We start from the raw sequence: 144179 nt of genomic DNA on the forward strand, positions 1-144179 counted from the left end.
GACTAGCACTGATGATGTTACCTAGTTTGATAATGAAATATCTGCAATAAAACAAGCAAGCTCAGAGAGCACCAAAGACTCCTCAATATATTCTTTAATTTAAAATAGATTCATGGACAAGTGGACTCTTTTCCTATCCCCCCCCTTCCCAAGTTTTTTTTATTTTTAAAAAAACTGTATATGTTTATTCAATAGTGAGTCCATTGCATTCAGTGCAACCCACTGCATTGGAATAAAAGTGCATTTACAAAAAGAGAGCAGTGCACATATGGGCAGTACAACTGTACATTGTATGCACATACTTAAAACTCAGGTACTTTGAGATGTTGAGATAAATAAGCTAAAAGAAAAGGAAAAGAGGGAAACATTCAGACAATCAGTACAATATTGAGATACTGCATATCTCATAAGCATCTCTTTCAGTCCCTTGAAGCCCATCTTTAGTTACAGCAACTGCTAGGTTGAAGCAAATTTTGAAGTTCAAATAAATCAATTTCTTTCTACAGCTCTGGAGTATGCATTGATTCATCGTAACTCCCCTGCTTTGGTGGGAGATTATACCTCCAGTTGAATCATTTCTGCAGTTTGTCTTGAGATCAATTTTGTGCTGTGAACATCTCGATTGAGATATTAGTTTTTGCCAAGACCAACTGATTGATACCTACAAACATATGTATTTTGGCCTGGGAAACTATAGACTCCTCTAAATGAAGGTTTCTGGAAAGACTTTTCAGACAGTTTGGTCTATGTTGCTGTTGTTGTTTCATTTCTATTCCTCAACAAACAACTATTCATTCAGTGACCACATGAAATTACAATGGCACCAAACGAAGGGAGTTATGATCTGATGACTGAAATCTTTACACATGAGCTAAAAACAAATACACTATGGTATTTGGTATCATTCAGAGCCATAAATATTAATAACATTCACATGTATATAACTACTTGAAGTCATTTGCAGGATTGGAATTAGGCATTAACTTGAAACCATATAACTTGGTAGAACAGCTGTACACAGATGTTAATTCTCTTCTGCTGTAATTTCTTTCTTTTGTGTTTTTCTCAGATGCGGTTTCTCAACTGTGCAAATGGCCGGAAAGAGCCATCTCGGTCAATCCTGGATATAGGAGTTAAACATGCTATACAATTCAGTGGCTTTGATGAAAATATGTTTTTCAAGCGAGGAGGCAAATATGTCTGGAGCAAACAAGATATGGCACTGCAATGGTGATCCAACTTGTTCTTTGCTGGAAATGTCTGCAAGCACAAACTGTAGTGGTTTTACTCTCCTCTTCAGAGAAAGATGCTCAATTTTTTTTAAGAAAGAAACTCCTGCATTCTAGCTACTACAGGTGCATGGTGCTATGGCAGTCTTGTTTTATGCAAAAAAAAAAGTGATGTTTTGTTCACAAACAATGAATTGTACCAGCACAGAACATGTTGGCTTTAGAAAGACACCTGTCCTGTAGTCAAATATGGGAATACTGGGAAACAATCCAGTCTGCAAGACGTTTGTTGCTACCATGTTGTAGGATTGCAGAGATGAATTTTAAAATATTTAATTCCAGTTGGTCGCTTCTATATAAAAAGAAAAAAGAGATTGTAATTGTTGTTTTCAACACATGAATGCATGAATAACAATTTACATATGTACGGTCAGGATCATTAAACTAAGATTTTGGGACAAATTATCAGCAAACAGAAGGTACGGCAGAACTCCAAGTTGCCATGGTTATCACAAGTGCATTACTGGAAAAAAAAACCTTCAATAAAATTTTCAAGCTGAGTTATCAATTTTCAGGTGACCCAAAACTGCCTTTAATGTTTCTAGGAGAAGCATAAGGGTGGGAAGATAAAATAGAGGCAACTTGAATAGGGGTACCCACGATCAGTATAATTTGCATTTTTCTAAGCTACTTTTGTTTGTCTGTGTGTGTGATGTGAGTTTTGTTTGCAATACAGCAGAAAACCAATTTTAGACTTTTTGTGTGTTTTTTACCTCAAAAGACTATGTAAAAGTGTAGCAATGGCTTCTGCAACTTTGTGGATTCTGAAAGTGAAATGAGGGGGTTAGCTGCTGATTTCCACTCCTATCATTTTAGAAAATTCTACATTTACTTATGATGGCCAATACATCATTGAAATAATCTGCAAAAAATAAAAGAAGATATGTTTTTATTTTGTGATATGGGTTTACGGTTCATATTGTTTTCATTTTTTTATATCATATATTTTTTGCTATTTTCATATTGTTTTTAACTGAGCTAGATAGTTATATAAGCTCAATAAACGTGATTTTAAAAATATATAATTTGAGTAATTTTTGCTGCAAATTCATTCATTCAAAGTGATTCATTCATCCAATCTATACTCAGATTTTTTTTGCCAGATGCTAGAATTCAACTGATTAGTTCATTGGAAAAAAAGAAGCTCATTTCTAACACAGATTTAAATACTGCCTCTTGTTTGCTTATCCCCATACTGCTACTTTTGTGGAGATATTTCTGTTGCTGTTCAGAATGCTACTTTGGCTATGTATACAAGGGGATGGTGTCTCTCTTACCTGCACCTAATGTCTCCTTTGGATCTATTTGAGGGTCCCCACCTTCCAGAGTTAATTTGGGTTAACACCAGTGAAAGAAGGAATCCTTTCTAGTTCCAGCTGCTGTGCATTAACATAAAATGCATCCACCATCACCACCAAAAAAAAAAAAAGAAAGTAATTTTCTATTATTTACTTGGCTGATCTTGGAAAATTACATGGGGCTGGACTGATTAGAACTTGGATGGGAGATGAGCAGGAAAGGCCAGAACTTCAGTCTAGACAGAAAAGTCAATAAAATTCCTAGTAAGAGGCAGTCCTGTCAATGGTAAATGAGTTCCATTTTTTGCAGAAAAAAAGCTATATGAATGTCACCAAATATCCAACTTGACCGAAGGGAACAGTCATATTTTTATCCTTACTTTGCATTCTGCAAAGGATTTTACATTATTTTCAAAGTTAGCACAAGGGAATAGTAAAATTTGAAAATTTCAGTTTACCCTATTCTTTCAATTATAGCAATTGCATCATTTATTTACCAGCAGGAATACTATATATACCAATAATATTTACTGGTAAGTTGCATCCCTGTTGAATAAAATAGTTCAATCTTTTACAGGAATTTATAATGTAATATTTTTGTCTGTGCCTTGTGAATTGTGTTGATTCCTGGCAACTGCCTGGACTACTACAGTTTTCTTGGCAAAGATTTTCAAAAATAGTTTACTAGGGCTGAGAGAAGAGTGGCATAATGTCACCCAGCCAGCTTTCATGCCTACGTGAGACTAGAACTCAACAGTCTCCTGGTGTCTAGCCTGATCCTTTAACCACCACATCAAACTGGCTTTCTTATATATTATTTGGTCAAGTTAAATGTTTGATCTCTATTTGGAAGGGAAAAAAAGACATTGATTTATATTGTTATAAATGTGGTCTATCCATTTTGTATTTAGTCTCACGGGGGAAAAGGAGCCCCCATTTCAGAATATGCCCTAACTGATGCTTAAAATATTTGGAATAATACCATTATTAGATTTTTATCCTACTTTCCTTTATATATAATTAAAAAGAAAAAACATACCTAATTCTTCTTTCTATTGTTCCCACAACCTACAGTATGAGGTGAATTGGACTGGGAGAGTGACTGGCCCAAATCCCTCAGCTGACTTTCTTGCCTAAGGCAGGACTAGAACTCACAGTCTCCTCCTTTCTAGGCCAGCACCTTAACCACAACCCCTTTTGTTTATGTTCACGGGTAAGGCTGAAAACCGTTCACTCCATATCTATCTCTAATAACTTTGGTTGCTGCATTAACAAAACTTTTGCCTATTAAGAGTTCAGATCTTAATCCTTCTCTCCCCCCCCCCCGGCCTAAATTGTTTTGGAGGATCAGATGTGGACAACCCATTGTTCTTCTGACTGACAAATATATAGAAAACTGTTAAAAGATAAGCAGACTGTATAATTCTTACTGCTGTTCAGAAATTGCTTGGATTCCCAAAAATCCCACCGCACACACACACATGCATTTTTTTTCTGGGGAATTCTGGAAGTTGAAGTCCACACAGCTTAAAGTTGCTGAGATTGAAAAGCACTGTTGTAACTTACGCACTTTTTGTGATTAAAATTATAAAATCCAGAGGGGGAAAAAAGGTAGCTGAGTTTCACATTCTGATTTGGATAGTTAGAACTACTTGCATTAAAATGTAAATGAAAAAGATTTATCATACCCTCCTAACAGTGAAAAGACTATTTATTAGCTGCTATCCAGCTAATGCTGGACAAAATGTCACAGACTATCCAGGCCTGCAGCTTAATGTAACTGTAATAAACACATATATCTGAATTATCTCCTTAATTACTGCTTTAAGCTTTTTTTTTTTTGGGGGGGGGGAAGGCAGTAGTTCAACAATGTTCAATATTAATTGATTGAATAATAATTGAAATGTTCAAACCTAACTTGACTATGATCCTTTTAATTGCTGGTAATTTTATTTACTCTTAAATAGCATGGTAATGTTTGAAATACAGTGTTTAAGCTGTTTTTGGTAAGCATGTACAGCTGCCAGGCACAAATTTAGACCAAAGCCACAGTTTCTATTTAAAGATTTAGTACTGTACACCACTGAGGGAAAAAATAACTGAAAAGGCATTGTAAGTTGCAGTTCTCTTAATTCTCTATTTTTATTGCACTAACCATAATCACATTCAACTCCAGTGGGACTGAAATGCACCCAGCATTCTTCCATTTCATCTAGGTAGATGTCTTGCATAACTGCACCCCCCCCCAAATATGTAAAATACCACAGAAGCAATTACGGAGCTTCATTCCAGAGCAGTTTAGTAAAAATTGCCCTTCTTCAGATACAATGTTGTTTAAATAAAGCCTGAAAGTCCACATCCAAATCACATTACCTTCATGACTTAAAACCTCAGAGCAATCAATACACGTGAATGCAAGCATTCTGATTTAATACTTTTTATTATATTTCTCCATAAGATAAAAAAATATAGAAGAAACGAAAGTTAGAAAAAGAAAAGTGCAAAGAGAGAAAGAAAAGTAATGAGTTTGACTTTCTCCAGTGCAATAGATTGCAAAAATAATACAACTTCCACCTTTTTCTTTGCCTTTCAAAACATTTCAAGGCATTTCTAACATGACAAAATCATTTTAAACATCAAAACCTACAGTCGTGTGAAAAAGTAAGTACACTTTCTTTGAGTTCTGTGATTTTACGTATCACAACATAGTAAAAATCATCTGGTCCTTAGCAGTTATTAAAAGTAGGTAAATACAACCTCAGATGAACAACAACACATGACATATTACACCATGTCATCATTTATTTTACAAAAAGAAAGCTGAAACGGAGAAGCCACCTGTGAAAAACTTAGTACATCCTTACTGCTTCCACAGGTATGATCCACTGATCATCAGCAAGTGTAACTATCTCTATAAAAGTCAAAGTTGTAGGCCAGTGGTGGAGAACCTATGGCACTCATGCCAGAGGCAGCACTCAGAGCCCTCTCTGTGGGCACGCGCGCCATGCCCCTGAGATGGCAACCGTCCCTCTTCAACCAGCCGCCCGCTAACTCGCCAAGGTCCCAGATGCATCCCAGCACGGTTGGTTTCCCTCTTCCCCGCCCTTTCCCTCCTGGCTTCGCATGCTCTCCTTTTCCCATGCACAACTCACTGCATCACCTCCTCAACTGTCGGTTGAGGGGCCGGCAGGCTGTGGCTGCTGACGGGCCCCCATGCGCTCGCTGGCCTCTGTGTGCGGGGGCCGTTGGTGTCAGGCAGCAGCTGCCCCAGCCCCTGCCTCACTTTGCCCTGAGACAATGGCACCCCTGTCCTGCCTTGCCTTGGATATGGCCAGTCTAGACAAAAGAAGGAGTAGTGATGACATGATAGCAGTATTCCTGTATTTTAGGGGCTGCCACAAAGAAGAGGGGGTCAACTTATTTTCCAAGGCAAGAAAAGAAACAATGGATGGAAACTAATCAAGGAGACAAGCAACCTGGAATTAAGGAGAAACTTCTTAACAGTGAGGACAATTAACCAGTGGAACAGCTTTGCCTTCAGAAATTGTGGGTGTTTCATCACTGGAGGTTTTTACGACTGGACAGCCACCTATCTGAAATGGTACAGGGTCTACTGCATGAGCAGAGAGTTGGATTAGAAGACCGCCAAAGTCCCTTCCAGCTCTCTTCTGATTGATTGAAATGACAAGGCTTCTGGAGCAGTCATTTGAACAGACAAGGCCAAAGTAGAGATATTTGGCCATAATGTTCAGTGCCATGTTTGGTGAAAACCAAACACAGTGTATCAGCACGAACAACTCATACCAACCATCAAGCACAGTGATGGAAGGGTGATGATTTGGGCCTGTTTTGCAGCCACAGGTCTTGGGCCTTTGCAGTCATTGAGTTGATCATGAACTCCTCTGTATACCAAAATATTCTAGAGTCAAATGTGAGGCCATTTATCCAACAGCTAAAGCTTGGCTGACATTGGGTCATGCAACAGGTGAATGATCCCAAGCACACCAGCAAATCTACAACAGAATGGCTGGAGAAAAAAAAGAATCAAGGTGTTGCAATGGCCCAGTCAAAGTACAGATCTCAACCCAACTGAAATGCTGTGTCTGCACATAAACAAATGCCCACAAACCTCAATGAACTGAAGCGATGTTGTAAACAATGGGCCAAAATTTCTCTACAACGATGTGAGAGACTGAAAATGTCATACAGAAAACAATTACTTCAAATTATTACGGCTAAAGGCGGTTCTACAAGCTATTGAATCATAAGGCGAACTTAGTTTTTCATACATGGCTTCTCCATGTTGGCTTTCTTTTTGTAACATAAATGATGACGTGTGTTCACCTGAGGTTGCGCTTTTAGGAACTGCTAAGGACCAGATGATTTTTACTATGTCCTGATACGTAAAACCACAGAACTCACAGAGAGCGTGCTTACTTTTTCACAGGACTATAAAACCAGGGTTTTTTTTTCAGTTTCAAGCAAGCAATACAAAAGCAATTATGAATGCAACCATTCTGAATGCTATTCTACTACTACATCCAGTGATGTGCCAATGTTACAATGCTACTTGCTACTCTCCTGTAATTTTGGCAATCAGCAAATAAATGTATTTAGGTCTCCTAGAAGTATAAGGTACAGGAATTCTGGGAGCTGTAGCCACAAGAGTTGACAAGAGTTCCAGTTCTAATTCAACACTGATACCTCCACAGAGACAGAAAGTTCTTAACACGACCAGTCAAAAGTATAGGTGGGTAGTCCTCAGCTTACAACCACAAATGAGACTGGTACTTCCGTTGCTAAATGTGGCAGTTGTTAAGCAAATTATGCCTGTTTTCTGGAACCTCTTTGCCATGGTTGTTAAGTGAATCAGCCTAGCTATTATGTGACTCACATGGTCATTATATGAATCTGCCTTCCTCCTTGGTTTTGCTTGTTGGAAGTCAGCTAGGAAGGTCACAAATTGTGAACATATGTTCCTGGAATGCTGCAACTATCATAAATAGTTGCTGGTTGCCAGGAACCCAAATTTTGATCACGTGGCCCTGTGGATGCTGTAATACAGTGGTTCTCAACCTTTTTAATGCCGTGACCCCCAACCGGTCATATGTCGAGGACTACTCAACCGGTCATAAGTTGAGGACTACTCAACTGGTGCAGCACCGTTTGCAGAATGGGACTTTTGGTGGGCTCAGCAGGGCAGAGAGAGTCTGGACAATTCCTATTGGCTTTTGAAAGCCAATAGAATTAGACTCTATTCAAGAGAGTCTATTCTATTGGCTTTTAAAAGCCAATAGAATAAAAGGGAGTAGCACAGCTAAGGGGGAAAAAATGGCAGACTGCGTTGTTTGGCGACCCCCGTGAAATGGTCATTCGACCCCAAATGGGGTCCCGACCCACAGGTTGAGAACCACTGCTGTAATAGTTAAATGCAAGGACAATTGTAAGTCACTTTTTTCACTGCTGTCATAACTTTGAACTGTTGCTAAACGAATGGCTGTAAATCAGAGGCTGCAGGTATTTCAGGTTCCTTCTTTTAAAGATCAAGTAAAGATTTCTTCTCATTTAACATTGTGTCTTACATAACCCAATGCTTTCATCATAATGAGGACAGGGGCATCAAAGGTTCACTCCTTTGGTATGTATGACATCACAATGGACATAAAGGAAGCAAAAGTGTATCTAAAGAGGGAGCTTCTGCCATTTGTCTCCCCTCCCATCCTTGCCTCCTCTTGACATTCTCTGCAGAGTCCATTGATCACACTGTGGCCAAGCTCAAATGCCCACATTGGAGGGTGACTTTGAAAATAATAAAGACTAATAATGATGAATTTGATGAATCCTGTTATAAAGCTGTCTAACTAGGATACACCCAGATGGCTACATTAAAATGCATTCCTCCAGCCCTTGAATAGACTAGAATTCTTTATTGGCCAAGTGTGATTGGACACACAAAGAATTTGTCTCTGGTGCATAAGCAGTGGGCAGGAACGTAAATTGCCCTGATCACTGAGTTTTAATTTACCTCGGGCATGAGGCAACAACTGCAGTTGTACTTTGGACATGGGACAATGTAAAGAAAACGATGGTCATCACCAATAAGTGCATCAAATTCTACGGTTCAGCCATGCCTTGTCTTTTAGCATTTGCCATTTTAGGTTACAACTTAATGCTCTGGTTAATGGTAGGGACAGTCTGGGTTAGAAAAAAAAGGAAGAGAGGCGGGTTAGAAGAGTACAGGAAAATATGGAATCCACCTTTTGCTTTACATTTTCCAATGTAAAGTCTCTAAAATCCCATGGCTGAGCCAGGGAGCAAGGGACATAAATTTTTCTCGGGAAAAACCTATCTGCTCCCAAAGACAACAGATTGGCTCAGAAGGAAGCTGTTTCATTTCCCTGTGTATGGCTAGTCTAGCTAAAAGAAGGGCTGGGGATGACATGATAGCAGTATTCCAGTATCTGAAGGGCTGCCATAAAGAAAAAGAGGTCAAATTATTCTCCAAAGCACCTGAAGGCAACGCAAGAAACAATGGGTGGAAACTAATCAAAGAGAGAAGCAACCTGGAATGAAGGAGAAACTTCCTAACAGTGAGGACAACTAACCAATGGAACAGCTTTTGCCTTCAGACGTTGTAGGCGCTTTATCACTGGAGGTTTTAAAGAAAAGACTGGACAGCCAACCTGTCTGAAATGGTCTCCTGCTTGAGCAGGAGGCTGCACTAGAAGACCTCCAACGTCCCTTCCAGTTCTATTCTGACTGATTGATCGCGGACTGATAGCATCCAAAGGAGCCCGCAAAAGCGAGTGCCTCTGCCTTGGATCGCGCCGTCCGCCCAAGCCCAAAGTTGCCTGGGCAGGCTCTGCCCCTTGTCTTGCGCACAGCACGCCAGCAGAGGGCGCGCAGGGCATCCGCGGCGTCCCCAGTTTAGCGGTCGCTTCAAAGCAGCCCCGCTCCGGCTGCAAAGCCACAGAAGCTTAATGGCGCCCTTGTGCTCAGATTAGCTATTCCCTTTCTCTCCTCCTCCTCCTCCTCCCCCCCTCCCCTCTCCCCACCTTCTTCCTTCCTCAAGGGACAGAAGGAGGGGGGGAAGACGAGCAGAAAGCAGCCTGCCGCCGAGGCGAGGAAGGCGCGCAGACCAGCCTGGGCAGCAGCGGCGGCCGCAGCAGCAGCAGCAGCGGCAGAATGCGCGGGGCGCCCACACCCTGGCCAGGCTGCTCGCGCCCCTGAGGAGCGGGCGGCAGCGCGTGGTCCATGCAAACCCCGGCGGGAGCGACAGAGCTCAGGAGGCGCCCACTGGGCAGAGGCGGCCGAGGCGGCGGGCTTTTCTCTTTCCGAGGACGGCGCCGTCAACAACAGCAGCAGCAGCAACAGCAGCAAGAGAAGGGTGAGGCGTCGCCGTCGCCGGGCTCGTTGTATTTCCTCGCAGGCGGTATCCCTCGGGCGCTACTCTGGCTAGGCCGCCCGCATCGCCGGCGCGGCGGCTGAAGGGCTCCGCGTCCGGCGATGAGATGGAGCGCTCGCCCGTGTGCAGGGGCTATAAGCGGCGTCGATTTGCGAAGGCGGCCGAGCATTAGCCAGCTTGCTCAGCTGTCATCCGTCGAGCGGGCTAGCATCTAGCTTGTCTTAAAGGGCATCCGTAAACATGATGTAGCGTAGGAGGGGAAGCCACGCTAACCTGGACCACGGTGGCGTCGTACTGGAGGCATTTACGGTGGGGAGTTTGCGTGGCCTTTCCCAGTCTTTTATTTTCTTAGGATGATGGAGAAAGGCGTCCTCCCCAAACTCCCATTGAAGGGCCTTATTGGCGCTTATCAGCGTGTCTCTGTGTGTGTGTGTGTGTGTGTGTGTGTGTGTAAAGATGGACGGGTGCTATGCTAACAACAGCTGAATTCCGTGAGGCAAGCAACTTCCCTGGAATTCAGAGAGACTTGCTCCCAAATTAGTGCCAAGATTGCAGATGCCAGAATCAGCACTTGCAATAGCTTATACAATTTGGGCCATGCTATTAATCAGAATTGAATAAGTTTGGTTTGAAAGAAGTTTATTATAGAATGGTCTGGTATGTCCAATCACTCTCTGTGTGTACAGTTATGTGTACACTCTTAATGTTCACAATAGGAACTGGCATATCCATCGCTAAGGGGTGTGGTCACTAAGCGAGACATCAGTTGACTGCGACTTGTGATTTTATTGCTGACTTCTCCATTGACTCCGCTTGTCACAAGCCAGCTGTGAAGCATGCAAATGGCAGTTAATGTGATGGCGGGACCTGTGATGGTCATAAATGTGTGCCAATTGTGAAATGCCTGAATCTCATGTAACTGTGGGGCCTCTGTGATGGTCGTTAATGTGAGGACCAGTTTTAAAGTTACCTTTTTCAGCACTGTTGTAATTGGTTGCTAAACAGGAGATCCTTTGTTAAGCGAGGACTATTTGTATTAGCACATATGTACACATAGACCAGTGGTTCTCAACCTTTCTAATGCCGCGACCCCATAATACAGTTCCCCATGTTGTGGTGACCCCCAACCACTTATACATCACCGGGTGCCAGGGGCGTGGCCAAAGAAAAGGGGAAAAAATGGCGGACAGCCTTGTTTGGCGACCCCCGTGAAATGGTCGTTCGACCCAAATGGGGTCCCGACCCATAGGTTGAGAACCACTGACATAGACAATACAATTTAATACAATTTTGGATCTTTTTTCTTACAATTAATGACATAGCCCCATTTGGCTGCCATCCTAACATCATGTTTTTTATTAAATATTTTTCAACCCATTTCTAGAATGAGCAGTGGAGGTGAGTAGAGACAATATGAGGATGGAGCATACAGCTACCGGCATCTACACCTTCCTTTACTTTAATTCTTGGACTGTTTTGGCACCTCTTTGCTGGGAAGAATCAGCAAGAGCAATCTCCTCCTAACTTAATCCTCTCTACCAACAGATATTCTGAGAGGAGAAAAAATAATACTAGGTTTAATATATTTTGGCTATACTTGATTGTTTGGGGAGAGCTAATAGAATAGAAGGGGGAAAATTATTTAATTAGCTTTCAAGGCATTCAGATTAGAGTAAGAGTTATAATTGCAGGAAATCTCACCTTGTAGATATTCTGACTTGCTAAGGTTGATAATATTTTGTCATTCATGTTGGCTGGGGTTGACAGGTGTTGCTTAATATATCTAGAGGGCACCCAGAAGTATAATGTTCAATCTTAGTTACATAAGCATTTTTTAAATATACATAAATAAGAAAAACCAAGTCCTTCCAGCTCATAGTGATGGAGAAAATGGAAGCTTTGACTTTTGTTGCTAAGGTTGAGAAGCACTGCTCCAGATCCTCTGTCAGTATCCTTTATATTGGTCATATTGGTGTACTGTTCAGAGTTGCTATTTAGGAATAACTACAGGCCACCAGTTCCTATTCCCGGATCTTTGGTTAAAGGAGAGTGGGTGGGCGGGCGGGTGGATGGATGGATGGATGGATGGATGGGATCAAGGTGAACATGGATCCTCAGGAATGCTCCCTCCCACTAGAAATCTTCAGTTGCAGTGGCTGAAGCAGCTGTCAGTTTTTGGCAAGACAAGTTGAAGGGGTGGGGAAAGAAAAATGACCAACCTACATGGCTGTATAAGGTGGGGGCTGTTTAGTAAAAGTTATCTGGATTCATAAATATATCCCAGTATCAGCGTTTGATATATGCCATGCCTCTTTAAAGAGGTGTGATTCTGGTTCTCTGAAATATTGAGAGAATATTTTCGTTTTTTCTTTCCTTCTTATAAATGATTTTAAAAATACTGTGGTCATAGCTGAAATGATTAGCTTAGAATCTCTTCCTCTCCTCTTTTTCTCTATCAGTTATTTGAATTAACTGGGTGATGATTGCCCAACTTCTAATTGCTCCCAAAATTTGTTCCTGCAATGATGATGGAAGATGATAAGAATCTAAACTTAGCCTAGAAAGAACCTTGGGAGGAACTGTATACTACATCCTGCTCCTTTCCGGCTATTAAATATGTGACAGTGCCTTGAACATTTTTTGAAAAACTTCGGGTCTTCTAATGCAAAGATGAACTAATTTCTAGTCCCTCTAGTTCAGTGTTTCTCAACCTTGACAATTTTAAGGCATGTGGACTTCAACTCCCAGAATTCCACAGCCAGCAATGCTGGCTGTGGAATTCTGGGAGTTGAAGTCCATATGCCTTAAAATTGTCCAGGTTGAGAAACACTGCGTCTAGTTCTTCAGCATGAATAGGCTCATAGATATTTTAAAGGCAGGCTTGCCGAAACAGCTTGCAGAAAACCCACTCAAATCAATCAAGAAGATACTCATGGTTGACTGCATGAAAACCGGGGCGATATTTAAGAAGGGAACATCTAAAAAAAATGCCTTCCTCAATTATGCTTTGATGGTAATCAGTGCTGAGCCTGCAGTTTTGGTTATGTAGGTTTCTTCACATGAAATGTTCAGTGGTAAGAGAATCACAAGACCAAATTTGAGAGGACAAAAGTATGTTTTAAATGGCACTTGGAACTGACAAGCTGTGATTTAAATGAGGTTAAGTACACTAACTGTATGCTGGAGTAAAGTCTACATATTACTTCATGTTTGAACTACATGGGACTTGGAGGCTTTATGTCTGAGTAACGATGCTTGGTCAACTAGGCTTCAGCCTTAAACAAACTTTCTTGGGGATCAATCTCATGGAAATGAAAGAGACATGTTACTAAGTCAACTTGCACAATGTTGTACTGTTAGTTGAATGGCTTATCCTGAAGAGCACACCCTCTGCTTTTAAATGCTTTCTTCATTTGGTGAAATATAATAACAACATAAATATATAAAAACAAACACACAACAACAACAAAATACAGTAACGCTACAATAATCCACATGTATTCATACATATACATATATAAAACCATGGTTAAAATGAACTAATTGTAAACCATTTTTAAATGATCCATATAATATTAAACAAGCTCAGACCTTTAGTATGTTGTTAAAACTTTAGTATATTGTTAAAACTAGGCCATATAGAAACATATTGTTTCATCTTCCTATTTTTTTTTTTTTACAACATAAAGACATTTCAAGAACTGACAAGCCAAGATAAGACAGGATGTGTGAAAACTCTTCTAGATGTTGCCCTTTAATCTGCATTTGCCAGTATTATTGCAGAACTCCCCGTACTGGCAAAATTAAACCCATAGTGTGAAATGCTGTTGGTTCTCTTCTCATCTCCCTACTACTCTAGCTCTGCTGCTTGCTTTGGCTGCAGCATTAGTGCTGCCACTATCTATTTTCCTAGGTGTGTCTTTGCCCGATGTCATCCCTTCCAACTCTTGTGTGTGTGTGTGTGTGGGTGGGTGGGTGTGTGTGTGTGTGAGAGAGAGAGAGAGAGGGGGGGAGGGCCCTCACAGTATGTGTTTCTTAGGTTAAAAAGGAGGTGGGGGGAATAATGAAAGGGAATTTCTTCAGCACATGAATTTCCTGGTCTTGTAGCATTAAAGCATGTGATTATGAAAACCAGCCCCTTCTCCCATGTAGGATGAGGCCAATATCACAAGAAATAAAAAGAATCAAACTTCATTCAAAATCAAAAAAGGAAAAGGGAGACTGTGGTGGCTCCTTTTTAACTTTTAAGTAGTTGGATGTGGTAGAGGCTATAAGAATACAGAACTGTTCAAAACACAGACCTATGAAAAGAATATCCAATTAGAAAGAATATACAGGAGAACATAAAACTCTTAGCAGTTCAAAGGATGATAGATCTGCTACTAATATAAAAGCAGTTCTGACAGGAAGAGGTGCGGGTTTGCATAGAAGGACTGGATATGTACGGGGCCAATAGCAATGCACACTGTTAAAAAGCAACATTATGCATTATTTCTAGCTCATCTAGAAATGTTATCTGTGCTGTAGGAAGAAATGATGCCTGCAAGTAGGGTTCCTGCTTCCTTTCATGAGGGTTTTTCACCAAGCTTCTCCCTCCAGTTTTTTTACTAACTCTTTGTTTTTAACAGAGGCTAAAGAGGTTCCTTTCCTTTTCCCAACCTCAGCATATAGCTTCACTTTCCTTTTCTCCTGGGATTTTCCACTGGCCTTTTCAAAGGCAACATCTTTTCCTCCTTAGCGGAATGTTCCTGACTTTGCATGTGACCCAGGACAACAGTCTGTTCCTTGTGCAGATGTAGATTACATATCTTAGATGAATGAAAGTAAAATTCAGAAATGTGTCTGGCTAGTAGTTAAAGTGGTATGACTGCTTGCCATCCAATTCACCAGCCTTCCTTTGGCTCTTTTTTTTCATCCTGGTTGATATATAGCTTTCATTTGATCAATGTTTTGGGTTACCCTACACTGTTTTTAAAAATCTAGTTTGATTACAAGACTTTCATTCCAACAAACATTTACTTTTAATTCTATGATTCTCCCATAACTAGTTTGGAACTTTAATAGTCTTTAAAATTCTTCTTCCAATTCTCTGCTGTTCTCTTACTAAGTCATAGGCTGATTATGTAAGAACCATTTTCCCTTTTTGCTGCTAAAAGTAGTTAGATTTCTTCCTTTTCCTTTGTTACAAATGTGAAGATGCACTACTGGGAATATTTACAACACAATAGAGATAAATCTTTGCAAGAAGAAAACTCTATAGAGAATTGCCTGGGCTCCTTTGAGATACAGAGATTACTACAGCATCTCTCTCAAAAATATTGAGATATTTATATATTGCTGTGTGGGAGACGAAACAATTCTTAGATATACGACATTCTGTAATCTGATAAAAAAAACGTCCAGTCCTTTTTGGCAGATTCCTTTGCTTTTAACAGCTGCCTGAAAGGCAGCACTTTTTCAGTTTTAGGCAGGGGAGCAAACCTATGGACGAAGCTCCATCTGCTTCATTTCTGCATGCCAGGTAGGCGGTGAGGGCACAGGAGTCTGCCAGGAAAAAAAGTTAGCAATCTTAGTGGGGGGGGGGGAAGCCAATAATTGCTCTTCACATGGCTGCTGATTCACTAACTATTTATAGTGTATAGTTTATCCCTCCCCCTTTTTTATTTCAAAGTGGGACTGTGGGCTTGGTAAATTATATCTTCAGATTTAGTGCACTAACCCACAAATGCACACTTTGTACTTTTGAATGGCAAGAGGCCCTCACATCCTCAAGTATGCATCTCCATAATGAAGTTCCATGTTGGGACCACATCTGGCCATCTAATTACATTGAAACTGCTGACATAAAACCTTGAGCATTGTGAACTGGAATAATAAAAAAAAAACCTCAGATGGCAAATTGTATGAGAAGCTCTTCACTGCAAATGTCTACCACTCACTTCCCCATACACAAATACATCAGCAATCCAATGAAGAATGAAGGAATGAGTAACAAAAATGAGATGGAGGGATAGGGGCCAGGGTTTCTCCACACTTACCACCCACCCATATTTCAAGTGTTCTTTTGTATACAGCTTCATCTTAGATCGTAGTTCAAATAATTTATAACTATTTGGACCGGGAGGCTTTACTCACAGTCACTCATGCCCTTGTCACCTCAAGACTGGATTACTGTAACATGCTCTACATGGGGCTACCCTTGAAGGGCGTTCGGAGGCTGCAGTTGGTTCAGAACGCAGCCACGAGAGCGATTGTGGGCGCGCCAAGGTACGCCCACGTGTCATCTATCCTCCGCGACCTGCACTGGCTTCCTGTGGGTCTCCGGATGCAATTCAAGGTGTTGGTTATCACCTTTAAAGCCCTTCATGGCATAGGGCCAGGTTACTTACAGGACCGCATTCTGCCGCACAGTTCCCAGAGACCGGTGAGGTCCCATAGATTGGGCCTCCTTCAGGTCCCATCGGCCAGACAATGTCGGCTGGCGGGCCCCCGGGGAAGGGCCTTTTCTGTGGTGGCTCCGACCTGGTGGAATCAACTTCCCCCCGAGGTTCAAACTACTCCCACCCTGCCGGCCTTTAAGAAAGCCGTTAAAACTCTCCTGTTCCGGCAGGCCTGGGGCTGATGTCCCGGGGGGGGATATGATCGGACTCGCGGTATGACTATTATTTTATTGTTTTATGATTGTTTTAACTCTGTATGCCCCCCTGAGTCCTTTGGGATTGGGCGGCATATAAATAAAATTAAATACAAATACAAATACAATATACTATATGGTGATCATACTGTTGTTTTTTTACATTCTGCGCTTATCCCACATACACATTCCAGTGGGAGAGAAAAAAGAGATTGCTGCTTCTTGAAAGTTTAGGACCGGGTTCATGTAATTCTTGAAAATATCCAGTGAAAATGACATCCAATGCCGGTCTCATTTTTTGCAACTGAGTGTAAGGTATAGGCCTGTGCTATCTGGCGAATCTCATTCAAAAGAGAACACTTTGCCATAATATTGTTAAGATTCCAGGTGTATTCCCATGCAACATTAACATCAGATGCTTGTGTGTTTTAAAATACTTTGGGACGGGGATGGGCAGGGCACAGACTACTGTGGTCCAGGCATTTTAAGATCCCACTGCTGAAACGTGGCGGCAGAACTACTAATTTTCAGTGGTTGTTTCCCCCGCAAGTCAGAATTAAAGATGGAATTAAGAGTAAAAAACTCCTTGTAACCACCTGTATTTTTACCCATTATTAAGCTTATGAAAAACACAGACACGGGTGGCTCTTGATGTACCACTAGTCATTTAGCAACTGTTTGAAATTACAATGGAGCCAAACAAAGGTACTTACAGCTCGAATTCAAACTTCCAATGCCCCCCCCCTCTTGCAATCTGGTGATTGCATTTTGGGGGCTTGGCATTTGGCCTGCCTTCATGGCCGTTTACAGTGTGCTACAGTTATGTGTCCATGATTTATGAGGTGTTTTTGCTGGAAACTGACATTTACTTCCAATTTCCAGCAAAGTGAATGTGCAGACAATGGGTTTGTTTAATGACCACGGCATTCTCCTAATGACCTTGGATTTGCTTAATGACCTTGGTGATTTGTTGAACAAATGCCACAAAAAAGTTGTAAAAATCGGGCATGGTCATGTGATGACCTGCTTAATGACCGACAAGACTTGCAGCCATAATTCTGGACTCAAATACAGTCAAAAGTTGAGGACTACTGTATGGGGGCATTTTTTTTTTTTTTTTAGGCTTGCAGGATGTAAGGGCTGGGATAGAAATTCTTTGCCTCTCAAAGGCCTGCTGCTCCCATTTTCACCTGTTCATCCCCCAGAGGAGCAAAAGGTTGAAAAATCGGACCGTCTCCTTCCGGTGACATCATCAGATCACCAGATGTCCTCCTGCTTCCATTAGAAAGTCCGAAAGGCTCCAACCTGACTTTAAGACAAAAATGTCTTGTGAAGGCTGACTCCCCAAGCCTGTCCCCAAGGGGAAAGCTGCTGGTTGTTGTAATGGCTGCCTGTGTCAGTCATGCAAACTAAGGTGTAAGAACTCCCTGCAAGTGTGTTAGTGTGTTGAAAGGCTGAGGAGAAATCCTATTTGCATCGTAAGCTTGTAGATAGCTCCCTCTGCCTTTCAATTCTGAAGAGGGAAAGTTGTCTGAGGTTTATGTTGTGCCTTTTTAAAAAAATTTTGCAACTGACTATCCATTTGTCTCAGATTGCTCTATGAGCTGAATTCAATTCCGTGTGATATAAAACAGCCATCTATCTTTGCTTCAGCTATCTGTGCTTCCAGATTGATTATTATGTGCGAAGGCCAGGTTCTGTAACGCGGGAGGGAGGGAGGGAAGATTTATACTCCTGAATACACTGATGTACTGTTTTACTAAGGCTGCTATATTGTTCCAAGTGGAATAAATGTTGTATCTTCTGGCAGCTTAGAGCTTTTTGCTTTACAAGGGAATACTTTGAAGTACCTTTTCAAAAAATACTTTGCACCACCAAGTATCTAAGACAGACATGTCAAATACAAGGCCTGGGGGCCGGATGCGGCCCACGAAGTGGTTTCATGTGGCCTGTGAAGCCATTCTGGAAACAGTGAGGGAACGGCCCCCGCTGCCTTGTACACAAGGCCGTCTGGAAACAGCAAGGAACCAGCCCCTGCCGCGTTGGCCCCGCCCCCTGGGTGCATGCTGGGGAGGTGTCACCTTTGTGAGGAATGAAGAAATGCACCATCGTCTGGAAGTGGCCAGCAAATGGCCCTTGCCTATTTCACATATCCGGCTTGATGCGCTTTGGGGGAGGAGTTTTGGCAGGCAGTGGGGCACTCTCCTCACAGTGCCAAGAGGCTGAGCCAGGCGGTGCAAATCCAAAAAGAAATGCAAGGCCGCCCAGCTCCCATTCTGCTCGGTTTCAGCAGGCAGCGGGGCGCTCTCACAGCACCAAGAGCTGAGCTGGGTGGTGCGAATCTGATGAGAAATGCAATGCTGCCTAGCCTCCAGCCTGCCCAGTTTCAGCAGGCAGCAAGGTGCAAAGTTGGCGGGCTTCGCACCGCCCAGCTCAACCTCTCAGCGTTGTGAGGAGAGTGCCCTGTTGCATGCCGAAATCACGCCCACCCAGTAGGCCACACGCACTCCATCCATGGCCACCCAGTAGGCCACACCCACCCTGGCCACACCCCCCCCCCCGAGGGCAACCACAATGCTGATGTGGCCCTCAATGAAATTGAGTTTGACACCCCTGATCTAAGACATTCTTGGATTGTCCTAAAAGAAATGTTTAAAATAATATTCCTTGTCAGATCCTACAGTACAGAAAACCATAGTATAATTCTATATATATATAGAATTATATATATATAATATATATATATTATATATATATATAATATAATAATAATATATAATATAATATAATATAATAATATATAAATAGGAATATAAGCAGGTTTTTTTTCTATTTAGGTTCTTTGGTGTAGTTTGTTCTGGGCATCTTTACAACAAGCATAACCACAAATGGCATCATTAAACCGTTAAACATCACTAATTTTTGTCTCACGTATGATTGGCTTCCTTATGTAATCACTGTGCTGTTCCTCACAAAGGATTTTAAAGGAAGGAAAAGGCGGTTGCATGAGCTACTATACTGAGTTTTGAGGAGTGATATCAGAATGTTGGATCTTTTCAGGTCTGGACTTTTGGGGAAGGGGAATTCCAGCCTGACTAGAGATTTAAAGATTAAACCATGTTTAGAAACAAAGAACCCATAGCACAGCTTTCGAAACATAGGCTACAAACAGGAAGCTATTTTTCAAAACTTGAGGTTTTGCATTTTGCCATTGCTCCAGCTTTATAATCTCATGTTATTTGTGCTGGAGCTTTCTGAACTGAAGCTCAAAAATTCTCACGTGAAGCCTGTTCCGCACATGATTTACATACATCTCTTATTTTTTCTTTGATCTGTGGTAAGAGAGTCACTAATTCATGAACTCATTCCATTGAAAATCTGCTTATAATAGTCCTTGACTTACAACTGTTCATTTAGCGACTGCTTGAAGTTACAGCGGCACTGAAAAAAGTGACTTCTAATCTGTCCTCACACTCAGAACTGGGGTAGGCAACCTTGGCTCTTTTATGACTCGACTTCAACTCCCAGAATTCCTGAGCCAGCATGGCTCAGCTTGGAAACCTCTCCCTTTCCCCTCAGCATGGCTGGCTCAGGAATTCTGGGAGTTGAAGTCCACGAGTCATAAAAGAGCCAAGGTTACCTATCCCTGCTCAGAACCATCACAGCATCATCAAGGTCACATGATCTAAATTCAGGCACCTGACAACCGGCATGTATTTAGAACTGTGGCAATGTCCCAGGGTCATGTGATTGCCATTTGCAACCTTCCTAGCTGGCTTTCAAGCAGAGAATCAATGGGGGTAGCCTGATTCACTTAATGGCCACATGACTCACTTAACAACCATGGCAAAATGTCATAAAATCACCATGTAACTCACTTAACAACTGCCTTGCTTAGCAACAGAAATTCTGATCCCAAATATGGCTGTAAGTCAAGGACTACCTATATTAGTGGTGATAGGACTTTCTTGCCTTCCACAATGGTGCTTTGGTACATTGCAGCCTCTCAGCTGGGCCTCATTCAAAGTTCAACTCTCAAAATTCCCCACTAAAAGGTATCGACATTGGAAATGGCTGGTAGAAGTAATAATTTGATATTTTGGCTATTAAATACTGAACATGCAGACAATAGTTTAACCAGCCTTATAATGCTTGTATAGTTTTGTTCTTCATGGGTACTGAGAAACCACGTGGGGGCAAATGAAAAAATATTTGATGATGTCTTACAGATCTATGAATGTGGCACTTATGTGATGGTGTGAATTTGTCATCATCTTGGTTTTCCGCTGATGCCACTGCTTCTTTTCATTATTTGGCTGCATCAATATATATGAATTTGATCACTTCTTTAATGAAAGGCACCTGCCTAGGGATTTTAATTTTTTTTTTTTTTAGTCAGGACATTCTGGTTCTTCTCCAATCTACGGATTTGGAAAACTTTGGTTAGACGCTGGATTGTCCTTTATAATCACAGTGCCAGGAACTATCAGGATTAGATCCAGAAATTCTTGGCTTGGCATACACAAACGTATGTGGTAAGCCTCAGAACTGTAATGTGAATTACTTTTCCCAGGAAAATGAATTTCTTTCACGCCAAGCACAGACTCTGCCCTTCTTGGGCATTCCCAGACTGGCAATGCTGTTAGAGGCTAGAAATTTGACTGAGGAATAGTAACTTATTTGGCCTGGTCTTAAAAAAAGATAGATAAATCCCCCTTTTTTAGTTTTGGCATATAGCCCAATGTAAACTGCTCTGTTCCCAAGCTCTCATTATTTGACCTATTCATGTCTTGGTTCCTGGCACTTGAATGTCTTCCGAGAGTTGCCTGTGATTCAGCATTAGCGTGCAATGGGGGACGCCGTAATTTGAGAATCATTATGCAAGAAGAGGGAATAGCGTTTGCCTAGTGCTTTTTGTATGGGGAAGCAAGAAGGCCAAACTGTTCAGCTATCAGTTCCTTCAAGGTTACATTTGAATACAGGGGTGGGGAACTCTGGCCCTTTTGTGACTTGTGGACTTCAACTCCCAGAATTCCTGAGAGAGAAAGGGTGTCGTCATCAATGCTTTCTTTCTTTTGCACATCTTAATTTCCAGAGCCACTCATGTTGCCCAACAAACCATACAGAGGAGATAGTGCCCTTGAGGTCCATGTTGCAGTCAATCCAGGTAGGCTGGATGTGCAGGTGTCCAGGTGCCCTCTATGTTTTCCATCTTCCTAAGGTTCTCCTAGACTGGAATTATTTGTCTTTGGGTGACTCCTGGCCTAGTCCCTGCAATTTTATTGGCAAGGTTTTTCAGAAGTACTTTGCCATTGCCTCCTTTCTAGGGCTGAGGGGGAGTGATTAGCCCAAGGCCACCCAGCTGTCTTCATGCCTAAAATGAGACTAGAATTCCCAATTTTCCGTTTTTCAGCCTGGTGCCTTAACCACTACACAAAACAGTCTCTCCTTGAATATTATTTATATCATTTATTTATTACATTTATGCCATACCTTTCAGGATAATAACCCCCCACAGATGACTTACAAACTTTGGAAGCAATTGTAAATAAAGGCACTGTAAATAGAATTATATTTATCAAATAGGGTACAAAGTAAATATTGCTGTGTTGATAATATATAGTGCACATGTAATTGCTTGATAATATAATTGTACCAAAAGTCACAAAAACCCCCTTGGAACGTAAAAATGTTATTCCCCACTCAAGATTTGCAATGTGACATGGTCATTTGCCTGGCAGTACTAAATGAAGTTTCCAGAGGAGGGGATACAAGATGGAGAAAATGGTACACCATCAGTGCCCTTGAAGAATGGGCTACAGTTGGGAAGAAGTGCTTATTTAGAGAATTATGCCTCTCTCTGAAAACAGAATTTCTTCTTTTTTTAAACTTCTCTTTCACCCACTCAAGACACAGACTCTACAGGTATTCCTCGACTTAAATCAGTTCCTTAGTGACTGTTTGAAATTACAATGGACTTCCCCAGAGCTACTTATGAACCAGTTTTAGAGTTCTGATAGCTGCCCCTCCCCCTCATGATCATGTGATCACATTTTGGGTGCTTGGCATTTATGGGCATTTGCAGTGTACCATGGTCATATGACTGCGACAATGTTTTTTTTTACTGAAAATCAACACTTAACAACTGCCACAATCAGCTCCTTAGCGCCTGGTGTTAAAGGTGGTAAAATCATGTGCAGTAGTGATGGCCTGCTTAATGATTCCACAATTCCAAACTCAATTATAGTTGTAAGTCAAGGACTATCTGTACTAGAGTGGGCAGCTGTAACAAACTTAAATAATGCTTTTTCTTCTGCCTGTTTCTGTTGGAAGAAGAGAAGGGAGTGTCTGTGTGAACTAAGAAATTTCTGTGTAGGTAAGAAAATGGTTAGTATGTACAATTACTGTAATGTTTTAAGTGATATAGCCTATTTTTTATCGCCAGTTATTAATTCAATTAATATAATTCTTTTTGTACTGATGCTGCCATTTTTTAGAGTGTGGTGTTTGGCAGTTATATACACACTCACATATATGTTGAGAGATGAGAAATCTCAAGTGGTTGATTTTATCTACCACTGGCAACCCTTGGTTGACAAGGGGAGGAGGATTTCTGTCTGTGTATCATTTATCCCCCCCCCCATCTCTCTTCCTTTGAAGTTGCTGGGGTTGGGGGGTTGCTGTAAATGTTTCTAGCAATCTTTCTTTCTTTAATATTTTAAAACAAATAAATTTCTAGACTCTTTCCCACAGGGCTGTTGTTCCTATGGTTACTATGGACAAAAAGAGAGTCCAATTGAACAGGTTTCTGAGCTGGCTTTTGCCTACTTGCCCTTCTCCTTCCTTTGTGAGAGCAATCTGGAATGCAGATGGCTGAGAGGGGCATGGCAGTCCTCAGTAAATTCGGGGAAGGCCCAGGCTGATGGAATATGAGGTATACCAATGCCCAGATCATTGGGAAAAGATAGAAGCTGCATCCTGTCAACTAAGGCTTTCCTTCTTGCAGGATTCAAATACTGGAAACTGTGACTCTACTGGGACCAAAGCTTTATCCATGAGCACATCAGCCCAATCATACTTATTGTAAATAAGCAGTTCATTAACTCTCCCACCCTGCTGCTGAGGACATCAAACCTTCCTTGTGCTGAGAATACATTACAGCCTTCTCTTGTAACTCTAGGTAGGGAGAAAAGAATAAGCAGATGCAATATGGAAGCATTTTTAAAATTATTTTCAGAGTTTCTTTAGGGAGTAGGGAAAATAAGCACACCTTGTCTCTTCACTAGCCCAGGAGTTAAGAAATGGAACTTTGCACAGTTACTGCCATGTCTAGAATACTTTCCTAGCCTATGTTGAAAGGCCAAATTTTTGTGTTAGTTGTTCAGAAAATGGGTGAAACAAAAGGAGACACACATTGGTTAGGCTATAGAAATAACAGAGAAATTGCTTTCTTTACTTTCAGATATATCAATGGTTTTCAACCTTTTTAATGCCGCGACCCCCAACCGGTCGTAAGTCGAGGACTACTCAATCAGTCTTAAGTCGAGGACTACTCAACTGGTGCAGCACCGTTTGCAGAATGGGACTTTTGGCGGGCTCAGCAGGGCAGAGACAGCCTGGACAATTCCTATTGGCTTTTGAAAGCCAATAGAATTAGACTCTATTCAAGAGAGTCTATTCTATTGGCTTTCAAAAGCCAATAGAATAAAAGGGAGTAGCACAGCTAAGGAAAAGGGGAAAAAAATAGCAGACTGCGTTGTTTGGCGACCCCCGTGAAATGGTCGTTCGACCCCAAATGGGGTCCCGACCCACAAGTTGAGAACCACTGAGATATATGAAGGAGGGGAAAATGTGAGTCGGAAATCTGTTACACTTTCAGTTTCAGTAATTTCTCCACATTTCTGATGGAAATTTGACATGTCAACACAATTTAGGAAAGCATTCTAAACATAGCAGTAAATAAAGAAATACCATGGGAATTTCCACTTTAAAGTTTTGTTTATTTTCATGCAACCATTTTTCTTTGTATCAATTCTTCTGGTCAGCATGAGTAATTCTTCTAAGTATTTTATATCTAATGTGTTCAAATAGTGTTGATTTTTTCAAATATGACATTTTGCTATGTGTGATCTTTTATCCAGTAGTGTACACTTGGGTTGTTTCTTATTACCATGGGATGAACATTTTATTAAAGTAGGTGCTGATGACATCTTTCAGTGAGTGAAGACCAGAAACCTTGTCTGTAGTCACATGTCTGACACAACAGGATGCACTATCAGATTGCTTTTGTGCTATGCAGAACTTTAAATATAATTTGCTTGCAATAAAGCATTAAAATCTAACAAAGATTTTGATCACCAACTAAGAGCTGCTATATAGTAGTAGCCAAATTGTGGAAACCTTTTGGGAAAAGTGTACAGTAGAAATGCTACCTTTGGTTAAGTTTCCATCATTTTTTTTCTAATTTCTTTATAACTGTAGCCTTGTTCACTTAATAATACTATTTTACATCGCTTTCTGGGCAACCAGTCAATTGTTTGCACCATTACTTTAATTTTATTACGTTTTACAAGCTCACTAAATGAAAGAACACAAAAAACCCCAACCACTTGATTGCGATCACATAACACACTGACAAATGTCCTCCTCTCAGCTTCAATACATGACATCAATAACTGAATCCTACTGTTATCTGATTGGCTCATTGCCAAAACAAGATGACACCTGATTGGCTCTCTAAACACTCATGCTCATTGGCTACAATCAGATGAAGGAAAGCTACCTGATATCAACCTAAGCAAGTTGTGCTTCCTTTTTCTGGTTATTTGGCTATAACTTTTCATAGAATATAGTACAGATAATTGAACAAACGTTGTTGCATTACATTCTTGATTAAATTATCTTTCCATTGATATATAATTTTATGGTACTACTAAAAAAAAAAGTGGTGTTATTAGCCATCAAACCTCAAAAATACACTTTTCCCAAAAGGTTTCCACAATTTTGGCCATTACTGTACCATGGTGGTCAGTCCTGTGACCATTGGTAAAGGAAAATACAAATGTTATTAGCATAATTTGCTGGAAGTGTAATATTTTAAGAGTGAAATAGTCATGCTATAAAGTAAACAGAATCAGGGTCACGGTTGGAGCAGACCATGTTTTATGTCTACATATTTACATTTTTCAAGCCTACTTATTTACTTGATGAATTATTGCTTTAGTGAAATATCCCTGTATTGGTACTTGTTATTCAAATCAGAGGAAAGCACCCATCACTTGTTGGCTCTAAACACAGAGCAGATCTTAAATCTCCCAATCTGGAGATCAAGAGCTAGTCAGCACTTTGTGTGTGACATTATAGCTAAGAGAACAATTGCTGACTCGCATCTGGGTCATTAGGAAATCCACTGAAAATTAATTTACTCTAATAATCTATGTGAGATTTTAACCAAAAGGATGGCGGGTTGGGGCACCTCTTAAGATCTAATTGAGGTTACAGGTACTGCATTGCCAAGCCTTGTTACACATACTTTTCAGTTTGATTTTTAGCTATGTCATGCATTAAAACAGAGTTTTGATTTTTGGTGGCATTTGGTACTATTGACTGTATTTTTTTTTGTTTTACTATAAAAAAAGAGTAAAGAAATTTTGAAATTTCTCACAAAATGCACACACACAAAAGGAAAAGGATATTGCATTCCGAGAAGGTTATTTACCCCTAAGCACACTATTGACTCTTGGCTAAATGGAATAATATTGATTAGTCTTTCTATTACATGGATAGAGAGCCTGTTCATAAATGGTGGTGATCCAGGACTATAGATCTGGAACCTGTCTTTCCAGCCGTCTTTCTTTCTGTCTCTCCCTCTCCTGGTTGATAATTGCATCTTTTTCATATAGTGATAAATCCCACGTTTTGGATATATAATTCAAAAGTGCAGTCAACATTCATCTTCGTTATTTTACATTTCCAACATAATAATTAACAATTCTTTTAAAACATTCTCAGTCCAGTATGTCCAGAATGTCCAGTAAAAGTAAAAAAAAAAACAAAAAACACCCAACCTTTTACTGAATACTTTTAAGAATTAATTTTAAGCTCATAAGACATATACTTAATAATGTTTAAGAACTTTGGCTACTAATGTATTAATAAAGGAATACCATTCTGTCTTTTTATTCCAGTGTTTTTACAAACAATTAACATCTACTCTGGTGCATTACTTTTAAATAGTTGTTTATTTAAAAACACTGTACAGTTAGAACAATCCAAAATACATTCCGAAACTGACAGTTTGGGACTTAAACACCATTAATGCATCTAAACCAAATTGTGAAATCAGATGTTTTGATTTAATACAGTAAAATTTCACAATTCTAGGCATTCCAAAATCCTTGTGCAATAACTCAAATAGTTTAAAAACTTAACCAACAGTAAGCTGTTCTAAAGTATAGTAACTCAGCCTGCTTACAATTTCAAAACAGAAAAGATTTAGCTGCAGTATTTAAATTACAGTTATCTCAGAATGTACATTTGTCAGAGTTGAAATTATTTCTCACCTGGTTTTCCAAATGTGCCTGGAAGCCTTTAATGTATAAAATACAATAGAACTGTTGCTAAATACAAAACCATTCCATACTTTGCTTTAAGATGGATCAGATAGCATGTTTTAATTGTGTATATACTGGGTTTTAAAAAAAATATTTGTTCCAGAGAGAGAAAAAAATAAATAAAACCCCCCACCATAGGGGTTTTTTTCTGTTATTTTTTTGGACTGCTTTGCAATAATTTTCCCTTAGGATGTTAGTAAAGTGATGCCGAATGCGAGTTGTTGAACTGTATGACCTCCATCTTACGGATTCTGTAGAATTCTATCTAGTCTGGGTGCCGGTGGGGTGATTTGAATTAAGCTGGTGGATCTCTTCTACCAGATATTCCTAAGGTATTGGTAAAAAGGTAAAGATTCCTCTGTTTGAAACTTATTCTTGACAAATGGTGCCCATGTGGTTTTCATGGCAATAGAATGGAATTTTACTGCCATGAAAACTAATGGGTACCGTTGCCATTCTATTGCCATCAATTTTATTATTATTATTTTTTAAACTCAATATAGCCAACAGTAGTATTTGGTCCCCTTACAAGTACTTCAGATTTTTGTTTCTGCTCTAGTGTTTGAGTTTCACAAAACAAGTAATGACAATCATGTAAAAAAAGTCATTTTGAGTTTTGTTCAACTTCAGATCACAGACATGTTCCAACACAAAGTATAGAAATGGTTTGCCGTTGCTTTTCCCTGGAGATGACTTTTGATGTCCTAGGATAGCGTACAACCCAAACATTCCTTGGTAATCTCCCATCCAAGTACTAACAGGCTTACCCCTGCTTAGCTTCCAAGCCCAGACAAGTTTATCCAAGACATTGCTGGTGGTGCTCCACTGATTCTATTTTCCCCTTCTGGTTTCTCTCTCACAGTATGGGATGGGCCCTGTTTGCTTGTGTTCTTGAACTATTTGCCAAATTAATCACATTCTTATGGCAAAGTAAAAGCAGTGCCCTTCTACTTTGTGACAAATATATGTTACTTACAAACATCCACACATGTTTTAATGGCATCATTATTGGAGTAACACTGCATTTCAGATATTTATTTTTCAGAAAAGTTTATTATTGTACCTCAGGAATATGGTCATATCCTCCTTGAACTAAGTAAGGCCTCTGGAAACCTATTTAGTGTTCCACCCAAAGTTTGTCACTTGGAAAATCTGGTTAGTTCTCACTGCCACCTTGTAAGTTTCCTTGCCTCCTTGAATTTCATTATCCTTCCAAGGCAGGCTAGGTAGACTGGCAAATACACCAAAAAGTTCTAACCCTCAAAAACATTAATGGACACAACTAAATGAATTGGATAGCTTTGGTATATTGATAGCTGGCAGGCAAGCAAACAAATGAGAAAGGAGAAAGAATAAAATTAAACTCCTCGGGTGCAGAGAAGGTACACTCTACTGATGTAAATCTGCCACTAGCATTGTTCGTGTTGGTGGTAGATTTGAAAATAGGGCACCAAGAGAGCAGGTGAATTGCTATTAGATTCTGATGCCAGCCTGCAGTTGATACATCTTGTAGCTTTGGATGGGAGTGGAGGTTTAAAAATCATAAGATTCCCTGTGCTAAAAATGAGCAATGAGCGTTCGGTTGAGGATATTTAACACTGTTTTCATCCAATGATGAGGAAATATTTGCTTATGCCAAGTGAAAGCCATTTTCTGATTCCAAGACTTTTTAATCTAAAAATAGCTAGTGCATGTTCAGGTCAGTAATACGAAGAAGTGATGATTTGCTGGGATTAAGACTTCTGTTCTCACACTTGGCAGTAGCTACACAAGCAAACTACCCAGTGTCTAAAGGGTTTTTGACGGGATGCTTCAATAATTGTAATAAAGAACAAATAAGCTTTTTCTTCCCAATTCCTCAAATAATTAAAAAAAAAGATGTGAGGGCATTATGGCATTTTTCTACCCATGTAGTGATAGATAAAATTATCAGTTATACCACAAATAGAGAATCCTTCAGGATTAAGAATGTTCTATGATAGTTGTCTCCTTGTAAAGAAGCAGCTGGATTTTTTCTTTCTTTCTCATGTTTGACAGGAAGGTCTCCGTTTTTAATCTCAGAGGTATTATTTATGTGCTTGAGTCATCCCATCTTTCTTAGCAAATGAAAGCTGTTTTCTCAGGACCAAGCTGCACACTCTGCTTCAACCTCAAAGGGCAGTTACCATTTAGTTATCTGCTCTGCGGAGGCTGCAGGCAGGAAGAAGGAACTAAATCCTTTCTGCTTGCCAAACCTTCCAGTTTTTGATCTAAATTCTGAAATATGCACGGAGGAAAGGCAGCTCTTCCAGCAAACTGCAAGAGAAGACTGAAACACAGAAAAGGACGTAGTGTTTTCTACTGCCCCTCTTTTCTCTGACCCCAATAATCTCTTTCTTGTCTTAGCTGCAGAAAAGGAGGACTGTTGAGGTTTGGGAAATGCTGGGTAGAGTGTTTGCTTTTTGGCTTCCCTCCAAGCAAAGGGATGGATCTTTCTTCCTTACCAAATTCCACTCCGGCAAGAAGAGACTCAGGACTTGAGGAGCTGGATGGCAGCTGAAATTCTGTACCTGGCCAACACAGAGAAACCAATGTAGACAAATAAAGCATTCAACCACCTAACTTACCTTGGAAGAGTTATTTCAAAGGCAGGTTAAAACAAACCCCAGAAAGACTGTCCGGTAGTTTTTACCTATTTGATTTTAGAAGCACATTGGTTATATTCTCATTAAGTGGTGAAATAATTACAAGCATAAAAAGGTTTATAAGCCTGTTAATCAGAAACACCTACCTATTTCTTTATGTTGCCAGCCTACTTACCGTAAATGCCGGCGTATAAGGCGACTTCCGCGAGCGCTGAAATCGGCGCTAAAGACGGGGGTCGTCTTATACGCCGAGTCGTCTTATTACGCCGGAAATACTGGTAGTTTCCGGCGTATAAGACGACGTTCTAGGAATGCGGCCTGGCTATAAAGACGGGGGTCGTCTTATACGCCGGGTCGCCTTGTACGCCGGCATTTACGGTAAATGATAAGAGAGCCAATTTAGTCTAGCGCAGTGGTTCTCAACCTTTTTAATGCCGCGACCCCCAACTGGTCGTAAGTCGAGGACTACTCAACTGGTGCAGCACCGTTTGCAGAATGGGACTTTTGGTGGGCTCAGCAGGGCAGAGAGAGTCTGGACAATTCCTATTGGCTTTTGAAAGCCAATAGAATTAGACTCTATTCAAGAGAGTCTATTCTATTGGCTTTCAAAAGCCAATAGAATAAAAGGGAGTAGCACAGCTAAGGAAAAGGGAAAAAAAATGGTGGACTGCGTTGTTTGGCGACCTCTGGGAAATTGTCGTTCGATCCCAAATGGGGTCCCGACCCACAGGTTGAGAACCACTGGTCTAGCGGCTAAGATACCAGGCTAGAAACTGGGAGACTGTGAGTTGTAGTTCTACCTTAGGCGTGAAAGTTGGCTGGGTGACATAGGGCCAATCACTCTCTCAGCCCAACTCACCTCACAGATTGATGTTTGGGGAAAATAGGAGGAGGAAGGAGTATTAGATATGCTCACTGCCTTGAGTTGTTATAAAAATAACAAACAGGCAGAATATAAAATAAATAATGAACCCCCTTGAATTCAAAGGAGTGAATGTCATACATCACCCTAAACTAGGGGTAGGCAATATTGGCTCTTTTATGACTGGCATGGCTGGCTCAGGAATTCTGGGAGTTGAAGTCCACAAGTCTTAAAAGAGCCAAGGTTGCCTAGCCCTGCCTAAACAGTAATGTGGTTGATATGGTTTTGGTTCACTGCATTACACAAATCAGGTCAATTGTGATTGTTTAGCGTGCATGTGAACCAGATCAAGATGATAACAACTTAGCATGCAGAGAGACAAGCTACATTTGTTTAGAAGCAATGGGAACAGAAAGAACACTAGTATTCTGGCTCTCACTCTGAGCCAGCACCCAGAGCGTTACTTGCTGCAGGGGCTAGGGGAGGAGTAATTTAAAAGCTTGGAGATGGTAGTTCTTCAAATCTATTTCTGCAGTTGTGCCTTTAGCGCAGTAGCCAACAGTGTGATCTAGGCTCTAAATGTCCAAAGCAAAAAACATTTCAAACATCTTTATAGTGACCTCAGTGGCAAGGCAGGGTGTAATTACAAGCCTGCTATATTTCTGGAAAAGAAAACAGCTTACATTTCTATAGAGCATTTGTAAATAATTATTTGTAACTATGAAGCTAAATTTTAAAATTGTTAGATTCCCTCTCTCCAGGCAAGGCTTGTCAGTTTTCATAAAATCCCTGTAATCAAATCTTTAAAACCAATACTAATGAAATAATTTACAGCAACATTTTCTTCCAGGTGAACTTGTTTTGTAATGTTTGCATGGCTATATCCATGTTATTTTCTTGGCAACATATTGAAATGGTTTGTCTTTTTCCAAAATTGGATGGATGGATAAATGGTTGATTGGATGGATGGATAAATGGTTGATTGGATGGATGGATGGACAGATAGGAAGAACTTAACCTTCCAGTCTAGCCTACAACCCAGGAACTTCCTGGTGATATGATTGTGCTTGGCATTTTCTTGAAATCAGTGAAGGTTGGACAGATGCTTCACCTGAGTAGCTATCCTGTGGTTTTACAATGTTTATTCAAAGAATGAATGTGACAAAAGGAAAAATGTACAACTTATTTACTACAGTTTTAGCATTGCAGTCCTAAACACATCTTTGTTTTGCTTTGGTTTGTGCCTTTGAGTCACTTTTTGACCCCTGGTGACTGTCTGGATTGCCTAGGGCTGAGGGAAAGTGACTAGCCTAAAGACACCTAGCTGACTTTGGGCCTATATAGGGACTAGTACTCAAAGTTTCCTGCTCTCTGCCTGATGCCTTAACCACTACAGCAATTATAACAATTATTTTCTTGGGTTCACATAATACTTTGAACAACACATCAACAACATTGGTTGGGTTTGCACAATACATTGGTCAGAAACAAGCCAACCACATATTAGTTTAGCCCATTTTGTTGATATATCCATTCAATTTATACAATTAATTAATGGTACTAATTTTTTGAGGGCCAGTTTGGTATTGTGGTTAAGGCATCAGATCAGAAACTGAGTGACTCTGAATTCCAGTCCCACCTGAGACATGAAAGTTTACTGGATGACTCTCTCCAGTCACTCTCTCTTAGCCATTTATGTATGTATGTATGTATGTATGTATGTATGTATGTATGTATGTATGTATTTAATACGGCGTACAGAATACAGCATTAACTTCTTCTTGCTGGGAGAGCCTTGTGAGATCTAGCATCCCAGAATGTGTAGACTATTTAGCCATAACAAAGTCACATTGTCCAAGGTGCACCACAAGGGGACTAGTTTACATTGCATCCCTTTCTTAGCCCTAGGAAGGAGGCAGTGGCAAAGCACTGTTGAAAAACCTTGGGAAATCCAGGCAGTTTTTGAGAATCAGACATGATTGAACAGAAGAAAAAATAATATTTTTTTATGTAGCTAAAACATTAGGGACATTTATATATCATGCTAAGCCACACCATTAAATTGAACTTGCCATCCTAATCCAGGCTGTGACTGAGATGACTGAGTAGGAAACTTAGCTTAAAGAAGGCAAGTCAGGATACTGAACTTCAGTCATTCATATAATTCATTCCAATAAAAACCTCACCTCTTATTTCAAGATGGTATTTCACTTAAAATACTTTGCACAAATCAGATTCTGTAGAGTTGAGAAGTACATTTTAACTACAGCTCAAATTAGAGAGTTATCTTCAAAAGAAGCTTTGACAAAATTCCAAAGGCTTGTAAATGAAGCCACTTAAATGATTTCTTGCAAAGTGTCTAAAGTGTTTGTGGGTGCTAAATATTTTTTCCAACCACTTTACATACTAGCTAAAGAATTCCTGTTCAGTTTTGAATATAATTTAACACTTGTTTCTTACTTTTGATCCTGTATTCTCCCCGATTACATCTTTATTCAATATTTTCAGACAAAATAACTGCACGTTTGTTGGAATTTTAACTATCAGAATGTTTCTTTTTAAAAAGTACTATTTCTTCTGCTTCCCCCATCTATCAGTTTTTTTTAGCATGATCATTTATATTTGAAAAATAACTTTGTTTTATAAACTTATAGTATGTTTTAACTTTCTATTATTGATTGCTAGATTAGGATGCTTCTTTTTGTACAATTTGTTTATGGTCTCTTTATTTGGATCAACATCTCTGGAGAGAGACTGTTGATAGATTTGATGGAAGCACCATCTGTGGTATCTTAGCCATAACATACAAATTTAGGAAGCTATAATATCTGAGAGCTAAACTACAAAACATAAAAAATATGCTAGCAGATGTAAGACTCTAAGCTTTTTTTTTAAGCCACAGCCATAGACAAGGGTGTGAGAATTATTGGATTTTAAGTGATTGTGATACTAGCATTGATAAGTCTTCTATTTTTTACATGTATTTCACTCAATTTGATCTTTACATTTTAGATTAACTTGGGTGTTAAATAACTGGATTTTAATTAAACTCAATTTCCACTTGCAGATTTAGGATTTTATCTTGTCCAAATATTGATTGGAATGGTCTGATAGGGAAGGTTTAATCAGAAAATGAATACTTGTCCTGTCCCAGGTCAGACACACAATGATGAGTAATTACAAGAAGCTTTGCTTAGGATTTAATAAGTGCGAGCAGTGGTAGATAGGGCTTGTGTGTAAATAGACAGAGCACCAAAGCACCAAATCCCTAGACAGCCCACATGTAATGAGTTCCAAATAGTCAGAGTCCAAAGTGATGGGGGGGGGGGAGATTGTGCACAGCAACACACAGAGGCCATGGTCTGAAACTTCAGTAGTCCAAATGTGGATTATCAGCTGTCTGGGTTCTAAGAAAAAAAATATTTCTCAGTTGTTATGTTCAGGAGGTAAATGCACAGAGTTCTAGCAAGTGAAGCAGTTTTCCCCAACTGGGCAGTGATGGCTCTTCAGTGGAATGCCCTCATCATCTACAAAACTCCTCTGTTCTCCTCTGCACATGCTCTAGGACTAGGAGGAGGACTTGGATCCAGCCCCTTATGTTCTGCTGCCTCCAGCTGACTTGGATGTTTCTCATCCACATCAGCCTCAGGTGCCAAATTGCCAGGCTCCTCTTGAGGCCAGTATTTGCCCAGGGCATTTCAAGCAGCTTCTTTTCTGTATCTGAACTAGCCATCATAATACAAAAATACAAAAGAAAATAGTAGGAAAATAAGGGGAGAAAAGGGAAGGGAAAAGTGGGGGGGGGGAAAGGGAAAAAAGAAAGAAAAGATGTTGACTTCAGATTCCCTTTGGTGCAGTATAATAAAAATAATATCAAATCTCTCTTTGTTTAATGGGTTCTGTTGAGTCCTTGGCGCAAAGCAGACACGAGAAGCAGTTGGAGTTCTCAGTTTTCTTTATTCTGCGTTCAGCTTACAAGTAGATGGCTTTCCTTAAGCTTCCCAAACGCTCGCAGCCTCTTATATAGTCAACTCCCAGGTAAATGTGTTACTTTTCCCGCGCCAGCACCCGCGCATGCGCACGGCGCTGGCGACAGCCTGTCTGGTCCCGGGCAGCCTTGCACCTGCCCGGGACTGCCTGCAAACACCCGAGCCGTTTGCAAGGCTCGGGACATAACACCCCTTTCCCCCGGGCTGAAACTACTACCAACGTATAATCATTTGTTCTATACAGCGTTCCGCTCCCCAGTGCTTCCACTGTTTGCTGGCTTTTGCTTTGCCAGCAATGTTATATAATCCTCTAGGTACTTAGGAGATTTCTTTGCTCTCTGTGACCTTCTCAGCTCTGGATTACTAGCAGGAGTTCCCTGACTGGAGGGAGATGTGAGCCTGTTCTCCTTATTTTGTCTTGGTGCCTTCCAAGGGCTGTGCCCTGATGCCTGGCCTGCTTGCTCGCCCACCGGGCTCGTCAGGCCAGGGCTTCTGTCACTTTGTGACCTGATTGACCTGCCTAGCTGTAGACCCTTGGCCCCCCTGAAGTGATAGCCACTGCTGGACGTCTCTGTTGAACCTCCTAGGTCCGTCCAAGACCTGTCAGGAGGCTGTCCATTCCCTGAACCCCGTTCTGTGTCCGGGCTTGTGTGGGTTTCTGTACCTTCCCAAAACTCAGTTATTCCCTGATTTGGGCTAGAGGTGTTGTAGTTGGGACTTGGTTCCTCGACCACCTCCCTGTATGTTTTACCCCCTGTAGGATTTGGGGTAAGGTCAGGCCAACCTTGGGGATTGTGTGCCAGCTCTCTTGCGGGGAATGATTTGTTGGGATGCCCCCGGGTATCCTCCATGACTGGAGTGCTGTGTGATATGTGTGGAAAGTGAGTATGCCCCCGGGGTGACTCCCTGGCTGGAGTAGGCGTGGATGCCTGGTAGTTGGGTAGGCTCATAGAATTCTTGTTCGGAGCTCTCGCGGAACCCTGGAATGGGCCGGTTGTGGCTCCATCAGTGGAGATGGGCAGCAGCTCGTGCCCTTCCCTTTGCTCCAAAGGGTCCCCCTCCCCCCCTGGAAAAGACCCAGGAGTCTCAGCTGGAAGATGCCGCCGAGGGCGGAGTTGGTCGATGTGCCTGCGCAGGACACGACCGTTGTCCAGAGCTACCTCGTAGGATAGAGGACCCGTGATCCTGGAGACAGAAGCGGGGACCCATGTATGACCAGGCCCGTAATTGCGAGTCCAGACCGGGGCACCCTCAAGTAGTTGTCTAGGTGCCCTAGGATGTGAGGTAGATGAAGGCAATCTGTCCGGATGCAACCGGTCAAGTTTAGTAGTAACTTGACGCCCCCAACGAAGTTCAGCTGGACTTCTCCCTGTAGAAGTGGATGGTGTGGTGCGATAAGAAAGGAGAAAGTCAGCCAACCTGTGATGCCAGTCCCCGTAGGTGAGTCTTTTCAAGGCGTCCTTTATGATGCGCACCATGCGTTCAGCCATACCGTTGGTGGACGGGTGGAAAGGCGCAGACGTGGCGTGACGAATCATGTTAGCCTGTAAAAAAGCTTGGAATTCGGAGGAAGTGAATTGAAGGCCGTTGTCGGACACAATGACATCTGGCAGCCCGTGTGCAGCAAAAATCCCCCTCAGTACCTGAATAGTCTTTGCAGTGGTGGTGGATGAGACAGGTACAACCTCAAGCCATTTCGAGTGGCTGTCAACAAGGACCAAGAAGAACTGGCCCTGAAAGGGCCCAGCGTAGTCAATGTGCACCCTAGACCATGGGGACTGTGTTTCCTCCCATCTGTGCACGGGAGCTTGGGGCATCTCTTGGCGAGATCGTTGGCACAGGTGGCATGCATGCACCTTAGCCTCAATATTTTTATCTAAACCAGGCCACCATAAGTGGCTGCGTGCAAGAGCCTTCATACAAACAATGCCAGGATGACCCTCGTGGAGGGATTCCAAGACCCTAGTCCTCATTGAGGTGGGAATGACAACTCTGTTTCCCCAAAGCAAACAACCCTGAGAAAGGGACATCTCGTTCCTTTTGGTCCAGAAACTCTGAAACTCAGGACTAGGGCAGTCCTCAGGCCAACCAGACAAAACCCAGGAACGGACACGTGAAAGTGTGTGATCTGTACCTGTTTCAGCGGCAACATCCCTGGCACTAAGAGGGAGCTCGGGCAAGACTTGGATTGATAGAATGTTGACAGCTGGCGCAGGGTCAGCTTCCACTGTTGGCAGAGGCAGTCTACTGAGGCCATCAGCATGGCCCATATCTTTCCCAGGCTTGTGGAGTAAAGAAAAATCATATGCAGACAAAAAAATAGACCACCTAAGCATTCTAGGGGAAATGATTTGGGGAGTCTGCTTACGTGTGGTAAACATTCCCAGCAGAGGCTTATGGTCAGTGAAGACCGTGAACTGCCTGCCATATAGAAAATCATGGAATCTTTTAATTCCCGCAACAACAGCCAGAGCCTCCCTGTCTATCTGAGCGTAGTTGCGCTCGGCAGAAGACAATGTTCTTGAATAATATGCAACAGGAACCTGAGGTCCATCAGACCTGAGGTGGCTCAGGACAGCCCCAACCCCGTAAGGGGACGCATCACACGCGATGCACACAGGAAGAGACTCGTTGAAATGTGCAAGTACACTGTTAGAAGTGAGCAAGGCCTTGACTTCGTTAAAGCAGGCCTCATGCGTCTGTGACCACCGCCACACAGCTTGCTTGTCTAGAAGCCTGTGAAGAGGCTCAGCTACACTAGCTTTATGTGGAAGAAAAGAATTGTAGAAATTCAGGAGACCCAGGAAGGCCTGAAGTTCGGCCTTGGACTTTGGCCTAGGTGCTTCTAAAATGGCAGTTAGTTTGGATTCAGCAGGGTGAATTCCAGCAGCATCAATTTTGAAGCCCAGAAATTCAGTAGAAGGCACCCCCAATTTTGCATTTGTCTTTTTTGAGCCTGAGGCCTGTTTTCCTGAACCTTAACAGAACAGCCCTTAGCCTTTCAGCTAGAATGTGTGTGGAGTCTCCTGCAATTAAGACATCATCAAAGTAGGGGCAAACCCCTGGTATACCCCGTAGTGTGTTTTCCATTACGCTTTGGAAAAATCCCAGGAGCGACATTCACTCCAAACTGCAGCCTTTTTACCTTAAAGGCTCCCCTGTGGGTCACAATAGTCTGAGCTATAGCAGCATCATCATCAACAGGCAGCTGTTGATACGCTTGAGCTAGGTCAAGCTTTGCAAAAACGCGCCCCCCCCCTTGAGGGAGGCCATAATATGACTGACCACAGGAACAGGATAGGCATGTTGCTGCAATGCCTTATTCAGAGTGCATTTGTAGTCAGCAGAAATGCGAATGTCCCCATTTGCCTTTAGAGGCATGACAATGGGGGTCTCCCAAGGACTGGAATCAACAGGTTCTAGGATTCCTTGTTGAATCAGTTTGTCTAACTCAGTGTCAATTTTACTCTTTAAAGCAAAAGGGACCCTTCTTGCTTTAATTCTAATGGGAGTGACAGTGGGGTCTAGCTTTAAGGACACAGGGGGTCCTTTGAATGTGCCCAGCTGGGGGCTGAAAACATCTGCAAATTCTTTGCAGACTTCCTGTAGGTCGAGTGTTTGTAAACTGTTGAGTCCTGTGACGTGTATCCCCAGGGCCTCAAACCAATCGAGTCCTATGAGACTCGTTCGTTCACCCCCTACTACTAATACGTCTAGTGGACCTTCAAAACTCTTGTATTGCACGTTAAGGGTGGCCTCCCCCTTAACACACACTCTTGAATTTTGAAAATCTGTTAACACAATGTCAGAAGGCCTTAACTTGGCCTGAGTTCCACTACCGGAACAAATCTTCCTAAATGTATGCAAGGAGATGATTGAAAGGGCAGACCCTGTGTCCAGTTCCATAGACAATGGAACCCCTTGTAGCTTCACCTTGAGTGACAGCTTTTTCTTAATGGGCTTGTGTGTGCCTGTCCTAAGGATGCTTCTTCGCGAAGCGCAAAACCCTACCCTATTCTGGCTGGGGAATCTGGTACCTTTCAGTGCAGTTCTTCCTGAGGTTGTACCTTTCGTCGGCCCAGACACACAGCTGCAATGTGTCCTTGTTTGCCGCATGCCCGGCAGGTAGCGGAGCGGAACTTGCAGTCGGTTCTCCTGTGGCGACCTCCACAGCCGATGCACTTGAGCGGAGTTGAAGAGCTTCCCTTCTGATTTTCTTCCTTCGTGGGGTGGAGACGGTTGACTTCCTCGTCCGGATCCTCCTCGGAGTTTCTTTGGACGTCTTCCTGGTGCACGGATGCAACCTCTGGACTGTTTCTGATCGGCCGCATGTTCTTGACAGCGCCGCCTGCTGCTTCTTCTGCGGTGACTTCCCTTAAGGCATCTTGGTAGGACAATTCTTCTTTAGCGAAAAGTCTCTGTTGTAGATCTCGATGCCTTAACCCGCACACGAATCGGTCCCTCAGTCGTTCTTCGAGGTCTTTGAACTCGCAGTGCTTGGCGGCCTTCCGTAATGCGGCGATGAATTCTTTGGCCGACTCGCCGGGCCGTTGATCCCTCTGCTCGAAGGTGTGGCGCCATGCGATGACGGACATCTTGGGGTGGAAGTGCTCCTTCAATAGCTTCTTCAGATCTGCGTAGCTGACAGACTCTACTGGAACAGGTGCTGCAAGGTTTTCTGCGATGTCGAAGGCGTCTTGACCGCAAACACAAAGCAGGGTGGCAGCCTTCAAGCTCTCTTCCCTCACTTGGTTTGCCTTGAAGTAGTTCTCCACCCTGGCTACGTATGACTCCCACCACTCTGGATGTGAGACGTCGAACTCCGAAAGCCTTCCGATTTTCGCCATCTTCAGGAGATGGGTCTATCAGCCAGCCTACCCCCGAATGCGCACTGGATTGGCGGGTAGCTGCCGAGTCGACGCCGTTCCGCCGCTCAGGACTCACTTGGGTAAGCTTACACTTCTTCCTTTCCAGGCGGTGTAAGGCAATCCCACCTTCGTCGCCAGTGTTGAGTCCTTGGCGCAAAGCAGACACGAGAAGCAGTTGGAGTTCTCAGTTTTCTTTATTCTGCGTTCAGCTTACAAGTAGATGGCTTTCCTTAAGCTTCCCAAACGCTCGCAGCCTCTTATATAGGCAACTCCCAGGTAAATGTGTTACTTTTCCCGCGCCAGCACTCGCGCATGCGCACGGCGCTGGCGACAGCCTGTGTGGTCCCGGGCAGCCTTGCACCTGCCTGGGACTGCCTGCAAACGCCCGAGCCGTTTGCAAGGCTTGGGACATAACAGGTTCACTGTCTGAAATGGACACACTTGTATTAGACTATTAAATAAAATGATTGAAAAATCAGAACTGGCCAAGAATTCTTCCATTTCTTTCATTTTTTAATATGAATATTTAGAGTGCTTCTGGTTTTCTTTTAATATTGCTTTTGGCTTTCTGTCATTGTTTTGCCACATTAAAATGTGGCCAGGAAGTTTGTAGATTCAAATACAATGAACACACACATGAGATAGAAGCTGAAAGCGTTTATTAGGTAAAGCAAATAACAAAAATAATGTGAGCTATAAAACTTAATATAAACAGGAATACAGGCAAGACAGTAAAGCAAGACATGGTAATGTTCAATAAATGTAGAACAAAATTGCATACCGCTTTGGCAGCTGCGGGCTGCAGAGGTTTCCCCAGCTCTGCCTAACATATAGCACAGTTTTTAGGATGGTCTGTTATGCTGAAGCTCATCCCTGGGAGGAATTTCCCAACTTATATAGCATTCTGTTGCAATTTTGCACACTTCTTATTATGCACATTTGTTATTCAGACACCTTGCTTACTGTTTTTCAAAAGTTCATGTGAAATCATGAGTTTTGAAAAGGGTCACCGCTAGAGGAAGATGGAGGATGACTCCAACCAGACATGACTTATAGCACTATTAAGGTGGTGGTAAGAGCGGCAAAACAGCATTATTTCTTTGGGCTTATTTTGTCCTCATATTGTCACCTGGTAGCCCGGTTCCAGATCACCTGATCCCTCTAGCTGACTCTCCCATAGGCCTACACTTTTACACTTTTTTTTTACAGTGCTTTTCAATCTGCTGTATGCGTACCATCTCCCAGGTGCCGGCGTACCACCAATGGGAACGTGTATCACAGGTTGAAAAGCCCTGATCTAATGTTTGCTGAAAATCCATGGACTTTAAGTTGAATGTAAAGATTTGATTTGCTGTATAAACAGAAAGCCCTTAAGAAAAACATGCATTTAAAACAAACCTCTGAATGTCTATGCACAAGCTGTGATTCTGTAATTTTTTATTTTCCTGCTGCCCAAGAGGCCCCAGACTAATCATAAGAAAAACTGATCCTATGCTACTTTTCTTTTTCTTTTCCTTTTTTTTTAAAATGACTCAATAAGCAAGTCCAATTTCAGATATAGCTTGGAAATGGAGAGGAAAAAAAGAGATAATGGAATCAATGAATTGATCATTTACAGCTGATTGTTTTCCCTCACATAATTGACCAAGCACCACAAGTTTTACTGAGATTGCAAAGGAGAAAGATCTCCCTAAGTATTGATGGTATAAATTCTGAAGCAGTTGTAAGGCATTAAGGCTGCTTCACTGAAGGCATCTAGGCAGATTCAGTGCTTGCTGTGAGGGCTTCTCAAGTCAGCGGCCCTCTGCCTCCACCTTTCACTCATTCTCCTCCATGCCAAGACCCAACAGATTTATTGAGTGCTAAGAGACTAGTGGTAGAGGCACCCCTGTAGCTGCCCAGCTTGCCATACGGTGCTGAATTCTTAAAAGAGAAACAAAAATAACATGCCAGGCTTGTGCATTGGGGAAACTTTTGCCGAGATAAATTACATTTTGTTCTGAAATAGGAGTGAATTCTCATAATAGTGAGTGGACAAGTGCCACATATTTGTGCCACCTAGAATTCCCTGCATGTTTGCAGCAACTTGATGATACCCAGCTATATATCTCCTCCCCGAGCTCTCTCAGTGAAGCGGCTGATGTGATGGGCCGTTGCCTTGAAGCCGTGAGGGTCTGGATGGGGGTTAACAGACTCAGGCTCAATCCTGACAAGACCGAGTGGCTTTGGATGTTGCCTCCCAAGCATCATGTTAACTGTCCAGTGTTGACTCTAGCAGGGGAAAATATACCCCCTTCGGAGCGGGTTCGCAACTTGGGTGTCCTCCTTGATCCACAGCTGAATTTGGAACATCATTTGACGGCTGTGGCTGGGAGGACCTTTGCACAAATTCGTCTGTTGCACCAGTTGCGACCCTACCTGGACTGGAAGGCTTTCCTTACAGTCACTCATGCCCTTGTCATCTCACATCTGGACTACTGCAACGCACTCTACATGGGGCTACCCTTGAAAAGTATTCGGAGACTACAGTTGGTCCAGAATGCAGCCGCGCGAGTGATAGTGGGTGCTCCTCGGTACACCCACGTTACACCTATCCTCCGTGAGCTGCACTGGTTGCCTATTGGTCTCCGGGTCCAATTCAAGGTGTTGGTTATTACCTTTAAAGCTCTATATGGCTCAGGGCCAGGCTATTTGTGAGACTGCCTACTACCTCATAGTTCCCTTCGTCCGGTTAGATCCCACAGGCTGGGCCTCCTTCAGGTCCCGTCGGCGGGGCCGCGGGGGAGAGCTTTCTCTGTGATGGCGCCCACGTCTTGGAACCAGCTCCCCCCGGAGATTAGGACCACTCCCGCCCTGTTGGTTTTCCGCAAGCTGCTTAAGACCTGGCTTTTCCGGCAAGCCTGGGGTTTATAAAATCTGACTCCTGGATGACTGTTATTGTACTGTTTGTTTTGTTATGTTATATGATGTTTTTATTGTTAGCTGCACGGAGTCCTGCGGGAGTGGGGGGGTTTATAAATTTTAAAAATAAAATAAAACAAATAAACTTACAAGCTGATTAAATACATTAACTAAAATGGCTGCAGTTATTACCGTCAGTTCCCCTCTCCCCAAGTTTCTGCAGCATCTAATATAACATTGCTAACTTTGGGACCATGGCATTACAGTTATCCAGACATATTTCTTTTTGTAGAAATATGTGCCTAATAATAATTTTAGCTTAGTCATGTTGTATTTCTGGAAGCGAACAAAACTGAACATGTGGGACTTCTGAGAAGGCATAGGACTGTGCTATAAGATAACATAAAAGCATAATTTTTCTAGGAGCAAGTTGAATGCCATGTTTTCTTGGACAGAAAATTTGACGCAGTGTACTCTCCATAAGCTGTGATCATAAACTAGTTCTATCGTATGACTGTGAAGATTGAAGGTAATTTATTGAGACTGTTCTTTATTGTGTACCTACAAAAAGGAAAAAAATATGAAAGATAAGTTGGAACTCTATTGTAATATATAACTACTTGTTTGCAAAGGATTGCTTTAAATAGTGCAGAATGAGTCATTTTACCTCCTCAGTGGTAGTTAGAAAGTTGCAGTCCTACAACATCTCTGCCACATGTTTTATTTTCTGTGCAAATCAGTCTTTGCAACACTGTAATCAGAACTGAATTGTAACTGCAACAGATCCAGCTAGTTTAAATCTATATTTGCCATGATTGCATATACAGTAAAAATTTAACAGCTCTGGGAGAGAATAATGAATCTGTCGCTTAACTAATTGTAGACTATTCCATCCAATACTGTTTTAATTTGGTTTAGTAGGATAAAAGTGCTTTGCAGAGAGGAATCTCAGCAGTGATTACCAGCTCAACATTTTACTTGCATTTATTTAATCCACAGTACTTTATACAGCTTCCTACATCCAAGAAATAGAGTATGGAATGTCCAATTAAATAATGGGCCAAATCAGGAAGACATACAAAAAGAGAAAGACATACAAAAGAGAGGTTGTTGCAATATTGTCACATAGCCTGGGCATGTTCAAGTTTATTCTGATTATAACAAAAGAAACTAAATTTCTAGATACCATAAATGACTATGCGTTAGAACCATATGTGTCATAGTGGGTGGGTGGACAAATGACAAAACATGCATCACAATGCAAATTCCACTCCTTAAATATTTGTGCCTGACATCATGATATGTTTCTTCATTTTAACTATCTCATGATTAGCAACGGATGCTTATTCTGAACAGTTTTGGAAGAATTGACTTTGGAGAGGTAACTCTATACTTAATCCCATGGAGTGACTGTGATCTGGCATGAGATGTAACTGTGCAAAATAGAAAACTGCCAGCTGAGCTCAACATAGTAATTTAAGTAAAAGGGAAATTTCTAAAAAAATGTGAGGCCTGTTGTTTTTTTGTTTTTTGTTTTAAGTGCTGAAAGGAAATAGCAAAATGCCAAATCTCCTCATAATGCCTGAAGGTTATTACAATAATTGATGCTCAATTAGAATGTAAGAAAAGATTAATTAAATCAGGGATGAGGCTGGCATGGCTTTCTAATAGTGTTAAGAAAGCTGCAAAAAGTGGGGGGGGAGGCTCACTTTAAGAAATGACAAAGGAGTGAAAGAATGTTGAAGGAGGATGGATATTGGACTTGTGGATGAAATTTGGAAATTTGCTAAAAAGCTTAATGAATTCTTTGAATCCATTTTACTGCATTTGCCTTTAAATCTCCCCTTCTGTAGAAGATACAAGATAGATATCTGGACCTGTTCTAACTTTTCTAAGGAGAGAAAGGAATCTGAAATAAGAGAAAGTATATCTTGGAAGACTATATAATAATAAATTGGCGCATCCACCACCCCCAAATTCATAAAACTCAGTGTGAAATTACAGCAATAGTATTATTGCTAGCAATTTTTAATATTAATTCTAGCAATAATATGTACTCGGGTTCAGTTCCAGAGTCCTGAAAAGTAGCCAATGTGACAACAGTTTTTAAAAAGGAATCCAGAAAGATCTGGGAAATTTTAGAACAAAGTCCACTGAACTGTGTGTATATTGTAATAGAGTTGAAAAATTGTAGAAGAGGGCAGTCAAATCTTTCTTATGGCAATAGGCAGGCATAAATGATCACTAAAATCAGAGGCTCCAAACAATATTCCTGTGAGCACAAGCTACAAGATGTAGGACTCTTTAGCTTTGGAAAAAAAAGGGGGGGGAGGGGGGACCGTTAAAATGTATAAAATCATGCATAATGCTGAGAAAGTAATGAGAGAGTTTCTTTCTCTCTCAAAACTCTAGGGCTGGTAACTGTCCAATGATGTTTATCAGGAAAACTTTTAAGACAGACAAAAGCAAGCAAAGTATTAATCTGCAATATTCATTACAATGTGATGTGATGGCTATTATCTTGAAAGGAGTTTGAATAAAGTCATGAAGGATAGGTCTATCCCAGGTTTACTTGGCTCGAAGATTCAGTGTTACTTCTGGTTGAGGGCAGAAGAAGATTTTATGGAAGAGAGTTTTTGTCTCCCTTGCCTTCTTGTAAGCAACCCTCACACTGTTGGTTGGCCCCTATGAGAAGCAAAATAACGGGCCTTGACCTGATCCAATAGGGCTGCCCTTAGGCACATTAGTTTGAGCCTTTATCTCTTAGCAGAGACATTTTTTTTCATGTAAAATATAATTGCTTTAGGTTCTGTCAGCATGATAATAGTTTAGTTTTATACCAGAAATCTGTTCCCTTTTTAAAATACCACTAAATGTGTTGTTATCCACAGAAGGAATTAATGAAGCAAATTGCTAAGTTTTTGTTGCCAGCTGAGAGTTTTTATGTATTGTGTAATCTTATATAATAAAATACAAATCATACAGTGATGATATTTTGTTAATTATTCCTGTCCTACACCAGTAATCTTCAAACTCTGTTCTTAGAAAATTACAGCTTTTTCTGACTCTTTATTTCTAATTAGTTGGGATGATGCTTGAATGACTTTCCAGATGAAAACTTGACTTCTTTTGCATTTCAGTTTGGTTGTATTGAATTGAATTCAACATGTTGAATTAAAGTGCTGCTTCTTGTCCCATGTCAGTTTGCCCCTAATCAAGCTAATATCAAACATGTGAAAAATGCTTCATATTTGGCTATTAGAGTCCAGCCAGATTGATGAAAAAAAATGATATTCTTTAGATTGCAGTTTTAACAACAAGCATAACCCCCAATCTTCGGAGCCCAGTCCCAATTCAGTGACTTATTGATTAACTTGTAGGTTTCCCCATTCATCCTTAAGCTTTTTTTAAATTTAAAAATATGAGCTGAATGAATCACTAAAACTCAGCATATGACAATGCAACTCTCTGAAGTTTCTCAAATGGACTCAAAATAGCTAACTGATCATTTATAATCTGGGGTCCTTGATGCTCTCTAAGCTTGGTAGTTTTACAGATATTTCATTACCCAACTAGATAATATCATCAGTGCATCATTAACAACTATCATCAGTATTTGGATTTTTTTATTGTATACAATGTCCAGAATATTCAGTGAGATCGGTAGCTATAATATGTGATAATAAACAAACATCCTGGATTAAGACATAATCTGCAGTGACTCAATGACATTGCTTAGTGCCTATCCTATTTAATCTGTGACGTTCATAAGGCCATACTAAGCTAATTTGGGAACAGGAAAATTTCAGATGTAATTTATAATATAGCATTGGTGTTTAAAAGAAAAAAAATGCTATCCATTGGGGAAAAATGCCTTCTGCACATCAAACCTTTTATTAATGTTCTTAGACCCATACATTCAGTGAAAGGATGCATCTCATATAAGTCAGTTACAGCTCTTTCTACTATTATAGTTGCACTTAGAAAAGTGAAATCATTTTTTGCAATACTGGAAGGATAACTGCAACAGCAGTTTCTTAATAATATAACCATAACCTTGCCTACACAGGTCATTTTTTCCCCTGTAAATTGCCTCTAAAGGGAAGGAAGAAATCTATCTATCACTGTATTGTGGTGAAAGCTAAAGTAGATTTTAATTGTGCTCTGTGGTGTAGGATGAACACATTTAGAACTGGTTTCATCAAGTCTCTCACTGATTTAAAAAAAGCTGGGGGGGGGAGTTATATGGTTGATATGAAGACATAGCACAGTAATTTCAGTGGTGAGATTCAAATATGTGAACAACCGGTTCTCTGTGTGGATGCTGCTTCCGGAAGTCCATTCTGAGCCTGGGCAACAAAAAAGTAGCTACCAGTTCTACCGAACTGGTGCGAACTGGCTGAATCCCACCACTGAGTAATTTCCATTTAAACAACAACTCTTAAGGTTGTAGAATTAGATTTTGCATTTTGTTTTGGGGCTTGGTTGTCCTGTGTATAAGTACTGTCATTAATGATGCTAAACTATTTCTAGTTTACTTTCTAAATACTCATATGTTAATTGGAACTTTCACATTTTTCCAAATTTAGTGATACAATTCTTCTAAAAATGTGTTTTAAAAGGACAAGTTATATAAAATGTATATAATGTCATTTTAAGTATGACTTTTCTGAGTTTAAAAATACAGTAAAAACAATAATATAGGATTGACTTATAATTGAACATACATTAATCTGATTTGGAAATTGATTGTTTATCAATTCCTAAATTAAATGTATATCATTCTTTGAAAAAAAAGATTATCTGAGATAATGTTGTTTTTATTTCAAATGATTGGACTTGCAAAACATCATTTAGAGAAATGATATTCCCCCCCCCCCAAAAAAAAAACCAACCCGAAGGTTGTTTAAATGCAGAAAAAATAATGAATTTTAGTGATAAGTTTTTTCCATGATTTTTTTCCTACATGCTAGGAAAAGTTTATAGTTTACAATTACTTATTTTTTTCATCTAGTTCCATTTATATTGAATCCAAAGAGACTCAATGTAACATTAAAGTTATTTTAATTTTGAAAGAGCTCTCTTTCTGGAGTATTCAGCTGAAATGCTTTCTCTTATTCATTTTGGCTCCATCCATCTAATTGCAGCTGGTTCAACTGTTGTTTGCTATATAGATATAATAGTAAAATGTGGTCAGTATTAAATTAAAAGTGACACATTTTAATTATTCTTTTTAAAATTATAATGGAGAAAATTTAGACTAACAAACCACTTCATTATTGTTTCTGAGAAAATGTTATGGACATAACTAGGAACTGAGCTCATCTTGAAGGAGATTTTATTTAATCTAGCTCTAAACAGCATTGTTAAATATTTGCTTTCTTTTCCTGTATCTTTCTGGAATAATGCAAATTATGGGCTGGTCAAGGAGCGGGATAAAGGTAAGATATGAGATATACTATTTTTAAAGTGATGTTGTTCAGTATTCCATTTTAACTAAAAAAAGTTATATAGTAGCATAAAATTTTCCATATGGCAATTATTGTGGAAAATGTTCCACAATATTGTGGAAAATTGTGTGTGTGTGTGTGTGTGTGTGTGTGTGTGTGTGTTCCCTGTCCAAGCTTTCTCTCCAACCCGATCTCTTTTGAATCAATCCCCTGCTACAGAAAGAATCTCAGAAGCTCACCCTTCACCCACCAGTTCTGAAAATAAATTCCCTCTAGGTGCCCTTCTGAGCTATTGGAGGTCTTCTTGGGCTCTCCTGCTAAAAAATGAATGGCAGCTGTGGCCAAGAATTTCTTTTCATACGTATATCTTGTTGCTAATTGTGCCCACTGCTGGTTTGGGGGGGGGTCCAATTCCATTCATGACTTGGTCACCTCTCAGACTGTTGGAATGCAGTGTGCAAGGGGCTGCCCTTGAAGACTACCTAGAACAGTGGTTCTCAACCTTTTTAATGCCGCGATCCCCAACCGGCCATAAGTCGAGGACTAAACCGGTCGTAAGTCGAGGACTAAACCGGTCGTAAGTCGAGGACTAAACCGGTCGTAAGTCGAGGACTAAACCGGTCGTAAGTCGAGGACTAAATCAGTCGTAAGTCAAGGACTACCCAACTGGTCGTAAGTCAAGGACTACCCAACCGGTCGTAAGTTGAGGACTTTCCCTGCCCGGGAGCATCGCACATGCGTGGTGTCGCCCCCTGCGCCGGCCGAGGCGTAGCTGGCAAGCGGAAGAGACGGAGCAGGCCGACCACCGCCTGGGCCACCAGCTGGCCCAGCCCAAGGGAGGTAAGGCACCCGCCAGAAAAGGAGAAAAAATGGCAGACAGCCTTGCTTGGCAACCCCCGTGAAATGGTCGATCGACCCCAGAGGGGGTCGCGACCCATAGGTTGAGAACCGCTGACCTAGAAGCTGTAACTTCTGGTCCAGAATGTAGCAGCCCAAGCAGTTATGGATGCACTTTGTTATACTCATGTAACAGCACTACTTTGCTTCACAGTAAGTTTCCAGATACAATTCAAGACACTATTATCTATAAAGCACTAAAGGACATGGCTTATTCGTGGGACCATCTGTTTCCAATTAACTCAAATTACCCCATGAGATCCAGCAAACTAGTCATACTTTAGTTCCTTCTACAAAACAATGTAACCTGGCAAGACCCAGGAGTATTCTTTCCCTTTTGTAGCACCTGTTCTATAGAACAGCATTCCCCCAAGATTCAGATGGCCCTGCCTCTATTAACTTTCCATACAGCCGACAGCCTGATTCTTATCCTAGGCATTGAGCCAAAGCTTTGACTGAGTCAGTTCAAAAAAGAAAGACTGTAAGGAAGATGTGATGGTTAACCATGGTTATTCTAGATCAGCGGTTCTCAACCTATGGGTCGCGACCCCATTTGGGGTCTATTGACCATTTCATGGGGGTCGCCAAGCAAGGCTGTCTGCCATTTTTTTCCCCTTTTCCGGCGGGTGCCTTACCTCCCTTGGGCTGGGCCAGCTGGTAGCCCAGCTGGTGGTCGGCCTGCTCCGTCTCTGCTGCTTGCCAGCTATGCCTCGGCCGGCGCAGGGGGCGGCACCACGCATGTGCGGTGCTCCCGGGCAGGGAAAGTCCTCGACTTACAACCGGTTGGGTAGTCCTCGACTTACGACTTGTTTAGTCCTAGACTTATGACCAGTTTAGTCCTTGACTTACGACCGGTTGGGGGTCGCGGCATTAAAAAGGTTGAGATCTGATTCTGGCCATTTGGAAGTGGACTGTGGCTCATGTGAGCAGAGGCTGAGGAGGCAGCAATAATGGGAAGCAAATGGTAGATGAGAAGCTGATGCAGAGACCAGCACAGCAAGTTTTACAGACCAAACCAGCATAGTGAAGCTTGCAGTTCAGTGTATTTTTGCCTAGTGTGGTGGGGATGTGGCAACAGCTTTACTGACTGTTCTGTTTGGACTCTACTAGTCACTTGGGCAGTGTTTGGACTGCTTCTTGGGTTTCCAAGGAGCTCCAGGAAGATGAAGCATTTGGAGGACATCTAGAATTCCAATAGAGAAAGCCAATGATTAAGAAAAAGTCTATATTAAGGATTATATGGTGGTGATAAGAAGAGTGAAATGTAGCTATTTCTCTCATTTTATTGTGTCCTCAGATAAGCATCTTGTGGCCCTGGCCAAAAGTGACTAAGTCCTTGTTGGAGAAGGAAGAGCTGCAGGATCACTTGCAAGACTGTTTTAAGGGATATTCTAACTATCCAATGGCTTGGATTTTGTAGAGAACAATATGAGAATAAACAGTAGTGATTGTCTTCTTGTCAGAGGGGGATAGTCCTGTCTGTCTTGAATGACCCAATAGCCATCGACAACTTTCATTGCTGGGCCTAATAACCTTCAACATTTTTCATCAAGTTTTAGGGAAATGATAATCAGGCTATGGCTTCAGAGAGCTCTGGAGGAAATGGATTATCTTTTTTGATGAGGGTTTAGGCTGGGACATAATAATGAGATAACATTGATCATACGTGTTGATGACTGGCAGAGCTGAGACAGTGGCGTGCTACCACTCTTGTTCTCATTGACCTATCGGTGCCTTTTAGTGGGAATGTTTGCAGGGAGGGGGAAACTTGAAAACACTAACTTAAGCATTCCAGTATAATTTAGGTTGTACGGTTTTAGAAACAGATAACTTGAGGTGGTACCCTCTTGGAAGCCAAGATCTATTTTTACATTTGGGATGATAATTTTGTGCCATAAGGCTGTCCTTAAAAAAACAGTAATTAAAGTAAATAGGAAAAGGCAATAATGAAAGAGTGTGCCCCAGAAAAAGATTCATTGTTGGCAAAACGTGATTGCTTTAAATAGTTGAGTATACCCCCAGAGCTGAAATTGTTTTACCACATGACTCAAGGGGTTACTGGGATCCTTCTCCATCTGTGGTCTTCCCAGAAGAGAGGGCAGGGCTTTGTGGGTTTTGGTTTAGATTGACCTCGGAGAGCATAAACTGTATTTTGAATTTTAGATCACCACCTAAAATATTGTCTTTTAGAATGTGCTTTTTTGTTTTGTTGAAGCTGTGGCCTCTTAATAATTTCCGATGAAATATTTATTTAAAAGGTTTTATCTTCCTTCTTACTGAAATAATACCTGCTGATTGAAAATGATCCTCTGTTTTTTTTAGTAGGCAAGTAGAGTTTTCCATGCATGCTTTAATCCTACACATTGCTATCATTATTTAAGGTTAAACCTTAATTGACCTAGCTTACCCAAGGTTAAGGTTCTAAAATAACTAGAAATTCAATAAACTTTTTTTTTTCCTGGAAGGAAAAAAAAAAGGATGCCAGCTACTGAAAGTTGTGATCCTTTATGCTGTTCCCAGTTGAACCGAATACGAATGGATGGTAAACAATTAAAATAACGGTGTATTTTTACCTCTCCCCCCAACCCTCAGGTGATGGAATCTGAAAGAAGTAATAATAGTAACACAATCTGTTTTCTAGTTAAAATAAAAACCTGTGGCTAGTTGAGGCTCAAGTACGGACATACTGGATGTCACATCGGGACATGGTCAAAGGAGGATTTCATTTGATGGTCTACCACAGGCCCTTCATTCCTTGGAATGCAGAACTATGAAACACATAAGCATATGCCTTATAATAAGCAGTGTGGCTTACTAAGGAAAGCACTGTGTTGCCACTCTTCCCTCAGTCCCAAATATTATTACCATTGACATAGGTAGGCTAGCAAAGGTAAAACAGCCTTAAAGGAAAATTCTTCCCAGAATAGTTCCTTGGCAGGACAACTTGTCCTGCTTTGCAGAGCATGGCCAGCACAATATGGCATGTGTTGGCTTTTTGGTGCATGCAGTACTAATGCCAGTGGGCACACTGTCCAAAGGGAAATTTGAGCAAATGAAGTTGGGCAGGGTTTCAAGATGTAGGCATGATAGTAGTTACATGGTTCCTGGCCATTCTCATGAAATATCTGTGTGATATTTTTGTAGCTTGTGTGCTCAAACCTATAAAAGCCTTGTCCCTTCTGACACTTCCAATTGTTTTAATTTTGTTTGGACATAGGTGGTGCTAGAAGAAGGATCAAAAGTCATCTGACTTTTGAGGAGTTTGGACTTTTTGTTTAACTGAAGAAGAGGTACTCAGCAAAACTACGCTTGATATTAAAATAAGGCTACAGTATAAAGCACACTTAAAAATTGATTCCATCAATATCAGTAAGGCTACCTTGACTATAGAGTGGAAAGGATTTTCGCCCACAAATTGTTAAACCAGCAGGAAGAATCTAATCAGAATTTAGCGTCCTCTGCAGCAAACCTAGTGACAGCAAAATGATGACATATACGCAATGAATCTCATATACGCTGTCATTATGTAGTCTTGAGGCCCAGGTTCTGATAGGATTGTGTAAATTGCAGCATACTGTGATATGATGAATTGCTCCGTCAGCAGATACCTAGCATTGGGACTATCATGTGGGTGAGGACTTTTATCTTCACCCTCTTCTGAGGTGGCAATCTAGATGTAAATGGATCTAGATTGGTCTGCTATGATTTTCCTTCCAGATGAGAGTCCATGAATAGTTCCTTTTTGAGTTTGTTCAGAATACTCTCATAGATGTTTTTTTTTCCTTTGCCGTGGGCAGTGTTTCTAGAAGGGTCGCCAGTGTTTTGTGAGGCACCTTCCCATATCACAGAGTCCTTCAATAGAAATGTCATTCTTTTTCAATGGTTGCATCTAGTTATCATGAGGGTTCTGTGTTTTTTTCTTAATTTGGAGGAAATAATTTTAGACCTTTGCTGTAATTCATGCTAAAAATCCTAGACATTTGGGCTTAAGCCCCATTTGTTGTGTATTTTATTTTTAAATTGGTGTAATTGAAACATTTGCATTTAATAGGGTAAAGTTTAACCCAGATCCAAGTAACGTTGTTTTAACTATGTATGATATGTATTTCAAAATAACTTTATCATATGAGGCAGAAATTAAATTTTTACATTTAGATTTTCTAATTCACATTGTCAAAACAGTCTGAATTCACCTTGGGGAAGCAAGTGTAAAAATGGGGCGGGGGGGGGGGAATAACCACTCTGAACATAACTTGGAATTTCTGCTCAGATCCAACAAGGAATATTCTTAGTTTATGGAGGCACACTGTGAGGAAAAGAAGTGTTGCTTGATTTAAAAGAATCAGACTGTAGCAATCCTTCCCAAATTATAAAACATGAAGAGTACAGTAGCTGTAAATGTTGTGAGTTTATTGCACTAGAAACTTTTCAAATAACTATTGCTGGAAAATGGAGTGGCAAAAACTAGATTTCATTCAGACAATGCTTTTTTGTAAAAAAAAAAAAAAAAAAAAAGGTGCCGGAACTCACACATGTCATGCAACCCGCCTTGCCTACCAAACAAAGTTTCATCCAAAAAAGGTGCCGGAACTCCGTTCTGGGCGTTCTGTGAGAAAAAAAGCCCTGCATTTAGACATTCCAAACTATGACACTAAAAGACCCTGCACTTGGAAGCAGGAGGGCCTTTGCTTGGACTTTCCTAGAAAAATAGGCCATTGGAATCAGAGCTGGAAATAGTTTTAAGCAGCAGAAGCTCTGTAAATGCAACATTTCAGACATGTTGGAAAATTACTGGGAGTAATTTCCAGTTTAGTTTGTACCTGGCACACTCCCAGTCAATCCCTATATACTGTATATGCTGATGAAACCATGCACACAGCTCTGGTTGATTCAGTAAAGATCAGCAAGCATTAAAAAAAATAACTAGTGAAAAATGAGACAAAAGGCAGGCAAAAATAGAGTGAGTGAGTGAGTGAAAGAGAGAGAGAGAGAGAGAGAGAGAGAGAGAGAGAGAGAGAGAGAGAGAATAGACTACAATTTATTCTGTTTGTCTATGTCAGTGTTATCTATCTATCTATCTATCTATCTATCTATCTATCTATCTATCTATCTATCTATCCATCCCACCCACATTAGTAATGGTCAACAGCATCAAAATGGCACCAACAGAAGATGGAAGGTTTGCCTCTTTTTATGTATCTGTGATATGTGCAATGCATATTAAAAGGGGATGAGACATCATTTCCTACTTAGGGCTCCCCATGTTGTTGTCTGACTACCATTATGGATGCCCCTAATTGGCAGGGACTTGACATTTCACTAAAAAATTGTTGGGGGCAATGTAAATATATATATACATTGCTTACTGGTGTACACCGCTTAGAGAGTGCTTGCATTTAAAGCGGTATATAAGTCTCATAAAATAAATAAATAAATAAAATAAATTCCCAATTAATTAGGCATAGAATTACAGTCACAATATTCCAGTAGATAAAAGTCTGGGATGCAGGTAAAAACACTGTCATTGAGGATATGTTTATTAAAGGCCATCTACTTTCCTGTTTTTAATTCCCCTATATAAGTTTTATAGATTATGGCTCAATGTTTTCTAATTTTTAATTCATTTATTTAATCTGATTAATACAACCATAGATAACTACTTTGAATCTTGAATTTATATGTATATACCATGCTTACTGAAATCTATTTTCTCTCTGGAACAATATTTTCTTATTCAACCACTGAAAAAATAAACAAGCAGAATTTGTACATTAGTTGTTCATGCGTAATAACCAGCAAGCGGATTTGGTTGAACTATTCACAAATAAGGAACCAGTTGTTCAATTCTAGAGACAAAGAGTACAATATTTATATTCTAAAGCTCTAAAACTCTATCACAAATTTGCATCAGAAATGTTATTGAATCACTCCTTGTGTACGGCAGTACTAATCTAATGATAATTTACTTTAACATTTAATTTCTAATGCAGTTCTGTGTTGGGTTTTGGGGTTATTGGAACATTTATTTATGTATCACATTTCTATGTTTCTATCTCCTTTTTTAAAAAGCTACTATCTCTGGGATGGCTCACATTAGCTAAAAAAATGACAACCATGTGTAAAGTTAGCTCAAATGCTGTTTCTCTTTTGCAAAACTTCTCTGGGAGGGGATATCTTGCAGTAGGAAAGAGGTTGGAGTGTCTTAAATAAAGGCTTAACTGTCTTGTTACCGTATCTGTTTTTTCCTTGGAACTACTTGTGATGTTTTCTTGATCATCCTTTGCAGGATTCTCTACTCATAATTAACAACAAAAAACAGTTTTTAGATTAGCATACCTGCAACATTTAGTTTAGTAGTCATCTTCGGATTTGCAGCCAGGGACTGCTAGCTGTTCAAAAGGCCCAGAATAATAGCAGAGTAGATTAATGTCTGCTTACAAAAAAAGGAGTGATCCTCAGACCTAGAGGACTGATTTGAGTGGACAAGCAAGAAAAAGAAATGAAGCAGCTCTTAAATAATTTTAAAATTCCAAGTACAAGCCCACACTGTGTTTCTTGCTTTCTCCAATGTCTTGAAAATATGAGAAAGACTTAGATTAATTTTTGTTTTGTTATTTCCTGTGGACCTTCTTTGACAATAGAAAAAGGGAAAGGCAAGCATTCTTTTCCCTAATTAAAAAATCTCTGCCCTTAACAGTTACATGGCAATGCACAAAGTTAAGGCTGTAGTACTTTAAATAGGAAATAACACAACCCTAGATTTGAAAATACTGTGTGTTCTATTGGCTATTGGCAGGTATGTGGATTTGTTTGTTAGCTGCATTACATGAACCAATTTTTTTTCTTACCAACTAACATCAGATCTCCTTTCTTCAGGGACCTGTGTGCATTTGATGCTTAGCTGCGATAGTAGTGAAGTAGAAAATACAGTGGCATTCCAGAAGTTGTAAAATTACATAGGAATAAAATAGCCATTTTCTCCTTTAAGATATAAGGGGCTTGGAGGTTAAATCCTATGAAGATCATTTACAGGTACAATCATACTTAGCCTGAAGAAGAGAAGACTAAGGGGAGGCATAATAGCAATCTTCTGATGCTTGAGGGGTGTCATAGGGCAGCAGCCCTCAACCTTTCGGGCACCAGGGACCAGTTCTGTGGAGAAAGGTTTTTTCATGCAGCAGAGGAGGCCTGGTTTTGTGTGCTGTCTGCTTCACTGCTGTCTGCTTCACTTGTTTGTGCGGCTGGTTGCTGGCATGCTGCGGGCTGGTACTAGACCAGGAGTTGGGGACCCCTGTCATAGAGAAACGGGTGTGGATTTATTCTCTGTAGTGCTCAAGGGTAGAGCAAATATCAATGGATACAAGCTTAACCGAGAGAGATCCAAACTCGAAATAAGGAATTTCCTGATTGTGATAACTATTAAGCAGTGGAACAATCTGCCACTTGAAGCCATGGGTGCTTCACCACAGGAGGCTTTTATACAAAGAAAATTTATCTAGGATCATCTGAGGTTTTTTGCCCTGGCAGGGGTTGGCCTAGCAGACCTTTAGGTTTTATATCATATTTCCATGATATAAGACTTGTTAGTTGGTGATCCGTCCCACATTTCAGTGTTTTGTCAAGTGGAAAGTTGCCCACTAATCTCAGTGATTCAATGGGAAATCGATTTGAGTTTTGCTATATCTAGTTCAGTATTAATAAGCATACCATACTGGGTAATACTACAATAACTCACCCTCTGATGTAGGGTAATTATTTGAATAGAAAGGGACGAGACACTTTTCTCACATTTGCAATTTCCAATATGATCTTGTAATGCCGAAATGTGTTTTACATGTGGGGTTTCATAATGTTGAAAAAAAAATGAGGATCTGTTAGAAAACATATAATCTCTCTATAAGAGGAAATAGGAAAATTGTAATATCTTCAGATTTTGGAAGAAAGGTTGTAGATAGAACATGGTCTATTCCTAGAATGAATGATAGTTGAAAAAGAAGCAAAAGACTACCATATACAAATAAACTGAAGTGCAGTAGGAATGGATTACTTAAGAAATGTGATAAAACAGAAAGGGATAAGGTCAGGAATGACTAGAAGTCAAATAGATGTGCAAAATACCCCAAGCACCAAGTTTGCTTTAGTTCCACCATGGCTACGTTTGCTACACCTGTTGCTGTCATTTTTTAGTGTTTCCTTGACTCCAACTCAGATTATCCTAACCCTACAACTATGGAGGAGGAGAAGGAGAAAACTAAGAGCTTGTGGTTTAATATACATATAATTATTCTTTCTCCCTCTTCCTCTCTCTCCCCCCCCTCTCCTCCTTCCTGTATAAATGCAACACACTTTTGTAGAACTTCACATAATGACAGTGGATTTCAAGTTGAAGCTAGTATATGTTCAATGACTTTTTATTTCCTTTTTTTCTTTGGAACAAAATTCAAGAAGAAATGAGCCACAACATCCACCGAAAATAAGATTGCTTGAACTCCCCCCCCCTTCCTTTCTTGTTTTCTATCTAGTTGCTGCCAATTGTAATGAAAAACAAGCACCATACTTCTAGATGGCCAAGAATTCAATAATAGTTCTTGTTTCCTCAACAAGTGGTGGAATCACAATTGTGTAATGCTTAAAGGCTTCTGCTTACAATTAGTACTGTAGTGATATGGAAAAAAGGCATATATCAGCTAAAATAATATCCAAAGGGGGTGAGAGGGAGAATTAAATTGTAACTTCACTTCTTTTACATTGACAGGTAATAAAATCACATTGTTCTTAAATTTGCTTATACAGTCAATATGGTGTAGAGGTTAAGGCAACTGGCTAGAAATCAGGGCTAGTCCTGTTTAGGTACAAAACCATCTGGATGGTCTTGGGCCTTACCTTCTCTCTGAGAAAGTAAGCAGTGGTAAAACACTTCCAAAAACCTTAACAAAAAAACTTCAGGGACAAATGGAAGCAGTTGCCAGGAATCAACACTGACTTGTTCTTTGTATATTATTAAGCATGATTGTATATTATTTTGCTAGTATTAAGGCGCATGCATGTTTTGGACATTTAAATAAACCCAAGCCATTTATGTTTATAGGATAGCTAAATTGTCTTTAGGACACTCTGGGATAAGAGCAGCAGCAATCAGGTACTCATATACTTTTTCTGCCTTCTTCTAGTCTCTGATTCCAATTGTTACATAGCTAAAGAACAAGTTCATCAAAGCAGAGAAGATCAGCATGCACTGTAGACAATTCAAAACTCTTACCAGCTGCAAAATCACATGGAGTGGGAGGGGACACTTCTACAGAAGCATCTTGGGGCAATTATTGGGAAAATAACACTCAGTCTAGCATTAGAGCTTCTCTGAATGTTTACATCCAAAATATTATTTAAAACAGGATTATTGATGGGCTTCTTGATGTTGTGAAGGATATGATGAATATTCTGGTTAAAACATTTCATATGTACAACCAGGGTACCAAACTGACATTCAGAGTAAGCAATGAATAGGCTTTCCCTTGACTTAATCCATTCATTTGTGAATGGATATACTTAGTGCAATTTATTCATTTGATGTAGTTTTCCCAGTGTTGAATAAAGTTAGTTATCCTCTAGGATAGGGGTCTTCAGACTTGGCCCTTTTATGACTTGTGGACTTCAACTCCCAGAATTCCTCCTGGGAGTTGAAGTCCAAAGACATAAAAGGGCCAAGTTTGAAGACCCCTGCTCTAGGACATGCCCAGGCCAAAGCCCACAGACTGACATCAACAGCAACAATTAAATTTTGAGAACGATGGGAAATAATAAAATATGTGAGTTGAATTTATCAAAGTATATTTTGTCTTTTTTAAAAAAAATGGTTATTATTTTGGCAGTACAAAATCAGGAAACTCAGATTGACAAATAAAAGGAAGTTGACAGAGCTATCTACAACCTTTATGCTGCTCACTTCTGCTTGAAAAATTGTTTGGACAACTTTTTACTATATTCAGAATAAAGGAAATGTGAAATTTTGCCAGACTTGTTTAAAACTGATTCACTGTTCCCTTTCCTTTTCAGATTATTCTGCAATGACTACAGCCAGATACAGACCTACTTGGGACTTGGTGCTTGATCCTCTTGTGTTGTGTAAACTCTGCCTTGGGGAGTATCCTGTGGAGCAGATGACAACAATAGCACAATGCCAATGCATCTTCTGTACACTGGTTAGTGAACGTCAAAGAATTCTATGTTCGCATTCATCTAAACTACCATCAAAGTCAACAAGGGTCATGTTTGTGCATCTGTGGGCAAGACTAGTACTGTAGTTGAGGGAGCAGCATTTATGATCACATACACAAGTATACATTTTTAGACAAATAGCAGAAATACTATATTGTCTTGTATATAGGCTATGTTTCCTGTATACACTTTTGTTCATCTCTAGTCAAACAAATGAGGAAAGAGAATGAGGATTCTGTCTATTTAGGTAGGACTCAAAGGACTTTGTCGTTGGTCAGGTTTATTTAATAAGTCTACACTGGAAAGATAGGGTTTAAATAAAAATATTTGTCCTAGAAAATGTTTCAAGCTCTTTGGTAGCATTACTTAAGCAGTTCGCACAATCACACTCCTTGGCTTTTAAAAAATGGTAATGGTTAGAACAAGGAAGGGTGATTTTTTACAGTTGAGGAAGAGAACGTATTTAATTGTTATTTCTGCTTTATTTTTTAAGCTCCTGGGGATCAAAGCAGGTCATGTAATAAAATCAAGAAGTCAGAGAAGGGTGGGAGGCAATTTTGGGGCCATGTTTTCCTCTTTTGGGCATTGTTTGAGAGGTATATTTTAAATTTATAGTTGCACTAAATGTACTGTAAGCTTAATTCCTCTATTTCCTTTTATTTCACACCAAAGTCAGCACAAATGTTTTCTTTAGTTATACAACCTAAGGAGATGAAATCTGGAAAATATGATCCCACAGAGTCCTCTCTGTGAAGGGCTTTGTCTCTTAATGGATTTTATTTTTGTCTAAGATGTTTTTCTTTTCGTCTCTTAAAAGACATTATGGTAGAAATATTATCTGTCAAAGTACATTTTGAAAAGTACATTGGATAAAAAGAACAAAATATCAATTAAGGTAGATGCCATTAAATTATACATCTCTTACGCTAATTTGAGAAAGTCTACCATTTAATTTTAACGTTTAGAGAATCAGTTAAACAATAAAAAATGATTACTTAACTATAAATAAGAAAAGCTTGATATTATCTGCCTCCGGGAAATACATCATTCTTCTAAGGCTAATACTGAAAGCTTCCTGGATCAGATACCAATGTTTAGTTGTAGGCTGGCTCTTCTAAATCTAGAAGAATATCAGTTGTAATATCACAGAATTTTCAGTGTTATGTCAAGAAATATCTGTCTCACACAAGGCCTTAAACCTTTTCTGTCACTGCACCTGCCCTTTGGAACACCATTCCCTTCCAGGATTAGATTGGCCTCATCCATGATAACCTTTCAGAAGTCCCTTAAGACCTGGCTGTTCACCAGGTTAGACGTTCCTGTGCGATATTGTTAATCATTGCGTAGTCTTTCGTGCTTTCTGAGCTTGGTTGTTTGTTTGCAGACCAAGCTCAAAGAGCACCAAGGACTCCACAGTTCAACCATGAGCTACGTACAGGTAGTCCTCGAGTTACGACTACAGTTGGAATTTGGGACAACATTAAATGAACTGCCTCAAGTAATAACCAGCCATCCCTGATCTTTCCAGTGCATTTGTTAAATGAATGCATGGGTCATTATTAAGTGGAGTTCAGGGGTGGCGAGATCCTGGGAGGCCCAGTGCAGGCACAAGCCCACCTGCTTCAGGCCTCCTGAGGCCTCTCTCACCCTGAGAGATCCCATGCTCCACTTCCTATCCCTTGGGTGCCTTACATGCCAGCTACCGCATGCAAGATGACTGTCTTGCCTATGACATGTTTGTCACTGGCAAAACAGCACACCTGCTTTTCCTGATTCTGCCCCTGCCCTTCCTCCTGCCAAGGGACCCCCACTTTTCTGGGGCAAAGCCTTTCAGAGCTTTCTGCACCAACCATCTGGCCATTGGGAGGCTGCAAAGCTCTTCTGCCAGCCCCCGCATATAAAGTGAGTGACAGCTTCAGGACCAGCTTCCGAAAACCTTTTCCTTGCTTATCCTCCTCCCTCTCTCACACAGAAAGCCACATTTGCTCAATAAACAATTTTTTTAAAAAAAGCTGGGAGGGACAGACTTATTGATTCCCTCTACCCCACCCCAATTAGGTGCTAAAACTAAACTCTCCCCCTCTGCTCTCTAATCTCTACCCCTTTTAAAAACCTTACTTTGACTCCAGGCTGAAGGGAGAGGAACCAAGCAAGCAAGGAGAGAAAATCTTTCTGCAGCTTTTTCCCTCGAACTGGAGAGAACCCCCCCCCCAAAATCTTCAAAAGTTAGCCTACTAACAAAATGGATGATGCTGGATCTTTGCAAGCTTTAGGTGTCTGTCTGACTTCCGGTAGAGCCCAGCTAGGACTTAAAGGCTGGACTGTAGACAGTAGACTGCCCTCTAACTAGTCGGATGGAGTTAAAACGTGCAAAGTCCCAATGTCCTCCATTTTATTGCGCAAGTTTCTAGTTGGCTAACTTTTGAAGATGAAATTTTTTTTCTCCAGGTCAAGGAAAAAAGCCACAGAAAGATTTTCTTTCTCTGCTTGGAATTATAAGAGACTTGAATCAGTTCCTCCAAATTCACGAAAAATTTTACTGAGTGAACTTGAGTCACCCAGCCTTGACCTCTTAGCATAATAAACTTCATAGAGTTACTGGGGCGGGGAGGCAATGTAACATCACAGTTCTTTAGAAGATTAGTGGTATAAAAATTTAAAGTTATAAAAAGCAATGTTGAATGGAAAAATTTAGTTCCCTGTTCAACTATATTGTGAGACATAAGCCCTTTCTCTGTCAATTATCTCACAGGAAAGTTGGGAAAATACAACCTCATATTCCCATATTTACTTCTTGAGGTTTTTTCAAGCAAGGTGATGAGATGGATAGGAACAGGACAGGACAGGACAAGGATGACAATATGTATCCATTCCAGATTTTTATATGAACCTGAGTCTAAGACCTGCATTTTGAAAGTCTGTTATTATTTGAATATTATTTATTCACTGATTTGGGAGCAGTATTAGTTAACCTGCATGCCAGTCTTAGTTAAATATGCCCATACATGTGAAAGAAAAAAGAAGATAAAGCAAATTACATGTTCTTCTTAGGCAGAGAAGCAAAAGACAATCTGTTAAACAACTGCCTGGAGCTCTGACATCTGGGTTTCAAAGAATGACATGCCAGAGAACAGAAAATCCGTCTGGATTAAACACATAAATGTATTAAGAGCAACAGCGGTGGAAAAAAAATGTGGGTGTTGAACTCCATCCATCCAATTAAAAAAAGATTGCTTCAGTATTATTTATAGGGGAAGTAATTAATTGGTTTCAAACACACAATCTTTGCCCTCATCTGACAAGGGATCCACTCACCAACTTGACAACTTTAAGAGGCGTGGACTTCAACTCCCAGAATTCTCCATGCCCCTTAAAGCTGCTGCGGTCGAGAAACACTGCACTGAGCTAGGCAGGCAGTATTTTTTTTCCTCCCAGAAATACTTAGATAAAACAAATGGCAGCTTAACATTCAAGGGTAGTTATGGGATGCTATTCCCTTTGCAGCTTCTACCTAGGTTCAGGTCTGCCATTGCCCCTGGCATAGTCAAATGACCTTTTCTTTTTTGGCAGACTCAGTAACAGAAGGCAGGAAAGCATTCGGGTGTTGCCTAGACAAACCATGCAGGATTTGCATTGAATCAGTCAATCGCCCTCCACCATCTCCCCAATTATTTTGAAGTATTTTCCAAATATTAGCAATGAAAAGAAAAATTATGCTAGGCATATTTTATCCTGACTATTCCTGTCTTTTGGCTTTAGACAGCTGCAACGATAATCAATCTGTTTATGTGTTTAGTACAATTTAAGCACAGGGGGAACATCATGGTGCCAAGTTTGACAAATTGCATAGGATCTCATTTGCATTTATTGTTACAAGAATCTTAAATGGTCCTATAAGAAAATTACTCTAGGGTGACCATATGTGGCCAGACATATTGTATGCTCTTGTCACCAGACAACAAAAACTCAATTACAAACTGGTTGTCCTGTTTTCTTTTTTCTATCTACCATCTGCTGTCAGCTCAAATTGCTGATTTTAATGCTGGGTTGCCTTAATTTAGTGCAAAGCATACTTCTAGCCATAAGATGGGGAGGGAATTGTAAATAAATCCCCTTTATGGATTATTCTAATCTGAAATAAACTCCTAAAGCATCCCAATCTTTCTCTCCTACCTCCTCCATAAGAGTGTGTGTGTTAAAGTAACAGATATACTGGTAATAATGACCACTAAAGTAGGATTATGGAAGTTGATTCCACTTTGACACAGTGATGCAGAAACATCTGTCCTGGAAAAAAATTAAAATTGAGATAATATTAGGATTTTTTTCCTACTAACTTTGTATAGAAGTGCATGTGTGCATATATGAGAGTTACTCAATGCAGAGTCATCTTTCTAAGCCCATAGAATGAGAACTTTAGTGTGTGTGAGGCTTTCAAGACTGCTTTACTTTGGGAAGGCAGACAAATATAAAAATTTCACTCCCTTAGCGATACTTGGAAAGCCGTTATAAAAAAGCCCTTAAAGAATACACATTAGCACAATAGTGTCATTTTGGGACAGGAAGTAGATTGTGGTTAACTTTATTCTGGAACAATATAGTGGGTCATTTTTGTTGTTTTCTGCCAGATTCAGATCCTGCTTTAGAGGACATGAATCACTTTGAGATTAGGGATTAAAATTCATGAGCATTTGCAGGAAGCAATCTTTTCAGAGGGCAATAATTATCAAACACGTTTGATCAATTAGTGTACTCCTAAACAATTAAAATACAAATCTTCGCTTTCTGTGTATTCCCTAATGATCATGAATGTGAATGGGGGAAGGGGGTGGATTGTCGGCAGAGCACAGACTGTTCTTGGCTCCTAGGTTTTCCCTTATGATTTATCTCTCGGCCTGCTCCAGGCTGATTCTGATTTAAAACCCAGAGCAAGGGAAAGCAACCTTTTCCAGTCCAAGAGATGATTTGGCTTTATAGTGGAATGCATTCAGGGGATTGGCAGGGTGTATGTGCATGGTGTTTTCAAAAAGTGAACAGGGTTGAAACCACAGCAAGAATCCTAAACTGGATTGAATGTTAAATTACAATTAATTCACTGAAATGAACGAAAAACTTGCAATTTGATAAAATACACTGTATTTATTTTTCCTTTCTTTCAAAGTGCAGCTACAATTTGGTGGTTATATTTTTAGAGGTTTAGGGATCCAAGTTAGTGTCACAGATGGTGCACATTTGCTCTAGAGCTGCTATGCCTATTGTGCAAGCCACATTGTTTTGGATTAAAGCTGGCAGTTGACAAGAACAGAGCTAAAAGGTCGTGATGGTAGAATGGGGCCAACATGGATAGTTTATCTTTCACTCTTACCTAAAATCATAAGAATAAATGCCTGTATCAGGTTCAGACATTCTTAAGTGAGTTCTTCAAGTACATCTTAAAAGTTGAGAACCATATTTTCTTAATATCTTCAGCAACATTAGCAGCAACAGTCCCAAAGACTGGTCCATACTCCATCTAGTTTCTCAATCATTCATTTCACTATGTACATCCAAGTTGTTTCTTGGAAGCTGTCAATTGTTTTACTTTTAGCAAGTGCATTTCGACCCAGAAAACGCTTGTCAATGTCGTCCTTTTTGGTGCTCCGAAAAACAAGCCAACAAGCAGGAACGAAAGACTGATAGTCTGGTTGGGTCAGCTACCGTTTGCAGCAGTCCTGGAGGCTTTCCTATGTGGGGTTTTGAGGTAGCGCACACTGGGCAGCTCTTGACATATGCTTCTATGTCCGTCCGCATCCGGGGCCATTCAGTTAAGCAGACAATAAATCTGATCAGCTGACCCAAGTAGAGCTCTTGTGAGAAGTAGAGTTCAAGTAGAGCTCTTGAGAGAAGAGAAAAATTCTTCTGCCATCCATCCCTTATAGATTACACCACTGTATTAGATCATGGGGTGACGCTTGCAAGAAATTTCTTCTGGCCAGCCGGTACCATGATTAGCATAGCACTGAGGTTGCATGAATGAAACAGTGACTGTGTGCTATGGGGTTAGGTAGGATTTTGAAGTTTTCTGACTGTGTTGAGCTGCACTATTCTGGTATAGAGAAAAGAAAGAAGATGGATTAAGAGTTCCTGCTAACTTTATCAGTTTCAACTTTATTTCCACCTTCTTTGGATTTATGACTTGGACATTCATGCTTACAAGCGATATAAAACATGTACTTCTAATCCATTCTTTGACCTCTTGACCAGGATGGCAGCTACCAGTTTTGTTCTTGATTCACACTGTTATGCATACAATTTACATATGAACCTTCCAATTGACAATTTTTGCAGCAAATATATTTACCGTATGTATACACAAACACACACACACACTGTTTTAAGATTACTGTTTTATTACTGCTCTTGAATGAACAAATAATATGTTTTGTTATGAGAACTCGTGTACTATAGTATTTAATCACAAAAGAATATCCTCAGGCAATACATTGTTTGGTCAGAAGTATTTCAACATTCATAACTTTTATGAATGAATGTCTCCGGATGTTACACTATAAACAGGAAACTTTGACTATCTAGGTCAGTGATGGCAAACCTTTTAGAGACCGAGTGCCCAAACTGCAACCCAAAACCCACTTATGCATCATTGGGTGCCGGGTGGGTATGGCCCATTGGCTGGGTGTGGCCAATTGGAGGCTGTGGCCCATTGGGGGGGGTGGCTGCAGTGGTAACGGCAGACTGGGTGGGACTAAAAAGTTCAATCAATCAATTCCAAATTTGCAAGATCTTTTTTTTTCCCCGTAAGAAGTTGAAATTGACTGATTGATTGAACCTTGTTTTTTTTTTTTTTTTTTTTTGTACACGGCAGCGGAGGCCTAAAGCGAAAAGGTTTTATAAAACCCAGCTGAAGGCCTAGGACTGGGGTGACAGCGCACGTGCCCATAGAGACTGCTCTGAGTGTTGCCTCTGGCACCCGTGCCATAGGTTCGCCACCACTGGTCTAGGCATAATAATTACACTGGTGTCATACTCTGTGAATTAGTTTTCATTAGTTCCTGTCTGGCTCCTAAGCAATGAACTGCACATTCTTTGGACAAGACAGCCATTCCCAGTCAGAAGAAGACATTATGGATGTCCAGGGGATGTGCAAGTACATTTCCTAAAGCAGATGTAGGGGAATAGCAAATGTACGGTGCAAATATGGGGGTTCCAGTGACCCAAATGAGGAGATGGGGATTCATTGAAAGTTTGCAAACTAATATTTTACTAAGTGCAGCTCTTAAAAAAAGATGATCCACAAATTTCACAGAATGGAAGCATATTTTGTATTTTGATTTAATTCATAAATGTAACAAGCAATTTCTTCAAAATTCAGCTTGTGAAATGCATCTGGAGCAACTCCAGCTGTTAAGATGCCATAAAGTTCTTCTTAAATTAGTCATTACCCTCACTCAACATGTGATTCTGCACCATGTTTTCTTTTCTAGCATGCAATCGGAGGGTAAAAACTGCTTCTTTCTCCAAATTTTTTATTTTATCTTTTTTATTCAGAGGGAGAGTAAAGAAACAAGTGACATTTATGAGCTGCAGGAACAGTATATTTGGTATTATACTGCCTGCAAGGAACATATATCGTGTAAGATCATGCTGTCTCTGGTGACCTTTATGGTTTCCTTTGAAGTACTGAGCAGCTAATAACTAGATGATAACCCAATGGACCAAATTTTGCTGTTGGACCAGTTCTGCTAGTAGGAGGAATCATCTGATTTGCATGCAACTCTTCTTCAAGCAAAGACAAGTAGAGGAAAACTGCATCAATGTGGACCCCAAAGCAAACTGTTTCAATTGTGGTTTGGAAAATGAAGTGGAAAGGAAGTAGAAAAGATGGATGGATGGATGCATGGATGGATGCATGGATGGAAGGAAGGAAGCAAGCAAGCAAGGACGCAAGGAAGCAAGGAAAAAGTCTTTGGAAAAGGTCTGCTTGTTAAGAAAAATAGGTCAGACTTCAAAAAAGTTGGCTTGGTGCAACTGCAAAACCAAAACGTTGTGCTACCATAGCTGGTCTAGGATTCAGACATGAAAATCACTGAGTGACTTTGGGTCATTCCGTTTCATTGTTAGATTCCAATTCATAACACTGTTGTGAGAATAACATCTCACATTTTCATGAGCTCCTTGAAAGAAAGGTGGCTTAAATTATGTAATAAAAATATATTTTTTTAAAAAATGTTTTGATGTCTACCCAAGTGGTTGTTCTTCCACTAAACTGATATTAGAGCCTTAGAAAGATGACAAAGAAGTCAGCCTAGGAACTGCACGTCCTAATACTTTTGTGGTTAGATTTTTCTATATATGAATTTGTTTGTTTGTGGATAGGATTTAGCTTGCTTTCTGAGAGCTGAATCTTATTATGCCTGGAGCGTTCATTTCTTGTATAATTGTCAGTATTTGATTATCCTAAATTCTCATTGTTTTTTTTTTATAAAAAAACCCTCTGATATCAAAGAACAATATCAATATCAGCCCAATAATTTGAGTGAATTTCTGCTGATTAAATCATGTGGTGATGCTTGCTGGCCCAGCAACCCCACTGTCACATGATCGCAATCTGCATGCTTGACAACTGGATCACATTTATGAGAGTTGCAGCCTCCTGTGGTCATATGATGGCCATTTGTGACCTTCAACATTGGTTTCCCAGAAGTAACATCAATGGGGAAACCAGCAGAGAAGGTCACGAGTCACCCTGGTACCTTGCTTACCCCCTTCCGACAACAGCCACCTCCAGCATACTTGCTCTGTGCCTCCTGAGCCACCCACACACCCTTCTCTGCCCAGCAACAGCCCCCCCCAAACCTTATGTCATGTATTACCTGCCTGCTGGCCTGCTTGCAGGCTCCTTGGGACTTGTTTAGTGACCCACAATCCTTGCTTAATAATGGCAATGAAAATGCTGGCATTGCTGATGCTAAGTGATGCAGTCGTGGGATATCATATTTTATGACCATATCTCTAAGTGATGGAAATTCTGGTCCCAATTACCATCATTAACCAAGGACCCCATAAGAGATTGCTTAAGGGTTGCATACTTGGAAGCTGGAAATAGCTCAGTGGTTATTAAGCACATCTTTAAAAGTTTCTAAGAATTTGGAGCAGGAAAAAAAAACACATTGCTTTTTAAACAAAAAAAATGCTGTGTTTTGTGGTTTATTTGTTTATTTATCTATTAAGGGGTAATATTAATCATATTAATTTTTCATTGTCTAATTCATGATAAAGTTACTTGCAGTAGGTGTCATCTTTTAATATTCTATCAATAATAAATTTAGAGATAAAGACTATTTGGTTCACTCGAAAAACTGCAGAAACCTAACCTAAAATAATAAACTGAGAAGAAACTCATATACAGGTATGAGGAAAAAATGAGTATTTCTGACTCCAAATTATGGGTTGGCCATGATATCCAATCTAAAACCATTCAGGTTCCTTAGACTTACCTGCTGAGTGGAGCATTCACTCAGCAAACTTTGTACCTTCATTAACAAAGGATTTTGCAGATAATAGCACGGAAAGGGCTCAGATGTAATTATGCTACTCCTGTGAATTAACTCCTAAGGCTTATGTTGACTTCATTATCTGAAAAGTATTCAATATTCTATATAATTCCCAGTCACTGTGTGGCATTTATAGTTCTTTTCCCTGACTTTTCACAGTGCCTGAAACAGTATGTGGAGCTTTTGATCAAGGAAGGCCTTGAAACAGCAATTAGCTGTCCTGATGCTGCTTGCCCAAAGCGAGGTCATTTACAAGAAAATGAAGTAGGTTCCCTCTACATCTTTATCTTACATTACAGTCACGCTCACTTCTAATTATAAATCGTGATTTTTTTTAATTATGTTCCTTTTTGTCCGATAACCTTTTGGTTACAATATAATTATATTAAATGTGCTCTCTCTTTCCCCCACTCTTTCCTTTCAACAGATTGAGTGTATGGTTGCATCGGAAATCATGCAGAGATATAAAAAACTACAATTTGAAAGAGGTATTGTATGTGGCTACAATCTAGAATCCATATTTCACCTCAACTATGGAAATAATTTGGTTCCATTTAAAAAAAAAAACACCAACAGTTTTTTATTCTGCTTTGTTCAGTGTTTTCTGGAATAGCCCTATAAATAAAGGAAGTGTTTTGATGTGATTTTTATTTTATTTTTTATTAGATTTATATCCATAATACTCCTACCTCCTATTTTCTCCACAATAAACACCCTGAGAGAGAATGACTGGCCCAAAGCCATCCAGGCATCTTAAATGGCTAAGGCAAACTACAAATCACAATGTCCTGATTTTTGTATGCCTTAACCATTTAACCACTACATCAAACTCACCTATACTTCATGCCCATACAAAATCTGGTTGGCTCTAATTAATTGCTTGGGATAAAAAAATGTTAAAGTCACCCCACAGTCATGGCACATAAGACCTATATAAGGGATCCTTATATTGTCTTTGGTATTGTATTGTAAAAGTTGAGATTTCAGACTAGGTTCAAGCAATATTTTCATGGCTACAAGGAGAGAAGTGTTGCACAAAGATTTTCAATTATTCTTCTCACCAAAAACTCCTGGGGATAAAGTGATTAAGCAGTTTGTTTTTCCTTTGTGGGAGTGGTGTGGGAAAGGGTTTTTACTATATGTAACATTATTTTATTAACGGGAAACAAAATTCTGTGGAGTTTAGATACTTCTCCCAAGAAACTACTATGCATGGGGTGTTGTAGAACATTGTGGGGAGAGAACAGAGGCAAGAATGGCTCATGTTTTCTTTGCTTTCCCATTGTGTTTGAAAACAAAGTGTTTGCATTGTTCCCTGTACATTCTATAATAGTGAAAGCTTTAGAATGCAGCATTATCAGACACTGGACATTCCTCATTGTGTTCCACAACTTAAGATCAATTCCAAGTCTTCATCTTTGACATTGGAATATAAGCAACTGCCTGATACCACATTATTTATTTATTTATTTATGAGACTTATATACCGCTTTAAGTGCAAGCACTCTCTAAGTGGTGTACACCAGTAAGCAATGTATATATATATTTACATTGCCCCCCACAATCTGGGTCCTCATTTTACCTACCCCGGAAGGATGGAAGGCTGAGTCAACCTTGAGCCGGTGAGATTTGAACCGCTGACCTGCTGAACACAGTCAGCTAAAGTGGCCTGCAGTACTGCACTCTAACTGCTGCGCCACCTCAGCTCATTATGGATACCTAATCTATTACGCCAGCCTCCAAATGAATTAAATGTATTAATTCTGCTGTTAAACTACAGCTTTTCCCAACTGTGCCTTATTTCCCTAACAGAAGTGCTTTTGGATCCTTGTCGGACTTGGTGCCCATCTTCTTCCTGCCAAGCTGTTTGTCAGCTTCAGGAATCAGGACCTCAGAGCCCCCAGTTGGTGCAATGCAAAGTCTGTGACATAGAGTTTTGCTCAGCATGCAAATCTAACTGGCATCCAGGACAAGGATGTCAAGAAAATATGCCAGTCAGCCTCCTTCCAGGAGAAACAAGGTACAAAGCTATTGAGTGAAGTGCACGTGTGCCTAACATATTACTAGTAGCTTTTTCACTCAGCTTTCACCAGGTTGGTTTCTGTTCTCTCAGCTGGCATAATTTTAGTTGACTGGATTTTTTTTAACCTTAGTATCAGTAGCAACCACAGCAGTGGACATGGGGCTCAGAGTGATGCAAGCAATATCATGATGTTGCAATGCAAACCCTCCCTCCTTCTATAGGCAATGTGACATTATAAGCACGCTTCAAAAAACCCCCGTGTTACTTCTTTTGTCATTCCAACCAAAAACAATGAATGCCTGTAAATGTTGCTTTTTAGCATTATCCAATTAGACTGAATAACAAAACCAAAGGATGATCTTGGACTCTATTTTTGAACATGATTGCATCACATATCTTCCTTTTTATGACCCTGTGTGGGGTAAGGTTACGGTGACCAGATAGAGCTAAGCATTTACTAGCCGGATACTCTCCTTGATGTTTACACGGAGTTTGCAGCAAATATTTTGTGTGGGTTTTTTTGCGCCCTCATAGAGAAACATCTGATGCTATCTAGGATTGAATTCTCAACCTTCTGCATGGGAGGCGGGCATCTTCACCATTGGGCCACACGGAAATAATTTCAGTTTGAAAGTGACACATACTGGAAGCATATTTGTTCCATAATATTATCAACCTGTTTCTTCCCAGCTCTGTTTATAAAATGGAAGAAGATGATGCTCCAATCAAGCGCTGCCCAAAATGCAAAGTTTATATTGAAAGGGATGAAGGCTGTGCCCAAATGATGTGTAAAAATTGTAAACATGCCTTCTGCTGGTATTGTCTGGAATCACTTGATGTAAGTTTTCATTTTAAGATGAGCATATTATCGTTCATTAAAGCTACTGCTGTCATGGGTCCCAAATGCCTAAAAAAGAGGGACCTTTTAAATGCCATCTTATAAGATATTCCTAAAATTATAAAAATGAATAGGCCAACACTGATAAGTTAACAATTTAAATATTAAATTCCTTTGTAGATGTAACAACTTGTTGCATACATATTCATTGGTATATGGTATGTGGTATCATTTCAGAAAGACAGCATTAGTGGAAAAGCTCACATTTGGGATTTGTACATACTATATAGTACGGTGTATATAGTATATGACATTGTCATTAGAGAATCATCAATTTGGAGAGTAAATGGTTGAAATATGTTAAGTATCAGACCAATTTACAGAACCTAGTACAGTGGTGGCGAACCTATGGCAATGGTGCCAGAGGTGGCACTCAGAGCCCTCTCTGTGGGCACACGTGCCGTTGCCCCAGCCTTGCCTCCCCCTGCGACCCCTTCACCAGCAGCCCCCGGGAGGAGAGTCACCCCCAAGCGTGGCCCACGTGGAGCAGCGCAGCCAAGGACATGGCAGCCGGGCAGTGTACACAAGACTCTGCCCTCATACCCCATCATGCACAGTTGATGCTGCAGGGCGTGGGGAGAGGGCGTGGCTGCCATGGCGCTGCTGGGCTGCCTGGGCAATCTGCAGCGGGCCCTGGAGGCGGTGAGTGGCCCTGCGGGCAGGTGGGGTGGGGCGGGGCGGGGGCAGGGCAGGGGGTAGAGCAGGGGCGGGGGCAGTTTTTGAGCACTCGGTCTCTAAAAGATTCGCCATCACTGACCTAGTATTACATGCTAGTTGTATTGATATTCCACCCAGATTTGCAAAAGACAATCCAAGATATAATAAGAACAATGATTTTGCTGATGATTGCTATAGCCATCATGGGCATCTGCATAATCTGGAGTGATTTTTTCACTTCACTTTACTTGTTGTGGGCTCGTGGCCAATGAGAGCAGACATGAACACTGCCAGCCTGGCTTAGAAGAAGCATTATGAATGTTTGCCAAGATTTAGCACCCAGAGCCTTCCAAAAGTCTTTTTTTCTACACTTTTCTAGGATGACTTTCTCCTTATACATTATGACAAAGGACCTTGCCGAAACAAGTTAGGTCATTCTAGGGCATCAGTTATTTGGCACAGAACACAGGTAGGTGCTTCTCTATCTTTACTATGCAGCGTTTAAGCGAATTCAAAGAATTATGGTTCAGAAAACTATGAGAAATGATGAAATAATTCCATATTTATGGAATAATTGCTCATAAAAGAAATGTGTCAAAGAAAATAGGATTTTTTTTAAAAAAATAACTTTTTGCGCAAGTCACTGTTCTTTTGTATAGTCAGTTTTGTTGTTGATAAATTTTGATGCAAGGTACAAAGAATCCTAAGAGCCATTTGTGTAGTGGTTAAGGCACCAGGCTAGAAACTAGGAGAATATGAGTTCCAGTCCTGCCTTAGGCACACAGCCAACTGGGTAACCTTGGGCCAGTCACTCCTTCTCAGCCCTAGGAAAGAGGCAATGGCAAACCACTTGCAAAAAATCTTGCAGAGTTTAGTCCAGGCAGTCACTAGGAAACAACACTGACACCAAGGCACCAAGAATCACAGAGGGCAATCCTAACTTGAAGCAGAGAGGATGGGAAGAGACTATCTTCACCCAGCGATATTTGCGAAGATTACCCAGGGCAGAAAGAGTTGAGGAATATTTTCCCTGGGCTTCTCCTGGAAGAGCTTTGTCCTTTCTCCTAATAAGGACTTTCTAGAGGAGCACTTCTAACTCCATGGGATTCAAAGCTGGCTTCTTTCAAGCATAATCCATTCTGGAACTGTCTCTAAGAGATGGCCGTGGTGATTCCGTTCCACGTACCTGAGTCTTGATGCCCCTCTTCCAAACAGAGTTACAGTAGCTGGGAGCTTCAAGGGGATATTTCAACATTTCTCAACATCTTCCCTCATGGTTAGGAAGAGAGGACAGGTGGTTAAGATTGTGCTCTGGTTCCTTTTGGAAAGTAATTAAAATATTCCTGGAAGCATTGCAACAATCTAAGGCAGGGCTCTTCAAACTTGGCCCTTTTATGACTTGTGGACTTCAACTCCCAGAATTCCTGAGCCAGCATGCCTGGCTGAGGAATTCTGGGAGTTGAAGTCCACATGTCATAAAAGGGCCATGTTTGAAGACCCTTGACTTATTAGCATTACAAGTAGTCTTCAATTTATAACCATTCATTTAGTAACCATTCAAATGTATAATGGTGCTGCAAAAACCAGTCCTTGCACTTATGACCATCACAACATCTAAGGGAAAGGAAGGGCTGTTAGATTATAATATAATGTAAAGTGTATAGCATAGCATAGCATAGCATAGCATAGCATAAGCAATATATAGCCAGTTGTGAAGGGGAAAGCCATAACATTTTTCATTAAGTGAAACACAGTCATAAAATCACCACTCTGCAAAATGGATTTTTTAAAAAATTAAAATAATGTGGATTTTTGCAACCACATAGGACTTCTAAGTATGTAGTTACATAACACACTTTCAAATCTCCCAATATGAATGTTGTTCAACACTGCCACCTGGTGACAAAGAAAATGATTTTCGCTCCCTGATGAAAAATAATATTATTAAGTAGTTAACACAGATTCAATTTTTCCTTAAGAAAGAAAAAAATAATAATCAGAAAATAAACTTTAAAATGAATAATATGACTATATTGTTCTAACCGCTATCAGGGATCTGTTTGAATATTATCTCTGTCTGCTGTGCTAACCATTAGGTTGTCCCTTATAAAATCAGGAGAATTTTACATTTCATTCTTTTGCTTAAGAAGCTCTTGGTGAGCTCAGCAGAAGGTTTGAGTCCTGTAGTAAGTAAGAGATTCATATCCAATAATATCTTGCCAAATTCAAAATATCCTGTGATGCTTTAGCGCAGGGGTTCTCAACCTTGGCAACTTTAAGATGTGTGGACTTCAACTCCCAGAATTCCTCAGCCAGCTTTGCTGGCTGAGGAATTCTGGGAATTGAAGTCCACACGTCTTAAAGTTGCCAAGGTTGAGAACCCCTGCTTTAGTGCAACCTCATAGAATCAACATAAGCTAAAATACCCCAGAGCTGAGGGATGACCTTCACACAAGATCCCTGCCACTCCTTTCTATTTCTACTGGCTTTACTCTTCCTCATGGCAGATTTGCCCTGCAATGCTTTAGTCCTTCTGGCAGATTTTAAATTTGTGCTGTTGCCCACAATTTAATGTGTCTAGGTTTCTCAGTAAAAAGTCCAGGCTGAGTAGTAAAGACAATTTTCTGCAAGGCGATACTGTACAATATGCTAGAAGGCAACTCCCAGACTTCTCGTCTAGCCTGGCCAGTGGAACACTTTAAGTTAGGAATTTAGAAATTGAAATTCAACAAATTTGTGGATTGACACTAATCAGCAAGACTGGGTGCAGTGATGGATGGATGAGATCCAGCTTTAAGGTCTTACGTAGTCATAGTAGGCTAGTCATAGCTAGCTCCTAGAACAGCTGTTCTAGGATCATAGAATCATATGGTTGGAAGGGACCTTGGAGGTCTTCTAGTCCAACCCACTGTCCAGGGCAGGAGTCTTTATTCCATCCTGATCAAAATGAAAGATCATCCCACCTACACAGCTTTAAGTTACTAGAAGAAAAGTGGCGTATCCATGTTAAAATAAATAGACTTAAGCATCTGCATTGTATTTGCAAGGGATCTCTTTCACTAGCCTGAGTTAAAGGAATGTTTTTATGTGTCAGTTTCAGTTGGAGCTATTGCATCTGGTTTCATGCTTGCAATCAAGGCCAAGAAACACTTTAAACACTTTATACTATAAAAGTATATTGAAAGTTGGGATAACTGGGCTTCATTTTAATGCCAAGCCCCTAATGCTGTGGGATGCAGAGTTAGTTAGGTTAGATTAAATCAGGCTGGTTCCAAACAGTGTTCCATTCTCTACCCCTTCTGGGATCTCAGCCCTTGCTTGCACTTTGTGTCTTGGTAGATCAGATGGTGACCCCAAACATGTCTCCATCCTGAGACTTGAGGAACCTAACCCATCCCTAGTCTTAGTGCTGGAATCGCTGCATACTTCTCCTTCAGTAGAAGGAGCATTTATTGGCTGCAAAATTGTAAATGCTATTTAATGTAGTCTCCACCTTTTGCATTAATGGAAAAGCATGTGCCATGTGCCCATTGTGGGTCATCTGGAACAGCAGAACTCCAAAGCTCTTAGGACTAAACAGCCAGTTGAGTTGTCAGTGTGGATTCACACATGCCTTCTCACTCATCCACAAGAACTCTGGGGATTTGGGAGAGCCCTGGAAATATGCATAACTAGTGGAAACAACTTCTGTTTGAAAAACGAATAATGAAAAGGAAGGGGAGAGATTCGGTAGGTTAAATTCTTCAATGTTTCTCTTGTGTAAAGGAATCTCAAATCATTTATCAGTCTTCCCTCTTGCACTTGGTCTTCTACTGAGGGTGTGTCTGAATCTCAGAAAGAATTGTTTCACCTCCCCCAAAAGCTTCCTTCCCTACATATGATTAGTCTTTCTCTATCAGTGACAGAGGGAGATATGAGAGCAGCCCCCAATTGGAAGCCAGCTTTTCCATTTAGCTCTTATTCTTAGGTGGCCTTCAACCAGAAGATGAAAACACTGCAGGCCCAACAGTTAATAGGGCCCTATCAATTCTCATCCTGTTAACCAGAATGGAAGAACATTTTTCACGTGTGTTTCTTTTTTCTTTTTCCTAATGCAGGTTGTGGGGATTTTTGCAGGATTTGGCCTGCTGTTATTAGTGGCATCTCCTTTTCTTCTCCTCGCTACTCCGTTTGTCCTCTGCTGCAAATGCAAGTGTAGTAAAGGAGATGATGACCCTCTGCCTACTTAGAGAGAACGAAGAAGGGACCTACTCAGCATCGCTGTCCATTTCCTACCCCCCCCACTTTGCACTTAATCTTGTTAGTGTCTTGCCTTATTCCACTTTGAGTGAGAGGTGAGACACCAGAATTCCCTATTCACCAGTCAGATTATGGGTAACCGTTTAAGGACTGGCAGAAAACAAGCTGAACATTGGAACTGTGGGCATCAATGATCTGAGTCATTCCTTCTTTTCTGGGGGACAACATTAGCAGATCTGGAACTGAGTTACACTACCCAGATGAAAATCTTCATATATCTATTCACATTGAACTGAGAGAGGTTTTTACCCTTGGCAAAGGTGTTTTTTGCAAACCCATTACCCATTATAATATGTTCGTTTTAGATGTGACTTCAATATCTGTTTATTAAAATCAATTTCTTAATATGTGCAATTGAAAAATGTCTAAGTATTCTTGTCTCATCTCCACTGCCCATCTTTCTCACACAAAGTAATGGCATCCAGATAGATGCCCCAGGCCTTAGATTTTCAAAACTAAAAGGTGCCATTTCTGCCTGCTAATATTTGAAAATCTATGTAAACTAAATATGTGGATATGTCTGCATTTTGGGGTTTTTTCTTTAAATTTGTTTAGGGTTGGGAGGGAGGATATCAACATTTTGTGGTTCAGATATATAGCCCAGAACTGTTATATAATCAAGACTCTTTTAAACATCAAGATGATACTAAACCAGGGGTAGGCAACCTTGGCTCTTTTATGACTTGTGGACTTCAACTCCCAGAATTCCTGAGCCAGCATGGCTCAGCTTGGAAACCTCTCTCTTTCCCCTCAGCATGGCTGGTTCAGGAATTCTGGGAGTTGAAGTCCATGAGTCATAAAAGAGCCAAGGTTGTCTATCCCTGTACTAAACCCTTAATTTAACAGATCTCAGTTTAGAGGACTTCAGATTTAACTGTCAAAATCTGTTAGAACAGGAATATGTCATGCTGGGAGTTGGCACCGTGGCAGTTGAGGAACAGCAGGGGAGAGGAGAAAGGGAAGGGGCTGGGATGATTGGCGACAGGCTGGCCAATAGGATATGCTACTCTGGGAGATGCCAAATAGAGGAAGGTAGGGATATGCACCATGCCCTGATTGCCAGCCTTGTCCAACTGTGCCTTTTGTTTCCTACCTAGATTTGTTTCTAGCTATTGTTTACCTATTTGCTACATGTAAATAGAGCTGCCTCTAATCTGGTATCCTTTTACAAACCTAGGAAAAATATTTTGTAGAAGCCAAGCACGCAGACAAATATTCTAAATTTGGGGAAGGTCTGAGGCTCATGATTTTTCTTTTGTTGGTAGGTGCTAACCTGAGGACAAAACAATCACCAGAATTTCCCACATCGGAGTTGGAGGGGGTATATGGAAAGTGTAGATGTTCCCCCATCTTTTATAATGTCCAGCAGAAACTGATGATCAGCCAGAGAGAGGGACACCTTATGTCCCTTCAGCTCAATTTACTAAGCTGTGCCTGGATGTAGAAGGATAATAGAGATGTTATAGTCCCATCTAAATTCAAAAAGGTTCTGTTTTCTCCCTTCCATTTTGCTTCAATTATTTAAAAAACCTGCAGTGATAATACATACTCTAAAAGCTCTTCAAAAAGTGTATTTAATTCATTTAAAAAAACACTTCTATTTTATTACGTACGGTTTTGTGACAGCAGACATTGTTTTTAAATATTCCCCTTTCCATCTTATATTTTGACTAATATTCTCTTCATATTCTGAAGGACCATAAAATGGACATCTGGCTGCAGTTGATAACTCACCATTGGTTATTTTGTTCTGAGTGAAATCTAAAATGTAGATATTAAATTAGGAGAAAGTATTCACTCATAATGTTCTATAACCAAATGAAACCATATGTAAGCCAATTGAAAGAGAAAATATTTTGTGGCATAATAAGGACATAACTACTGGGCTGAGGGATTGTACTTATTATCTAATGCAAATCTGATCACAGCTGTTCTCCCATATCAGAACATTAATCTATTGGTTGCATTGCTTTAGTCTTTTTTCCCCCTAGTAAAGAAAATGAAATCACTTCTCCTAATTTTCCCATTTATCAATTTTTAGATGGTTAGCAGAGCAAGAGGGAGTGATATTTGTCTCTGACAACAATGGTTTAAAAAAAGAACCCAGCCATAATTAGCATCCAAGATATAGCAATCCTTTCAAAATAATAGTAGGAATTGAAGAGATGAAGTATTCTCATTGTGATCCTAACTGGAATCTTTGCACCTCACCCACCCTCTTAACATTCAGCATAATTTGAAAAGAGTTCTTTTTAGGCAATCCATTCCTACCTGCAGTGAGGCCAACATGATGAAATGTGTGTCAGGACATCACAGCACAAGCCCATAAAGCAGAATTTGTTTTTCAGTGTTGCAACTAACTTTTCACCCCTGCTGTCCCTGTCGATGTAAAGAAAGAAAAAAGCATTTGCAGTAGCTTCTCTTTGAATCATTGTGCAGGAATGCCAGGGTCCTCCAAAGGTGAAGCATGAGCAAAATTGAGAGCCATTGTAAATTTGTGCATATGTTAAATACCATGCAAGCTAGTTTTACAAAGGGTTTTGTCCTAGGAAAACAGACTGTAACGGAAATAGTGGCATTAAGGGGTTTTTGACAATCATGCTTGCTAATGCACTTCTGCAAATGACAGAACTCCTATTTTGTGTCTAAAGTCCCCTGCTGGTTCCTGCTTTGTTAGACGTGTAATCCTGTCTTATTGGAGTCCAAAAATATTGGGCCCAGGTGTGTGCCATACAATTGAATCATCCCTGCTCATCGAACCGTGATTTTTTTTAAAACCTTGTACAGAGAAGCATGGAAGAGTCCTGCATATCGATAAATAATGTCGACTACAGTAAAAAAAAAAAAAAATCATTTTGTTCCTGTATTTGAAATGTAACTACATTTTGTGCCACTAACACTGTGATGTATAAAAGAGCTGTTGAATGCCTTTGAATGTTGTTTTGTACTTTGGAATCATATCAAAGAGTTTTATTTGTAATTTCAATAGATATTTTAAATGAACCTCTCTTCTGTCTGTCTGGGTTTTTCCCCCACTGCCCTTGTCTTAGTCTATTCTGGAGCTATCCCTATGTGCAACCAGAGTTACCACTACTTTCCCCGGTCAAATGGTGATGGCCAGTGATGTCACTTCATATTCTTAAGGGATAGTGATATCATTGGTATTGGGCAATGTTCCCTGTTTACAGAAGCCCCAAAAGCTGTACAGTGATTCCACTCTCATTTTCCACCACCTTCTTTAGCTTTTCAGCACCTTGTCTTGCCCAAAAGGATATGATTCAGCTGGCATAAGGCCACCAGCAGCTTTGTGAGATGGGGAGAAATAATCATTCTGTGACTTTTCCTCTTTCTGAATTATGAAAAGTTTTTTTTTTTTTTAAGATCAGACTCCCATTCTGTTGCAAGGGAAAGCTCATAAACCAGAAAGCTATGCATTTATTACATTGTAGCTTGACCTATCACAGTGTTTCCCAAACTTGACAATTTTAAGGCATGAGGACTTCAACTCCCAGAATTCCACAGCCAGCAACGCTGGCTGTGGAATTCTGGGAGTTGAAGTCCACATGCTTTAAAATTGTCAAGTTTGGGAAACACTGAAATCCCAAACTGCACTTTGTCTGCTTGTTTCCAGGAAAATATCAAGAATGCCCTGGATTTAGCAATAAAGGTTGAGTCCAATATCTTTAGTCCTTACTGTTGTTTCTCACCCCATAGGGAGAAGAGTGATACTTCCCCTGGCCAGCCCAGCGTATTGCTTTTCTTTAATTGAAATGAGCTTCTCTGCGTAGTCCTCAGTCTTCAAGTAGTTTTTCTAAGGAGATGAGCTGTATGACATCAGCTTACATGTGCTGGAATTCCATGTATATACTTGTTTGGATATACAAGGAAGACATTCATAATAGAGATGAAATAACCACCAGCCCTGTCCCTATCTTTTGTTACCTCAGCTAAAGGTACAAGGGAGGGTCTTAATTAATATGCACATTTCTGTAGCATTTCCTCTAACAATTCAGGGCAATCACTTTTAATGGAGGACAGAACTGCTTCACAGGCATTGAGCATATTTGGAGATCAGCAGCCACCATATTTCTACAGTCAGTTAAAATGACAATTATTAAAAGGAGTGAAAGAGGATAATTTAATTTCTTTGCCTGCAGTGCTGTCTAATAAGAGGAAAGAATGTTGGCCAGTATGATCTACAGTGTTTTGTTGCATGTTTCAGTTTTGAATGATTAACTTAGTAAAGGCCTATCATAAAAAAAAAAAAACACAATTCAATACTTTGCTTAATGACCAAGTTGCCGGTCCCAATTACGATCACTGAACAAGGACTATCTCTATTAGCTGAGATTTTGCCAGGGAGGATATTCACGGGCCTGTCCTGCAGATCTTGTCAGCCAGGCAGAGGAGGCAGTCAATTCTTAGATAACCAGGACAGCCGGGTTGGCCTAGTGGTTAAGGCACCAGGCTAGAAGGCAGGAGGATACGAGTTCTAGTCTAGCCTTAGGTATGAAAGTGGCTGCGTGACCCTTGGCCAGACACTATCTCAGCCCAACTCACCTCACAGGTTTGTTGTGAGGAAATAGGAGGAGTAAGGTGTGCTGAATATGTTTGCTGCCTTGAGTTATTTATAAAAATAACAAAGATGAGATTTAAAAAGCCTATGTTTTAAGTGCATGGTTATAAGCATGTCTTAATAAAAAGAGTGGGAGTAGTGTGCCCTCTTACTTTGACAGGTTCATTTGCATGACAATAAGTGAACAAATAAGATAATTTGTTTCCCTAGCTTAACACAGGGAGTGTTTATAAGCTCCCCTTGAGGTTGGCATGTTTTATCTCTTGCCTATAATGGTGTTTCTTCACAGGACTATACATGGTCACCAGGAACTTCTGTCAAACTTGGTTCTTTTGTTGTGGCTTGTTAGGTTAACATTAATTCACCACAGGTTTGGACTGGATGGCCTTTGGAACTGTATGTTTTTATGAATGGATTACCTAGCTTGATATTTGCAAGGGAAATGTCAACCTGTTGGAGGTGACACACAGACTGTGCACAGTGAGGAGATAAATCAACATTCTCATGGTTGTCTGCTTCATAACACCCCAGATGGGCATCCTGAGCTTTCATAGGGCTCACTCAAATCTTGAAAGCTGCAATTTATGTAATTAAAAAAAAACAAAATAACTCACAGAATTGTAGAGGTAGTAGGGATTCCTTGAACACTTGATTTCCAAGTTCCCAGCAAGATGGCTACCTAGCCTCCACTTGAATACAGGTAATCGTTGACTTAGGAGCGGTTGCTTAGCAATTGTTCAAAGTTATGACCTACCTGAAAAAGGGGATGCAGGACCTGGATCCAAAGTTCGGATGGTCACCCTTCCCTGTGGTCATGTGACTGCAATTTGGATGTTTGGCAACAGCTGCATTTGCATCCATTTGCGGTGTCCCATAAGTATGTGACTGCATTTTACTACAGCTTTGCCGAAAAACGGCACTTCCAATTTTGGGCAAAACTATACACCAACTGGCTCACTTAATAACTGTGGCAGTAATTTAATGACTGCAACATTTTCACTTGCAACTAAGTGGTTTGCATAACAATCATTGTAAAAACATGATAGAATCAGGTTGGTCATGTGACCAATCCATTTTATGATTTTCCTACTTTTGGTTGTAATGGGCAGGCTCTATTAGGGTAGCATCTTGAAGACTCCTTATACATCCAAGCAAGGGGAGTCCATTGCCTTGTCGGTCCCCGGTTCCATTGTTGAATTGTTCTTAGCTTTTGCTAGCATTCTATTGGGATCTCTTTTCATGTAACTTAAAACTGTTTATTCTAAGTTCTGCACTCTGGAATGAGAGAGAAGAAAGCTTGATCTTATACACTTTCAAATTTGAATATGAAAATCATATTCCTTTCCACTTTAGTATATTTTTAAGACTCCTTCAATTTTTCTTAAGTCCTAGTCCCCTGATAATCTCCGTTGCTGAATCTGTTTTCAGTTTCTCCAAATTATTTTTAAAGTGTATGGCTAGAAATGGACAGAGTACTCAAAACAAGATCTGACCAAAGCAGGAACAGAAGTCACATTTCTGTTGATACAGCCAAATATTTCATTTGCCTGTTTTGCATTTACTTCTGGCTCAGGCATTTGTCAGTTTTCAGTCAACTATTATTCCAGGCTCTGTAAAAAAAAAAAAAAAAAAAAAAAAAAAGTAGGATTACTACACTGGGTATCTTCCCTGCTATATCAGTGCAGATTTTTTTTTTTTTTTGCATTTTCTTTATGAAATCTACAACTTGTGTTACAGTATCATTTATATAAGGAGAGTTTACAATCATTTTATCAAATTAGAAAATGTTAAGCATAAAAATGCAATTAAAATTAAGGCAAAAATAAATCAAAAATCAAATCAGTTCCGCTAACAATTAAAAGCATAGAAAAAGATGGGATTCTGCCATTTCTCACAATCCCAGAAGAGGAACCAAATGTGCTTATCTTCCCTAGCCTGGGAGTGACTGAAGCGATGGTCTTCTTCTGCATACAGATAGCCTTTGTTAGTGACTGCCTCATTTAGCAACTGCAGTAATGAGGGTGATGAAAAAGTAAACTTCATAACCAGTCCTTTTTAAAGGTCTTTAAAGTGAAGGAAGTCTGAAGTCAGAACATAAGCACAGTCACAGTTTCACTTAGTGATTGCTGTGCTTAGTGACTAAGTTTATGGTCCCAATTGTGGTTGCTAAATGAGGACTACTGGTATTAGGTAGCTGAGAGTTTGACAGGGAGGGTATTCAAAGTTTCCTGTCCTACAGATCTTGGTAACCAGGCAGGTAACATAGCAGAGGAGGCAGCCCCTTCAGTAATGATCCTCTGTTAAGCATCATATCCCTGTACTTTGGATTGGTCAACAGCCTGCCCATTGTAATTTGCACAACAGCCAATTCTGATCCCTTTTAAAACCTGTCTTCACATACCATGCAGGGCCCTTGTCAAAACAAAACGTAACCAAGTGGGGATGCCTGTAGGGAAGTCTAACCAGTTCAGGAAAAGATCCCCGTTGGCTTTGCAAACACAACCTTCATCAAATCCAGGGAAAACTGGGTGTGTAAAAGCACCCCCAAACTGCAAACCTGTTCTTTATAGAAGAGTGCCACTCCAGCCCAGACAGACCTTGCCTCCTCCCCTTTCCCCCCCCCCCCAAGTCCAGTTGCTCTTTACAACATCATCTCCTCCTAGTCTGGATTTAATTTCACCTATTCTCCCTCATCTGGCTCATTACTGAGTTGAAGGAAGCTGAAAAAAATTGTTTTAATGTCTGCTGAGAAGATGTGGCCATGCTTGTATCAACAATAACAGAGGAAAGCCAAGTTTGGAATAGTGGAAATTCTCAGTTATTATTTCAACATGATGGGAGGTGGGTCATATAAATATTCTGAATGGGGATTGTTATGCTGACATTTCCAACCAAAGGCCTTTATGTATGTATCTAATTCTTCAATAAATTTTAGTTATTTATAATTTATTCTGTAATCTGAGTGGCTAGGATCCCAACTGAATTTTTCTTTAATTATGCTATATATCCTATTTCTTTTACACGCTACTTAAAAAACAAAGCATCTCTCATATTTCTACTTATTTTATTAAAAACCAGCAGGGTGCAGCCTTTGCACACAATATAAAAGGATATTAAATAGCTTTCCTACTGAAATATTTAACAGGCAATATACAAATATATGCATAGTACTGGTACATTAAACAATGCATTTGTATGTAAGAGTGATCATTGATGGTGATCGGGTACATTATGGATATATCCTTTTTTACTAAATAATAATGTTTTATATGCTAAATAATGGTATTTTAGAACTTTTTTTTCCCAAGAGTATCTGTGCCAATCTTTTACAGAAAGCAACAAAACAAAAAATAGCAAAATGTTTTCTGTTGTTGCTCCAGCTTAAGAAAACAAAACAAACATAATATTTTTTTTTTAAAAAAACTAATTGAAACCAAATATCTTGGGGGGAAATGCCAGACATTATCTCTTTTGTAGTTTTCAAAGTAGGCACAGATAGTATTTAAAAAAAAAAATCCAGCCAGCCATTCATTAATTAAAATGTAATATAAAAACTAATTAAAAAGCTATATATAAAATAAACTTGAATGGATGAATCTTTTCATTACTGCCTTTGGTAATCAAAATTAAAACAATATGCACATCCCAACTCAATTACCACATCACAGAACAGCTGATAGCTGCCTAGACTTCTTTTGGTGCTTTGGCAGTGACCAGGATAATAACATGGAATGGCCTGGGATCTGTGGAGCTCCTATTGGTGGCTTTGGGTTGCTATAGTAGTACAAACCTCTCCTTTGATTTCTCATGACTTCCCTCTGTGGCTTTCTGATTTGGCACTGGGCAGCTGATGCAGAAAACCAGACAGGCATTACTTAGGCTGCTTAAATAAATGTGTATAGAGAAAAATGTGTATAGGGCCAGATTATTTTCAAGACTGCTTCTTCTTGAAGGTATCTGTCTTTCTACTAAGTAGTAGAATCTGGGAACTCCCAAGATCCCTTACATGTGGCCATCTAGTGGCTCTAGGCAATGTGCCTGCTCAATAGCAGCCTCTTTGCTTTAAGGCAGGGATCTTCAAACTTGGCCCTTTTATGATTTGTGGATTTCAACTCCCAGAATTCCTCAGCCAGCATGCCTGGCTGAGGAATTCTGGGAGTTGAAGTCCACAAGTCATAAAAGGGCCAAGTTTGAAGACCCCTGCTTTAGGGCTTTGTCCCCCTGAGATATGGCAGTCACTTTGTTCAAAAATCCTTGAAAACCTGGATTTTTCTTGTCAGCCTTGGGGTATGGTGAGGCTGGAACCCAGTAAAATTAGTTTTAGTGGGGATATGTTGTATTGGGAGTGCCATGAGTCTCTCTTGGTTTTATATTTTCTTTACAATTTTTGTTGATTTTTAAAACTGTTCACAAAGTTATGAGTTTTGTTACATAAGAGGGGCCCCTACATACATTTTGAAACAAGAATAACAAAATAAAATAAATAAAATAATCCAATTGAAACAGGATGAAATGAGATCAGATCAGATGAGCCAGAAGATGTGGTGGAATAAGAGTGACAGAGGAGTGAAAGAACAAGGAAAGGATGATGGGGAAAAATAGAAGCAAGGATGCAATCTCTCTGGAGCTGTTGATGCAACCAGTGGTAACACCGATGATGGAGCTAGTGATGGAGCCAGTGATGATGGCTCCAGTGATAGAGATGCCACCGGCAATGAAGTTAATGATTGAGTCAATGATCGAAACAGAAACAATGAAAACAATGACAGAATTGATGACGGCATCATGAAGGAGCTAAAGTCCAAATCCCTGTATTCTGAAAATGTAGAGAATTTGCAATTCCCTGCATCCACTGTACTATGAATTGAGGCATGTTTCTTGGTAGTTGTTCTGTCCCAGTCTACTTGAGATCCTTGTTAAGTTCACAAGGAGAAAACCCCTCTTCAAATCAAGCAGGCAGAACCCACAGGACAAATCCAAACCCTTTTTATTATTTACAGACCTGAGTAAAATGTCCAAAGGCAAACAAAACGCCATTCACTGAAACTTGAATCCTTCACAAATGGTTGCCTTCAGCAACCAGCACCTCCCACACCTTCCCTTTTATTATGCAGCCCAAGGCGTGGCTTCCTAATTTCTCCTTTGCCTTTGGAGCCACCCCATTGCATTCCTCTGTTCAACTCTCTTTGCCTGTCAGCGTTTATGAGCATCCTGGATGTCTTCCAGCTGTGAGTCCTCACTGTCCGATTCAGCCTCGTAGCACAGCTGTGTCTCAGCCTGACCACAAGTGGAGGGGCAGGCTCCTCGTCAGACTGTAAGTCTTGGAGCTCATCAAAGCCTTCCTCTGACACTGATGTCACTCCAGCCCCCCCCCCCTCCTCCTCCTCTGATTCCCAAGACTCAGCTGCCGGATCCACTGGCTGATGAGGAATCATGACAGCAGTATCTGCAGTTTTTATTGATGGGGAGAAGGCGTGCTTAACAAGTCCATGTTTCCCCTCTCCTTTATTCTGATTCCTTACTCTTATCGTTCCAGAGTATATAATGGCCCCAATTGTGGTAGAAATAGTTTGTTTTTCTACAGGGCAAGTAACATTTTGTGCCTCCTGTAATACAGGCAGTCCTCAACTTAAAATAGTTCATTTAGTGACCAATCAAAGTTACAATGGCACTGAAAAAAGTGACATGACTGTTTTTTTTCTACACTTACGGCCATTGCAGCATCCCCAGGGTCATATGATCAAAACTGAGAGATTGGCAACTGACTCATATTTGTGACGGTTGCAGTATCCCGGGGTCACATGATCACTTTTTGCACCCTTCTGACAAGCAAAGTCAATGAGGAAGCTAGATTCACTTAACAACTGTGTTACTTACTTAATGACTGCAGTGATTCACTTCAGAACTATGGCAAGGAAGGTCGTAAAATGGGGCAAAACTCACTTAACAAAAGTCTCACTTGGCAACAGAAATGTTGGGCTCAGTTGTGGTCGTAAATTGAGGACTACCTGTTCTCTGTTGTCTGATTTTATTCCTCAGCTTCCCATGTCAGGGGTGCTGCAGGATTAACTCTCTGAATCCAGGCACGAGGTACATTCATTTGCCCTTTGGGGAGAGCATCTGGAACCCAGTATGAGAAAGAAGAATGGGAAGAGATAAAAAGTGAAAACATTCCTAGATCCTCAAACCTTATAGACCTAGGATTTGCCTTGTGCATTGATTAATAAAAACCAATCTTCCCATGTTAAACCAAGATAAGTGTTTTCAAAGCCTGTTCATCTGTGTCCTTTTCCATTTTCTCTACTTCTTTTCCTTCAACGTTTTCCCAGAGGGATGGCAACATTATTCTCCCATAGCAAAACTAATGAAGATTTTTTTTCTGCCCCTCCCAGCTCGGGATGAAATCCAAATGTGCAAAACGTACAACATACATTTTTTGGATTACTGAAGCTTATATTGATAATAGTTGATATACTGTACATCTATCTCCCACCTAATCCTATCTGTGGGTTTGTACCAATATCTCAACCTGGTGATATAAAGGAAAGCCATATGGCTGTAATCTTGTACATGAAGAAGAGCGCCTTCAGCCCTTTGTTCTCTGAGTTCTGGCTACTCTTGAATAGTTTTGGAACAATTAATCAAGTAAAATGTAAAATCATAGATTCAATTTGAGCACCAAGATGAGGACTTTGATGATAGCCTTGCACTTCAGGTTGTGCTGATAATCATTCTTTCTGTCTGGTGTCTCTCTAAGAATTATCACCAGTGCTTATCTCTTCCTGTACATTTCCACAGGCTGAGCTGGCATTTTATTAGCATATGGGGAGTGGAAGATCACACTGTCAGCATTAACATGTTTTTGGCAAGCATTCTCTCTCCAAGGTCTTTCTGGCTATATCCTCCATTTATTCTTGTATTTCACTTTCTGCCTCTGTCTGCAATGCAGAGCATGCCTTGGACAAGGTCTTTGAAAGTTAGGATAGCTAGGGAAAAACTCCGAGGGAAAAGAATGTCAATATAATTTCAAAAACTGAATGTTGAATGCAGGGCTCAGAGGTAAAGCAGGAATACAGCTCCCCACTGATAAGTCAGGATGGTGACACCTACTTATTTCATGTCATATCATGTACAGATTCTATATTCTGAGGGCTCTTTCCCATGGCCATGTTCAAGAGCTATTCACCAGTTCTTGAGCTAGCAGAAAAGTATGCTAGCATAAATTGGGCTGACCTCCATTTCCCATTCTTGCAACAGAAACTAGGCCAGTATTTCCCAGCCTTGACCTCTTAAAGATATGTGGACTTCAACTCCCAGAATTCCCTAGCATGGCTACATATCTTTAAGTGGCTGAAGTTGGGAGACACTGAACTAGGCTGATGAAAGATGTTATCTTTACACAACCATAATGGGCCACATCAAAGAAAAGGTTCTTTTCTCCTCCCACCTGCTATCAGGCAAACCAGAATCAATAATGGTCCTTTACCTGGGGTTCCAGCATCCTAGAATAGCAGCTTCAGCCACCCATCAAGGTGCCCAAGAGGTTGCATGTGCAGAACAGGATGCTGAGTGAGATGGAAGGGGATGGTCCTGTTCAATCTAACCAGATTGTCTGCTTATCAGGCTATTTCTGAGAAGGGGTATTCTACTCTTCTGAAAGAATTTAAATCCATCTTTAAACCATAACCCAGCTGACAAGTAACAAGGACAGAGAAGGAGTGAAGGTAAAGCTGATGTATTGATAATGACTACCCTTTGTCCTTGACTAATTCTGGCCTTGTCGTCTGCAGCACCTGGAAGTAGACAGTCAATAGCCATCTGTCAACAGCAGGGCATTTAGTGCCACCAAAGCTGGAACAGAATAAAGAAACAGCCACATGAAATCCTTTGTTGGCAGAAGCAGTGGAAAACTTTTCCTTAGTGATGACAGGACTGGCAGCACTTAGCTGACAGAATTCAATTCTTTCCAGGTTTAAACTGACCTTGTTAGTCATCTCTCACAATACTATGTGTTTCTTAAACACATATTTAAAAGAGGTAAGTCTAGCATTTTTCACACAAGCACTGAAGATCCTCTGCACAATCCGACAATTGCTTTAGAAAATATCAGTCAGATGTCTGTGCAGAAGTTAGATATTTGTTTGTTACAAACCACCCTCCTTCTATTTTCCTCACAACAGCAACCTTATCAGGTGGGTTTGGCTGAGAGAGAGTGACTGGCTCAAGGTCGCCTGGCAGCTTTTCATGGCTTGAGACAGGACTAGAATTCACATTTTCCTAATTTCTAGCCTGGGCCTGTCCTGTCGCACTAGCCAAAAGGTCCACAAAGGACAATCAACAGTGATCAAAGGCATGCTTGCATTCGTCTAAATGGGGCTAAAAGGATCTGGGCAGATCCCAACTCCTGACTGTGTTATTGAAACATGCTAAATTGTATCCTTCTCCAAAATTCACATCAGAAGTGGGGATAACTAAGGACACTTTAAGATGGAAGTGATGAGACAAAGGCGATATTATAAAGATGCAGAAGAAAAACGTTGCAAGACCATGTTCTTGCTGAAATTAGGGAGATTGTCTACATGATATCATGGATTAGACTATTTTCCTACGAGTGGATCCCTTCTTTCAATTGTTCAGAGGAAGATGAGGAGGAGGAAGAAGAGGGTAGGCTTCTACTAATCCAATTGTATCATACTTCTTTCCATTCTTGTCTTCCCAACATGGAGTTCTACTGAGTATGGAACTTAGCAAACTTAGGCAGATCTTGAAAGATGTTTTTTGTTGAACATTTTTCATCAGCCTAGTTCAGGGGTAGGCAACCTTGGCTCTTTTATGACTCGTGGACTTCAACTCCCAGAATTCCTGAGCCAGCAGGAGTTGAAGTCCACGAGTCATAAAAGAGCCAAGGTTGTCTATCCCTGGCCTAGTTCATTGTTTCCCAAACTTGGCCAGCTGAAGATGTATATAGACTTCAATTCCCAGAATTTCCTAGCCAGCCATTCTGGGAAATAATGCAAGTTTTGATGAGAAATCCTTCATTAATACAGACAAATATGTAAATATTAAAATAAATTTATGGGGAGGAGAGGGAAAAACAAAGAAAAAAAGAAGATAATAATCACAGAGTTCCAAGCAAAAACAAGAGTCAATTAACCTAATTAGATATTACTTGTTTTAATAGGATCATGGGTTTTAATATCTGTGTACAGTACATTACTTAAGAGAAAGCTTCTTAGCCTCCTGCTTGAATGTTATTAGTTCTTTTTTTGGTTTTTCTAAAAAAAACAACCCACTGTTTTTTCACATGTCTACAGGGGAGACAGTTATTTTTCCCCTTCTGATATAAGATACTTAAGTAGGGTAATAAATCAGAATGATGAACCCAGTTACCTAAGGCTGTTTGCTGAATGATAACTATTTTAGCTGGTTTTTGTTTTTGTTTAAAACCAGGGAAGGCATTGTATAAAAATGATTGCTGGAAAGGAATATTGGGAAAGAAAATATGAATTCTGATTTATTCAGATTTCCCAGCTGGGGTCAAGTTAATAAATGCTCTTGGGGGCACTGTTGAGCCATATAAAATACGGGAGTTTGCCAGACATGCATATTGATATAGTAGGTAAATTTTATATAAAGCACCAGCCATTGGAAGAAATTGCATGACATATATCAGATAGAAAACAACCTTGTCCAAGATATAGACATATAGTAAGATACAGAGAGAGATAGTGATAGATAGATAGATAGATATAGATGGATAGAGATATAGATAGAGATAGATAGATAGACAGATAGATAGATAGATGTGTGTATGTGATAGAGAGAAAGAGGGAGGGAGGGAGAAGGAGAGAGAGAGAGAGAGAGGAAAGATCCTTTCTAAGATCAATGCTGTGAATGTTTCACAAAAGACCTGTTCACCTGTCGGATTTAAGGCTTTTTTGGAGGGGGAAGGTGGAAGAATAATTATTTCAAATCATTGTGTAGAAGGAGGAAGTCTTTTTTCCTCTTGTCTTTTCAGAGCAGAAGTGTGGAGGGAGGGAGTCTTTCAAAATCACACCACGCTGTGATGCTTGAAACCATCTCTTCTGAGCACATAGAGTGCTTCTTGCTGCAGGGCTGCTGAGTGAGATCAAAGCCAAAATTGCCTCTGTCTCGGTACAATTGGCAAGGGCCAAGGCCCTCTTTTCCAGGTGTGCTTTTGCTTCTCTTCTGCTTCTCAGGGCCGAGTGAGGATAATTATCCAACCTTACAATGCCTACTCTGGAGGGCCAGTAGCCAGGGGCAACCATGCCGAGACACATCTCACCCATTCTGAGCATGCTCCCTGCTCCACTGCCTTTATGAACCAGCTGGACCTTAAGTTTTCCTCACAAAAGAAGCAAAACAGGACCTGTTCATTGAAGTGGGAAGTTTCAACGGAAAAGCGTGTCCAGCTGCATTTTCATTGCCACGGCTCTTTTCGGTTTTTTTTTTGTCAATACAGAAGCCAAATTAACATATTGCGGGAGGGAAAAGCAAAAGACTTCTGACATATTTGTTGGAGGAACAAACCCAAATCCATATCTATATTTATTATTTAAGCTATTTTTTTCAGTCCTACCTTTGAAATAAAACATTCGTCCAAGCTGCATTCCAGCATGAAAAGAATACAGGCATAACATAACTGCAGTTTACACAATAGCATTTATTTCTCGCTGAAGGCGGGATCATAAAATATATAAAACCAGGAATATATTTAATCATGAAAAGCCTTTGTCATTTTTTAAAAAAAAAAGATGCAAGAAGTCATATGAAAAGAAAATACTTGTTTGGTTTTGTTTTGTTATTTTTATATTTAGGCTGGGGAAAATTGCAAAAAGGAAGACCTTTTTGGTGAATTGAAGATTTTTTTTCTTTCTATATAAAACCATATTGGGAATATGAACTGTGGCCTTTTCATCCTTTGAATATTAAAATAAGAATATTGCAAAATTTAAAGTAACATTTCTTGAAACACAAATTGGATATGTATATGCACAGATGTATATAAAAACTGATAGGGATGTGCTGCATTACAGAACAAGTTAAACATAGTAACTGAATTCTGAGTTTGTACAAGTACTATATATATATCATCATTGACTGGGTTTGTTCAACCTGCTAGGCCAGGAGTCCCCAACCCCTGGTCCGTGGACTGGTACTGGGCCGAGGCATACCAGCAACCGGTCCGCACAAACAAGCAAAGCCCCATCTGCAGGATGCAGGCAGCACACAAAACCCCGCCTCCTCTGGTCTGCAGAAAAACGTCTCTCCATGTAACCGGTCCCTGATGCCCAAAAGGTTGGGTACCTCTGCTAGACAGACAGACAGACACACACACACACACACACACACACACACACACACAAATGATGTGTTTCTTAATTTCCCGTTTCAGAGTGAGTCAAGGAGACTAAGCTAAACCACAACTGAGCATTGAAAAATTACACTAAAGTTTGGAATATGGAGTTTCTCAGAAACTCCTATAGGGTAGCCTTCTCTCCATTTCTTTTGTTGCTTCATTCAGCATTACTTCACTATTTCCATACTTGATATATGCCTGCCATTGCAGTCATCTGGAAGTGACCTACAAATAACATAATGAAAACAATTAAAATACAGTATCAACATCCTAATAAATAAAAAATAGCATAAAAACAGACCACTGCCTGAAGGTAAGCCATATGCAGCAGATCCTGGGGAGCCCTGGGTTGCTAGGGCAATTGTGTTGTTCCCCAAGACTTGCACGCCTTGGGGAATGATGCGATGTGGCCTTATTGAGAGGCAATGGAAGTCGAGGTTCAGGCCCAGTCTTCAGGCCCAGCCTTGGGTGCTGCTATTCAGGGTGGCATAGAAGTTATGTGTGTATGTGAGACACATCAGTAGAGACAAGTTAGGCATGTCTTGAGTTTTTGACAGGCCACCAAGCCAAAATATTTGTCATCACTGGGCTAGAAGTAGTCCAGGCAGCTGCCCATCCAAAGTAAAACTCCCATTCTCAATCTTTTGTACTCTCTGTTTAGCTAGTACCACAATCCTTACTGGAGACTTACCTATGCCTTGATGTATGGATGGTGTCCAAGAGCATGGTGAAGAATAATGTCATGAGGGAAGTCATATTATCTATTACAGAGTGAGATAGACAACATACAGCTGGCCCCAGGTCATTTTCTTCTGAATACTGGGCTGATATTTGACAATGTTTTTCTCCCCTAGAAGTTAATTGCTGAGCTTAGTGTTAAAGTGCTTTGGAATTTCTTTTGGTGGAATTCTTGAGCTGTGTGTGTGTGTGTGTGTGTGTGTGTGTGTTTCCCCATTGCACACCTCACTAGCAATCTTTCCTAGCTGAACTAGTTTCTGATCTGTTCAAGTCCTACTTCTCGAATATGAGATTTGGGTGAAAAGAAATTTGGTTGAAATGTTAAATAAGGTGATATGTTACTGAAATTATTTGCACTTCTCTCAATGAAAAGCGAAATCAGTTCTTTATATATCTTTTTTCCCAATTTTTTTCCTCTGCCCCTTTTTTTCTCTTTGCACATTGTCTTTTTTATATTTTTTCTTAGTATTAGTTTTTATCTTTATATTTTAAAACTTTAATAAAAATGATTATATAAAAAAGTGTTGCTTCTCAGTGTTTTCCTGGGAAATTAATTGAAGCAAAGAAGCCGAGGTGGTTGCTGACCATTGGAGAGATGATTGTACAACAAATGAGAGGGCTTTATCACATATACACACCTGAGCCACCTTGTGTCCTAATAACTGGAGTAACATTTCCATCCCACTCAAATAAATTTCTCTAAAACTCCCAAAACATTTCAAAAATTCCTTAGGGGAAGAAACCATGATAATTGTACACTACTTTATGTAATAAAGCAGCATAGAGCTCACGTTATAGCTCTATAATTCCATAATCTAGTGCTGAAGTTGGAATGCTGATACAGCACACAATAACATTTTTTCTTTTCCATTTCTCTCTGCTTTTCTCTTTATCACACACAAACACTAAGGAATGATAGCACACTTATGATTGAATATATACTTGTTTTTGCACACTGAATTAAAATGACTTTATATTTATTGCTGTTGTCTGTCCACCTCTTTTTTTTGAACCCATTCAGGCATAAGAGGTATGACAGGCAGATTTACAACAGGGATAGCTTTTCTTTCCATAAACATCATGCAGCATAATAAACCTACAATCTCTGTCCCCCTAAGGATCTAGAGATGGCAGTTTTCCCTTCTTCGTTGCCTTATTTTTAAACCTCAATGTGTTCATTGATGTACAGGAAATCCAAGACTATGGACATCTGGCTTTGCTTCCCAGCTTTGCTACAAAGGTCCATTATGATCTTTGACAAGCACACTCTATCCTTTATATGTTTCATTTCCCCCAGAAGTTGTGGTGCCCTTTTAACAGAGATTTGTTTTAGAGCAGATGATTGCAAATCATTACCTCTCTCTCTCTCTCTCTCTCTCTCTCTCTCTCTCTCTCTCTCTCTCTCTCTCCCTCTCTCTCTCTCTCTCTCATAACATGACAATAAAAGAAGACACAAAATTCATTCTTTAAACGCATCTGTTCTCAAAGGGATCCCAATGAGAGAATTTGAAAGGGGACAAGAGGAGAGATCCGTTCTTGAAAGCTTGATTTCAGAGGCAGCTTTCTCATTTTAGCCTGGAATCACTTGTTATATCTATTTATACATCCTCTTCAAATCCCCACAACATCATAGCAATGGACAAATCTCTCAGATTTACTTTCTCCCACATTCAATTTCCAATTTCTTTTAAAAAAAGAAACATGCTAATTTTATTAACTCTGAAAAAAACAAAAAAGAGGAGAGATTGAGAAACAGGCAGAGCAATAAAAACAAAAAGAACCCTGTCTATGCCAATTCAATTCAATAGGTCCAAATATTATAAACATCAAGAAGATATATTCATCCACAACACTATAGATATGTGCATTTTCCCTAAATAAAGAAATCTCTCATTTTTGCCTTCTGCTTTATATATTGCTGACAAAAGATGAAAGAAAACAAAATGTATCTTGAAAAATTCTTATCGAAAAGAAAATAAATGAAATTTTCATGCTTCCTTTAGTTTGGTGCTCTTATTTGTTATTCAAATTTGCTAATTTGAAATGGGTTATAAGGGAGATACAAAAATGAGAAGCATTTACCTCCCGACTATTTAAACTCTGCCCAAACATCTGCTCCATTCTGCTGAAAAGTAGAACAGCACAACAAAACCTGAGCCTATTCCCAATGACACCAAAAACATCTGCATACTCCTATATTCATTGTTTTCAAATCTCACAGTTGCACAAGATTATGAAAGATCTGTTCTATACAGGCAGTCCTCAATTTACAACAGTTCATTCAGTGACCATTCAAAGTTACAATGGCACTGAAAAAGTGACTTATGTCTGCTGAAGCACCCCCGTGGTCAAAATTCAGACGCTTGTCAAGTGACTCATATTTATGACAGGTGTAGTGTCCCGGGGCCATAAAAGGCTTCATCATGGTTCAGTCCAAGCCGAGAGTAAACAACATGGCGACTGCTTTAGAAAGAAGGTTGCAGTTTATTGAAGAGGAGAGCCAGACAGAAAGATGGCTCTGGAAGAAAAGAGAGAGCACATGTAGGGAGTAGATTTTTATACCCTCTGCGGCTCTTGAGGTTGTTTCCTGTTCCTGTTTGAGGCTTTGTATTTCCTGTGTCATGTATTTTGACCTGTGTCCCTTTGGCATCTGTGGGTTAATCCTATTATGTCCTGTCTTAGAGTTTGGGTGGGGTATGGAGATTTTAGGTGTCTTTGTCTTCCTAAGCTTCTAGCTGGGGGCCTCCAACCTTCCTGGACTATTTACATCTGCATTTCTACAGAGCTGGTTTCTGCTTGGTGGAGGGAGACTTGGGGCTATTAAAAAAACTGGGCATGCTTTTCTGTCTCTTAAAGATCCTTTGAGGAAATATATTTTCCTGCCCTTTTAATATTTCCTTCTCTGGGGGGGGGGGGTGACTTCCCACATGATCATCTTTTGTAACCTCCTGACAAGCAAAGTCAATGGGGAAGCCAGGTTTACTTAACAACCTTGTTACTAACTTAACAACTGATTCACTTAACAACTGTGGCAAGAAAGGTTGTAAAATTGGGCAAAACTCACTTAACAAAAGTCTCACCTAACAACAGAAATGTTGGGCTCATTTGTGGTCGTAAGTCAAGGACTACCTGTATTTTCCAGATAATTTGCCCATGTACTTGTGCATTCCCTCAGGATCAGAATCCAAATGTATTAATGATGTTAGCATTCATTTGACAGATCTATGAAGAGTGACAGGGATACTGACGCTGTATTCTGTGGCAGAGGTCAGGTGCAAAATGTCTGCTGCATCAGCAAATCCTTGGAAAGAGCTTTTAATGGGCAAGTTGTCCAGAGGAAAGTGATTTGGAATGATTCCTACACTCTGTGTGTGTATGTGTGTGTATGTGAGTATCCGTGAGTCTCTGTGTATGTGTGTGTGTGTGTGTGTGTGATTGCTTGTGTGTGGTTGTTTGCTTGCTTGCTGGGTTTTTGAGAGGCTGAAGTGAGAGCTCATTGCCACTGAATGAACAGTATATTGGGGCCTATTATTTCCCTTCATTATTGTAGAGTGGCTCAATAAAACCAAATGTGTTATGCGTCCGCCTCAGTGACAGTGTATTTCCTTCATGACACAACATCATTGTGTGCCTAAGGAAACAGCTGCACCAGCCAGGAAAGTGATGACACATACTTGGAATTTTCTCCATCTCTCAACTATGTTTTTGATGACTATCCCATGAAATGAATAAAAGCTATCCGGTATAAATGTTAGGCAGGTGCTATCCAGCTGCACAACAAACATGGAAAGTGTCGCTCATGAGAACATTTTCTCTCTTCTCTTCCTCAATCCCTCTGTTCACTCCTTTTCACCTTCCTCCAGTCTTCCTCCCCTTACTATTATTATTATGTTATTATTAATATGAAAACTCTAATTCCTTTTTTTTCATTCAGTTAGAAGCACCTATATGATTTTCCCCCCCATCCGCTGCTACCATGCTGTTTAGTAATCATTTTTACTTGATGTCTTATAAGTGAATTTTGTTTTAAGAGCAGCTCTTTAAATTCCTATCCAGTTTGGCCTTTGGAATTATGGAAGCTAAAGTCTCAACATATCTGTAGTATGTGAAAATGGAGCAAAATGTTGCAATTTGACAATATAGAGGGCAGAAATTTAAGCAAATGACAGTGTCATCTTCTGTGGGGCACAGGCATGACTTCAATTACAGCTCATAAAGGCTAGTTTGGTTTGAGACTTTCTAGAAGAAGTTCTAATTTTGAAGTTCTGTTTTGATGTTAGACAGTTTTCTAGATACTTTGTTCTCAGCAATTGCCATATGCTGTTTTATATGAGAGGTACTAATGCTTGTAAGAGGGATTTCATGCTTATGAAAGGTTGGGAAAGGACTCTGATCTTTGAGACAGTCAGAGAAACAGGTAGGCAGGTAGGCAGGCAGACAGGATGTTGGAAATCTTGACCTCAAAAAAGCCAAATCAAAGACGAACTTTAAGGCTGTCATTCAGCTGCACTGAATAATTTTGCTCCATTTGTTTGCCAGGGCGGGGTTTTTTTTTTTTTTTTTTAGGTTCCAGAAGAGCTGAAGAGAGGCAAACTTCCGATATCAAAATATCAGAAAAATTGGAGTGCTCCAGATAAGACTTTTATCGTGCATCACTCTTATTCACCAAGGCGTCTGGAGAGATGCAGGCCCTCTCAGGGTCTTTTACTTTTTTCTTACTGGGGAAAAAAAATAATCCACTCGAATGGAAAGACAGAATACTTGCCGTAAAATTTTTGAACCAATGGCACTTCTTAGTTTGTAGTAGTGCAACCGGATCAAAGACCACAGTACAGTAACATTCTTGTAGTAGTACATGCTGATATATATTGATAGAATCTAGACTTGTACATTTTAAAATTTATTTTGGCTGGTAAGAATTTATAGCAGAGAGACAGTTTGGTGTATTTTGATTTGAACATGATAATTTGTACCTTTTTTTAAAAAAATGTGAGGTTTCTGAATAACTTGAACAAATTTAGACATGATAATTGGATTTTCTTCATTGTGCTGAATTTACAACTGTTGTTGTGTCTCTCTCCTGTGTTAGTTTCACATTCCTGTGCAGCAACAATAAAAATAAATGTAAAAGTTGTTACATCGGAAGTTGACTTTGAATCCTGGAATTAAAATGCAAATAAAAGCTCAGCTCATGATGCAAATCTGAAATTAAAGAGGTGGCAGAAAGCTATTTTAGCTCGCCCTTGGTGATGATCTCTCCAGAAACAACAGAAGTGCTTTCTAACCCTCTTGTAAAGTGGAGAATATGGCAAAGGAACAAGTTGTGTTGAAACCCTTTTGTTATCCTGAAGGTAAAGAATAGAAATGAGACCCTGAATACTTTCCATTCATTCTATCCATCTGTGACCTGATTTGAACCTATGCAGTCAGATGTCAGAAGCTTCTGAATAAGCATATTATGCAGAGGCTGGATTCCCAACCAACCCATTCCATTCTCCAAGAATGCTTGCCAGGAATTGGTATTTTGAAATTTTGAGAACAGTTTATTTAAAAAGAAGATTAATCTTTTAATTTACCCAATTTATTCATAATATTCATCTTGGTCATCATCTTGAAATTGCAATTGCTTCTCTAGAACAGGGGTCCCCAACCCTCAGTCTGTGGACCGGCACCGGTCCGCAGCATGCCAGAAACCGGTCCGTGCAAACAAGTGAAGCCCCATCCACAGGATGCAGGCAGCACACAAAACCACACCCCCTCCGGTCCGTGAAAAAACCCTCTCTCCACGGAACAGTCCCTGGTGCCCAAAAGGTTGGGGGACCTCTTCTCTAGAAGACCTCCAGTGAAAAGCTGGTAGTCAATAGTCCAACAGTGCAAGACTTTTGGACTAAGGAAAAGTGCCCCACACTGCAGAATGAACAGATCCCCTGACCTTTTGGACCTTAATTCCTACCAGATTCTAGCAACCACAGCCAAGAAAAAGCATTATATGAGCTGTAATCTAAAATGAGGAACTCAAGTGATCTACATTTACCCCAAAGGCAGCAGGGCCAGCAGTTATTATAGTTGACATAAATAATGTAATTGAAATAATACCTGCCAACTTTTAAGAAGTGCTTGCAGGGACAAATATAACTCTATTAAGAAGAAAAATAGCACACCATAGATAGTGCTATTGTTTATATCAAACATGTAATGAGAAAAATACATTTCCAAATAGAGCTATGAACATTTGGGTTGTCATGCTAATATCTACCATAATTTAGCAAATTGTTATCATTTGTTATCATACATCTTTTAATGACTGTAGAGTCTTCTAAATCTAAATTCTGTGATAAAGTCTTTCCCTCTTTTTTCCAAATTAAGTTATGAACAACTAAATAATCTTCAAGCCTATCTCTGTAATGCTTGATTGTGCAAGTCTCATGAAGCTCAATGTTCTACATCAAATTCATAAGTTCATAAAATCTGTCAACTGCATTGTATTTGCCTTGCAACTGTTCAAACATTTTCTTGCCTTCTGTTTTTCTTTCACATTTCTTCCAATGATATTTTTGAATTTACTGTAGGAGGTAGTTACTGTTGGTGTTCTTGCTTTCTGCTACATGTATTTTCATCACTCTGGACATTTCTGTCTACTTAAACTTCCCCATTTAAGAAAACCCATGGATAGAACATCCACATTATGTCTTTCCTTGGGATTTAATTGAACTGTAGGAAGTCAGAGAAACTCAAATATTTGGAGAGATGACACATAGACTTACATAACATTCCAAAGTGCTTTACAGCCCTCTCTGAGTGGTTTACAATGTCAGCCTAACTGCCCCAACAATCTCATCCTTATTTTACCACCCTTGGAAGGATGGAAGGCTGAATCAACCTTGAGATGGTCAGGATCGAACTCCAGGCTGTGGGCAGAGTTTACCTGTAATACTGCATTCTAACCAATTTACCCGCAGAGCTCCTTGGTTACTGTAAGTACATGACAGGACATTCATACAATCCCCTTGGCTACCTCATCCCTAAATATGCAAGAACTTGGCATGAGGATTTCACCAACATAATCCTTTCTTGGGAACGAAAAACCATGAAAAGCAATTCTCTTTTATCAGACAGGAGAGAAAAAAAAATAGGATACTCTTTCTGCAAGGCACTAATGAAGATTATTAAATCCAGTAGGCCACTCATCTGCCAGAAAAATGTCCTTGCTTGACAATTGAGGAAGGAACGTAGGAATGATTAGAACATAAATGGAATTTTGTTTCATTCAACTTGACCAGTTGACTTTCCATGGAAATCTATCGCTTAGCGCTAGTCAAACAGAATGATGGAATTCCTCCCATGGGCTTGGCGCATAGCTGCTCAAATATCTGCTGGTTATTTTTATGCAGAGCTGTTTTGGAGAGGCTGTAAGTTTTTAGAAATGTATTTTCCCCTAGTTATCTACAGGAAGAAGATTACATTTAATTATTTGAACTCCAGCACCAGAGTCATAACAACTACAAGCACCTGTGTATTCTAATAGCACTCATACAAAGGCTTTTCTCACTAAAATAAAGCCACGGAAAAACCACCGCCTGATGTATCCTCAAGGGAGAGAAAGAAATATCTGTTAAAGGCAGCTTGTTTGTCAGGGTTTGAACTATTGCTAAGCTGCCATTGTCTCAAAGAGTGTACGAGCAAGAGAAAAAGAAGACTTTTCAGGTGGACTAAAGAGACCATAAACTGAATTTATGATGATCTCCAGCGTATGTTACTTACATTAAAAAATTCTTATATGTGCATAATTCATTTCTTTTCTTCTCTTTTATATAGCTACAGGCATACTTACAATATATTGCATTCTCCTCAAAAAATAGGGAGAGGGTGTCAGCTATGTAATAGGCAAGTTTTTTTTAAAAGAAAACACCTTAGATCTTTGAAATACCAATGGTTCACACATGGTTGCAATATGTATGTTTAGCATCTCCTGATTTGGAAGCTCAGGGCACAGATAGTTTTTCTTACCCATGCTTAAAAGCACATTTTTGGTAATGTTGAGATGAATAGGTCAGTTAGCATGACCTTTGGTCCTGCTCTGGACAAAAGGTAGGAGCAGTGCATTGAGGTAAATGTCTATGGAGATTCTCAGTCATCCAGGTCATAGTTATCCCAAAGATGCTTTTTCAAGAGGCAACTGGACTTTCTTGTTTTTCTTTGAAGACATTTCACCTCTCATCCAATGCAATGAGCCATGTGCAGATCTGTACTTTGGGGAAACAGAACAACAACTTCATAAACGTATGGCACAACATAGGAGAGCAAACCCATCAGGACCAGATTCAGCAGTCCATTTGCATTTAAGTGACAAAGGCCACTCTTTCGAAGACAGCAAAGTCCACATTTTGGACAGAGAGGGCCACTGGTTTGAAAGACGGGTCAAAGAGGCCATCTATGTCAAAACTGAACAGCCTTCTCTCAACAGAGGGGGAGGGATACAACATCATCTATCTCCAGTCTACAACACAGTCCTTTCAACAGTTCCAAGAAGGCTCCACACACATTTGCACTATTCAGGTGACCCTGAAGACACAGATAAGCCTCCAGGTAGCACTAATGACTCGCTAAAAGAATGCAAAAGATCAGTTGTCTACAAGGAGTATACATCTTTCGATTCCCCACCATCCAGTCAGAGCTGAAGAAGTTTCTTGGATGAAAAGAAAAACAAGAAAGTCCAATTGCCTCCTGAAAAAGCATCTTTGGGACATTGAGGCAAATCTCAACTTAGCTTAATTATACTTCAGCTATCAAAGAGCCTGACCTTCTTGGGCCATTAAATGAATATTAGAAGACCCAGATCAGATTGGACATTTGCAATAATGGTCAAGAGGAACTACTCTGGAGTGTAGTGCTTGGCTCTAAAGCATGGAGTCCTTCATTGGATCTGGATTTCTTGCCAGCTCCTATCCACAATAGTAATGTGGGAAAGGGCACTGAGACCTATCTTCTTGTTATGGTGGCAAGCAGTCATCATTCAGAACAAAGCTTCACAATAGTCCCTCATTCAGGGAGTATCTCTGATGGAAGTTGGTATGACCCCGTCAGTTTTTCATTTTGTAACTTTGCTGTGATACACAGTAGAAATTATATCTATACACAGAGAAAAGCAAAGAGACAACCTTGTTTTTTGAAGGTTGTCCATTATGGCTTGTATGAGCTCTAGTCCTGCCTTAGGCATGAAAGCCAGGTGGGTAACTTTGGACCAATCACTCTCTCAACGTAATCACCTCACAGGTTTATTGTTGTGGGGAAAATAGGAGTTAGAAAAACTATTAGCTATGTTTGCAGCCTTGAATTATTTATGAAAATAATACATAATAATATATTTTTATTTTAAAAAATAAATATAAAATGGCTTACAGTTAAAGCAAAACTAATCCATTCTTTTCTGCACAACTCTTACAATCATATTACTGAAAGTTTTGGGAAGACAAAAGTGCCCTGCATGAAGGGGCAGTGCAAATATCCATTTATTAAAAAGTACCTAGTGATTTAAACTGGGTTATCTCAGATATAAATATAAACAATGATTTAATCCTCCATGAATTCATATTTTCCAGGGTGTTTTGATTCCCTCTTTGATTTCCTGGTTTGGGGAAAATGGAGAATACTTTGCTGCTGCTTATTGCCAGAAACTGTAAAACTGCTTGTGACCTGAAGAGAATGAGAAATGAGAATGAGATTTTTTACTCACGACAAAATCTGGTCATTTCAAAGGGATATACATAGAATATTCAGAAACAAACCATGTTTTTTTGGGTAGCTCTATTTACATGATTATGCATGATGGAATAAAGGTAGCAATTATTATTAGTAACAAGAGCTGTGAAAAGTAGGCTTCAATGCTACAAATGACAGCACTCAACAAACTAGTGCATGAAATATGCAAGATGGGGTTGGTATCCCACCCACACCTAAATAAATAAAACTTATCCTTATCTCAAATTCTTGTCAGAAAGATAAGCCTACCTGACAATATCTATACAGAATGTCCAAAGGCTGTTGCATATATAATTTTCTTTGCAATAAACTGTGCATGTTTCAAAATCCAGGATTCTACTCCTAATTATGTCATTCAGATTAATTTTACCAATTTTATTTGGAATTGACAGTCTGTGTACTTAATTGTTATCCATATACTCCTATCCAGACAAACTTCTTGTTATAAGTGAACATTTGACTATCTTGCTTGAAAATTAATTTCCTCACAAAATCTTTTTTCTTGGGCAAGACTATACAATCACTTGAATCCAAAGTACTTGTGGTTTCTTAGAGCTGATCAGACAGGAGAAGAAAGTTAGATAGGTAAGTTCTTTTCCCTCCCTATCCCAGTTGAGGACCCTTGAGGTCTATTTATGAGGAGAAGTCATCCCAATTCTCCAATCTGTAAGAGTAAACTACTATGAGAAGCAATGACTTACAACACTCAACTTAGTGATTGTTTTGCATTCCCCAAGATATTGAACAATCCATCTCTTGTTTTATAGTGGTTTATAGGACAGCTCAAAAGCCATACAAAAGCAATTTTGATGAACAGGCATCCCACTGGAAGCTATTATAGAGTATTGCAAAACACAGTGCAGAAGACTTAAAGATATTTTTCAGAGATTGCACACTGTAATCGTAAACATCTGTAAAATAATGGTAGTTTTGTACAGATGTCAAGTATGCTCAATATTTTTTTTCCTCCTATGATTTATGGTTGGCTCAAGATAACAGCAGCCTTTCTACATGTGTTTTGTATCGATCCAAGCACTTTCCTGCAGTAGCAAAACATATATGAACATAATCTATCATAGAAACACACCATTGGTAAGGATCACTATCGTCATTCATGAAGTAATTATTGTTATTCATTTATTTTCCCATAATTAAAACTGATTCCAACACTATGATAACTGTAATTTTGTCTTTTTCTAAGACTAAAATGGCTAGGCATGTAAAATATAGCTTGCTGCAAAATTCAAATCTCCATTTTTAAGTATCTTTTGCTAGCTTTGGTGGGAATTATGTGACTAAGCACCAGACAACCATAAATCCAAGGGGACAATTTCTATCTTCTGTATCTCACACTTCAGTGTGATGTTCATCCAGACATAATTCATTACCTTCATGATAGGTATTAGAATGATTTAAAGAATGCAATTTTGATTGTCATGAAGTAATAGCAATAGCTGAAGACACATCTGCCCAGGTGGTTTTGATATATAAAATGTGCAGAGGTTCAAAAATGCCTTCCGCTGGAATCTGACTGAAAATCACCTAAAAGTACAGTCTGTGCAGACATGTGAATCACAATTAGTCATGGATATGTTGCAATTTCAACTCTGAAATACTTCCCCCCCCCAGGTGTTGTTTTAGCTTCTCAGGCAAAAAAATTTTCCCGGACTAGTAGTACGAATACAACTTGCTCATATGAAGAATTCTTCACTTTTTTTTGCCCAAATAAGATGTTTTTAAACAAAAGAGTTTTATTGAGTTGATGGAGGAATCAATTGATTTATCTTTTGAAGCAATCACTGTAAATGTACAATTGATAAATATGTACAGTGTAATCCTGTTTATTTCTAATTCTATGTTGTAAGTATGGAACACAGTTACAGCCCAGTCAAGGAACTTTTTTTTTTTTGTAGCAAAATCCAACTCTGCCCTGATAGATATTCAAATGTTCTTCTTCAGAGGTAGATTTACTATTAGGTGAAGCAGGTCAGGTCTCTATCAATTTAACCAACAACTGCATCATTTGTTGGCCTGGCCTTGTTTCAGTCTGACATCAAGCCTGGGCTGAAGCTTGTGCCCATGTTGGTGCTGGGTTCTCTGAGTATCTTGTCCACCTCAACAGAAATGTAAATGCAGTTTCCTCTTAGTCAGGCTGCAGTTGTGGGAAAATAATACCTGCTTGTAATGAGTTTCACTTGCCAAGGAGGAAAAGATACATGTCATATTTATGAAGATACACCTTCCATGCTCCAGTCAGTATTACTGGAATGGCTCTTTGGTTTTCTTCATTATTTATTTATTTATGCAATAACTTTCCCAAAGAGGAATCCTGTAAGTAAATATATTTTTAAAGTTTCTCTAGGCCTTTTAAAATCCATGCTTTAACTTATGTCATGTTTTGAGATTTCTTTTCAAATCATAGTTTTGGATGGATATTATTATTTTATAGTATTAATAATCTAACCCAATCCAAAGTTAAGTTATAACAAAGTCAAATAACTCAATTTTGGCAAGTTGGTGCCTGATGTATCTGTGATTTTTAGGCTATAGTCCCTTGGATGGATTTCAAGAACAGTTAGGCTGTATTATTCTGCAGTAGAAAAGTCTACCTCCCTAGTTGCTCCACCAATATTCTGTGAACAAAAAGGAGATATTCCAGTAATAAATCAGAGTAGATTACAGCAAGTTTTGGACCTAGCAGATCCTCAATCTCATTGTTCCTTTTCTTTATAATGGGAGGGAACAGGAAGGAAGGAAGGAAGGAAGGAAGGAAGGAAGGAAGGAAGGAAGGAAGGAAGGAAGGAAGGAAGAAAGAAAGAGAAAGAAAGAAAGAGAAAGAAAGAAAGAAAAAGTTCAGAAGAATATAGGAACTGAGGGATACCCTACAACAGGTTGAGCAATATAAAATAGAAATAGAAATAAATAAGCAATAAAATCAGAGATGCCAGAACTCATAACTGAGTACAGGTAGTCCTCGATTTACAACCACAACTGAGCTCCAAATTTCTGTTGCTAAGTGAAACATTTGTTAAGTGATTTTTTTGCCCCATTTTACAACCTTTCTTGCCACAGTTGTTAAGTGAATCACTGCAGTTATTAGGTTAATGACAGGGTTGTTAAGTGCATCTGGCTTCCCCATTGACTTTGCTTGTCAGAACGTCACAAAAGGTGATTGATCACATGACCGTAGGATGCTGTGCCCGTCATAAATATGAGTCGGTTGCCAAGGGTCTGAATTTTGATCACGTGACCATGAGGAGGCTGCAACAGTTATAAGTGTAAAAAACACTCATATGTCACTTTTTTCAGTGATGTAACTTCAAACAGTCACTAAACGAACTGTTGTAAGTTGAGGACAACCTGTACTAGATTCAAATACATCAGAAAGCAAATTTCCTTCCTTTAGTTCTTTTCAAATTTATTACTACTAAGGAAACCTTTTTGCATAAAGAGCTTTTTGAACATTAACCTCCTGTACTTGCAAAGAACAACTGAATCAGTCAATCAACTTTAATATGGAAACATAACACCATACTGTGCACATAGTAGTGACGTATCAATACAATTTGGCCAGGAGGTGGCAGCATAGAACTTTTTTCATGCATTTCAGAGCAATAGAAACAGGAAATGTTTTTTTCCAGCCAGATACTCTCCAAACGTTTTTGACCATCATTCCCGTAATTCCAACACATAACACATTCCTACACAGTTTCTGTATTATGAGGCATCTCTTTAATGATTTACCCAATGTAATTATTTTCAAATTAATTGTTAATTTTAATTAAATAATTTACAATTGCTATTAATGATTGATGTAATATAATGCATTAATTAATGTGCTAGACTTAAACTCGGCATGTTCTCATTCAACTGAATATTCATGTAGATCAACCCTAACCTTAAACACTCTATAAAGTAACATGAATAGAGCAGAGTAGTATAGAGTAGAATAGAATAGAATAGAAGCTGGAAGCGACCTTGGAGGTCTTCTAGTCCAGCTCCCTGCTTGAGTAGGAGACCCTATACCATTTCAGACAAGTGACTATCTATCCCAGTGATGGCGAAACTTTGAGAGACCGAGTGCCCAAACTGCAACCCAAAACCCACTTATGCATCGTCAAGTGCCGGGTGGGTGTGGCCCATTGGCTGGGTGTGGCCAATTGGGTGGGCATGGCCCATTGGGTGGGCATGACTGCCATGGTAATGGCAGACTGGGTGGGACTAAAAAGTTCAATCAATCAATTCCAACTTTGCGAGATCTTTTTTTTCCCCCGTGAAAAGTTGAAATTGATTGATTGATTGAACCTTTTTTTTTGCACACGGCGGCGGAGGCCTAAAGCAAAAAGGTTTTATAAAACCCAGCTGAAGGCCTAGGGCTGGGGTGACGGTGCACGTACCCACAGAGAGGGCTCTTAGTGCTGCCTCTGGCACCCGTGCCATAGGTTCGCCACCACTGATCTAGCCTCTTCACACCGCCAGTGATGGAGCACCCACGATATCTGAAGGCAGGCTGTTCCACTGGTTAATTGTCCTCACTGTTAGGAAGTTTCTCCTTAATATCAGGTTGCTTATCTCTTTCATCAGTTACAACCATTGTTTCTTGTCCTGCCATCTGATGCTTTGGTGAATAGTTTGATACCCATTTCTCTATGGCAGCCCCTCAAATACTGGAATAGGTCAACGTAACATATATATTTTCTTGGCAACAATAGGGACTTGGCTTGACGCTATTATTATTATTATTATTAGATTTATATAATGCCTTTTGGCAACCACCTAATGCTCCTACCTCCTGTATTTCCCACAACAACAACCCTGTGAGGTGGGTCAGGTAGGCTGGTCCAAAGTCACCCAGCAGCTTTCATGGCTAGGGGAGGTGTGGAGCTCACCTGGTTTGTAGGCCATTCCCTTTGCCACTACAGCCACCTGCTCTTTAGTTGCCTTTTTTCCCATTGACTTCTTTCCAGGTACTTTTCCAACTTCTGTGTCATCTTAGCTTTTAGATAATCTGGTAATCCTCTTTCCGAGAATAATTTAGTTTGGATTCTTTTTAAATTCTGAGCTTAAACAGGGCTCCCCAGGTTCCTCGCCCACACTGACTACAATAAATTATTGATAAACCTCCTGATTAAAGAAAGCATGGAATATAAAAAGCAAGGCAGTGTATTAGAAAAGGCATGGACTAAATTTTAGGGGTGGATAGATCAGCCTCCTTCCAATCCATTTCATTTTGTGAGATGTTTATTATTCATCTGCTCTAGCCCATTTCCACATAATATTGCACAGAACAAAAGGGGGGAAAAAGAAACATGAAATTTGAGCCACACTTTTTCCTAAGATACATACTTCGTATTCATTTTTGTGCACAATTGTTCTTAACATCCATATTCTAATTCTAATCCAAACATTTTAGTGCACGGTCTAAAAAAAAGGATGGTGTGGAAAGAGGCCACTATATCTGTTTGCTTAAAGGTGCAGTAGAGCAAATCAATTCCCTTTTCTCCCCTGTTGTTGCCCACTTGTATGTTTTGCAGAATCAGCCTGCAGTGGGCAGGCAGCCTGTTGTCTCGGAGGTGAGCTTAGCCGGACAGGATTTCTGTTAATAGTTTTGGCGGGAACGAGTCCCATATAATCAGAGATCCCACATTCTTCTTAAGGGGATGATTTTGGAAGTACAAAGTGGGCTGCTTTGTTTGCTGGTTTTATTGGCGTGTTTAAGAGCAGTCTGTTACGCAAAAGTATGTTATACTTTCTGATATAGTAATAAATAATAAGGAAGTTTTTCTTGCTTAATTTTTACATGTTATATTGGATCAACTCTGCCTCCCCCCCTCTCTCCCCCCCCCCTTCTCTATTTCTCACTCACTGTCTTTAAAATCTGAAAGGTTATTTCAGGCTAAGTGAATCAGAGCAGTGACAGATCACAGAAAACTGTCTCTGTACTTTTGTGGAATCACTTTTTTTTATGTTTCTAATTTTCAGTGTGTTGGTGTTTTCAACACTTGGCTTAGTGATGCAATATGGGATGAAGGTACAATAGAAGAGGAAGGTAATTCACCGGTAAGAAGGAAACAGCAAGAAATGAGAAAATTTATTAATTTTTTAATATGGTAAAAGTATACAAAACAGGAAAGAAAGAAAAAACAAAACAAACATTACAATAACGCTTTCCTCCTTTCTTAGTCAAATAATTGTCACCTTAACTTTTCCCTAGTCTCTTCATCCTTTTTAAATCCCCAAATCTCAACATCATCAATTCAATCTTTCCTTCTTTCAACAAAAAGACGATATAAGGTTTGCAGTCTTTCAAAAAAAAAAAGTCTTTATTGTTTTTTTCTCTTACCAAATTGGTCAGTTTTGCCATTTCTGCAAGTTCAGTTAGTTTTATATTTCCATCTTTCACTATAGCTATTTTCCCGTTTTCCAACTTTTTGCATACAATAATCTTGCCACAGTTACCATATACTGTATTAATTTTGCCCATTTTATTCTAATTCCTTGTTCAGAAAACAATTTGGGAATAATTCTGATTTTATCATGATGTTAGTCTGCAATACCTTTTGCATCATTGTATGGATTTGCACCCACATTTTTTTTCTTTTCACAAGTCCACCATGCATGAGCTGACTTACGATCACTTGATAGTCATAGATTCATCTGGTAAAAAAAGCCAAACCCTAAACCACTCAGTTGTAGTTTCAAAGAATATTAGGATATTATCCCTGATACCTTAGGCATTTCCCAAGAGAGATTGATGATGATGTCTATTTCAGTTGCTCACTTCTGCAATTGTATCAAGTTCACTTTGGCAAAACCAAGCATGTGGGTTTTAAAATGATGAACGTTTCTCCAAATATATTGCTCTGCATTTTTGCCCAACACAATAACAAATATTTCCTATTATTAGTACTTCCTATCACATAACACAGTGTATAAATTATTCCACAAATGTATGCATTTTTGTACAGGTTCATCTCTGTTGACATTTCACAAGTGGAATAAGTTTTGACTTGTGTATGGCTTCAGAAGTGTGGATTTCACAACTGTAAACTAAATAAATATTTCTACATTTCTGATAAGTATAATAGCAATAGCAATAGTACTTAGACTTATGTGTGCTTTACAGCCCCCTTTAAGCAGTTTACAGAGTCAGCCTATTATTCTCAACAATCTGGGTCCTCATTTTATTGACCTTGGATGGGTGGAAGGCTGAGTCAACCTTGAGCTGGTCAGGATCGAACTACTGAACTGCTGGTAGTCAGCAGTAAACAGAATTAGTCTGCAAAACTGCATTCTAACCATTTAGCCACCACAGCTCTTAAAAAAGTGAAATAAAAAAGTGAAACTATCCATCAGTAATATTTAACACCTAGTGACAGCAACCATGTGATTTTATTTGCAGTATTATGATATGGTTTGCCATTGCTGCTTCTTGGTATTTTTTACTTCCTAATATAACAATCAACAGAATAGTAGGGCAATCAAGCTGACCTCCATCCAAGTACTAACCAGGTTTGGGCTTACATACCTTCTGTGATCAGTTAAGATTGATTAGGTGTTAGCATTTGCCACATCATACTAGGAATTAGTGGTTAGGGTTAGAGAATTGATTGAGCACAAGGGATGGGGGGGGGGGGAGAATGTGACTATTTCACTGTAGATAATAATAAATCTAAGTTCCAGTTTTCAACTCTCTAGAACAACTATTGACTGCATGGAGCCTATGAGTTTGTTATGTTTTATGATGATGATGTCACAAAGCTATTAGCTGAAAATTATTCTGATTTGCACTGGCTTTTCATTGGCTCCAGAGAACAAATTTCTGTACCATACAAAAACACCTGTTTGGATAAACAAATCACATTAAAATCATAGTAACCAACCAATATCTAATATAGTAAAACAACAAAACTTTATATTATGTTGGAGAAACAGACATTTTGGGGTTTTGTTTTGTTTTTTTTAAAAAACAGCTATGCATTACTTTACCTGATCCTCACATCCAACTCCAGTCGCTTGTTCAAAGCATTATTTTTCTACCTACCAGGCAATGGCCTGCATCATGCACTCAGTATTTCTGGAGTTTGGGTACATAACAATTATCTACTTTTCAAGTGGAAAGTAAGAATAGCAGCCCTCAGCAATCAGGATGTTAAGGAGCCTAACGTCAGGAGGAGGAAAATGGGACAGCTGAGAGAGTTGTGCCTGCTTGGGATGATTTTTCATAGTCTGGGTGACCCTGCTAAGAGTATATTCTCTCGGGATGGACTCCTGGTGTTCTTTGCTTATCCCTCTTGGAAGTCCCAAAGATTTTTTCAAAAGGCAACTGGACTTTTTTTTCTTCCCTTGAAGACATTATGATTCTCACCCAAGAAGCTTTTCAGAAGGAAAACTTCAAGGAAAAACAAAGAAAGTCCAGTTACCTTTTGAAGAAGGTGCAACCATGACCTGGATGGCTGAGAATCTCCATAGACATCCCTCTTGGAATTATCCCACTGTCTCCATGGTGAAGAACCAGAGCAGGACTTAAGGAGAGTAGCTTCATTTTTGTAGCATACTGTATTTATTCCACTCTGTTAAAAGCAGTTTTTACTATACTCTTTCTGTATGTCCTTTTTGTATGCATGCTGTTGAGAGAGTAATCTATTATGTTTTCATGTATGGATTGTATGTTATCCTCTAGATTAGTGCTGGCGAACCTATGGCACGCGTGCCAGAGGCGGCACTCAGAGTCCTCTCTGTGGGCACTTCTCTGAACTGCTGGTGGCAGGCTGCGGAGCCCCAGAGTGTGCCGGTCAAGGGGCCGGCAGGCTGTGGCTGCTGACGGACACTGTTGGCCCCCATGCACTTGCTGGCCTCTGTGTGCGGGAGCTGATGATGTCAGGCAGCAGCTGCCCCGGCCCCTGACTTACCTTGCCCTGAGATAATGGCACCCCCACCCTGCCTCGCCTCAACCCGTAGGACGAGCCTCCTACCCACCACACCACCTGCCAGAGACCCCCTGGATCTCCCCCAACCCTGCCCGGCCCCCACAGGCATCCCTCCGCACGAGCAACATCGAGGTGACCACGCCCACCTTGGCCAAACCCACCCAGTCTGCCACGACCACCACAGCCATGTCCACTCAGTGGGCCATGCCCACCTGGCACCCGGCAATAAATAAGTGGGTTTTGGGTTGCAATTTGGGCACTCGGTCTCTAAAAGGTTCACCATCACTGCTCTAGATTCTTGCACTTCTTTCCTTTTCTTCCATGCCCATTCCTCCCCTTTGATTCTAATGTTCTATAGCACTTTCTCTCACCAACCTTTTACGTTTGAATAATTCTCTCTTTCATCACAATTAAATCAACTGTGTTTCTGATTAATTCTTTTCCCATGTGTGCACAGGAAAAGACAAGATAAAAGCAAAGAGGCTTTTTTCTAAGCAAATACATACCAAATAATTGCCATTCTAATTCTTTCTTGGGTTTTCAAATAGTTGAACAACTTTTATCGTTCTCGCCCATTTCACCTAACAGAATACATTCCCTTTCACTGGACTGCATTAATTCAGAATGTTGTGTAATTGTCCCAAAAACTTATCCCTGGTTTTTCCATCATTGTAGTGTACTGGAGCATAACATACAATTATCAACAACTGTCAAATTCTTCGTTTCAAACACATGCAATGTAGAAGGTACCAATTTTTGTTTTTGACATGCACATTAGCCCTTTTGTTCATAATTAAACTCATAACTTCACATCCATGCATGTGTACATTAATTCCCCATGACTAGGCAAATGTCATCTATTTTTCAGTCATTTTAATCATTATTTCATATGTTTATCATTAATTCCTCTTTTATTGTGAGTCACAATCTTCCATATACTATGGTCAACAACAAATGGAACTATAAATATTGACTCCATTACAGTGGTGGGATTCAGTCAGTTCACACCAGTTCAGCAGAATCGATAGCTAATTTTTTGTTGCCTAGGCCCAGAATGGAGTTCCAGAAGCGGCATCCACACAGAGAACTGGTTGTTCACATATTTGAATCCTACCACTGCTCCATTACCTATCATGGCTTCGATTAATTGAAACTCACATAGATAAAGATAAATTACCATCTTCCATTTCTCTGTCACATGCAGTATTCCTTGCTAATAGTCAATCACCAATGCAACCAAACCAGTTTTATTTCAGGTGAGCTCACATTCTTATATACAAGATAATTTTTAGATTGGAGATCCTAAGTTGCATATCAACATACTGCTTTCTATATCCCATGGATTGGAGGTATGTGCTGTATACTGACATGTTCTCAGAACATACATTAGCTTACCTGCAACTTTTTATCAAATATATTCTTTTATTGAAAGTGACTAATTAAGGATTATACTATTATATAAAACATGCAATTATTTCTCTTTCAAAATGTCTATGAGCCTTTGCTTTATATATCCAACATCAATTTGTAATCAAATATGTGTTTTGAGAATGAAGACAAGACTGACATTTGTTCAGCCATATAATTGTAAACCTTCACAAAATTTACAAGTAAAACAATCTGTCTATAATAAATATAGATAGCTTTTCTAAAACAAAGAAAAATCAGTTCAAAAGTAATACGATCTGAGTCATGTCATTTTTCTCAAAGTAAAACGGCTTTGAGACTGCAATTTTTTGTGTTAACTTTAGAAAACTATTGGTTTTATGGCATTATAACCTGAAACATAGTGATGATAATAGTTAAGATTTAGATTAAGGCAAAAGAGATCAAGATTTAATTCTCCAGCTGACTCAACTGAATCTATTGCATAACCTCTTGTGCTCTGTGGCACATACAATCATCTATGGGGGACCTCCACTGATTTTGCTGCCAGTCCCAGTCCCACACTTCATTTGGAAAGCCTTTGGTTTTCTTCCTGTAAATCAGTGGTTCTCAACCTGTGGGTCGGGACCCCATTTGGGGTCGAATGACCATTTCACGGGGGTCACCAAACCACGCTGTCCGCCATTTTTTTCCCTTTTCCCTAGCTGTCCTACTCTCTCTTATTGGTGGCCACACCCACTTGGGGGTCACCACAACATGGGGAACTGTATTATGGGGTCACGGCATTAGAAAGGTTGAGAATCACTGCTGTAAATAGAGATAGGTGGAGAATTTAAAGATGGCTTGAATTAAAATAATCTCATAGTGCAGAACTCAGAACATCTCTTGGAGTTTATTAATAAATTGTTATTGAAGTATAGTTTAGAAAGTGAACACATTATAGACTGTATGATTAAACAGATGCAAAACCTGACCAGAATAACCATTGTTGGATATACAACAATGACACAGTTAAAGGAAGACAAATGGTACAAAATTTACTATGAATATCAGACCTAAAGAAATTTGATACAAGATATTTTTCTTTTGGTATATTGCACCAGTGGTAACTGCCAAAATTGGCAATTCATTTTTGAAAAACTGTTGGGAATGCAACAATCAGGTCAGATCATTGTTTTATATTTGGTGACAATGTTTTAAAGGTCAACAATTCTGGATGATGAGCTGTTATAGAACAAAACAAATCTTAAAATGGAATTATTTTTTTCTACTAGTGTTTTTCTGTTAAAAACATTACTAAATCTTATACTTCTAAAAGTAACTAAATGGAGTTGGCTCTGTATGACAGCAACTGCCAGGACATTTTATGCCTTTTATTGGAACTGACATGTAATTCCCTCATTAGAAAAATGGCAAACTAAATTATGGGAGTATGCAATAATGTCAAGAATTACTTTATATTTGAAAAATAAGGCAGTTACAGATTGAATTCAACTTAGAAACAATTCATTTCATCTATTTATTTTTTCCTTTTAAAACTGTAATATGGGTTATATATTAAATTGTTATCAGAGAAAAAAATAGATGAAGTGAAGCGATGTGTCGTTTGGTAGAACACAAGCCACATATAGAGTGGCTTGTATAGAGTGGCTTGCAATTTGTTTTTATAATATTTTTAATAAAATTTGTGTAACTAATCAAATTAAAAGGGTTGTAAACCAGTCCCCTTCAGATTACAACTTGAGTTAATTTCCCTGAGATCTTCTTTCAACTTTCACAGCAAAATGACTCCTAGTAATGCATATTGTACAAAATATTTGTAAGCTAGTGATATTTGCCTTCCTTGGCAAACGAGGTCTATTCCCAAACCAGTCATCGGATAGTTGGAGGAAATCCTTGGGTGAGAGTGTCAAACATTTCTCAAATCCAGTTTTTCCTCCATCTCTCTGAAAGGTCTTTAGCCTCACACCGTTAGAATATGAACTGAAAGTGGTGCCCTAGGATACTAATCTTTGAGTGACAGTTCTAATGTGTAATTATGAAATGCTCTAAAAAAATGGCACACGATACAAGATATAACTGGATTACATAAATAACATAGGGTCATAAAAGATTGCTTCAGGCAAGTGCGCCTTATTTGGCAAATTCAGAACAAATTCACCTTGTACAAGTGTTTTGCTTTGCTTTTTTCTTTCTACCTAGGGGGGATATGTTGGACAGAAAACCATATGCATAACTGGGCTCTTTAGAGGAGTGTGTTATACACAAAATTAATGTAAATTGGGCTACTTTATCATGGAGCAATCGAAATAATAGTGGGCATGAAGGAAGCTAGACAAATGCCAGTTTTGGAAAAATATATGACAAAAGACTGTCTGCCTCAAGGCCCAGGGACCTGTGTTTCCTCTGATGTCAAGACTCCTGAGAGCAACTTGAACAATTTTCTCTGACAACTTTGTTCTGTTTGGTCATCATGGCACCAAAGCTTGCTGAATTCTGGCTTCCTTTGGGAATCTGTGGATGAACCATATTACTGTACTTCAGACATAAAATTCCAAAAAAATGAAAATTTCCCATTAGGAAAAAAAACAAGAGAGAAAATATTCTGAGGAGTGACAACAGAGTGTTAAACTGATGGGACCTTGATGAAGTAGCAGACCAATTCAACTGAAGAAGTGCTTGTGAGTGGGGAAGAACAGGCTGCTAAGAAAATGTCCATTGTGGCTTACATATTAAATTTTTATAAGAAAAGAAAAAACAGATGAAGTGAGGTGATGTGTGGTTTGGTAGAACACAAGCCACATCTCTCTCTCTCTCTCTCTCCCTCTCTCTCTCTCTCTCCCCCTCCCTCCCTCCCTCTCCCTCCCTCCCTCCCTCTCTCTCTCCCCCCTCTCTCTCTGTGTATTTTATGCTCAACAACAAAGGAACAGCAACAAACACAAAGCAGCCCAATAAAGGGTTTTCTTCCCAGAGATGGAAGAATCCATATGAAAAAGAGGCCAAGCCATGCCACTTTGGCCCATTAATGAAGAAGAAAATAATAGCAGAAGTCCCAGTGATAGAGGACTTAAAGTTGACCGGGGTCTGTAAGAATAAAACACTTTGTACACTAGCAATAGTAGTATAGTAGCAATTGTAATAGTATAGTATAGAAGTGGAAATAGCTACAGCACGGAAATGCAGATAATACTGCAAAGTATAGTGCAGAGTAGAATACAGTATACTGAACATTGTATAGCATAAGTAGAAATAGATTAGTATAAGACAATAGATAGAAAGAACTCACATATATATTTATAAGTTTTGCTTTTGAAGCTTAGATTTTTCAAAATAAAACATCTCCTTAACCCTTATAAGGAGATATAAAATTCCAATTGTCTAAGGTCCAGTGCTTTTGATGGATCTTTTGAGACTGAGTCAATCAAACTGGGTACATTTTAAAAAGAACCTATGACTAAGAAGGCAAGAATAAAATTAAAGGCATTACAGGATGCCAAAGAGAGGGGAGGTTTGAGTTTCCCAGATTGGGAGTTATATTACCAAGCAGCGGCCCTAACATGGATTAGAGACTGGATAACCTTAGAAAATAAAATATGTTTACATTTAGAGGGTTATGACCTCCAGCAGGGTTGGCATGCTCACATATGGATGGGGCAAAGCAGAAACCACCAATATTTTTTAAGACAGAAGGTCCGGCAAGAATTGATAAAAAGCTGGAATATAGTTAAACATCAACATTACACAAAGATTCCGGCTTGGCTATCGCCATTGGAGGCAGTCACATATCCCAATCTGTATAGGAAAGACAAAGCTATTATATATAAAGATATCCTGACAGAAGAAGGTTATTTAAAGCAAAAACAAGAGCTAAAACAACAAGGAATAGACATGGATTGGTGGTCTTATCTCCAGATACAAGCAAGATACATGAAGGATAAACAAGAATGGGGTATTAACAGACAGGATACGGGATTAGATAAAATACTGCTAGGCCCGGAGAAAAAACAAATAAAGAATATTTATAAACACCTGTTGGAATATAAGCTATATGAGAAGCAGGTTAAAGAAACAATGGTGGCAATAGATCTAGGCTATAATATAAATATGGATCAATGGCAGCAAGTATGGGAGCGAAATAACAAAATCACACTGGCGACATCATATAAAGAAAACCTGTATAAGATGGTTTACAGATGGCATCTCCCTCTGGCTAGATTAGCCAAAATGTATAGTGGATATTCATCTATGTGTTGGAAATGTAAAAAAGAAAAGGGCACCTTTTTCATGTATGGTGGACATGTAGAGAAGCACAGGTGTACTGGCGTATGGTCTGGGCATGGGCAATAGAAATGACTAGGCAAAACATTCTATACAAACCTGAGGCATTACTATTAGGAATACTAGAGAAAAATGTAAATAAAGAGGACACATATTTAATTATTCACGTGGTTACGGTGGCAAGGATACTATTTGCTCAAAAGTAGAAAGCAATGGAAGTACCAAGTGAGGAAGTACTAATAAAGAAAATTTATGTATTGCGCAGAACTAGATAGGATAACAAAAAGATTAAAAAATCAGGAAGAATCAGAATTTTATCAAATATGGAATAAATTGTATAGATGGAGGGAAAAAAATGGAGGTCACAGTAAAGAGATAAGATAGAGACCAGAAATGTATAGTTGTATATAGATATATTATATGTAATTAATGTACAATATGGACTGAGATGTCAGTCAAAGACGATTTACCATGTTCAATGTTTTTAATCCTTTTTTTTCTTTGTACTCAATAAAAACAAAAAATATATAAATAAAAAGAATCTATGACAGTGAGTTATTGAAAAAGAAGGTTAAAAACATAGGTCTGGAGAGAAAGTACGTGAAGGACAGAGAAAATAAAACCTTCCCTTTCCATTTCATACAAAGCCTCATCACATAACAGTAGGTTCTTAAGTGTTAGTTATCTTAATCCTTTGTAAAAGGCATTAGTTTCTCTCTTAAAGTCCAAATAACATTTTTGTACAATGAAGAAATATTTGTGAATGTTTGTTACATATACGCCAAAGGGATTCTTTTCAGTCTGCCTTCTTTTTCTTCTTTTCTATTCATTGGCTCATTACTTCCTAAAGCTGTGCTGGAACAGGAATTGAGGGTAGGAAACAACTGGGCTGCTTCATGCAACACAAGCGTGTGTGTGTGTGTGTGTGTGTGTGTGTGTGTGTGTTTGTGTGTGCGCATGTATGTGTACATGAGAGCATTCACACAAGGGGAGAGAGTAACAGCACCTCTTTGGACCAGCTGCTCCATCCATCTGCAGCTGGGTCTAGGTGCAGTGATCTACGGTCAAGATCTGTATGGGGAGTATTTTTATAGCAATTTTACAGCAGCTGGTCTGAATGGCAATATGCAAAAAGAAAAAAAAAGAAAAAATCATATTCCCACCATAGGGAACAAGCTTATCGAAAACAAATAAACAGGATGAAGGAAAAAAATATTGTTGGCATTTTAGGAACATTGTGTGTTAAATTACTGTAACTTTGCCAAAAAGTGGCACAAAATGAGGCTAGAAGTGAAACTTTGAATGTTTGTGTTCTTTCTAACAAGGGCTGTCTATTTTAAATTCCATTATATTGACTGCTTATTTTCTAACAATAACACAAGAGTAATATTCAGATATGCATATCATGGCTTGGATCCAGAATCCTCCTGCTTCTAATCCCATATACATTTTTCACTGGAGGAATAGGGAAGAAGGAAATCTTTGTGGATTTTCCTTCTCTTTTGATCTCTGTAAACCTTAAACCTACACTGGGAAAACTTCACTCCTTTTCTGCTCAGGGCAGCATCTTCAGACAAACTTTATTCTGTGGAAAAGCAGGTTCTAGCCCAAGGCCTGGATTGACTTCATGCATCACCAAAGCCATATTTAACTTCCCTTTGTTGACTGACCAACTGCACTTATAATCTCCATGTTTTTGTAGAGCTTGTTGAGATAGATTGGGTTAAAAAAATGGTTGGTGTAATCATATATGATCCCCGTTGTCATGTGAGGGCTTAAATCTGAGTTTTCCACAAATCAAAGCCATTCCCTGGTCAAGAAACAACAATGGCTGTATTCATACCATATGATAAATAAAGACCACTCATCTTAAGTTTTAGCAGGAACAGAGTTAATATGGCACCCTAGTTTGTATATATAAAAACATGAAGATTCTGGAAAGATTTTGCTTGGAACATTGGTTGCTTTGTATTGCCTTGTTCTGAATTATTTTTATTAGTCTTATTTTATTTTCTATACTATAGTTACCTAGAGTCACTAGGTTGAAAAGGACAGCAAACAACAAATAAACAAGCCCAGATTGAACAAGCATAAGTATACTAAGTTTTACATTTTGCTTGTCCATCTTTTCCTACATGGTGATAGTTCATATCGCATAATTTGAAAAATAGTTTCTGGATTATCTGTAATCTATAACCAATGAAAGCACTTGAACTGAACATTGAATTGTGTCTTGGGTTCCAAGTTCAATCACCCAAATTTTAGAACAGGCTTTTGAAGCTGTCAGGCTCTCAAGAGATGGAGAAGGATATTGATACCTTTTAGAATAGCAGATTTTATTTGGATAGTAAAATTAATTGTGGAGCCATGACCAGATGTTACATTTTTAAGTAAAGTATGTATGTATGTATGTATGTATGTATGTATGTATGTATGTATGTATGTATGTATAGATACATAGATAGATAGATAGATAGATAGATAGATAGATAGATAGATAGATAGATAGATAGACAGATCATAGAGATGAGGATGCCTTGCAGGGTCTCAAGAAAGCCATTATACCCCATAGGAACCTGTTTTTGATGGCCCTTGAGCTGATAGAAGTCTGCAATAATCTATTCTTTGCTTAACATGGCTTCTTCAACAAATCACACAAGACTGAGTTCCCATAATTATGATTTAGAAAACATAGCAACAAGTTTAATTTTTCTCATTTCACTACAACTGAAGCAAGCAAACTACTTAGTATGCTCTATGAACCATAGCTGCAATCCTATTTACGCCTCTTTGGAAGAACCCCATTAAGTTCAATGGAGGTTATTCTCAAAGAAATTTGTGTTTGAATGCAATAAAATTTGGAATCATTGCCCTAGCCCAGGACCTGCTCCTCTGAGGTTTTAGTAGAAACTGTTAAACTGTAGATAATATACTGCTAAGTATATGTTAGAACATTGATATCTTGGGTGGAGAAAACCTTATTGCACTGTACCACAAAACCTCACACACATATGTAGACTTCTGAAGAAAAATTCTTTGGGCGGTTATGTCAAGGATTCAGGATTAGCATGGTCTGATGTGAATAGATATTTCTCATTTCCATTGCAGTACACAATTTGGGCAGAAGAAACTACAAAATGCTATTGTACATTACATCAGAAAATCAGGTCTCTTTAGTGCTTCAGTCAGCGGTGACAGTCTGTCTTTCTCGGGCTTGGTGCACAGGGTCACTTTAAAACCCTCTGAAGTGCCAAGAGTGCCATCTGCTCTTCCATCTGAAATGGGAATATTTTTGCTCGCTTTTTGTTGCTGTTGTTGTTTTTCATCTTGATTTGGTCTTTTGGTGTTTGTGATGGAGCACGTAGCCCAGATGCCAATAATGAGGAAAATGTATTAAGTGATAAAAAGGCAGGGGGAGTGCAGGGAGGTTGGAGAAATGAAAATGAACAAGGTAGGAAAATGGTGCACAGGGAGGGAGGGAGGGAGGGGGGGGAGGGGGGGAGGAGAGAGAGAGAGAGAGAGAGAGAGAGAGAGAGAGAATAAAATGGACCTGCTTGCAATATTCAAGCCAGGTGTGGCTCTGAATATAAAGCATTATCTTGAGAGCCTTTAACAGAGAGAGCTCATAATCCAGTACATCTGGGAAAGTGTTGGTCAAGGCAATCCTGAACTCTCTGCCAAAAGAGAGTTAAAAGATATTTTGTGGAAGGTTCCAACTTCCCATATTGTGCAGCTGCTGTTTATTAGCGATACTCATATTTTATCTGTATCCTATCAGTTCAGAATTCTCTTAACATGCTGGGTGGACAAGGCGATTTTTTTTTACACAACCTCTTCTGAACAACAATCACAATAACTTAAAAATAATAGATGGAATAAATGAAATTCTTTAAATTGTAGGAACCCTCAGAGATTTCTACTTGAAGCTGGCATGTTGATTGAAAGATTTTCACACTAAAGAGGACGGTGTCTATAAAAGTATGTTACACAACAAACTTTTTCCCCTGTATCCCCAGGACTTTTTGTACTTTGTAAAAAGATTGGAAAACATATCTTCATGAGCACTATTTTTATTCCTACCTCTATCTCTCCTTTTGTCTGTTATTTTGATTCAGAAGTCTAGGTTGTGGTAATTTACTGCATTGTTGCAAGGCCTCCAGATCTGGTCAGTATTTGGATACTGCAGCTGAGGAGACATTAAATGAGGCAGTAGCTGAAAACGGTCTAAATACTAACAGAATTTCCTTTTGGAAATTATTTATTTCCACATAAAGTCTTGATGTTTAACATAAGGCAGAGTATTATTGGAAAATATACGAATAACTTTCTCTGTCAAAAGAAAGGGAATAAACTGCCTGTAAGTATCTTGGGGTCCATCAAGGATTTGCAAAACACCATTAATCTCAGTTCTATAGCTACATTAATATGACTACTGTGCTTTGCAAGATGTGAATTTATTTCAGGTATCCTATTATACACACCTGTTTATTCTTCTTGCCGCTCAATTCACTTTAGTCATTTCCTGTCTTGTGGTCGTTCAGTCTCACTAATGACTTAATCCAAGAATATACCACCAACAGTCTGAGGACCATCATCTATGAGGACGTCAATTTAAATATATCTTTCTTGAACTTCATTTTATAGCAGCTGATTTAACATATTCCATATTACCTTTTAATTACATTTTCTAATGAACCAATCCATACTAAAATATTTTTTGCAAGCAAAGTCCCACATAAATCTTTCATGTCTTTGTTACAGTAGAGTTTCACCATAGGAAAGATCTAGGAAAAGGGCTCTTGCATCAAGTCTCTGTGTCCAAAATGAATTTGGATCAAACAGGATTGGTTGTGCTACAAATGGAAGAGTGTAAATCAAATCCTCAGTTGCAGTAACATTATAAGGTCCTTTTGCAAAATGGAATATTGCATTACACACATCTTTGTAATTAAAATAGCTGACAATGGATTTTTTTTAAAAAATGCATGAGCTGTTATTTTGAAATATAATAAAATGTAAAAACCATCTAGTGATATTAAACAAAGCAGAATGGCTTTGCATTTACATGCTTTGGTATTATTTGAAATGTGAAAAAAATCCACACAAGACAAAGACAGCACGGGAAAGGCAAATCTTCAAAGTGAACATAAAGCAGGAAGTTAGAAAACACAAAATGCACCCCATAACAAGTACACTAACATAATAATAATGCAACTATTGTAAATCTACAGATTTATTCTTGGATCAAATTTCTTACAACAGAAATTTATACATGCTAAACTGAACATATTAAACAGTAACCATTCTAGAACTAATAATAGTACATAATCAATTCTTAAAGGCCTTTTGAAAAAAACTAAGTTTTTATTTTAGAAGGCCATAAAAACAAGAGCTACTTCACCCGAGGGAAATTATTCCTAAGGAGAAAGGACATCACCTGTCAATGCATCCTTTGGTCTCATAACTCATATTAGGAAGTAATTTTCAGCAGGTGTGATCATTTGATTAGGGAAAGGTATGTACTCTACCTGGATGCAGTAGAGTAGTTTTATCTCAAAGAAACTTCAGGGCTCCATTTATCCTATACCAGGGATCTTCAAACTTGGCCCTTTTATGACTTGTGGGCTTCAACTCCCAGAATTCCTCAGACAGGCATGCCGTTTGAGGAATTCTGGGAGTTGAGTCCACAAGTCATAAAAGGGCCAAGTTTGAAGACGCCTGTCCTATATCTTGAAAGAAACAGTTATCTTTAAGTTCCACTTTGATTTGACTTGGAACAAAATTCAAGGAAATGGTGTCATTTTGCATCGCACCACAAATAACAAAACTTTTAGAGACTTATCCCAAAGTGTTTGTTATAACACCACAAATAAATGAACAGAATAAATTAAATTAATTTATTAATTAATTTTCTAAAACGGAGTACTTTCACATCAATCTTGTGAGATCAGACTTTGAAGTTTGTACTTATGTAGTTTGTATTTATATCTTTGAATTGATTGGTCAAGCATTTAAAACTTGAGGGCTGGCATAAGAATTATACATAAACAAATCAATAAAACACCTCCTTAATTTGGCTTTGGCAATCATCATGTTGATACTAAACTCCTCTGGCAAAGCATTAACACAATTTAATTAACCACCCTTTTTTCACTAAAGGAACTAAAGAATTTCCTTAGCAATACTAAAATGTTTATATTTATTCAAAGGACACATCAATTAAAGGAAATTAAACACCTTTTCACTATGTAATATGATTTTGTTCAAATCACCCTGTCCAGTCATTATTACTTATAGTATTGAAGTTTTCACTTAGAATTTAGAAATCTTAACCATTTTCCATCTTAGGGTACCTTCTAGCATCACCCTGAGGCAAACATTTTAGGACTCCTCATTACATATCATCGTTGTATCAGTATAAAAAAGTCCACATGACTTTAGTACAAGTAGTTCTCAGTTTATGACACTTGAGATTAGAACTTCCATTGCTAATCAATGAGGTATTTGAGTTGCGTCCAGTTTTATAACCCTGTTTACTATGGTTTTTAAATGAATCATGTAGTCATTAATCAAATCCAATTTCAAATTGTTGGAAACCCAGCTGGGAAGGTTGCAAGTGGCCATCACATGGTCCTTGTATGATGCAACCATTGTAAATATATACCAGTTGCCAAGTACCCAGATTTTGATCACATGACCACAGGGATGTTGTGATGGTCATAAGTGCAAGGACTGGTTGTAAGTCACATTTTGCAGCACCATTATAAATTTGAATGTTTATAAGAGATGTTTCCATTCCTTCTTCATAGAGAGATTCCCTATTTTCCCATGGCTCATCTCTATAGCACTGGAAGTAGCAGAACGCGTCCATTCAGCTAATTAAAGTATCTTCTCAGTAACAGATAATATATCAGATACTACTGTACTCTCACTTTCTTTGTGCCAGAAAGGCTTTTAGGCACATCCAACCATTATTTTTGTTGTTTAATTAAATAAAAACAATTATGCCAAAAAGAGGCCTCTTGAGCAATCTTTACTTATAAGAAAGTTTGTGAAACTCTCCTAGGCTTCAGAGGTATTTTTATAAATTAACAAGATAGGGAAAGCATGGCAAACACAATTCCTAGACTTCATTCTAACCCTACGACTGCTAGTAGCCATAACATGTGTCTTCATATCTTTCTGGCAAGCAAAATAACATGTTGCATCTCTTTGGTGTTTGTGTGTGTGTGCTATTTCTCTCATATTGCATTCCTGTATATATTTATGTACACAGGCTAGGCTCTTTTCCTAGATTTTTTTTTCTCTGCTATCCCAACTGCATGGGGCCTGTTTTCAAACCCAAACTTTCTTTTGATGGCTTTTTCTCCCACAAAACAATTGACCCTTTCTATTCTGTCTGCAATGGGTTATCCTTGTGCTGGGAAGACTGACAGAGTCTTCAATGCTTGTAACATAATTTCTTGCCAGCATTCTGTTGGTTTGGAAAGACTAAGATTGGAAGATGGTCTCAGCTCAGATCTTTGTTAGGAAGTGCATGTGCCTATAGAAAAGAAAATTAAAAACAAGTTAGGGTGGTAGAAGAAGTGACAGGGCAAAACATGGCATCATAATCAGAGGTCTTCTACACCATTGCAGCTAACTTTGAATAGATAAGGCTGGTGGCAGCCATTTTGTAAATGCACCCACATTCCAAACATGTCTGTCACTTATAAAGATTACCTTTTCCTTGCCATGTGTGTTGACACCAGTGACCAGCTGGGAGTCAATATGTTCATAGGATTCAAAGGCAATGGGCTCAAACTGGGTGAAATGCCAAAAAGGATATTATTGAATAAACAGTAGGAAAGTTAGAGAAAGTCATACTAGATTCCTCCTGCTTGCTATACCCCCCCCCCCCAAATGGCAATGAATGTACCAAGCAGTTGAGCAGCTGTTTTTCCCAGGTCTTTAGTGCTCAAAGTCTCAAAGCGTCTGCGGTCTTTTGTCACTTTTAATTTCTTTTTCAAGTGTCAGGGCATTTAGATAATACAGTACCTGGGAGAGGCTTGATAGCACCTCTTACCAGTCATAATTCAATTGACCCAGAGCCAGGGATACCTTTGACTAAAACATGGTTTCCAATATAAAATAGCTGGAGATCATCTGATGGTATATCTTGTCAATATCTTAGGAGCTGGGCAAATCTGACTATTTCTCTATTCTGTAGGTATTAAATAGGGAGCTCATTTAGTCCACATTACCTTAATTGTTACAAGTAGTAATGTGGATAAAGGACTAAAAATCTGGATGAAATGATGCAGTCCACAGAGCTTGTTTTATAAGCACGCGAGGGAATAAATGTACAATGCAAAGCTCTTGCTAAATTACATACATTTTATGCAAGAGTTGTCCATGGTGCCGCTACACCATGTGGCATACACTTAAAATATCAATATCTTAATAAAACTAATTCACGAATGGCAAATTATCTGCTTTCTTACTCTTGGATTAGAACAGGCAGTCCTCATTTAGAAACCACAATTGGGATTGGCAACTTGGTCAATATGTTATATAGTTGTTAAATGGAAAATTATGTGACCACCACTGCACTTATAATTTTACTTCAGTTTCCCTTTTTTTCCATTCCCCTTCCCTTTGGAATGCTAACCCCTCTACTAGGATAATTAGCCAGATGGGGATTGTTTACATTTACATTTATTGGAGAGAAAAGGATTACAAAAGAGTAAGAATCAATGGGAATTTCATTTTGAAAGCAATGCCCTGGTGTGGGCTGCATGCCTAGTATGCTCTCAGCTCCAATCCCCATGTGAAAAGATTAAAGTCTTCTCAGTTATAGGCAGCCAGCTAATTAAGGTCACAGAGCTGAGCTTGTTAATTTGTGTTAGCACCTTTTCGGGAAGTACTGTGCTTTAGAGCAATAAAGCTCGGCCCTCTGGTCATACCAGGAGGGAAAAAAGAAAAAAAAAATGGCTTAGGCACAGGACAACACTTTTTAACTGACTGTAATAGTTTACAAAGTTATTTTTTTCAGTATTGTTGTAACTTTGAACAGTCATTGCATGAAGCAATTGGTAGGCAAGTTGTACCTGTACAATAGTCCCAAAGATGCTTTTTCATGAGATGACTGGACCTTCGTGTTTTTCTTTGAAGACATTTCACTTTTCATCCAAGAAGCTTCTTTAGCTCTGACTGGATGGTGGGGAATGGAAGGATTTATACTCCTTGCAGACAGTATAAATCCTTCCATTCCCCACAATCCATTCAGAGCTGAAGAAGCTTCTTGGAGGAGAAGTGAAATGTCTTCAAAGAAAAAAAAGAAAGTCCAGTTGCCTCCTGAAAAAAGCATGTTTGGGACAACTATGACCTGGATGACTGAGAATCTCCAGAGATACTTACCTGCATTTCAAAGAACTGAATTAAGTAGAAATCATGGAATAATTGATTCCAGCAGCACTTTTTTTCTGAATCTGTAAGAAGGCCATGGTTTTAAAATGAGGATTATGCTGAAATTACAGAAAAATATATTACCAGCAGTTTAAGAACTATTGCATGCATACTTGGGTGGGATGACCTACAAGGTCCCTTCCAACTCTGTTATTCTATTCTACCACTATAGATTTTTTTTTTGTAATGAATTTAGAGACACTGATAAAGGAAATATCCCACCATCTTATTTTCTTCCTTATGAATCAACTGATTTAGCTAATAGCTCAGTACTGCACAGGGCTGATCTTACTGCAAAGAAATATGCTTTAGTCATAACAGTTTAATTTGTAATTTTAAACAAATGTTGAGAAAGGATATATTTTCCCCCAATTTTAAAAAGCTGTTCCATCTTCTTTTAAATTGTTTTGATATGTGAATCTGACTAGTAAGTTAACAAGCACATCTGTTTCTGCTCAGACAGGTAGGCTGTGGTATATTTATCAGTACATTCCATAGCTTATAAAATCAGTCATGCTTGTCTGATACAAAATTACTGTGTTAACCCTCTCTGAATCTCCAATCCAACACCAGAGAGTGTTCCTAGCCATGCCTCTGCTATATAGTAGAGCAGAGGTCCCCAACTTTTGGGGCACCAGGAACCCATGGAGAAAGGTTTTTTCCACGGACCGGAGAGTGCGTGGTTTTGTGTGCTGCCTGCATCCTGCGGATGGGGCTTTGCTTGTTTGTGTGGACTGACTGCTGGCATGCCTCAGCCCAGTACCGGTCTACAGACTGGGGGTTGGGGACCCCTCTATTGAGTACTCAGCTCTGTAATACAATTTTGTGACTGAGGTTTCAAGCTCAGCTCCAGTCCACATATATGAAGTGGCAAATGGCATTTTCAATTCTGTTGCTATGCATGTAGAAAATTGCCTCTTGTGCCATAGGTTTTGAAAATGGGTAAAGTGTTCAAAGGCTGTGTATGTGTTGCAAAACAAAATGTCTCTCTCTAAAGGCCCAGTGCACTTTTCGTCAAAAGTTCTTCCGGGTGATCTCCTCACTAGTATGCATGTCCAACTGCTTTGCTGATGGTCCCATTAGATTTATTTATTTTCATTGATTAATCAAATTTATATAGCCATTCATCTCAGCAAAGGCGGCACATGTCAATAGATATCACTATTATCCTTCTCATCATCCCTATTACCTTCTCCTTTTGGTATCACTTTGTTGTTTGTATGTAGACTGAGAGCTTCTGCACTGGAGACAAATTCCTTGTGTGTCTAATCCACAGTTGGACAATAAAGAATATTCTATTCTATGTATAAAGACAAAATTATAAAAAAATACAAATATAAAAATAACCATTATAAATAACCTCACCCCCCCCCAAATACATCCACTAACACAATCACAAATTGAGGGAGAATAAAAATTGCCCACTCAACAATGGAGTCATCAAGTTCCATAGGAGCCCCAAATCTTGTCACATAACCATAATTTTTGGGGAAGGATGCTCCATAAGGCAAGTGCCACAGAAGAGAAGGCACATCTCCTGGCATCTACCAAATGTTGATATCTAGCTAATGGTGCCTGCAGCATGCCTTTTCTGCAGGATCTGATGGGGCAGGCTGATATTAATAGGGAGAGGCCCGATTAGATAACTCAGTCTCCAGGTGTTTAAAAGTTAAAACCAGCACCTTGAATTGGAAGCAAAGTGGCAGCCAATGCAGCTTGTGGAGCAGGGGTATGATGTGCTTTGTTTCAGGAGTTCACATAACTGCCCATGCCATTGCATTCTATCCTATTTGAAGTTTCCAGATATTCTTCATGGACACACTTATGTAGATGTAAGTGCATGCACACCCAGCCTGTGAAAATTCTCCAAGGCACCAAGTTTCTGGAGGACTTGGCTGCCTTGATAGCATGAGGAAGGATACTTCACATTCCTAATATAACCGCTTCGGTAGCCTAATCACTTTCCCTGGACTTTTATCTAAAGAGAGTATTTCAGTGACAGTGTTATTCATTCCCAGAATACAAGGCTCATTATATTTCATCTTTCAGTCAGACCTTTGATTGGAATATGAAAATTACGTTATAATTCCCTGATTTTTCAAAGTGGCCCATCAATTACAAAGTTCAAAGCGTGCAAAAGACATTTCTAAGGAGGGAAGGTTGTGTATCGTTCTACACTAGTGATTGTGGCTAACTTACTGTTAGATGTTACAATTTTTTCAAGAAGAATGCAATCAAGAGAAGATCTGGTAGCAGAGGTATATATTTGTCAAAGTTTTTCTTATGTATAATTTTTAGAAAGGCTTAGAGTAGACAAAACAATTTATGGTTTTGGACAGGAAGACTGAGTTTGAAACAGAACTGTGTATAATTATGAAAATAATTGCCAGAAGTATAAACTTTTATTAAAATTTGAAACAGAAGAAGAGATGAAAGAATGTATGATAAAATTTGGTTACAATATAAAAATAGAACAATGGGAAAATATGTGGCTGAAAGCACTGAAATTTACATTATGTTGTAATCTTAAAGAGAATTTTTGTAACATCAGATATTTTTGGTATATGCCACTGGAAAATCTCTAGAATGCATAAAGGTAGCTCAAATTTCTGTTGGAAATGTGAACATGGACATTTTATCATATTGGATGGATGTGTAAAAAAACTAGAATGTTTTGGATGCAAATACGTAATTCTGAGGCTTTTAGATATAAAATTGAAACTGGAGGGTTTTCTTTAGAGATTGATGGACAAAAAGCTGGAAAAATCATGCAAGTTTGTTTTTATATATGATAACTGCAGTGAGATTCTTATAGGCTTAAAAGTGGAAAAGTTGGCCTCAAAGTTGATGGTTGAATGGAGATGATGGAACTTGCAGAGATGGCTAAAGTGACGTCATTGGTTAGAGAAAAGACAATATTTACATTTATCACTGACTGGAAACCCCTCATGGACTTCCATAAAAAAAGAAAAAAATATGATCTTACAATTTATGGGTTCGATGATTAGAAAAAATACATGAAATAAAAACAGAGAAATTTTTTTTATAACCATAAAGTAAGAGGTAACTTTGTATCTGTATTTATAATCGATGTAAGGAAATTTGGAAACAATTTGTTTTACTTCTTTCTTTTTCCCCGTTTGGCTTTTTCTTTGTTTCCTTTTTTTCCCTTTCTTTTCTTTATATTAGTTCCTGTTCATTTTTATTTAAAAAAAAAATAAAGAAAAATTTATATGGAAAAAAAGAGGTGCATGGGCAAATTTCCCAGGGTTCAATTGCTTTCAGGCCTTAAAAGGAGACATTTATTAAATAGATTATCAACTGCTCCCACAGATACACTCATACATGTGCACCCATACACAAACTGAATCTAACACAGATGAAGGCTTTTTCAGTTAAGGTTATGTACAGTAACCAACCAGTCTCATTCCAGTGTGACTTGGTAGACACATGATTTCTTACAACTTTGTATAGGGCTGAGAGAGTGCGACTGACTCAAACTCATCCAGCCAGCTTTGAAGCCCAATGAATGACTGGAACCTGGGTGTCCCCAATTTTTGTGCAGCATCGTAACCATTACATCCCCCTAGCCCTCAGGGAATAACACACAGAGAGAAGAATTGCATTAGACATGTTAGATATAGTTATATTTCCAAAGGTGGAAAGTATAGTGATGTCACTAGAAAATGGTACTTCTTTGCATTCAATGTCACGTTGTTAGCCGCATAGGAAAACTGGTCAGTCAAAAGACAAAATATAAATATTGGAAAGCATAAAAATATCCACATATTAAAAAAAGAAAAGAAATAAAAGATGGAAAGTTCAACACCTGTTGAATGCCACCATCTTCAGGTTCTGAAAAACTTACTTAGATTCACTGAGCTGAGAGATATGCAGAAAGCAAATGTTTTTCAGAACGAAGCTATCCCAAAGACTGCTATTGTTGCCATGTTCATACTGCTGCCAAGACTCAAACTGTTGCTCACATGTGTTTTGAGTGTTCAAGGGCCCGAGGCATGCATTCAAAACAATGTGGAACATATTGTGCTCATATCAGCATCTGGCTTCACTACATTCCTTATAGGACACAGACCTCTGAGCATTCCAACCACCTCAGAGACAATTTCAAAGGATTTGCTCTGAGCACTACCATGACTTCGAATCAGATGCTGAGTTCCCCCCCCCTTCTTTTCCATGCAAAGTTCTGGGCTGTTCATTTGAAACATCAACATGGATCTGAAACATCAACATTTGTCTTTGGCCAAAACGTGAAACCAGAACTGTCCAGAAGGAAAGGCATAAATTAAAGGTGTCAATGCTTCCTGGGTATACCTCTGGAAACAGAGTAGTCAATCATTGTTCTAGATTCTCTGTCCTCTGAACAAATTAAATTCTGATTACACAGAACCCAAATGTGCACTGACTATTAATGATGGAAGTAATCCAAGATTTGGTAATCATGAAGGAAAACATTCATTCTGCTGAAAACCTGGACCAAATTAGCCTCTCAAGAGTTCCTTTTTTATGCTTAGAGCTGCCTTGTTACGATATCTGCTTCAAGGCAGAAAAACTATGGATTTATGATTACAAAGGTATTCTTTGGAAAGAGGAATGGACTGCAAGCTTTATCTGACCATTATAGAACCACCCTCATGAATGACAGAGCACAGGTAATATTCATGACTGTAACGAAGCCTGCCCATTATGGTCATAAGTTGTGATTATTATAAATTGGTCATGTGACCAATACAATTGTACATTTTTTTGCATTGGTCATTAACTGAATTACTATGGTTAGAAGTGTGAATGCTAGTGGTTTAAAGGAGGTTTAAAGGAACACTGGTTGGAGTGCTAACCCATTGTTCACTATGGGCCCACTTAAGCTGAAAACCAAAAGTAAGGTAAGTGCTGGTTTTTAGGAAACCATCATAAAATGCAGTTACCTAGATTCTGGGACACTGCAAAAGGACATAAATACAGCTGGGTTGCCAAGCACCCAAAGAGCAGTCATGTGACCACAGGGGAGGACAACCATCAAAACTTCAGAACTGGGTTGTAAATCCTATTTTTTGGGTAGGTCATAACTTTGAACGATCACTATCTTCCTTTTTTTTTTTTTTACTCTTGCCTGCTTTTCATCAGCGAGATTGTTTCTTCCTGTTTCATTATACCCACAGCAGTGTTTCTGTGTTTCTCTAAACTGTCTCTCTATTTGGCACAGTACTTCTGGAGCAATTCTGGTGACTGGAGGATGAAAAGAACAGGAAGGCTGGCTGGAGGAGAAGGGAGAATCTAGATATTCTAAGAGTGGGCTAGAATTTGGCCTGAGAATGGATTTTGAGCAATGGGGCAGGTAGTATAAGGAGTTCCAGCTGTCATTGGAAGAACTTGAAGGAAATTCATTGGGTAGTTTGTCTTATCCACTCCCCCTTAGGCTCACCCAATTTGTCAGTTAGGAGACAAAGAAAGAGAAACAAGAGAAGATCATCAATCCATTTATAGGATGGAGAATATAAATAGTCTTTGATTTACCACTATTTATTTAATAACTGTGCGAAGTTAAAGCACCACTGAAAAAGTAGCTTACAATTGGCTCTAGTGTTTACGACCATTGTAGCATCCCCAGGATTATGCAATCAAAATTTGAGTGCTTGGCAACTGGCATGTATTTAAGATGGTTGCAACATCACAGGGTCAGCTAATCTCCATTTGTGACCTTCCCAGCCATCTTCCAACAAGCTAAATCAATGGGGGGGGGGAACCAGATGAACCTAACAGCTGCATGTTTCACTTCACAAGTGCAATGATTCACTTAACAACCATAATTAAAAAGATCATGAAATCAGGCACAATTCACTTAATCACTACCTTGCTTAGCAGCAAAAATTTTGATCCCAACTGGGTTCACAAATCGAGGATTACCTGTATGGAGTTTCTCCCAAGGACAGAACCACTGGAGATGTCTATCACAAATGTCCAGCCTTAACTTTTCTTCATCTCCTTTCATTTCCCCCTCCCCATATTTTGGATCTTGCTCTGATCTCAAATGCCCATCTGGAACAAGCTTCTTTGAACCACACAAGCAAAAAGGCGAAGCGAATGAATGAATCCATTTGCGCCTGACCTAGAATTGTTTAAATGGCCTAATTATCCAAGTTAGAGAAAAGAATTCCAAGGCATAGGCCAGGGTTGTCAAACTCGCAACGTTATGTGAAGTGTCGTGACTTTTTTTTTTGCCATTTCCGGCAATGGGGTGGGCACAGTTTCGCTATGATGCATCCGGCCTGCGGGCCGGCAGTTTGACACCCTTGGCATAGACTAAGAGTCAATATTTCAAGTCTGGCTTGAAGAAGAGGAAAATCAAGTGAACCCGTAAAAACATTTCTCTGTGCCTCAGATTATTAATACCTGTTAGTAGTCAGGTTGCTACTTTTGCGTTGTTGCTACTTAAACATAGAAATAATTAGGTTCTTAGCTGTTACACTGGATTTATTTAATTTCAACCTTCCTACATCTAATACTTTTTATTACTTCATTTCATTATCATTATTATCCCACTGTTAGTGTTCTTTTATTCTGTTTTACGCTATGCTACATTGTTATGATCTGTGGCTAGAACTGTGGGAAGCGAAAATGTTGGCTATTGTTTTTCTATGCAAGGTTTAGGCCCAGGTGAATTAAATTAGGCCTCAAGGAAAAGTATTGAACTAAAGTTTGTGCTATGCTCAGTTTTACAATTCGAAAGAGCTACTTGTAATCCCAATTGCAACTGTATTTTACTTAATATGATTCTGCTAAGCTTGCTTGTTTTAAACACATTTAGAACCTAAGTGCTGTGTCCGGAGCCTGCAAAAGCAGGCTTGGGACATTACATTGGTCCCGGGCATTCCAAAAGCTGCCCAGTACCAGACTGAGTGGCGCTGGCCTTGAGCGCATACGCAAGGCGCGAAAACGCCCCGCTACTTTGTTTTGTTATTGTCCGGGTCTCTGGTTGCTTAAAAGAGGCCTGTGTGCCTGTTGCTGGCTGTTCAGTATTGATTAAAGAGAAATAAAGAGCTGTTGAATTTAGCCATGTTTCCTCATCATTCGCAAGCGAATGGAGTATTTAACACTAAGGACTGGAACTGTGAGAAATGGGGAACTGAAAGTAGCTGATGGTGCAGATTCCAATGCACACAGGCATGTGGAAAGTTATGACCAGCAGAAGGTCAGCAGAAAGTGTAAGATTGCTGACCATCTGTCTGTGGTTTTAGGACGGGAAAGGTTATAAGAGATTGGGACTGCACCTGATTGATTTGCCATTGCCCAAAAGCCGTCCCTGCAGAGATGGCTATGTCACTGGTTCTCATTGCAATGGGATTTTAATGTAAGTAATGTTTATGTGTGTGTTCCAAATTTTTCATTAAATAAACCTCCGAATCTTAAAGTAAGAAATCTTCTTTTGTGTTTCTGTCTCTTGTTTCTTTTATTGAATTTTTCCATGACACAACCATAAACCTATTTACTTATGCAGTATTATATTAAAGCAAATAGTTAGACTGCTTGAATTTAAGAGGAAAACAAAACAAATTTACAAAACTTGCCAGCTAGCTGAACAACTTTCTACTCAGAGCAACTTCATGTAAGATGACAATACAAAAGTGGTATTATCAATTGAGTGTGTAAAACCTTGAGATTAAATGTTCTGGGGAAAAAAATTGTAAATTTAAGGAACTTACTGAGGTCTGAAGATACATGATATGCTACAGAGCTGCTACGAAATGCAACTGATGTATTCATTCAAGTCATGTATTCTATACTTATTTAAAATACTGTGTACAATTTTGGTTGCCATGATACAAAAAAGATCCTGAAAGAGTGCAGAGAAGAGCAAGAAAGATGATTAGGGGTCTGGAGGTTAAGTTGTATGATAAATGATTGAGGGAATTAGCTAAGTCTACTCTAACAAAGAAAAGGACTAGGGATGACATGACAGCTGTCTTTCAATATAGTTGTCACAGAGAAGAAGGAGTTAATCTCCAAAGCACCTGAGGGCAAGACAAAAAGTAACAGATGGAAGGGAGATCCAACAAAGATCTCTCTCTTAACAAAGAGAGATCCAATCTAGCACTGAGGAGAAATTTCTGACAGTGAGAACAATTAATCGGCGGGAAGGGCTTATCTCCAGAAGTTATGGATTCTCCATTACTTGAGGTTTTCAAGAAGACACTGGACAGCAATTTATCTGGAATAGTATAGGGTCTCCTGCTTCAGTGGGGGGGGGGGTTGGACTAGAAGACCTCCAAGGTCCTTTCCTATGCTATTGTTCTATGTTCTTTTAAAAAAATTCAGAATGGAAGGGTAGATAAATGCCATTTCTATTATTTCTTTTCTAAGAGGCCACCTAAGTTATTTAGAAACCAACTAATTCATGTTAATTAAATTGTTTAATCCCCCATATCCTCACCAGTAATGGCCAGTACAATAACCCAGTAGAAAGCTTGCAGTAGATAGATGATTGCTTGAGTCATTATTTTTGTCCCAAGAATCCGACAAGATAGAGCATTTCTGATCCAGACATTTTTCTGTCCATTGTGTGAAATAATTAATGATATGCATGTCCTCCTTACTTATGCAAAGCTTTAAAGAAGGCATCAGTATCTTTTAAATTATGATAAGTTGGTGTAAAATAGTACACCTGCCCTTCAGGGAAAGAATAAGAAGTTGCACCCAGTTGGTAGTCAGTACCTCTTTGGAGAGATCTTGTTTCCAGTAATTTTGAAAGAGGCCTCAGTCTGACTTCTGCTTGACAAGCCAAAGATTGGACAACCATTTGTCCAGGCTGGTATAAAAGCTCCTGATTTGGGTGCTTTGGACTAGAAGGCCTTCAAGGTCCCTGGCAGCCAGTGGTGGGATTCAGCCGGTTTGCACCACTTCGGCAGAACCGGTAGCTAGTTTTTTGTTGCCCAGGCCCAGAATGGACTTCCGGAAGGGGCATCCACATAGAGAACCGGTTGTTCACATATTTGAATCCCACCACTGCTTGCAGTCCTATGATTCTATGATTCTAGGCCAGCCGTGCATCCACTTCTACATAACAATTAGAGTCCTAACTTCAATCTTCCTTTTTTTTTCCCCCTAGGAAAGAGGATTGAGAGATTGATCAGCTAATAGTTACAAAGAAACCTGGAGGATAAGGATTTTATGGACCCTTGGCAACCTGGATTCAGCCTGGGTCTGGAAGAAAAACTAAATGATTTGCTGTCATGTATGACTTGTGCCAGGACTTGGATGGAGGTAGCACAGGGGCAGGCAACCTTGGCTCTTTTCTGACTCGTGGACTTCAACTCCCAGAATTCCTGAGCCAGCATGGCTCAGCTTGGAAACTCTCCCTTTCCCTGCAGCATGGCTGCCTCAGGAATTCTGGGAGTTGAAGTCCACGAGTCAGAAAAGAGCCAAGGTTGCCTATCCCTGAGGTAGCACGATCTGTCGGACACCCAAAAGCAATGTCAAATCATGCACCTGCTTAGCCAGGCCCTACCCATAGCGGGTGCTTTCTCAGGTATGAAAGCCAAACAGATTAAAGCAAAATAAAATAAAAAATAAAATAAAAACATAAAATAAAGAAAGCTTTGTTTGAGTTTTGTTCTTTGCCAATGCTCTGAAGTTTTCAATTCAGAGTTCCTTTGGGGTTTACTGGTGACTTGTAATTTGATATGCATTACAAAATATTATTATCCCTGGGGGGGGAATTCACATAAGTGTAATTACCAAAGTAATGCAGGTACCTCTTCTTAATTGAATCAGTAACAGAGATATGCGTAGAATGTTAATCAAACTTTCTTGTTTGTAGTAGTTCTACTGTGGTTTTCCGGCAGAACTCCCAAAGGTGCTTTTTTCAAGAAGCAACTGAACTTCCTTGTTTTTCTTTGAAGACGTTTTGCTTCTCATCTAAGAAGCTTCTTCAACTCTGACTGGATGGTGGGGAATGGAAGGATGAGAAGTGAAACATCTTCAAAGAAAAACAAGAAAGTCCAGTTGCCTCTTGAAAAAGCACTTTTGGGACAACCAAAACCTGGATGACTGAGAATCTCCATAGACTTCCAGCAGATCTCTTTTCCAGAACAAAAATGGAGATTCAGAGATACCATTTGTTTAAGTTACTGAAATAAATGTGAACAGAGAAGTTTTATTTCTCCTCTAACTTCTATTTTCTGAGATGTGGTGAGGCATGCTAGTGTAATGATTAAAATACTGTATTGATACTGGAGAGCTCTCAGTTTGTCCTGCTTCACAAAAAACTTGTTGTGGGATGAATAAAGGTAATACTTTTATTTATTCTTATGTTTTAGAGAAATGCCAGATCTGCATTTAATATGAGAACCGGTAAAATAACTTCCAATATGTTGAAATATATTATTGGTCACTCTTTTCTGTATGCAAGACCTATAATTTATAATCTAGACAATCACTATGACAATCATAAAAAACTACAGTGTGTCACCATTAGTTATGCAAACCACAACTTCACAACAGAAGTATTCTTCAATTTGGAACAAAGAAAATATCTGGTCAGGTTAATCTCCCATAACAGTTAGCCCAGGATAGTCAAGGATATTGAATTGCATTAGAGATTAAGTTGGTCTTTTCCAGTCTGGTGCCTTCTAGAAGTATTGGATCTCATAATCCCAGCCCATAATCACCCCGGTTATCACGGTCATTAGCACATCTGGAGAGTATCAGCTTGGGTTAGGATGGACTTAATAAAAGGATGAATTATGGCTTTCAGCTTCAAATCCTTGGATGTAAGAAACTCAGTGGTTCCAGGCAGGAATGTCACTTGAGCAAAGTTTCTCTCTCTGAACCAATTGGCAGTTCCATTCCCTGTCCGTCTCCAGCAGAATTTTTTCTCTCTCATTAGATCTCATTCATTATTCATTCCTAATGAAGTGTTTGCTCAAATTGCCCTCCTCTTAGCCTCCACCACAAGGACTAATTCTCAGTATGGCACTCTTGGGTTTTTACCTCTAAATGTATTGAGTCTTATTACATACCATTTTGTTCTGAGCCTGTGCGTGTGCGTGCGTGTGTGTTTTGCATTATTTATTTACCAAAAAAGCCCCACTAAACCCCAGAATCATTGTATCACCATTGCCCATTTTGTTAAATAGAGGGTGACACATTCAACAGCCATTAAAACCAGCTTTCAATAAGAAGAGAAGAAAAAGCAGCTGATTATTTTGGTAATTTATTTTCATGAGAACCAGATGGGAGCACTTTTAATCAGACTGATTTGACAGTTATGGCCACAGTGGAATAATACATGCACTCATAAATATAATGGCTTAATAATTTGACCAGAGCTAACTGCTATTGACTAGCTGAATTCTGAAACAACCATGGATGTGAACTCTGAACCTCCACTGCAGTTTTCTTCAACTTAGTACTCTCCAAAGTTATTCTTGTCTCCAGATCTCACTGCTGGAATGGGACCTCTGAGAGTTGCAATCTCTACACATTTTGGGGACACCAGGTTAGGAAAAGCTGTTGGGGGAAAGCAAGGAGAATAGAGAATTCTCTTGCACACTGCTAGCAAATATTCATTTCCTTCCTTTCTTTCTATAAGTGAGGAATCATAAATTAAACTGATTAGAAGTAATTTTATGTGCCTTTCTTGGTTCTTGGGGCCTGACATCAATCTTGTCAAACTAAAGCAACTGTCTGCATCTCCATAAATATACCCTGAGAATTGCTAGGGAAAAGCCTTCTTAACTCTCTTTCTCCTGACCAAACTAGCTAAACTCCATTGTCCCTTTGTCCTCTGGAATGCAGCCCCTCCCTCCTGGGAATCCAGACTGCATTCTACCACAGGAAGGATTGGATTGAGATTCTTAAGAAGAGGCCATGGATAGAAATTAGGAGCCCCAACAGAAGAGAATATCTGTAGCTCAGGGTTGAGCTGTTGTGAAGTCCTTGATGCTTGGTTTTTAGTTGCAGATATTTCACTACCCAGCTAGGTAACATCAGCAGTGCTGCTGATGTCAGCACATAACACAACGTCATCACATGGCACTTCACAATTATGAGCCCTGATGCTAGAAAATTAGGCTATACCACAACATTTGGATCCAAGTTTCAGTGATCTATAATTGCAAACGCATTAATCATGGTGGAAGAGAGTACAGGCAAGACTTAGCCTAGGAACAGAGAAAGTTATAAGAGCTCAAGGTAGATTACAATGAAGTGCAGTACCAATACATTTGGAGGTGGTCAGCCTTTGGATGCTGCAAGCCATATTCTCCAAGGGCTGCTTAGAGACTTTCAAACTGAAGCAGCACAAAAACCTGTTCAGGAAAAAAACATACAGAACACAGCAAACAAATAAACACACAAGCTCCATATTGAGTAAATCAAGCATATTAACAAGAGAGTTTTGCAAAGTTTTTGATGTGGCTGTTCTTCCATAGATGGATAAAATTGGGGGAAGGGAAATAAGTGGTACGATGGGCTCTTCAAAAAATGAAATGAATACTTTCACAATCTTGCACAGTTAAGGGAGTCTGGCTATGTTTTTGTATCTCACTTTTCTGCTAGGAAGCCTGAAACCCCTGATCAAAAGGATTGCAGAAGAAAGTGAGAATTCTGGCCTCTTTCAGAACATTAAAAAAAAAAAAGAAAGCTCATGACCATTGTGAGGAATGAAAATGTCAAAATAATAATTGACAGTGAAGAGATTGAATGTATGCAAGAATTCACTTTCGTAGGATTGCAAACTGATCAAAATAATGAATGCAATTCAGAAATAAAGTGCCAAATTGCACTGGATCACACAGCAACCATGAACCTGAATCAAGATTTGAAAAACATGGACATCAGCCTGTCAACTCTTGCAGACCAGTCCATCCCAATACTGTCCTGTTTCTCATAGCTCCTACAGTTGTGAAAGTTGGAGCATGAAAAAGCTAGACAGGAAGAAAATCAACTTGTTCATACTGCGGTATTCGAGAAAGTTGTTGAGCATTCCTTGTAAAGCAAAAATGACAAACTACCAATTACTGCAGTGTATAAAACCAGAAATATCCCTGGAAGACAAAAATCACAAAATTCTGCCTTACTTAATTCAGCCATGTCATGCAAACTATTATTCTATGTTCTAATCAAACACACTGGAAAAAGCAGTTATGCTTGGAATGGTCATGGTAAAAGAAAATGAGACCCCCAAAAGAACATGGTAGCTGGACATCATCAAAGTCAGAGCTTTAAAAAAATTGAATGAAGCCACACAAGATCAGAAAATGTGGAGAGAGTTTGTCCATAGAAACATCGGGAATAGGACACAATTGAACTGATAGCTCCTTTTCCTTTTCCTTCTCCTTCTCCTTCTCAAATTTATTTAGGCAAGTTTGTTCAAAGTAGAGAAGAGAGAGCGAGAGAGAGAGAGAGAGAGAGAGAGAGAGAGAGAGAGAGAGAGAGAGAGAGAGAGAGAGAGAGAGATATTACCTTTTTTATTTGTTTGTTTTTTCTTGGATGATCAGTAAATGTTTTTCTTCCTGCAGTGGCCAACTGGATGGTTTCTACAAGTTTAGAAGAAGAATATTTAACTTTTGCACAGAGGACTCTCATCTCATTTTTTTTACCTTTGTCCAATTATATATGAAATACATTTGCACAAATACACTCACTATTTTGTCATCAAATGAGGCATGGAAAAAGTTATAGAAGGTGGAATTTAAAAGGTAAATAATTCTCTTCAACTCAGTATAGTTCAGTGCAAATTATTTAAACACAATTGCATAGCTGCCATATGATGAATTCATAGCATACCAGCATCTGGAATGTATCAGAGGCATGGTTGACATGATTAACTCCTGACCATTATATATATAAAGTAGGTTTGTTAGAGCAGTGGTTCTCAACCTTTTTAATGCCGCAATCCCCAACCGGTCGTAAGTCGAGGACTACTAACCGGTCGTAAGTCGAGGACTACTCACCTGGTGCAGCACCGTTTGCAGAATGGGACTTTTGGCGGGCTCAGCAGGGCAGAGACAGCCTGGACAATTCCTATTGGCTTTTGAAAGCCAATAGAATTAGACTCTATTCAAGAGAGTCTATTCTATTGGCTTTCAAAAGCCAATAGAATAAAAGGGAGTAGCACAGCTAAGGAAAAGGGGGAAAAAATGGTGGACTGCATTGTTTGGCGACCCCCGTGAAATGGTCGTTCGACCCCAAATGGGGTCCCAATCCACAGGTTGAGAACCACTGTGTTAGAGAGTTTATTCATGTTGATAAAGGCAGATAAACACCAACGGGTTGAACTGGGCTTGGAAATCAATGGATTACCAATGCTCCTTTTTCAGTGTTTCCCTTTTTCAGGACCAGCTCTTCTTCTGGGCAGAAAGAGGCATCCATCTCAGGTGGAAGGCATCAAGGCAGAGGGAAATCATAGTGTAGCCACCTAGTTGCTCCTTCTAAGTTCTTCCCTGGTTCTTTCCTTCTGTTAGTAGAGGATGAGGCTGTATATGCCACCTGGCTTGGTCTACACTCTCTAAATCAGACATGTCAAACACAAGGCCCAGGGGCCAGATACAGCCCGCGAAGTGGTTTCATGTGGACCATGAAGCCATCCTGGAAACAGTGAGGGAATGGCCCTGCTGACTTGGCCCTTGGCCCTGTTCAATTTTATGCTGGCCATCTATGCTGAAACGTATTCAGTTTTAGCTCCACAAGACTGTCTGGAAACAGCGAGGGCGCCCCCTTGGGGAAGTGGAGCTGGGCTTGGTGCCACAGATGCTTGAGGGGCTGGGCATTTGGCCTCCGGGCAGCCTGCACCACCATCCAGCCCCCCTGTATGGCCTGAGAGGAATGGTGAGGCTACCCCAGTGGACCATGCCTTGGCACTTGCCCTGGTCCCACCACCTTCTGCCAGAGACCCTCAGATCTGTCCCACTCCTGCCCAGGCCCCCATAGGCACCCTTGATGCAAACGATGTAGAGCTGGCCATGCCCACCCAATAGGCCACACCCACTCTGTCCACGCCCATCCTGTAGGCTGCACCCCCCTGACCACACACCCCGCCCCCCCCGAGGGAACCGCAATGCTGATGAGGCCCTCAATGAAATTCAGTTTGATACCCCTGTTCTAAATGATTCTGTTGTTCTCAGGTATAGTCAGTACTTAAATTGAAGTAATTCTTGACTATACCTGAGTGGGTAGTCAGAGCATTGGGAAAAATGATTCTTGTCTGCCATTCTCTTGAATTAATCCATGTATTTTGTCCTTCAAGCTTAGAACTTGCTGATAATATAGCAACAAGCAACTCAGGTAGCCAGTTAGAGTCATAGTTACCTATCAATCTTAACCTTTACTTTTAATCTCTTAATTCTCTTATCTTTACTCTTAGAAGCTGCCCATTTGTCCTTCTTTGCTGTTCCTTAGTTGATCTCTTGTTTGTGTTCACAAAAACCTGAAAAAGAGAAGCAGAGGAAAAGATATAGGCAATTAGAAACATGGGAGAATGGAATAGGAACTGGTCGGATTATAATATGTCCTCCATGAAATGAAAGCCATAATTTGAAACCAGGTACTCACTGTTTCAGATTCACTGTTTAAAGTGGCACTGAAGACGTTAAAAATCACACTGCCATTTTTGAATGATGTGCCGATTAAAAATGCAAAACTCAAGAAATACAGCTGGATAAATGAAAACAGCCCAGATGGTCTTATAACAAACTTCTGGCAGAACTCAGGATAAAATATTCTTGCATATTTTATTTTGCAGCTCTGTATACTGTTGCACCAGATCCTGCCAATGAATGCTCAGATAGAAATGCAAAACAAAGGCTCCCTCTGTGTTTTTGGGCATCATGCTCCTGAAGCATCTCTTCTAGGGAAAAAAAGGGTTTAATGCCCTCTACCATTGCCCTTAGCATCAGTCACATTTCAATTGTATATGTATTAACAACAAGAATTGTATTTGCCTAATGTGAGAAAATGTGTACTACCGGAAGAAGTAATGGTGTAATATTGGGCCTAGATTGAAGAAGTTAATATGTACCACTGAATTACTAATGGACCCAGAACAACATGTTGTTTATTAAGTACTTATGATTGTAAAACTAGAAAATTGATACAATATTTAGAAAAAAAACTACTACAGTTCTAATTCTAACCAATTTAATTTTGTCCACTTTTAGTGTCAGATTTAAAAAGCATGCACCATCCTTCTATCCTTGCTTTGTATTTTAATTCTAGGATTATTTTATTATTTTTTATTTTCCCATTTTTGAACTGCCCATCTTTCTCAGACAATACAAATTCGAATCAGAAATATATATATGTATATATATACATTAAATATGTATAAAAATTGATCTCAGTCAGTCTGAAAGAATCATAATATATTCTTGCAGCCCAATTGAGTAACAATACAGGTGATCCTCCTTAAGGATCACTCATTCAATTACTGTTTGAACTTATGACAGTGCTGAACAAATAAATAGATACAACTGGTCCTCATAATTATGTCAGTCATGGGGTCCCTGTGGTCATGTGATCATTCTAGATGGTTGGTGCCTGGCTTGTCTCAGTGTCTCTCAGTTATGTGATTGCCATTTGTGACCTTTTTTCCTCGCTTCCAACAAGCAAAGTCCTTGGAGAAGCCAACGGGAAATTACAAATGGTGAGCACATGATGTTCTCACTTAATAACCTGCAATGATTCACTAAACGATAGCAACTGGAAGTGCCAGAATTTCTGTTGCTAATCAGCACAAACGTGTGATGTCACACTGTACGCAGTGATGGGATTCAACCAGTTCGCACCACTTCGGCAGGACCGGTAACTAATTTTTTGTTGCTCAAGCCCAGAATGGACTTCTGGAAGTGGCATCCACACAGAGAACTGGTTGTTCACACATTTGAATCCCACCAACTCTCAGAGGTCCCATTCAGCTCAGTTAACATATAATAAAAAAGTATCATTGTCACAGGGGGTATTTATGAATTCAGGGAATTAGACTGAAAAAGAAAGTGCATATAATAGTCTATTTTTTTCTACTAAAGGATAGCCAAAGACGTTTTGCAGGTACAATTTACATCTATCAAGCTTACCTTACATCTTATGGTAGACAATCTCTCTCTCTCTTCCCACTTGCTTTATTTTATTTGTTTGTTTATAAAACAGTCTGTTTTAACCATTTTTTTGAATTTATAAAACAGCTTTTTAACCAATTTTT

General features: G+C 39.5%; 2 protein-coding genes across 2 annotated transcripts in view; both read left to right on the top strand.

Moving 5' to 3' along the window:
* RSAD2 (radical S-adenosyl methionine domain containing 2) overlaps positions 1-2248 on the top strand; it is a 14806-nt gene extending 12558 nt beyond the window's left edge. The window contains exon 6 of the mRNA XM_039331909.1: positions 1070-2248. Within this exon, the coding sequence (XP_039187843.1) occupies positions 1070-1234 (165 nt within the window). The 3' untranslated portion in view covers positions 1235-2248. The remainder of the gene's footprint in view (positions 1-1069) is intronic.
* A 7302-nt stretch (positions 2249-9550) lies between these two features.
* On the top strand, positions 9551-79323 carry RNF144A (ring finger protein 144A). The gene is made up of 8 exons (XM_039331896.1): positions 9551-9974; positions 58884-59029; positions 68756-68860; positions 69024-69084; positions 70409-70616; positions 71310-71457; positions 72554-72643; positions 76272-79323. The coding sequence occupies exons 1-8, from the start codon at positions 9842-9844 to the stop codon at positions 76401-76403; spliced, it is 1023 nt and encodes a 340-aa protein (XP_039187830.1). The 5' UTR covers positions 9551-9841; the 3' UTR covers positions 76404-79323.
* Positions 79324-144179: the final 64856 nt, after the last annotated feature.

Source organism: Crotalus tigris, unplaced genomic scaffold (genome assembly GCF_016545835.1).
Source record: "Crotalus tigris isolate CLP2741 ecotype Arizona unplaced genomic scaffold, ASM1654583v1 scf7180000024439.5362192, whole genome shotgun sequence".
NCBI classification, from domain to species: domain Eukaryota; kingdom Metazoa; phylum Chordata; class Lepidosauria; order Squamata; family Viperidae; genus Crotalus; species Crotalus tigris.

Excerpts from the sequence above, each read along its gene's own strand:
- RNF144A (XM_039331896.1), top strand. The coding sequence starts at position 9,842 with ATGCAAACCCCGGCGGGAGCGACAGAGCTCAGGAGGCGCCCACTGGGC. Across the intron at positions 68,861-69,023 it reads GTCATTTACAAGAAAATGAA|ATTGAGTGTATGGTTGCATC; the intron begins GTAGGTTCCCTC and ends TCCTTTCAACAG. Across the intron at positions 69,085-70,408 it reads AAAACTACAATTTGAAAGAG|AAGTGCTTTTGGATCCTTGT; the intron begins GTATTGTATGTG and ends TTTCCCTAACAG.